Below are 144,179 nucleotides of genomic sequence, written 5' to 3' on the forward strand. Positions count from 1 at the left end.
ATGGTCACATCTGTCTATCGATTTCATCACTGACCTACCCCCATCAAATAACTTCACCACCATCCTAGTAACAATCGATCGCTTCTCCAAATCATGCTAACTACTATATATCTCCTTCATTCCATGTATCCCTGCTCAAACCGGTCCACACGGAGGCTGACCCCAGCCAGGAGGCCCCAGAACCACCCCCGCCATTGGACATTGATGGAAACCCGGTGTACAGAGTAAACGTGTTGCTGGACTCGAGAAGAAGGGGGGGGGTCAGCTGCAATATCTGGTGGACTGGGAAGGGTATGGACCAAAGGAGAGATTATGGGTATCTGCCAAGGACATTCTGGACCGTTCTTTCATTAAGGAATTTCATTGAGCCAGGCCCGACCGCCCAGCTCCCAGACCACGGTTGAGCCCACGTCGAGCTCCAGGAGTCGCTCCTAGAGGGGGGTTCTGTAATGCCATGCCAGCAGAGGGAGCCCTCACGTGCATTCTTTTTCTTTGCCCTTTTGATCTGCTTTGGACTGATTGTCGTTACCTTGAACCATTGCCTGCATTATTACTACACCTACTGGATTTGCCCCTGTGTATGTCGATTGGTTTGGACTGCTTACATGTTGCCGACTCTCTGCTTGTTTACATGTTGATGTCTCTGCCTAAGCCCCTTAACAAACTTCCACATATGGATTCAAACACTGTCTCAGTCTCCTAGTTACATTCTGTCATTAATTACTAACAGTCCCGTCATTCCACCCTTCAGAACACACAATATTGTATAATATAAAATAGCAAATCAATTATGAAAACTGTGAAATTAAAGCCAGGCCTATAGTCCAGAGATCTGGTCCTCGTGTCAGGTCAGGTGAACCCGTAAATAGCCTTTAAAATGCACACACGGTGGCGGAGGAGGCACACACTAAACTTACAGGGGAAAAAACTGGCCTAGTGGATGACATGAAGGCGAGCAGCCTAATTCATTTCATGTTTTGGTTAACTAATCAATTAAATACAACTCTCTTGAGCTCTAAAAGAAAAACACAGAAGAAATTTGCCGTTAGATTAATTTTAGCAGAAATGCACCTGCCTGTTATTTTCACATTAGCTTTTTAGTTAGGGGATATGTAGCCTATTAAAAAATGTTTAGTTTACTGCACACAGTCCCACGGTAGTCTGCACTATTATTAATATTTAAATTTATTATATTAATTATTATTAATATTATTAAAATTAAGCTAAAATTGAATGTTTGCTTTCACTTTCAAATCGCTAAAGTGCACTAACATTTGTGAAAAGAAACATCCCATTTATGCAGCAGCAACAGTCAAGTTAGGACATTAAAAATGTATTTTGAGTTTAAAGATGACCTGTCAAGTCAAGTTTACAGTGTTACAAATGAAATAGATATATAGTGCGCGAGTAAGGGGATTTGCCGTGGATCAACCTCTCACATGCGCTGTAGGTGGCTGAAGGATAATCTTTAAAAATGTGTAATACAGGTTATACTGCTATTTGTTCATGAAAAATAAAAAAAATTATATAGCCTATTGAGTGGCATGTTATCCATGCCCAAATGAAACAAATTTTCACGGTAATAAAAATCTTTTTTTAGGTATTTTTCTGGCTACACTAATGTCTTAAAATATAACTAAATATAACTAAGTAAATCTAAGTAACACATGTAGTTACTATTTATTTTAAATAACATTAGATTGCAACATTTAACTTTTTTCTCTCACTGATATTGTTGGGTAAGGCTATATATATATATATATATATATATATATATATATATATATATATATATATATATATATATATATATATATATGTATAGGTTAAACTGATTTGACTAGGCTATATTTATTTACCGTTTATAGAAGTCTAATGCTGTGTTTACACCAGACGTGGAAGATGCATCAAGTGCGAGTGCTTTACATGTTATGTCAATGCGCCTGTCCTGGGGGAAATCCTCCTGCTGACACCGACAACAGTTGATCAAAATGGGCTCGGCTCAGTCAGAAGCACCGCTGAATGCTTCCATCTTCCAGGTTAAGTTTCTCAGACACTGCTTCAAACAAATCAATGCTGTTTTTCAGCCTTTTTAAAGCACATAAACACAATTATTTTCTCAATAAAATCAATGATAGCCATTTAACAACAAAGCTACAGTCACCGGGCAGACAGATGCCCTGCCCATCACGCGAATCCACGTCTGTTCTAAAGTGAATTTGACGCACGAATGAAGCTGATTTTGACCAGCGAATGAAGCGAATAAACTCAAATGTTCCCGCTTAAAGAAATAAGATTCAAACCAATCATTTGGCACTGAAGCCATGATCTGTCTGTGTTTATGAAAATGGTATCGTTGCATAACCTTCATTGATAAAATCAGTAATAGTGCATATTAATATTACTATAAAAAGTATATTACTGCCTTAAATCAGTAACTTTGGCAGCAACACAAAGTAATAATAATAAGTGAATAAATAGCCTGAATGAAAGGAACAAGAGCGACCAAAATCAGTCACCAGGTCTAGTGCCCCCCCTACAGGATTTAAATGCCCCCTCAGTTATGATATCCTGGCGCCGGGCTTGTGAGTAATATTTGAATGGTCCTGCATGTATTTAGGCCTTTTTACATATAACAGCTGAAAGTTCTGTGGTTTTGACAATATTGCAAAGTTACTAAAAGCAGTCTAGAATTATTAGATAAAACTTAATTTATCGTTTAACACGAATATTTAATAGTATAACTTCTTGTAATATACGCATTGCAATAAACAGTGTATAGGTCTATTTCCTTTTAGTAAAGATGTATTAGATTTAAAGGTATGCATTTTAATTTTTATGTATCAAACATACGTTCCTGTAACGGGGAGTCTGAATACGAGGGATCCATTTGCAGTATGTTTATTAAACACAGTTTAATAACAAACAAACCCCCAAGTGTTGGCAGATGAACTCACATAAACAACAGGCATAAAGGATCAAGAAGCAGGCAGAAAACATCCATTGGTCGGTATAACAGGCATGGATCAGGAGCTGACAGCGAGATACGTGAACGAAGAGAGGAGCTAATTGTCTGGGCAGGCAGCGAGTAAAGTAAGGTCAAAAGCAGTCCAGGTCGGCAACAGGAGATCAAACTGAAAACAGGGATAAACGCTCAGTAAAGTCAGCAGGGCAAAATAACACATCGCAATGAAAAGAGCGTGAACGCTGGTTATATGTGTGTGTGATGAGGGTCAGGTGCAGCAATTAGAGGCAGGTACGGGGCTTAAGGGGGATGTAGTGTTAAAAGTCCGGTGAGAGAGACCTCTGCTGGCCAATGAGAGGAATGACTGGGACCGAGTCTGTGACAGCCCCAAGCTTGTTCTTGATTGAGACATGTTGAATTCTTAATTCATCATTTGCAATGTTTCCAAATTGCATTGTTTGTAATTACAATCATTCATTCATTTATTTTCTTTTGTTAGCAATTTTCTTACCAATGTTTATATCTGTGTTTTATTATTTTCTGTGGCAGTTCATTCGCTGTGGAGACCCCTGCTAAATAAGGGAATAAGCTGAAGTCAAATGATTGGATGAATTATTTTCTGTAAAGCTGCTTCTGGCCATGACACGTTTACACCTAAATGGATATAAGAGACGTGTTTAAAGAATTATTTGCAGCATCCTTAATTTATTCTCTTCGGTAAGGCAAGATCCTCTTTTAAGGTTCATATTTAGAGGGAAAATGTGCTCAATGCATTATAAGGCTTGAAGCAGTAGAATCGGTACTCAGTATCAGCCGATCACCATGACAAGAGAATCAGTACTCTGTATCGGCTGTAAAAATCCAAGACTGATGTTAGTAATTAAGTCAGCAAATACACCTTTAGGAAAATTAAGTATACTTAAGTAAAGGTCAAATATAAAAGTATACTTTATTTAGTAAGTATACTTATATGAATATCTTTCTCCCAGAAGCCCAGAAAAATAAACTGCAGTGACAAAAGCTGCACACTTTGTGGATAAAGTTATAAAATAAATGTTCATTTTTAGCTTAACGCTTGTACAGCTAAAATAATTGTTCAGTCATTTACTGCTGTCATTAAAAGAAACAAATTAACACCATGTGTCAGTGTCAGTCTGAACAGTCGCGCCACACCGCACACCCAATCCCCCCAGCCACCATACCTACCCCAAAACCCCCACCCCCCAAAACTGTAGACCTCAATCAGGTGTTTGAACTCAGACCTCAGTGTCTCCAGTTTACAGTTTGGACTCTTCAGTTCATCAGAGAGAAGTTTCACTCCTGAATCCTGCAGGTCATTGTTACTCAGGTCCAGCTCTCTCAGGACACAGTTTGAGGATTGAAGAGCTGAAGATAAACTCTCACAAGAATCCACTGTGAGTTTACACATGACAAATCTGAGAAATAAGAAAACAAATCAAAAATCTAAATTAAATTTTTAGTCATTCGTCTGATGTAAATAATAATTATAATCAATAAATCAATCATTCAGGTGTTTGAACTCAAACCTCAGTATCTCCAGTTTACAGTTTGGGCCCTTCAGTCCTTTAGAGAGAAGCTTCACTCCTGAATCCTGCAGGTCATTGTTACTCAGGTCCAGCTCTCTCAGGACACAGTTTGTGGATTGAAGAGCTGAAGACAAACTCTCACAAGAATCTACAGTGAGTTTACACATGGCAAATCTGAGAAATAAGAAAACAAATCAAAAATTAAAATGTAATTTTAGTCATTAATCTGATGTAAGTAATAATTACAATCAATCAATCAATCAATCAATCAATCAATCAATCAATCATTCAGGTGTTTGAACTCAAACCTCAGTATCTCCAGTTTACAATTTGGGCCCTTCAGTCCATCAGTGAGAAGCTTCACTCCTGAATCCTGCAGGTCATTGTTACTCAGGTCCAGCTCTCTCAGGACACAGTTTGACGATTGTAGAGCTGAAGACAAACTCATACAGGACTGAGCCGTGAGGCTACAGCACTGTAGGCTGTGAGGAAAAAACAGAAATAATGATTTTGCATTTATCTAGCAGGGGTAATTCAGAGTAGAGACAAAAACAATTGAACAACGTGTTTTAGTTTGAGCAAAGGTAAAATCACCATAAGGACTCTGTAAATTGTGAATTTAAGGGAAAATCCAAGGCTGTAAAATAAAAATAAAAGTATTCTTTAGCTAACAATTCACATTTTTGCTTAAAGCCAATATTTCCCTTTCCCTTTTCTAAGCTCATGTAAACAGATTAGAGCTGTCATCACACCATCTATATTTAAACATTTAAATGTGTTAACAGAAACGAGATATTATATTATTGTATTGTGTAAAAAGAAAATCAAAGAATTGAAAAGAATGTCTGAAAATGGAGTAAACATAAGGAGAACAGATATTGTATACAGCAGGAGATCAGTAATACATATTTGATGTGAAAGCACAAATAGTCTGTGCTGTTTCTGCACTGCATGCATATGACTCATGGATTAAAGAAGTGTTGCAAATAGATGTGTGAAATGGGCATAAAGGTATACAGAAAAGTCTTACAGTGCTCTTCTGGTGTTTTTGATCACTGGTATCAGTCTCATCAGTGCTTCATCAGATCCTCTGTATTTCTGCAGTTCAAACTTCTCTTGAGTCTCTTCTGACATCAGGAGCACAAACATCAGACCCGACAACTGAGCAGAGGACAGATTCTGTTCTGTAAGATTTCCAGAGCTCAGACTCTTCTGGAGTTCCTCCACAAAGTTATCTTTCAGTTCATTCAGACAGTGGAAGAGGTTGATGGTCCTCTCTGCTGATTTCTCCTTCTCTATTTTCTTTTTGATATAATCAGCCGTGTCTTTGATGTTCTCAGTTTTGAGCTCCATGCTTGGCAGGAATTCCTTCAGGTCACTCTGATTAGACTCCAGAGAGAGACCCAGCAGGAACCGAAGGAAAAGGTCCAGGTGTCCGTTCTTGCTTTGTAAAGTCTTCTCGACTGCATCCTTATGAAGTTTAAACAGGGTCTTTTTAGAGAGTTTCCATGACAGTTGCTTTTTCCTGGAATCAACAAATAGATTTGCTTTCTTGTTGTTGTAAGTGAAAAACACATAGAGAGCAGCAATGAACTCCTGAACGCTGAGATGTACAAAACTGTAAACCTGTTCCCCTGAAACTGGGTTTTCTTCCTGAAACATTCGAGTACATAATCCAGAGAACAAAGACCCTTCCTTGACATCTAGTCCACACTTCTGCAGATCTGTTTTGTAGAAAATCAGTTTTCCTTCCTGCAGCTGTTTAAGGCCAGTTTACCAAGCTTCAGAACAATGTCATCAAAAGACCAGGTATTGGCTTCTGGTTCAGTATCATTGCTGTATTTTTCTTTCATCTGTTGCTTTTGAGACAGTAAGAAGTTGGTGTACATCTCTGTGAGAGTTGTGGGTGTTTTGTCATTGCTCTCTTGACCCAGCAAACGCTGAAGAACAGTGAGAGAGATCCAGCAGAAGACGGGGATGTGGCACATGATGTACAGACTCCTGGATTTTTTGATGTGGCTGATGATGTTTCCAGCATTCTCGGGACTGCTGTTTTTAATGAAGTACTGCTCCTTCTGCTCATCACTGAATCCTCGCACCTCAGTCACCTGATCAATGTAGTTTTGGGGTATCAGACTGGCTGCTGCTGGTCTGGATGTGATCCAGATGAGGGAAGAGTGTAGCAGCTGTCTCTTTAAGAGATGTGTTACTATCTTACTCACTGTCATTTCCTTATCAACATCTGTAAATCCATTCTCCTCTTTAAAGTTCAATTCAAAGCGATATTCATCCAGTCCATCAAAGATGAACATGACCTTACCTTGTTCTTCAGGAAGAGAGCTCAGTCCTCCACTGCTAAAGAAGAACTTGTTAAGCAGACCTATGAGACTGTACTTTTCTTCTTTAATCAGATTCAATCTACGAAATGGCAGTGGAAATACGAAGACTATTTCCTGATTGTCTTTTCCTTCAGCCCAGTCAAGGATGAATTTGCTGACAGAGACTGTCTTTCCCACTCCTGCGATCCCCAGTGTCAGGATTCTTCTGTTTTGTTCGGTGTCAGGCTGAACTTTAAACATGTCATTACACTTGAGTGGTTTATCCTTGGCTATCTGTTGGTTGTGTTTTGACTCCATCTGTATCACCTCATGGTCATTCTCTCTTCCTCCAGTCTCGTTCTCCACCACATATAGATCAGTGTAAATATCATCCAGGTACTTCTGGCGACCCGTCTGTGAATTACCAATCAATATCTGCTTATAGTCCTCCTTTAAGTTCTTCTTTAGTTCATGGCTGGTGTTTGTGTAATCAACAGGAGGGTATTTACAGTTCTCTGAAGCTGCACCTTCACAAGAGAGAGGAAAAAGTTTTTTTTTTTTTATTAAAGTGAAACATAATTATGTCCTGTGCGTTCCAATACGAAAAAATGTTTTCATCATTTAAATGACGTGACAACCTGTATGGTAACTTGAATGAGCAGGGGTAGTGATTTGACTTAAATCTTATATTGTATTGATGTAAACAAAGTTGATTACTCAGAATAATGCAGGATGTTATAAAAATAATTCTCCAAAATTAAAGTGTCCCTATTACCATTTTTTTAATTACTTCATACTCTGCTGATAATTTACTGTCTCAATGTTTCCTGACCTAACATTTTGTTTAGTATTCTTTTTTTCCACAGGAATGACTGTCTGCAAACAAAACATGCACACAAATATAGAGAAAAAATTATGTATTGTCCCCAGAAAAAAATGCACTTTTATTTGAAGAAGAGAAGGTGCAGGGGCTCAAGCCCTCCAAAGCAAGATACAAGGTCAACTCCAACCCACCACGCAGAAATGTCAGAACAGCTAATTTTTTTTCAGGTTTTATTATTGAGGCATGTTATGGACAAGATAACGCTGAAGATTTGTAATGTTTGCTGTGTTTTATCCTTTCTGAATACAAGTTAGTGAATGTGTCATGGATGGATGATTTCCAACTTCAGACAAACTTTCTTGTTTGTCCACGTTTGGGGCTTCTTTATTGTTGTACAGTTTGACATTATGAACACTAAGATCCTAAAGTCTGACTTGAGAATCATGTTCATGAAGAAGCTACAATCATATAGGATTATTTAAAAAATGCACAGTGTGAGCCGGCTTTACAATGTGTTCTTGTTTCAGTAATGTTTATTTTACAACTTTATCTTTGTTCTTGTGTTCCTTTGCTCAACTCTTATTTTCCATATTTGTTCATTCTATCTGTGCAAATGAGTAATAAATGATTGTTTTTATAGTTGTATTTTTGTGTGCTCCTGGGATTAAGGTCTTCTCTCTTTGTAAAGCATAAATTGTGTAAAAGGCTTGATAGAGATCTTGCAGTTGGACTATGATTCTGCTAATGCTCAATTATTTCAACAGATATGCAGACTCCTAATGACTGAAAATGAGGGAACACTACCGAAATCCAATTCTTAAATAAACTTTAATGAGAGTAGTATTCATTCATTTTCTTTTCGGCTTAGTCCCTTTATTAATCTATGGTCGCCACAGCGGAATGAACTGCCAACTTATCCAGCACATGTTTTACGCAGCGGCAGCGGATGCCCTTCCAGCTGCAACCCATCACTGGGAAACATCCATATACACTCATACACAACGGACAATTTACGGACAGTGTGAGCTGACTTTACAATGTGTTCCTGTTTCAGAAATGTTTGTTTTACAACTTATTCTAAGCTGCTTCGTTCTTGTTTTTCTTTGTTCATTAACATAGTTATGTCTTGTGCTTCCCATTTCAAAAAAGAACAATTGCACATATAAATAAAGTAACAAATTCAGATGAACAAAGGCAAACAATATATTCACATACATTAGTTACATACATAATGTTAAATATATTTAAATTTATTGCTCAGAAGCTGTGCAATACATGTTATGACAATACATCTGAGTCAAAAATCATTGCTAGGACAGGGTTTTAACATGAAAGATTTGACAAGGACATTAAACAATACCTTGCTTCTGTGTATTCTCCAGCTCTTCAGCCAATTCATTCTGCTTTATTTTCTTCAGGATGTCCACTGTGATCTTTACAGCTCTTTCTGGTCCAAAACATGACACCAACTTATCCACTGTCTTCAACCTGTCTGCATTCTCCATTTCTGCTTTTGAAATCCCTCTATGGTAATTCACTAAGCACCACTGAAACTTCTTTAGTTCAGCTTCTAACAGTCCATCCAGTGAGTTGTCGAGCAGCTGTTTAACATTCGCCATGGTGAATTACCTATTTACAGCTACATGACAAGAGTAACAACATCTGAATTAGTTTCACAATTAACATATGGTCCTAAGCATTTATTTATTATTTAAATAATGAAATTACCATGTGAGTAGAAACTTGACATTTCAAAAAAGCTGCATTTTGAAAATTGATTGTCCCTATTTTAAGGGGCTCTTACTAACCAGGAGTAATGTAGTTGTTTGTTTGTCTACCTAACTTGTGTCTTGAGCAGAAGCTCTGTAACTCTTCTTCCTGTATCATACCACAGAAGTGTTTATTTAGATGTTCAACTGGTTAAACACAACCATTTTAGTAAACTAATACAATCAGTTTTAGAAAAGACTTCAGATGACAGGTGAGACCGGTGAAGAACCACACACATATGTCCACTGTTAAAAGACCCTGGCATATTACTTAATTTGAGTAAAAATACCCATCAATCTGGCGGTACCCTGAAAGGGACATTTCTGTACCTTTAGAGTAGATCTTATAATTCATACAAGGTACAAAATAAGGACCTACCATGGACCTTTAAAGGTACAGTTATATTTATACCTTATTGGTACATTTTTATCTGACGGTGTTGTAGAATTATTGCAAAAAAAAAAACGTTAACACTGAAAAAAACATGACGACTAATATAATATAACAGCTTTTGGGATGTAGTTGTACATGCTCATAATCCTCTGAATCAAATGTTATTTTTATTGTGACACACATGGCAACCTAGACCTCAGTTTATGCTGTTTAATGCAGACATGGGAAAAGGACTAGATAATCATTGCAGCAGCTCGAGAATGTACCCAGATAGCAAGAATTATTGCCCAGATTTGTTTTAAAGCTGGTAGAGCAGGCATTCATCCGGCACTGGCTAACAGCATGTGGGCTAAACGTTACCCAGGTTTGGCAGAGGTGGCACTGTCTTTAAGGCAGCATGCAAGACATGGACCAGATGTTAAAAATTCATATGTGGGCCATGTAAGTTTGGCCTATCTTGACCCACTTTTAAAATACATTTCAATTATTTTTTGCGTAAAGAAATATTTTGGTGCACAAAGTCATTTCCATCTTCCTGTTTGCATTTTCTAATGCCTTCATTTTAATCCAGGAAACAATCCAGATTTATTAATCTATTGTTTTTTTGATGTTGCAAAATAACTGAATTTAACCTACATTGCATATATTTTATTAACTAAATTATTAGTTTAAAAATATATTATTATTAACCATGTCAAACCATTACCATTATTAATGTGCCTAAAGGGCAATGCCTCATGGGTTTATCAATTTTACTGCAGTCGTGACACACCAAATCTGGCATCCAGACAATAGCTAAACATTGGGCCATAGCTGGCCCAGTTCAGGGCAAGTTATAGGTAATTAACTTGACTGAGATCAGATATGGTCCATGTTTGGCACTTATATGGAAGCTATACTTGGTCCAGTGATGTACTGTAATTCACTGTGGCATGTGGGCCAAGCAAAACCTGATTGTGTGGGCCAGAGCTGGGCAAGAGAAATGTTGCTATGTGGGTACATATCATCCACCAAGTGCATGCAGTCATTTCAAAACCTTGATAATGGAGCAGTTGGTTGGAAAATATGAATACATTTCAGCTTCCTGAAGTCAATGGGTGCACAGGCAATCTGATGCTTTTTAAAGTGTACAGCTAACACTGCTCCTAACCCTACCCCTCACAGTGACGTCATGAGTGGATGATTAATGGATATTAATGAATGTGTACAATCCATCCAAGTACTGAAAATGAATCAGACTTGCAAGACATATATCCAGCGTTTGATCAGCACACTGGTAATATTCATTCATTCATACCTGTGGGCCTATTCATTTTATTTAAGCTACTTACAATTCATCAAGTGAAAACTTGATGTCAACCTTTGATTATGTTGCAGACATTCTCAGAGCACAAGCAACAGCCAGCAGTCACTAACCAGAGGAGCAGTCATTTCAAATAAATGTCCTGTAATGGTAGGCCTAATAGTAATCATTCTCATTTTGCATGGGTGCTTGTTTTGAAATCCACATTAAATAGTTTCAATACATAATTACATATTATGTAATGAATGAGGCAGAGTCTCATCCATCCCACCACCAGAGGGAGCTTTCTCCAGTATATTGACTCTGCACTTCCTCGGTGGTTCTTCATGTTATCACCATATATAAACACCATTTGGACCTTCTCTTTGCGAAATATTGCCAGTTCCACTGCCTTACTAAGCATTTTCTTTACTATTGTGTTTGCCTTGTTGTTATGATTACTTGCCTGCCTTTTGACCACTGCTTATTTGGATTTCGGACTTTGGACTGCCTTATCGATTGTACTGTTCGGACATCTTTGCCTACTGCTCCGCTCCTTCCACTCTTGCTTTTATGTTTTATACTCTAATTTTAACTTGAGCCTATCAGAACAGTGCTCAAACGACACAGCTTGAATGTCAACATCTAATCTACAAACTTTCTGGAATACAACTTGACTAACAAGAGGGAAATTATCGTCTAAATAATCCTCCCGCTACCAGCTGCTTACATTCCTGAGATGGGAAAACACGGCTGTGAAAATGGCTTTGGATTATATTGATTTAGAATCTCCCTGCTACACAAACTGCCACAAACGTTTACAAAAGATTGCAGTTCTTGAAACAAAGTTACTTGTAATCCGACCAGAACTGCCGGATCACACAGGACCACTTCATTGTGGACCCTCACAGCATACAGCCAGTGAGTCCCATAAATTTACTCCAGCTACTGTTTTGAGAAAAGAACAAATTAAAACTTGAAAATCAGCGTGAACAATGGCATAAACAAGGTGCGAGACCAAAGGGTGCTCGCGGGGTCAGATCACGAAGATCACACGCTGCTGCATTAGCGTTCTCTACCCCAAATACAGCTCTGACTCAAATGCAGCTTCAGAACAGATATGAAGTTTTCAGTAATATGAGTGAGGAATCCCCAAATGTAGTCAGACGGAGATCGCATGACTCAGCAGCTAATTCTGCACGGAACAGAGGCTCAAGGCCAACTAGACAGCGGCATTCTACTCTGATCGCAGCCGAGATAAGAACATTGATTGTTAGAGATTCAATTAATAAAAATTTTAGGAGCAGAGCTACAATGATATACTGCTATCTGATATAAACAAAGAACTTGAGAACATATTAAGGAAACATGAGACAGCAAAACGGATTATCATCCATGTGGGGAAGAATGATATTTGGAAGGAGCAGTCAGAACTGCTCAATAGAGATTTCTGTGAGCTCTTGGAAACAGTTAAAAGATTGAAGATTTAGCCGTTCATCAGTGGACCACTCCCTGCAAGAGGGACAAATATGTTTTTAAGGCTCCTTGGTCTAAATGCATGGCTGCAGAAAACATGTAACAGAAAAGGACTGAATTTCATTGACAACTTCAATCTCTTCTGGAACCAAAGACAACTATTTACATCAGACGGCTTTCATCCAAACAAGCTTGGTGCAAAAGTGCTAAAGGACAACATCTTCTTCTCCCTCCATCATCCATCAGCTGTGTATGCCACTGAACTCAACCCAGATGGCACACATACACCTAGCAACTGTCCGAATGACCACAGGACCTCAAATCAGCTCCTGAGTGGACTTGTGGCTGATGCATCCTACAAGGACAGCGATAACACCACGCAGCCACAACAACCACTGATAACAAACAAACTGCCGACTGCGCCCTGCACACTGAGCTCAACATAGGCAGACTGTGATGCATCAGAACAGCATCAAGTCTCAGCACTTATGGATGATCTCTGACCAGACACGTTCTCATTGTCACCTTGCTCGCCTCGCTTGAATTTTTCAAAAAAGATGGAGGAACTGGTGTTTGCTGGGACTAAACTCTCACACTCCATTGCTGCTAGCCCCCAGTTAGCAACCAAAAATCAGCAAGTGTCATTTGGTGACTATTTGTTTTTTTGAATATCTAAGTATAGCACTAAAAGGTGCTCCACGCATTTTACTGATCATTATCTACAGACCTTCAAAATATTCTCCAACTTTTATGGATGATTTTACAGAGCTGTTATCAATTGTAACCTCTGAATTTGACTATTTTACTATTGCTGGAGATTTTAATATTCACATTGATAATCCTGAAATCAATGCTGCAAAAGAACTGATGACTGTTTTTAACACTTTTGATCTGACTCAGCATGTTCAAGGACCCACACACAATCGTGGACAAACTCTTAAACTACTTATAACTAAGGGTTTACACATTCCATAGACTGTTGTTAAGACTGTTGTACTATCTGATCATTTCTGTATTTTCTTTGATATGTTGATCACTCCAGCAATTAAAGACAGATCTGTCTCTGTCAGAAAGAGATGCATACTGAGCAGTTTATGAAGGCCATACCGCTAGCACCGAGTTTATCTGCATACTCTTTTGTTTCTCTCTTTGATTTGCTTAACTCTAAAGTTAAGAATGTCATAGATGACATTGCACCTGTTAAAGTCAGGAAGATGACTGGCAGACAGAAAGCACCTTGGAGAAAATCAACAGCAATTCAAATGATGAAAAGACAGTGCAGAAAATCTGAGCGTATGTGGAGGAAGACGAAACTAGTAGTCCATTATAATATCTATAAAGACAGTCTTCATGATTTTAATGTGGAACTAAACACTGCTAGGCAGACTTTGTTTTCAAGGCTTATGAACAGCAATGTAAATAATGCTCGTACTCTCTTTGCAACGATAGAAAGACTCACAAACCCCATTAGTTGGATTCTCAGTGAACTACTCTCTGAAAGCAAATGTAATGAGTTTGCTCATTTCTTTACTGATATCAGAAAGGTAATCAGCTCATCCAATCAGCCAAGTTGTGTCGACGTCAGACAAGCTCAACCACAATTTAAGAAATCAGACATTATGAGACGGGCATACAACGATCTCTGTGGTCAGCTCATCCAAACTCCGTTTCATTATGCGCTACCCTGTTCATCTTTATTTTAACATTAATGGATCAGACTATTCTTTCCACTGCGCACAAGATGCAAAGGCGTTTCTCAATGGACTGGACTAGTCAATGATTTTTATGAATGGATGAGAGGAGCGCAGTTTTCCATTTGTTTACATGGGATAAACACACGAAAAGACGGATGGTAAAGACTTTCGCGCCTCAGTAAAATACTTTTTTGCCAACATTTTTTCTACTTGCGTTGGGTTGATGTGGGGGGTGTTGTGTGTTTGTGGCAGTGGGGGGTGGGGTGGGTGTATGTGTGTCAGTCTGAATGTATGTCCGTGTATGTGTGCGCGCCCACAGACACACACGCACGCATTTTGCTTTAGTTTTATTTTTATTTAGTTATGAACTTTAAATGTTGTTGCACTTTAAAGGGGTCATGCGTTATGGCTGCTTAGTTAAAGTTACTGTTATGTAAGAATTTGCACAATGGGAGTGGGGAGGTTTCATAATTATTTTCCATCCTTCGGTGTGATGTGTCTTTTTTCACATTCTCCGTACATTTGCATTTAAGATTATTAGTGTGGGTGGGAGGGATTTGTGTAATCATGTTTGTATTTGATTTTGATAAAAGGGTGGGATGTTTTTGGTCTTTTGTATTTTTTGTTCATCATAATGACTGTTCTCTGTGTTGTTCTGACAACTCAAAACCATTTCACATTAGGATTTTTCGCTTTATTATGCCTATTTCAATATTTTGTTAACATTTGTTTATGAGTTATATAAAACTGATCAGCCTTAATGTAAAAGGCATTAATCACGTTGTTAAAAGGCAAAAACTTCTCTCTTTTTTTTTTTCGAAAAGAGAAATGTCACATTGCTCTGTTACAAGAAACCCATCTGTCTGATATAGAGCATATGAAAATGCATAGAAACTGGGTTGGCCAAGTTTACTTTTCCTCTTATAAATCTAATAGTAGAGGAGTTGCCATTCTTAATCATATAAAAAATCTTTCCTTTAAAGTTGAAAAATCAGTAACAGATAATGAAGGTCCCTACGTACTTCTTTTATGTTTTCTGTATGGGAAACATGTGTTGATTGGTTGCGTTTATGCTCATACAATATATGAGCCTCAATTTTTTTCTAAATTACTGGCTGACATTTCTTCTTTTTCATGCTCTCTAACACTCTTGGGAGGGGATTTCAACTGCGTTTTTGACCCATCTATAGATCAATCCCCCCAAGAGATATCAGACTAAAGAGAAGTCTTAGGCTTTTAGAATTTTGCAAGGATCTGGAATTGTTTGATGTTTGGAGATTATCACATATAAAGGAGAAAGACTACTTTCTACTCTCAGCCTCATCAATTTTTCTCACGTATTGATTTATTCTTAATATCGCAGGGGTTCTTGGACAGAACAAAGGACTGTTCCATCGGGATTAGAACTTTGTCTGGCCACTACCCTATTGCAATGACTGTTTGTCCACCTTATAGAGATCCATACAGCAGACAGTGGCGGCTTAATCCATCATTACTGAGCTGTCCGGAATTTACACAATTTCTCAATCAGCAGTGGCAAACCTTTATAGAAATTAACAAAACACCTGAAATTAATTCGTCAGTCTTATGGGAGACAGCGAAAGCATACTTAAGAGGTGTAATTATATCTTACACCTCAGTCAAAAAGAAAGCAGCAATGCAAAATAAAGAGGAACTTGAAAGGAAAATTCAGATTCTGGAAAGAGATTTTAAATTGTCACCTTCCAGAGGGGTGTCCCAACAACTTAATGCAGCCTGCTCTGCTCTAGATCAACTGTTAACTAAGAAGGTTAAAACATCTCTTTTCTTTGCCAGACACAGACTCTGAGTCAGGTAATAAACCTGGTCATCTTCTTGCTCGTCTGGCTAGGGGAAGAGACTAATGCAATTTCATCCTTAAAAGACACCTCTGGGGCTCATAGATTTGAAAACAAATGCATAAACAAAATTATGAAAGAATATTATCAAAATCTTTACTTATCAGAATGTCATTCAACAGAGCAACGGACCAACGATTTTCCTAATGGCATTAGACTCCACTCTTACAGCAGAAGAGCAAGCGGTCCTATGTAAGCCGGTTATAGAAGAGGAATTTCTCTTTTCTATAAATTTGCTAAGAATAGGGAAGGCCCCTGGGCTAAATAGTTTCTGCCCAGAATTCTTTTTTAAAAAATGGGTAAAGAAGTAGTAGGAACACTTACTGAAATGTTTGCAGGTTCATTAAAAATTGGTCACCTTCCACCCACTTTAAATTTAGCAAATATTTCTTTAATTCTTAAACAAAAAAAAAAAATCATAAATCAGCCCTCTTCTGTTTGCATTGGGTTTGGAACCTCTAGCAGAAGCTCTCAGACAGAATAAAAATATAAAGGGTATATTTTTGCTGTTTTTATCATCACCTAAAATATCTACACCAGCAACACTTTCATTATTTGAAGAATTTAGTTTAAGTTCTGGCTATAAAATTAACTTCAATAAATCATAAGCCATGCCATTAGGTAATTTCAATACTGAATCTATAGTAAATTTTCCTTTTAAATGGTCAAAATTCTGGATTTGTTTATCTCGGAATTAAAGTGTCAACTGTCTTAAATCAACTATGGAAACTCAATTATGCCCCAATTGTTCAAAAAGTAAAAAAAAAAAAACTTAAACCGCTGGCAAGCCCTTCCCTTTTCACTCTTTGGTAGAATTAGCTTAATTAAGATGAATATTCTCCCCCGATTGTTATACCCTCTTTAAATGACACCCTTATGGTTAAGCAGGAAAGCCTCTACCCAGCTTGAAAGTGCTTTTTCTAGATTAAATTGGAATGGCAAAAAAACCTAGACAAAAGCTTAAATCTCTGCAGATGCCATCAGAGCTAGGTGGATTAGCTCTGCCGAATATCCAACACAATCTCACGGCAATTCGTAACTTTTTGATTTAGTGGCTAATTCGTATGAATTCGTACGATCTAATTCGTACAATTTAGTACGATTTGCTCATCCCCCAATGACGGTTGGGTTTAGGGGTGGGGTTAGGTGCCACTCCTTTTTAAAACGTACAATTTCGTACGACTGAACTCGTACGAATTCGTACGAATTAGCCACTAAACTGACAAAACTTAAAATACTTACATTTTCTCGTGAGATCAGGCTGGAATATCTTTTATTATAACTGGGCTTGCCATGCCAGACTCATTTGGGAATGGTTGAGATCGTATTGTGACCTATGCCCCAGTCTGTCTGGAGTTTGTTTGCTTGTCCACACAAGTATGAAGAGACAGTGAAGAAAAATCCAATACTTTATAGCTCTATTATTTCTAGCTCAGATTTCCAGGTTTTTGGGGAGAGGGGAAGCTATATTTATGTTAAAACCGATTTATTTGAATCAGGACTTTGTCCCTGGCATAGGTTCATCTCTCTTCAAAAAATGGCACACATTTGGGATCTTTTTCAACACAAATCGAGGCTCTTGGAACATTTCAAACATGTTTGATGCTGTTCAGGATTTTAAATCGGGCTGATCACTGCTTTGATAACCTGCCCTCCAGCCTACAGTCGCATTATCGAAGAGAAGAGCTGAGGAGAATCGAGTCAGTTTTAATAAGTAGGTTTTACGTTTTGTTTTGTTTTTTATTATCATTAATTAGCCTATTTGTCTATTATTTAATTTATTATTTGTCATCTGGGTCATGAATAACTTACCGCACACAGAATAACGTGTGACTAATGAAAAAAATGATAATTCAAGATTATAATATATTAATATAATAATAATTATAGATAAAAATTATTAAGATAAACTGACAAGATTATTTTCAGTTCGGTTAATGAAAATATGACAACATAGTGTTCATTTGCTTATCACAGGCTTTAGTAAACTTATTTGCAATTAAATTAGTCAACCACTGCAGTAATGGTGATCCACATCGTGGTGGCCATTAGCTAGCTTGAGTAGTTGTTTATTTTATAATATGAAATAAAACATAATTAAAACACATCTTGACTTTGTGAAATTATGCAGCATTAATCACTCCCGCATGGATCCCGCAGCCGTACAGGTTTTGTCCCACGAAGTCACAGCTCAAGCTCAGGTATCAACCACACATCAGCAACAGTTATCTCATTTAACCCAGCTAACAAATGAATTGGTGAAATCACTGCAAAACCTACAAGCTGCTCCCACAGCGCAACTCACCGCCAACTACTCTCCAAGTCAACCATTTGTTGCACAGACCCAGACTGTTTCCGGGGTTCGTTTGGCATTCCCCGATAAGTTCTCAGGTAACCCAGCTAAATGCAAAGGCTTTTTACTTCAGTGCAAACTGTTTATCGCCCAACAGCCCCACCTGTTTAAGGATGAGAACGGTAAAATTGCTTTTGTATGTTCACTGCTCACGGGAAAAGCATTAGACTGGGCTACTGCAGTTTGGCCAGACAGCACCCCGATATTTCCCTCATTTAACGACTTTCTCAAACGTTTTTGCACTGTTTTCGATCATCCTGAGGGTGGTCGTAATGCTGGTGAGGAGCTTTTGTGTGTTCAACAGAGAGATCGTCCTGCAGCCGAATTCGGTCTGCATTTCCGCACACTGGCAGCGCAAACGGGCTGGGCTGATGATCCTCTTAAGACACTCTACAGGAAAGCTCTTAACCCGGAACTGCAAAAGGAGATGGCATGTCGTGATGATGGGAAAACATTGGTCCAGCTCATTGAACTTTCAATCAGGTTAGACAATCTGCTTTGCACCCGTAATCCCTTGTGCTCTGTCATTCCCAGTCTTGTATCTCCTGAGAATCCCACTGAACCCATGCAACTGGGCAGAACCCGACTAACCCCCGAGGAATGTGAACGAAGACGGAGAAATCATCTATGCCTATATTCGGTCTTTCAGGTCATACGAAGATCCTGTGTCCCAACAAAGCTCCGCCCAAGGCCCTTCCGGTGAGTGCCACCACCGTGTTCATGACCACTAATGATGTTCTGAGTGTACCCGTTTGTTTAAGATGTGAGGAGATTGAGATCTCGACTCTGGCCATGGTCGATTCAGGAGCCGCTGGCAACTTTATTAATCACACATTTACCACTACCCATTCCATTCCTCTAACCTCCTGTAATTCTTCCCTAGCCATCACTGCTATAGACGGGCGCCCCCTGGGGGAAGGACACATAAAATTCCGAACTCTGCCAATCTCTCTTCAAACAGGCTCTCTTCATGAAGAAAAACTCTCCCTTCTAGTGATTGACTCTCCTCGACACACCGTTATCCTCGGGTTACCCTGGTTACAACTTCATGACCCCCAAATTTCCTGGAAAAATCGTGAGCAATAATTGCTTTAACCAGTGTCTACATTCTATCCTCCCTTTCCAGATTAACACCATTGCCAGTATTGAAGACCCTGAATTATGTCAAGTCCCTGAAGCTTATTTCGATCTCATCGAAGCCTCTAACAAACAGAAAGCTACTAAGCTCCCGCCCCATCGCGAGTATGATTGTGCCATTGAGCCACTGCCAGGTACAACGCACCCTCGTGGTCGCATTTTTCCCCTCTCTCAACCAGAAACTGAAGCCATGAATACTTGCATCTCTGAGGAGCTGGAGAAAGGCTTCATACGACCATCCACTTCACCTGCTTCAGCCGGGTTTTTCTTTGTTAAGAAGAAAGACGGCAGTCTACGCCCCTGCATCGACTACAGAGGACTGAATGAAATTACTGTCAAGTACCGCTACCCCTTACCATTAGTTCCAGCAGCCCTTGAACAACTCCGCTCAGCCCAATACTTTACCAAATTGGATCTCCGCAGTGCTTACAATCTCGTCCGTATCCGACAGGGGGACGAATGGAAAACCGGGTTCTCTACCGTAAATGGCCACTCTGAATACCTCGTTATGCCCTTCGGCCTAGCTAACAGTCCTTCCATGTTCCAGGCCTTCATAAATGAGATATTTAGAGACATGCTCAATCAGTGGGTCATCGTATACATCGACATCCTTATATACTCCAATTCCTTACCTGAACATCATGTCAGAGCTGTTTTAAAACGTCTGATTCAACACCAGCTGTATGCCCATCATGTCAGAGCTGTTTTAAAACGTCTGATTCAACACCAGCTGTATGCCAAGATCTCTAAATGTGAGTTCCATCAAACCTGCATCTCATTTCTGGGCTATATCATCAGTCCCGAGGGAGTCGCCATGGATCAGCAGGTCGACTCCGTCACGCAATGGCCACAACCTGAGACCATCCGACAGCTACAATGTTTCCTGGGGTTTGCCAACTTTTACAGACGGTTTATCAGAAACTTCAGTACAGTAGCAGCTCCCCTTACAGCCATGGTCAAAGCCAACAACGCTCGTCTGAAGTGGAATTCAGACGCCATTAGAGCATTCAACCAACTCAAGTCCCGTTTCTCAACCGCACCCATCCTGTGTCATCCTGATCCTAATCAACCATTTGTGGTCGAGATCGATGCATCCAACACGGGTATTGGAGCCATTCTGTCCCAGAGATCTCAAACCACTAATAAACTCCATCCCTGTGCCTTTTATTCCCGTAAGCTCAACCCAGCTGAGAGAAATTATGACGTTGGCAATCGCGAACTCCTGGCCATGAAAGCAGCTTTGGAGGAGTGGAGACATTGGCTTGAGGGCGCTAAACACCCATTCACCGTGATTACAGACCACAAAAACCTTGAATATATGCGGTCCTGCAAGAGATTAAACCCTAGACAAGCAAGGTGGGCTCTATTCTTTACTCGCTTCGACTTCAAAGTCACCTACATCCCCGGTTCCAAGACTGTCAAGGCAGACGCTTTCTCTCGCCTTTCGATTGAAGAAACATTGGCTGAGGATGTCGAGCCAGTCTTGAAGCATCCCTTAATCCTAGCACCCATTCAATGGGATATCGAGAATGAAATCATTCAGGCATCTGAACAAAACCCTACTCCGCAGGCATGTCCTGAGAACAGAATCTTTGTTTCCCCGTTGCTTCGTGGAAAAACTTATTGCTGAAGTCCACAACCATCCCAGTTCCGGTCACCCAGGCAGCACAGCTACAGTTCAACTAATCCAGTCCCGCTACTGGTGGTCATCTATCAATAAATATGTGATCAATTTCATTAACAAATGCTCTTCCTGTCAGATGGCTAAACACTCCCGTCACCGTCCAGCCAGGCTGCTTCAACCCCTAGAGGTCCCACATCGTCCCTGGTCACACATAGCCATTGATTTCATCACTGATTTACCTCAGTCCCAAGGGAAGATCACCATACTTACCGTCGTTGATCGTTTCTCTAAGGCTTGTCAACTAATCGCCATACCCAAGCTGCTGACAGCTCTGGAGACGGCAGAACTACTATGTGAATGTGTATTCCGCTACTATGGTCTACCTGAAGACATCGTCTCAGATCGAGGTCCCCAATTTACCTCCCGATTGTGGTCTGCATTCTTCAAGAACCTCCAGGTCAACATCAGTCTAACTTCAGGCTATCACCCACAGTCCAACAGACAAACGGAACGCCTCAATCAGGAGATCGGTCGATTCCTGCGCACCTATTGTCACTCCAATTAGGCGGCGTGGAACAAATTTCTCATGTGGGCAGAATACGCGCAGAACTCATCTACAGTCATCTACAGGTCTGACTCCCTTTCAATGTGTACTTGGTTTTCAACCCCCTCTATTTCCCTGGTCTGGTGAAACTTCCGAACTCCCAACCGTCGACACTTGGTTCAAGAAATGTGAGGAGGTATGGAACGCAGCTCACACCCATCTAACGCATGCCATCCGAAGATTCAAAGAACAGGCTGATCGGCATCGTTGTCCTGGTCCCACGTATTCCCCAGGACAGTGGGTGTGGCTATCCGCTCGAGATCTTCACCTGAAACTACCCTGCAAGAAACTCAGCCCTAGGTACGTGGGTCCTTTCCAAATAGAAAGACAAATCTCTCCTGTTTCCTTTTGACTGACACTGATTATCGTATCTCTCCCACATTCCATGTCTCTCTGCTCAAGCCTGCTGTTGGTCCAGCCAAGGTGGATAGGGAGGTGGCAGCCAGTGAACAGGGTCCCCCACCTATCATGATTGAAGGAGAGGAGGCTTATCGGATCCTGAGATCCAGATCGACTGGGAGAGGTACGGCCCGGAGGAAAGATCTTGGATCAACCGTAAAGACATTCTCGACCAAACTCTGGTGAATGAGTTCCACTTGCAACACCCGGAAATGCCGGCCCCTCGCCCCCGTGGAAGACCCCGGCGTCGCGATTCTTCTCACTTCAGGAGCCGTTCGTATGAGGGGGGCTCTGTTACCGACTCTGTCCCAGTCATTCCCCTCACTGGCCAGCAGAGATCACCATCCCCGGACTTTTAAGCATTACATCATCCATCTAAACTGATTGTGCACACACCTGAACTGAATCTAGTTAACGACCCGCGCTTCCTATATAAGCCACACTCTAACACCAGTTCATTGCGAAGTCTTGTTTAGCCCTGGCCAGCATTACTGAGTGTTCTTTCCTGTCTGATCTTCTGAGAATAACCCCGGACTGTTTCTGACTGAGTTGCCTTCTGCCTGCCCACGACCCTTGCTTTATACACGGACTCTGAACCACGCTGCCTGCCCTCGACCCAAGCCTGTCTAACGGATTCTGAACCACTCTGCCTGCCACTGATCTATGCCTGGTAAATCACTCTGTGTCTGTCAGCCGCCAGCCCCAAGACCATTATTGATTACTGTTGATGTGTGTTCACACTTTAGTGCGTATTGGATGTTTGACTGTGACTAATAAATACTGCATAATGGATCCCTCCGTGTCAGTCTCCTCGTTACAGTGTGAGTAAACTGTGTATCTGCGTTGTTCAAGACTTTAAGTAAAAGTTATACTGAAAAGACAATCATCTTGTCTTGGTTTATTCCTCCCACGCATCCACGTAAGCCAAAGCAAAACTAGAACACACGACACAACCTAAATAAAACATTGTATTGAATGCTGAAAAAAGGTCAACCAGATTAATATATCATACTGCTTTCACAATAGCCTAGTCATTTATTTTATTAGGCTATAATGTCCAGCACCAGCAAATCAGAATATTCAACTGGACGGCACTTTAGTTTTGTGTTCAGAGTCGCTGCCTCAGTCAATGAAATCCAGTCAAATAAAGCCTACAGCTCTGACTTTCATCTTCTGAGAAAAGGGGATAAATAAGTTTACTACAGCCTGTGATATAAGCAAATAAACACTTAGATTATGTTGTCATTTCTTCATTGTCATTTTTGGAGTTTCTAGCTTCATTTAAAATGATTATTTATTTAATTATTACCGAATGATAGCGTATATTTTACATATTAGGTAACTAAAGCACAAAAGTTTTTCTAAAGCACATCTCTTTCTCTGTTTGCCATGTTGGAGAGAAACAGTCTGCGAAAATGGAGTGCAGAGTGGGTGACCTCGAATACAGCTCTCATCTAATTGGCTGAAAGGTATGAGTTTGCCTGCTTCTGCCAGGACAGTCTCAAAAATACACACATACGTAACCAGGGAGAGTCGTACGTCAAAGAGGATTTGCACATTCTCATTCAGGATGAACTCGCAAGTTTTAAACATTCAAAACTTTTTGTACACTCTTATACATTTGCAAATGGTGTTTTGCATTTGTGAAACGTATTTTATGAATATGCATTTTTGTTTTGTGCATGTGAATTGTTTTTGTGAGTATGTATAAATATTTTACGCACGTGAATTTGGCTACGCATGTGTACATCGTGTCTTTTGCGTGAAATACTTTAGATACTAAACTAGTTCAATAGTTTTCAAACCTTTCTAGGGGCAATGACCTGCTCCATAGACCCTACCAACTCAATCCAGCAAAACTTCTTGTCCTGCTCGAAACTGACTACACATCATATCTTCATAATCAAACTGGATTTCGTGGGTTTCCTCTGGGTGCTCCGGTTTCCACCACAGTCCAAACACATGTGCTATAGGGGAATTGAGTAAGCTAAATTGCCCGTAGTGTATGAGTGTGAATGTAAGAGTGTATGGGTGTTTCTCAGTACTGGGATTCAGGTAGAAGGGCATCTGCTGCAACCATTTGTGGTACATTTTTGGTAAGTTTCCATGGAGTGGTATGGTTTGGTACGCTTTTATGGCCATTTCCACTGTCAAAGGGTACCTAAAAGTGAACTGTACCATACCACCAGGCCCAAAGGGTACCATAAGGTTGGTTTACAGGAGAAGAAGCATTACAAGCATTACAGGAGCATTATAAGGAGAATGAAAACAAAGGAAGCGCCATTTTTGAAAACACAGCCGAGACATTACACCATAATAATATTTACTTATAATAACAAGCCATGGTTGACCCAAGCTCAGACAAACCTTGTCGTCATCTTGGTGTACAGCCACAAAACATAAACAAAATCTGCTGTTTTACAATGCCGTCTAAAAGTGTGAGCGGTTTCACTTTCTCCAGAGACCTCGCGATCGCGTCTATATTTGGAATAACAAACTTCTTTAGCTCATATTAATAAGGTGCTCGTGAACATTGAAGCTCTCTGATATCTGATCCTTTCAGAAAAAGACAAAAGCGAGACTGAAGTGCGAAAAAAACAAAGGAGAAGCCGGAAAGAACAGCAGCAAATGATTCTTTTGCAACCTAAAACATGAACAAACTGCCATGTTTAACTATTATCATCACCTTTTGGACTATTATGAACTTGGAATGATGGAATTACTTTCTAACAAGAGGTTACACGTGCTGCTTAAGATTAAAGACACTTATGAGAGGTTTGCTCTGACTTTGGGCTATACGTCGTGTTGTTTTTGAACCCAAATGAGGACGAAGCGTATGCTGTGTGTAGTTTGTATGTAATTGATAATATATTGGAGACTGTAAGGGTCTATATGTGTTCATATATGTTCATTTATTTTTCATAGTTGCAGACGTTACAGTAGCTATTTAGGTCCCGGCTGGGTCAGTTGGCATTTCTGTGGGGAGTATGCATGTTCCCCCCTATGTTGGTGTGGGTTTCCTCTGGGTGTTCCGGTTTCCACCACAGTCCAATCACATGCGCTATAGGGAAATTGAGTAAGCTAAATTGGCCGAAGTGTATGAGTGTGCATGTAAGAGTGTATGGTTGTTTCCCAGTACTTGGTTGCAGGTAGAAGGCCATCCACTGCGTAAAACATATGCTGGATAACTTGGCGGTTCATTCTGCTGTGGTGACCCCAAATTAATAAAGGGATTAAGCCGAAAATAAAATAAATGAATGAATGTACTTTTGAAAATGATTTCCCTTATTTTAGAAGAGAATTTCTTAGTTTGTTTTCTGCTTTTGTTTTGAGAAATTTCATGACCTCTGAAATGTACAGGTTTAATAGTATTTAGAAAAATAAAACGGTAAAAATAATGTAAAAAAGGTGACAGTTGTAGCCACAGCAGTTGTTTATCATCAGAATCAGTTAAACCAGAAGCACTTCGGGCAAATACATGAAACAAGTTTGACTGCTGAAACCCTTCAGGGTTTTCAGCTCATGTATCTACAAATAAGATTGTGTGAATCCACTGTACTGTAAATCACTATTGTCATATAAAGATACCCAGCTCTTCTTTTCCTCAAATTTACACTCATAAAATAAACTAAATGCATTCATGAATACTGTTATTGCAGTTTGAGTTTTCTGCATTTAAGAGCCTCTGTATGGGCACACTCACACATCTAAACCGTGCCAGTCCTGTTTCGTTGTACGTTTGAGAAGTGTGAGTGCTCTGAATTGGGCTCAAGTGCGGTTCAGTTGGCCGGTCCTGGCCCGGATAGAAGAGATGTGCCAGAGAGTGATTCCCTTGGGCTTGTAGTGTGAGTGCAAAGCAAACCTTAGCCCGAAACTGAAGGCGAGACGTGACTTTCTAAGGGACTGTTGTGTTTAATAATCATTCTTACTGTTCATTGAACGCAAACTGACGTAGTTTATTAAAGACACAAACTCCTCACTGCACGACAGCTGCAACTTCAGCAAACCACCTTATACCTGCAGCACGAGGACTTTATGATTGTTTGTGAGCATCAAAAATGGCAGATCTAATCTGCAAATTATTTGACTGTGACTGCATATCAAACGACTAAAACAATATAACTAAAGAAATGTCAACAGTGATGAGCGAGGGCACAGTGGACACATATTTCAGTATCAGAATGAGAAGGTTTTTGCTTTCTGTGATCCTCTTCCAGAAACACACTCGACATTAAAAGGTGGAAATGAAATCCTCAGAATGTCTTCAGCTCAGCAGTAAAGTCTCAGAAACACAAAGAGATGAGCGACGCATAATCAGACGACACTCATAGATGATATAAAGCACAGAAAGAGCAAACTCTCACCTCAAATAATGCCTGCAAATCTTTCTGTTCCTCCGCTGAACTGTTGAGTTGAACAACAGATCTGAAAATTCTTTTACTTCTGGAAAACACGTCACAACCTGTTTGAGACGTGAGGAAATAACGTCTGAAAAACACAGACACACAAGTAGATAAGAATAGAAGATAGAAATGGAGGCTTTGCTCAGCTGGTAATAGCAATGTTGACAGTACAAAATTAAAGCAGTCACTGTAATATAACAGGTCACTTTTCCAAATGTGGTATATATATATACTTGTTATAATCTCAGTAACACAAGTTACAATGAATGAATTGTAGCCCCAGTTAAGTCTTGTGTTTTATATTGTTCCTGATGGGAAGTGTGTAGAGTTTAAAAGAGAAAAAGAGTAAAAGTAGCACAAAAACAATGATGAAGCTGTTCAAAAGGCTTCAATAAGCTGTATTTTAGATACGTTTCATACAGTATTGATCTCTGTAACACTACAGCAGAACCAGAAAGCACTTCATCACTCTCCATCAGACTCCAGGATGACAGACATGTTGCTCAGCTTTTGAGATTATTTCAGTTGATTTCATCTAAGCCTGTGACTGGAGTCAGTTGAAGTGTTTCTCTTCAGTGATTCTGTTTATTATCAGCAGGTCTTCATCATCAGTGGTCGATCATCATTTAATTGTTTGATTAACTTTAACTCAATGTAGAGAGGGACCAGACAGACTGAGGTGAGGAAATGTTACTCAGAGGAGTTATGTGGTAGTGTGTAATTCAAACACAGCTTGTGCACTGATCTGAGGTATATTTAGCAGATTCTGGAAAACGCTGTGCTGTTTAAACCTTTACAGTATACTGGATCTTTAAGGTATGTTCATCATCATCATATTCTGATTAAACTTTCCTCATCCTGTGCACAGGAATGTGGTCTGCATTAACAGTGATTACATGACTACTGCCTCCAGGGTAAACTCCAGAATGCTGTAAAGCTGACACCAGCGCCTCTTCCTCAGAAGTCCTGTCCTGTACTTTTCTATTGTACTTTTGAGCATTGATGAATGTCCTAAAACACATACAGGATGATCTTCGCCAGGGGTGTCAAACTCAATTCCTGACAGACTCAATAATTTGATAGACAATCAGATTAATCACTGCTGGATCTGGGCTATAACTGAAGAGAATATCTGTCTGGAACTGATCTGCAAATTTATTTAGTCACAGTGAACGTCTCTCTGTTCTATTAAATGAATAAAAACACATTACAGATGAGAATCTGACTTTAATATAAGATAAACACTAGGAAACTTCAAATGTTGAAGGAAAGTCAGACTTTCTGCTGAATGTTCACCCTGTTAGACAATGTTTTGATGAACACAAACCACTCGCTGCTGAATGTAGAGTCTGAATGAGTTCAACTGAACTGTTCTTATGGTCTGCTGTATTTGATCATAACATTACAGAGGGTTATCATGTGTCTGTAGAAGCAGAGATTATGATATATAAGACAAACACAAAGCTGGAGATCATTAAAACACACTGCAATATTTTCAGCTCAGAGGATGTGGAGTCAGACAGGATTGATTATATTTGATGAATAATAGTGCAGCAAACCCACACTGATGATCCTGATATCATTCACAGCAGCTCATTGACTCAATAAAAGACTTTCTCCAGCTGATTTCTCTGAATGTACTCTATATGTACCTACTGTGATGTTTTTGTCCACCAGTGTCTTCATAAGTGTACATTTTCACTGCTTCAGGATCAAGTATTCAGTGGAAGAAGGAGGCAGTCCTTGAAATAAACCTGTTTTGTAAGTGTTGTGCATTCCTCGACAGGTTTCTTCAATGTTTCTCAGTACTTGCTTTCGCAGAAAACACAGATGAAAACTCAACTTTAATGACACATGACAGCAGCTCAATGTCCCGCTCTTCATTACTGATAAAACACTAAAAAATGCAGCATAACATCTGTCAGAAAGATGAACTCAAATATTCTCCATTACGGCTCCTTCTCAATTCATTTGACACTTTAGTTTAAGTAACAATTCACACTATTTAATACTGGCTTATTATCTGCAAATTCTTAAGATATAACAGTTTATTAGTACTTAGGGGGGTCCAAGGGGGCGTGTCAAGATGGCACCAGTGTTTGCGGCCAGCGGTCTGAAACCTCTACAGTTGTTTTTAATATTATTATTAGTTTTATTCTTTGTGGCTCAATATTCTGAGGCTCTGTTGGTTTATGTTCACCAAGGGCTCTTGAACATTCGGAGGAGACGCTGCAGAAAACGCGGTAAACGCAGTGGATTGTTGATCAGTCTTAAAGAGTCCATATTATACATGAAATAGGGTCATATTTTGGTTGTAAGGGACTCCAACAACAGTCTAATATGCATGCAAGATCAAAAAAACACTTTCATGGTCTTATACATTTATTTTTACCTAATTATCCCAGCGACTCCCATATGAATCGTTCAGTGATTAATTTGTTCCCAAACCCCTCCTTAGCGCAAAGCTAATCTGTGCTGATTGCACCGATGACAGCCTGTTGCGATTGCTCGACGCTCGTCCTGATTTTGCCAGGTGCTAGTTGTCCTGAGACCAACATAATTTATGATGCACCAGGGACAACAACTCTATCAGCCAATCAAACGTTATCACGTCATCATTATGTGCCCCATGCAGAGTCCGTCAAAAAAGCAAATTCAAAAAAGAAGAAAACACATACAGGCACACGCCATTTTCACCAGTGTAGAGGACAAGTGATAAGGTAAGATCACCGGTTTTCTCCTTTACAGAAGTTTACAGAAGCAGTAATGATAGTAAAATAATATGTGTTTATGGATTTGCCCTTTTTTCCAGCAAACGAGCAACATTTAACTTTGGTTTGCATTAAGTTAGCCTAATAAGCTGTCCCTAGTTACCTAATGTTAGATTGGCATGCTGCTCTACTGTAACTGCGATTTACTTTATGGCTTCAATTAAAACAAGCTAACAATATTGTTTTAAACATTTTAATCAAGCTATTAAACGCGACTAAACTTGGCCTCTTGCTAATTTAGTGACTGTATTTTTTCCTAATAACTCTGTTTTTAGCATGTATTATGTCAATTTCATTTAAAGACAAACGCCAGAAATGTGGACCAAAACAGCACTAGTTTAAACACAAGACAGTAGCTTATTTGAGACGTTAACTTAACGTACTGTGAATCGCTGCAAAATTCAACTAGCGATTTATTCTGATCATATATTCTGTTAAATATGTTAACCTCAGGTCATCATCGCTGATTTATTAATATCATTATAACGTTAACCTCAGGTCATCATTGCTGATTTATTAATATCATTAATATGTTAACCTCAGGTCATCATCGCTGATTTATTAATATCATCAATATGTTAACCTCAGATCATCATCGCTAATTTATTAATATCATTAATTTGTTGACCTCAGGTCATCATCGCTAATTTATTAATATCATTAATTTGTTGACCTCAGGTCATCATTACTGATTTATTAATATCATATGTTAACCTCAGGTCATCATCGCTGATTTATTAATATCATTATTATGTTAACCTCGGGTCATCATCGCTGAATTATTAATATTAATATGTTAACCTCAGGTCATCATCGCTGATTTATTAATATCATTATATGTTAACCTCAGGTCATCATCGCAGATTTTTTAATACCATTAATATGTTAACCTCAGGTCATCACTGCTGATTTTTTTATATCATTAATATGTTAACCTCAGGTCATCATCGCTGATTTATTAATATCATTATTATGTTAACCTCAGGTCATCATCGCTGAATTATTAATATTAATACGTTAACCTCAGGTCATCATCGCTGATTTATTAATATCATTATTATGTTAACCTCAGGTCATCATTGCTGATTTATTAATACCATTAATGTGTTAACCTCAGGTCATCTGTTAGGGAAGCAGACGGACAAACAAGGTGAGTAAGTATTTAACGATGTTTATTCCAACAGTGGAGCATATAAGGATAACTTATGAGAAGTGAATGGAGTTCTCTGGAACTGATGATCCTTTGTGGCAGGTGGGATGACAGACACTGAGGATGACCGAATGCACACACCAGAGGGCTTGCGGGGAAGACAGACTGACGACACACACAACGCTGACAGGACACCGGGAACACTGGACAGACTGGAAGGAAACAGAGTTTAGGTAAGTACATATGCTGAGATCGAAGGGTAGTGATAACCAGGAGATGCTCACTAAGAGTCCACTTCGTTGGAACGAGACCGGACAGAGTGAGGTGAGGTGTGTGCTTATATAGTGAGTCTGAGTGATTGGGTGCAGCTGTGCGTGGTTAATACTCAGGTGAGGATGCTCGTTGCGTGATACTGGTGGAAGAGCCTGGCCAATCTGTGACATTACCCCCCTCCCCAGGGCCCGCTCCTGAGGGCCTAAACCTCCGACGTGGTGGTCTACCTCATCCACGAGGTGCTGGGAACTCGGGGTGATTGGAGTGGAACTCTTCCATAAGTGCGGGATTTAATATATCGGATCTGGAGACCCAAGACCTTTCCTCTGGACCATACCCCTCCCAGTCGACGAGGTATTCTAGATGACCACCACGACGCCGGGACCGTAGGATGTCCTTGACTTGGTAGATGGACCCTTCTTCCACCATCAGTGGGGGAGGGGGTTCCTCTTCATGGCCAGGCTCTGTGGAGGGAATCAGAGGATCGTGAAAGGGTTTGAGAAGGGACACGTGGAATGTGGGGTGGATTCTGTATTGTGGTGGTAACTGTAACTTAAATGTGACTGGGTTGACCTGTTCCAGGATGGTGAAGGGACCAACGAATCTGGGAGGGCAGTCACAAGCGGATGTCTCTTGTGGAGAGCCAGACCTTCTGCCCCGGAGTATAGATGGGACCTGGAATCCTCCTTTTGTCGGACACCTCCTTTGCTCTGCGTACTGCCCTCTGGAGATGGTGATGAGCATCGTCCCAGACCCTCTTGCTCTCTCGGAACCAGTAATCCACTGCGGGGACATCAGATGATTCACCATCCCAGGGAAAGAGTGGAGGTTGGAATCCTAGGATGCACTGGAATGGCGTAAGTCCAGTGGTAGGTTGCTGCAGGGAATTCTGGGCGTATTCCGCCCAGCCCAGAAACTGGCTCCAGGAGTTTTGGTGACCGTGACAGAAGGTCCTGAGGAACCGCCCCCCTTCCTGAATTTTCCTCTCTGTCTGGCCGTTGGTCTGTGGGTGATAGCCAGACGAGAGGCTTACGGTCACACCTAGGAGTCTGAAGAAGGCTTTCCATAGTCTGGAGATGAATTGGGGTCCTCGGTCCGAGACTATATCTAGTGGTAACCCAAAATTTTGAAAGACATGGTTGAACAGGTTTTCGGCAGTCTCTAGGGCTGTGGGCAGACCCTTCAAAGGAATCAAATGACAGAATTTTGAGAATCGATCTACAATGACTAGAATGCAGGTGTTACCTTCAGATAATGGGAGATCTGTTATGAAGTCAACTCCTAGGTGTGACCAGGGGCGGTTCGGGATGGGCAAGGGATGGAGTTTACCAGCAGGTAGATGGAGAGGACTCTTCGACATAGCGCATTCTCTACAGCCTTGGATGTAACTCCTCATATCCCTCGCCATGTTCGGCCACCAAAAGTGTTTGGATAGCAGCGAGAGGGTGTTGTTGGCCCCGGGATGCCCTGTGCCCAGAGATGTATGGCTGGAATGAATGAGATCTACCCGTTGATTTTCAGGGATGAAGCATCGATTGGGGGGACAGCCCAGCGGGGTTCTGGATTCTGGAGTGGCGACTACTGTAGGAGCGGACCACGTGATGGGACAGACAGTGATCTGACCGGGAAGGATCTTGGCCGGGGTCTCAATGGTTTCATGCTGATCGTGAATTCTGGAAAGTGCGTCTGCTTGGATATTTTTTGATCCTGGTCGATATGATATAGAAAAAAAGAAATCTGGAGAAGAACAATGACCAACGGGCCTGACGAGGACAGAGTCTTTTAGCATCTTTTAGGTATTGCAAGTTCTTATGATCTGTGATCACCTGGAACGGATGTTTGGCCCCCTCCAACCAGTGTCGCCACTCCTACAGGGCGAGCTTGATGGCAAGAAGTTCTTGATTTCCGTGGGAGTACTGTGGTTCTGGGACAGGATGGCTCCCACTCCGGTGGTCGTTGCATCCACTTCGACCACAAAAGGCAAGTCAGGTTCAGCATGAGTCAGGAGTGGAGCTTGAGTGAAGGATTCTTTGAGATTTTGGAAGGCTGCGGCGGCTTCGGGAGACCAGGGTAGTGTTTTGGGTTTGTTTTCGAGCAGATTGGTAAGCGGAGCGGTGATGAGACTGTAATTCTGGATGAAACGTCGATAGAAATTGGCAAATCCTAGGAATCGTTGGAGTTCCTTTATGGTTTTGGGTTCTGGCCAGGAGATGACAGAAGTGACATTCCCCTCGTCCATACAAACCCCTCTCTGATCGATGATGTACCCCAGGAACTGAACAGATGGTAAGTGGAATGAGCATTTTTCAGCCTTGAGGTACAAGCGGTGTTTCCTGAGGGTTTTCAGGACCTCCGCAACGTAGTGGCGATGTTCGGCCTCACTCCGGGGGTAAATCAGGATATCATCTATGTAGACTATGACGAAGAGAAGGAGGAACTCCCGGAGGACTTTGTGGATGAAGTTTTGGAATACGGAGGGGGCGTTAACCAGACCATAGGGCATGACCAGGTACTCGTAATGTCCAGTAGGGGTCACAAACGCAGTCTTCCACTCGTCCCCCTCACGTATTCTAACCAGGTTATAGGCGCTGCGGAGGTCCAACTTGGTGAAAATTTTGGCGGATCTGAGTTGTTCCAGGGCCGCAGGGACGGGAGGAAGGGGATAGCAGAATTTGACGGTTCCTTGATTAAGTATTCGGTAGTCGATACATGGCCGCAACCCTCCATCCTTCTTAGCCACGAAGAAGAAACTTGAGGCAGCGGGTGACGTGGATGGGCGGATATACCCCTGACTCAGAGCCTCCTGAGTGTACTCCTCCATGGCCTTAGTTTCCGGAAAGGACAACGGGTAGATCCTACCTCTGGGCATAGGAGCATCTGGTAGCAGGTCTATGGCACAGTCCCATGGCCGATGTGGAGGTAGCTGGGAAGCTCTCTTGGGGCAAAATACGTCCTCGTATGAGGAGTAGATCTTTGGGATCTGGATGGATCGTTTCTCGACTGCACTTTCGACAGACGTGACGTAGACGGTAAGGGGTCTCTGAATTTGTAAGGGTAGGTCGGGAAAACAGCTGGATCTGCATTCTTCACCCCATCTCTTTATTTCTCCTGTGCCCCAAGAGAGGATGGGATCGTGCTTCACAAGCCACGGGCGCCCTAGGATGATATCCATTGATGCACCCTACAGAACCAGAAATTGAATCTCCTCTTTGTGGAGCAGTCCTACTTGGAGATTGACAGGTTCACATTTACGATGGATACGTGCCTGGTAATGGATATCGTTGGTTATGGGTTGAATCTGGTAGACGTGCGTCGAGGCTTCGGTGTTAAGCTGAAGGTGGCGACAGAGAATGAAATTTCCAGCTGACACGGAGTCGATGAGGGCCGTGACTGAAACAGAGACAGAAGGGGTAGTTAACTGGACATTGATGGTGAGAGGATGCATCTTTTCAATGGGAGAACTGAACACACTCACCACGGAGCGTGCTGGACGAATGGGACAGTCCAGCCTGACATGTCCTTCGGCACCACAGTACATGCACAGACACCGGGTCAGCCTCCTCTGTCGCTCAGTGATTGTGAGTCTACTAGATTCCACGATCATTGGTTCTGGAGGGATGGCTGGCTCTGGCGAACGGAGGAGTGCTTGGGATACCGGTGGAGGATCATGCTGGTAGACCCTCAGACGATCGGAACAGCGCAGAGATTGTTGGATGAATTTCTCAAACCCCATCGTATCGTCGAGGGCGGCCAGCTGTAATCAGAGGCTGGGCTCCAGTTCGAGCCGGTAGGTTGTGAGGAGAGATCGCTCATTCCATCCGCTAGCAGCAGCCAGAGTGCGGAATCGGAGTGCATAATCCTGAGTGGACATGGCTCCATATTTGAGATGGTATAACTGTTCTCCGGCTGCTACTTCTGCATCCGCATGACCAAAAACCTCCTTGAAATACTTGGTGAATGAATGAATGGAATTTGTTACCGGCCCAGACTGTTGCCAGATGGTTTCAGCCCAACTAAGAGCTGACCCAGAGAGAAGGGAGATGATGAACGCGATTTTGGACCGATCTGTAGGATACAACTCGGGTTGCATGGTGAATACCAGGGAACATTGTAACAGAAATCCATTGCACTCCTCAGCCCCACCAGAGTAGGGTGCTGGTCGAGCCATGGGACTGGATGAGTGGGTGGACGTTGAAGAAGTGCTCGGTGCTGGTGGTGCTTCGGGAAGTGGAGCAGATGGTGGTAATACTCTCTTCAGCGAGTCCACCAACTCCTGAAGGGGATCGAGAGTGCTCATGCTGTTGATTGTATTGGTCCGGTCTTCTGTTAGGGAAGCAGATGACAAACAAGGTGAGTAAGTATTTAACGATGTTTATTCCAACAGTGGAGCATATAAGGATAATTTATGAGAAGTGAATGAAGTTCTCTGGAACTGATGATCCTTTGTGGCAGGTGGGATGACAGACACTGAGGATGACCGAATGCACACACCAGAGGGCTTGCGGGGAAGACAGACTGACGATACACACAACGCTGACAGGACACCGGGAACACTGGACAGACTTGAAGGAAACAGAGTTTAGGTAAGTACATATGCTGGGATTGAAGGGTAGTGATAACCAGGAGGTGCTCACTAAGAGTCCGCTTCATTGGAACGAGACCAGACAATGAGTGAGGTGAGGTGTGTGCTTATATAGTGTGTCTGAGTGATTGGGTGCAGCTGTGCGTGGTTAATACTCAGGTGAGGATGCTCGTTGCGTGATACTGATGGAAGAGCCTGGCCAATCCGTGACATCATCATTGCTGATTTATTAATATCATTATTATGTTAACCTCAGGTCATCATCGCTGAATTATTAATATTAATACGTTAACCTCAGGTCATCATCGCTGATTTATTAATATCAATAATATGTTAACCTCAGGTCATCATCGCTAATATATGAATATCTTTAATTTGTTGACCTCAGGTCATCATCACTAATTTATTAATTTCATTAATTTGTTGACCTCAGGTCATCATCACTGATTTACTAATATCATATGTTAACCTCAGGTCTTCATCGTTAATTTATTAATATCATAAATATGTTAACCTCAGGTTATCATCATTGATTTATTAATATCATTATTATGTTAACCTCAGGTCATCATCACTGATTTATTAATATCATTAATATGTTAACCACAAGTCATCATCTCTGATTTATTACTACATATCATTAATATTTACCTCAGGTCATCATTGATTTATTAATTTGTTAATCTCAGGTCATCATCACTGATTTATTAATATCATTATTATGTTGACCTCAGGTCATCATCGCTGATTTATTAATATTATTATGTTGACCTCAGGTCATCATCGTTGATTTATTAATATTATTATGTTGACCTCAGGTCATCATCGCTGATTTATTATTATTATTATTATGTTGACCTCAGCTCATCATCACTTGTTTATAAAAATCATTAATTTGTTGACCTCAGGTCATAATCACTGATTTATTAATATCATTATGTTAACCTCAGGTCACATCAATGGTTAATTAATATCATTGTCATTAATTTGTTGATCTCAGGTCATCATCACTAATTTATAAATAATATTAATATGTTAACCTCAGGTCATTATCACATATATTAATATCATTAATTTGTTGACCTCAGGTCATAATCACTGGTTTATTAATATCATTAATGTGTTGACCTCAGGTCATCATCACTGATTTATTAATATTAATATGTTAACCTCATGTCATCAACACTGATTTATTAATATCATTAATATGTTAACCTCAGGTCATCATCGCTGATTTATTAACATCATTAATAGGTTAACCTCAGGTCATCATCACTGATTCATTAATATCATTAATATGTTACCCTCAGGTCATCATCGCTGATTTATTAATATCATTAATAGGTTAACCTCAGGTCATCATTACTGATTCATTAATATCATTAATATGTTAACCTCAGGTCATCATTGCTTATTTATTAATATCATTAATAGGTTAACCTCAGGTCATCATCACTGATTCTTTAATATGTTAACCTCAGGTCATCATCACTGATTCTTTAATATGTTAACCTCAGGTCATCATCGCTGATTTTTTAATACCATTAATATGTTAACCTCAGGTCATCATCACTGATTTATTAATGTCAATAATAAGTTAACCTCAGGTCATCATCGATAATTTATTAATATCATTAATTTGTTGACCTCAGGTTATCATCGCTAATTTATTAATATCATTAATTTGTTGACCTCAGGTCATCATCGCTGATTTATTAATATCATATGTTAACCTTAGGTCATCATCGCTAATTTATTAATATCATTAATACGTTAACCTCTGGTCATCATTGCTGATTTATTAATATCATTATAAACACACACACACACACTCTCACACACAGACTGTACTGTAGCTTATAGTCTGGTTAAAGTTGGATTAATCACTGTGGTACGTCTTGTCAAAACGCAACAAAGATGTTTATTGTCTCACATGGGTTTATTTCCATTAATATAAGCAGACATATGGGTGTTGGGTGTGTGTTTGGTTCTACAAACAAGTATAAACAAAGAATAAGTAATTAACATTCACCCACAGTATACAAATACAATAAATAATAGTTAAATGAACAGTAACAATAGTTAGAAAGACATTAGATAATATTTAGAAATACTTATCTTCACTTTATATAGCTTATTCATCAGTTTCTCAACTTTGGTCTGACCGGGGATCGAATCCACGGCTGTGTGCAATACTGACGTCACACAGTACAGCATGTTCGTTAGCATGACTATGCATTTCTAAGCCTACACGGCAACCTCATTAAATTATTTAATATCCTTTAACTAACCTCAATAAAAGGCAAATATGCTTCAGCTTGATGCAAACAATAAGGATAAACTATATACAGATGTTAATCATGCATTTAGGTAGTATAAAACTGGCTCTTAGGGTGACTTTACAGCACTAAGTAATTAAACAATTAAACTAAACATCTTATACATTAACTACTTACATTTAGATGCACGCACACAATTAAATAAGACCATTAGAAAGGAGGATGACTCTCATGTGCTCCATGCTACACAGACTATTACCAACTTACACACATATGCTACTTTCTAGAACATTCAAATTATATGCGGTCTATCCACAAGAGGGAAGTAACAGTCTACAGTTCTCAAGTAGTGTCTGAATAAAGAGCCCTTTGCAACGCAGATCATCTCACTGCTGCTGACTGATCCTGCAGTGGATTATGGGCAAATCTCTCCTCAGTCTTCAGCACAGTTTTACTGATGATCCAGGATTAATAAACCCAAACCCAGCACAGAGCGAAGTGAATGTGGTCTGGACTGAGTGGATGAGACTCATTGTGTCTCTATAGATGTTGTAGAAGATCAGAGTTCCTGCGCTGTTCCTGCGCCACAAACACTCCTATTCTACTGCTAAGCCGCTTTACTGGGAGACGAGTGCGTGTGTTATTGTGTGTGAATGAGGAGCTGGAGGAAGAGCAGCTCAAACTCCAGGACTGAGCATTATGTTCAAACACACACTCACGACATCCTCTCTTCCTCCTGATGCTCTTATAGGACACTGATATATCCACACCATAATCATTTCCACTCCAGTCAATCTCCCAGTAGCAGCGTCCACACACGCACTCTCTGCACAACACCTAAGACACACTTTACCTCTGTTCTTCTCAGACAGAATGAGAAGAGTGTGTGCTGTGTTTGGATCCAGTGTGAGGAAGCAGGCATCTGAAAACAACAAGAGATACATTTATAACCATAGCTGTTTGTGTGTGTGTGTGTGTGTGTGTGTGTGTATGTGTGTGCGTGTGTGTGTGTAGACGTACATTTGCGTGGTCCTGCTGTTATCCTCGTGTCTTCTCCATGATCCAGACTGTAAACACACACAGATTGATATTCAGTCAGTAAACAAACATCAGCTTATAAGTCACACATAAACACACACACACACACGCACACACACACACAAAATAAAAATGTTTAGAAAACCCGAATCTATTTAATTACCAACATATAATACAAAATATGAATACATAATCATTTACTAATCATCTACTCACTATGTTGCATCCTAAATTAAATAATAATAATAAATAATAATAATAAATAAATAATAACTTGCATACATGCAGGACTGGACTGGAACAAAATACATTTAAAATGCTCCCCATGCACACTCTTGAATATGTTTACCAACTCAACAAATTCATTCATTTTTTTTCAGCTTAGTCCCTTTATTAGTCTGGGGTTGCCACAGCGGAATGAATCGTCAACAGCATATGTTTTACGCAGCAGATATCCTTCCAGCTGCAACCCATCACTGGGTTCACAGGGAAACATTCATACGCACTCACTGACACACATACACTACCGACAATTTAGCTTACCCAATTCACCTATTCCACATGTGTTTAGACTTGTGGGGGAAACCGGAGCACCAGGGAGAACATGCAAACTCCACACAGAAACGCCAACTGACCCAGCCAAGGCTCGAACCAGTGGCCTTCTTGCTGTGAGGCGATCATGCTACCCACTGCACAGCCACCAAGTTGACTAATTAAAAACTTAAAAAATGTAATTTATCATTATAATAAAATTATATCCACACTGGATGTCCATCTTATGTGTGCCTGTGTGTTTTGAGGGAGCCTATATTAAATAATGAACTTAACAAAAACTGCCTGCTTATGCACAAAGTTAATGTTGATTAACAAAATAAAGTTAAATAATAAAAGCAATGTGTCAGAGACCCTTAATTTGTTTTAACTCAACAGTGAAACATCAAACATAGATTAAAGTTTGTACAGTTAATCAAATGAACTTAAACAATTAAAAAGTGCAAAAAATATTTGTTTGTACCCGAACTATAAAACTAAATGTAATTTTTTTTTGCACACTAATTTTATTGTGTATAAATATCATTATAACCATACTGTATAAATATTATTGTAACTATATAGGCCTACATCATGCTGACGATCAAAAACAAAATGTCATGATATCACTGGCAATTGTCTTCTGACCGAGTACACCTTCACATACCTGTACATCAGTGGTGCTCAACCATCTTCCTGGAGATCGACCTTCCTGCAAAGTTCAGCTCCAACCCTGATCAAACACACCTGAACCAATCAATTATGACCTGAATAGCACTTGATAATTAAAGGCAGGTGTGTTTGATATGGGTTGCAATTGAAATCTGCAGGACGGTAGATAACCAGGAACAGGGTTGGTCACCCCTGCTGTACACGAATGACACTCATAGAGCTTGAGAAGCAGACAGTTCTTTATGTTCTATATAATTTGTAAAATAAAGAGTTGCAGATTAAGGAAACAGCATGGGAGGAAGTTGCCGCAGGCCTTGTTGCAGATGAAAAATAAAAATAAAAAGTATTTATATATACAGATAGGTAACTAGATAGAATAGACAGAGATAGATTAATCTGTACAACAGCCAATCCGCTGCACGCTGCTGACACAAAAGGCAAACTGCTCTCCATAAAGGCGTAAAACAGGTGACTCTCAACTATTTTAACACACCGACGCTGCATGCTCACACAGAGCCCAAAATGTGAGTTTGTGATTGGGTCAGCCCAATGTCAATAAAGTAAAGAACCACTGGGCTGCAGATTATGTCACATGGGCCAGTCTGTCCGAAAAAGACATCTGTTATTACTTTCAGAGCATCACAGATCACAGCATCGTCAATTAATCAGACAGAAAAAAATCAACAGTCTTTTAAGTGTTTTATGGGCCGATTGCAACCCAAAAAGTATGTTGGCCCAGTGGGAAACTGCCCGGTCAGCCAGATAGCTAATCCACCGCTGCATACAATGTGCATGTAGTACTAGCCCAGATGAAGTATAGCGTTAACTGTCTAAAGAGCTAATTGATCTCTCTAATCTCATTAAGTTAACTGATGTCGTCACTGCCTTGTTAACTTACACAGCGGACAAAAAAAGTTCCTCAGCAAACAAACCTTATGAAAAACTAATAACATATTTCAGATATTATGTTATGATGTATTGTTATTCGTCTTATTGAAACCATGCTCTTGTCTTTGGCTCGTCATTGATTTGAAAATAGCTTGAGAGTTGAAATTCAACAATGTCTTTAGACAAATTATTGACAAATGTCAATCAGCATCAGCAGCTGCCAGCAGCAAATAAATTTTGGGGTGGCCAATAAGATGTCAAGGGTGTCCAGCGGCACCCCGGACACCCCTCTGGCTCCACCACTGGAGGCAGCACTGAGCTGTGCCTCACGTTACATTATTTTATTATTATTAAAATGATTTTATACATTCTAAACATTTTTATTATATGTCCTCACTTTTCATATAATAGGTAATGTATTTAGATTAGATTAGATTCAACTTTATTGTCATTACACATGTACAAGTACAAGGCAACGAAATGCAGTTTCGGTCTAACCAGCAGTGCAATAGCAGCTAGTGCAGGATACAGGTATAAGTTATAAAGTGCAGTTATAGAAAAATTATGGTAATATTTACAGATGGATGTACTATGAACATTATATACAGATTGTATTAGCTATGAACAGATTTACAATAAATAAATATATGTACAGGATGCTATTAATAGCAGAAGTGTGCAGATAGATAAACATAATTACAAATGTCCATGTGCAGTGGGTATGTACAGTTCAGATAAATGAATCAGTGCAATGAATATGTGCAAACTTTAAATGTGCAAATGTTAAATAGTGCAGTGATTGTGAGGAGTATAAGTTAGAGGAGTGTGGGGGGTGTATTGTGGAGGCAAACGAGTCAGTGAGGGGCAGAGTTCAAAAGGGAGACAGCTCTGGGGAAAAAGCTGTTCCTCAGTCTGCTGGTTTTTGTCCGGGGGAGCCTGAAGCGCCTGCCGGAAGGCAGGAGAGAAAACAGTCTGTGAGCAGGGTGAGAGGTGTCCTTAAGAATACTGCGTGCTCTGCGCAGACAGTGTTTCTTCTGGATGTCCTCAATGGCTGGCAGTGTAGTCCAAGTGATGCGTTGGGCAGTTTTCACCACCCGCTGCAGTGCCTTACGCTCGGCAATAGAGCAGCTTCCATACCAGACTGTGACGCAGTTGGTCAGGATGCTTTCTATTGTGCAGCGGTAGAAGTTCACCAGGACGGCTGATGAAAGCTGGTTCTTCTTAAGTTGCCTCAAGAAGAATAGGCGCTGATGAGCCTTCTTGACCAGGCTGGAGGTGTTGGTGGTCCAGGAAAGGTCCTTTGAGATGTGGGTCCCCAGGAACTTGAAGGATGAGACAGGCTAAACGGCCATCCCATTAATGTGGATGGGATCATGTGAGCCTGTTCGTCCCTTCCTGAAGTCCACAATGAGCTCCTTGGTCTTGTTGGTGTTAAGGAGCAGATTATTGTCGGTGCACCAAGTGGCCAGATGCTGTATCTCCTCCCTGTAGGCAGTCTCATCATTATTGCTGATTAGACCAATCACTGTGGTGTCATCTGCAAATTTGATGATGGTGTTGGATCTGTTCACAGGCCTACAGTCGATGGTAAAAAGGGAGTAGAGGAAGGGGCTCAGCAGGCAGCCCTGTGGTACACCAGTGTTGAGTGTGACGGTGGTGGAGCAGATGTGGCCTGATCTAACATTCTGAGGTCTGTTAGTCAGAAAGTCCATAACCCAGTTGCAGAGATTGATATCCAGGTCTCTGAGTTTGATCAGTAACTTAGAGGGTATGACAGTGTTGAATGCTGAGCTGAAGTCAACAAACAGCATTCGTGCATACGTGTTTTTATTGTCCAGGTGTGTGAGTACAGAGTGCAGTGCTATGGAGACGGCATCTTCTGTGCTCCTGTTGCCACGGTAGGCAAACTGATGTGGGTCCAGTGTGGATGGCAGAGAGTCTTTCAGATGTGCCAGGACCAACCGCTCGAAGCACTTCATGATGATGGGTGTGAGTGCTACAGGGCGGTAGTCATTCAGGCATGTTGGGCTGGAGTGTTTGGGCACTAGCACAATAGAGCTGGTTTTAAAGCATGTTGGCACAGTTGCTAGGTTAAGCGACAGGTTGAAAATGTCTGTGAATACCCCAGTGAGCTGTTCTGCACATGCTTTGAGGACGTGCCCAGGGATACCGTCTGGTCCAGCAGCCTTACGCACATTGATCCGACTCAGTGCGGTGTAGACTTCTGAGGAGGTGAGTGTGATAGGTGAGTGTTTCACATTTGTCTATCACTTATTTAGTGTTAGAATCTGACATAAAGCTGCACTGAAAAGACATGAGGTGAGGCAGGCAGTAGCTCTGCCATAATGAAGAGGATGTGCATGAGCTCATGTTATTCTTGTTCTTGTTCGGCACGAAGATCTGGGGTGTCCACCCCAGTCCAGTTTCTCACTGCGCGGTGCCCATGGTTGGTCATGTTGACAACAAAAACAAGGATCTGACTCTCCTGAGTCTGTAGTGTCAGAGGAAAAGACAATATTTTCTGCAGCTTGCTGTAGAGGTCAGGCTCCATAACCATTTCTAAAACTGGTAGAGGTGAAGCCCTTTCAGATTTTGTTTGCTGCTCTTCTCACCAGCAAATGTCCAGCAGATTGGCAGGCAAATCCACTTGCATTTGTTTAGTCTGTTCTTCTCAACATCAAGCCGATGCATAGATGAATTCACAAATAACTTCCCTGATCTTTCTCTATTTCGAAATACACCCACAAACGCAACCTTGACCTTGATGTAGTAACCAGCAGTATGGATGCCATCTTTATTAGCACAGTAAATACTGTGGCACCCATCAAATTAAAACTACACCATGGTATAATAGTCATACTCGCGCTCTCAAAACAGCAAGCCGTGCCCTGGAACTGGAATTTAGAGGTCTTTAGAATTGCATACAAAGACAGTATGTCCAGCTATAGGAGGGCTCTAAAATCTGCCAGGGCCGAGCACTTCTACAAACTGATAGAAAATAATCACAACAATCCTAGATTCTTATTTAACACCATTGCTAAATTAACAAATGATCGGCCATCTTAGGAACAAAACCTCAAAGTAGTAGTGATGACTTTCTACCTGTTATAGGAGAACCTCTTCTTAACGTTATTAACTCTTCTTTATCTTTAGGCCATGTTCCAAATCCTTACAAGCTGTAAAGCTGTTATTTAGCCTATTATTAAGAAATCACAACTGGACCCCAGCAACTTAGCTAATTATAGGCCTATTTTAAATCTTCCATTTATGTCTAAACTGGTAGAAAAAGCTGTTTCTGCCCAATTGTGCTCCTTTCTGCAGACAAACAATGTTTTTTTAAGTGTTTCAGTCAGGTTTCAGGGCTCATCACAGTACAGAAACCGCATTAGTGAAAATAACCAATGATTTACTCTTGGCTGCTGACCAAGGGTGCATCTCGCTATTAGTTTTACTCGATCTTAGCGCCGCATTTGACACCAATGACCACAATATCCTCATAAATCGCTTAAATTCTACAGGTGTCCAGGGACAGGCTCTACAATGGCCAGTAAAGCCCAGTAAAGTATGGGGTGCCTCAAGGATAAGTTTTAGGCCCTTTGCTGTTTACAATATACATGCTACCCCTGCGAGACATTATTAGAAGACATGGGATCAGCTTTCACTGCTATGCAGATGATACTCAATTATATATTTCAACTAAACTAAATGAGATGTCTAATCTGTCCAAGCTAACTGAGTGTATTAAAGATGTTAACGACTGGATGACCAATAATTTTCTTCTCTTAAGCTCTTTAAACTCTAAAAGACTTATTACTTATTGGGCCTAAATTCTGTACACAGCAGATTCCACAACTCGACCTACAATTAGAGGGATACAAAGTTAGCTCTATTGTAAAAGATCTGGGTGTTATATTAGACAGCAATTTAAACCAAATATTCCATATCACAAAGACTGCATTCTTTCATCTGAGAAATATCGCTAAGTTACGAAGTATGCTATCCATCTCAGATGCAGTAAAACTAGTCCATGCTTTTATGACTTCTAGGCTGGTCTACTGTAATGCACTGTTTGCTGGCTGCCCAGCATCGTCTATTAACAAACTTCAGCTAGTACAAAATGCAGCCGCCAGAGTTCTTAGCAGGTCTAGAAAATATGATCATATCACCCCAATTTTATCCTCCTTACACTGGCTGCCTGTTAAGTTTTGTATTGAATTTAAAATATTGCTTCTTACCTATAAAGCTTTAAATAATCTAGCTCCTGTTTATTTAACCAACCTTCTGTCTCGCTACAATCCAATACGCTTTTTTTGAAGATCTGAAAACTCAGGGCTTCTGGTAGTGCCTAGAATAGCAAAGTCGAGTAAAGGAGGTCGAGCCTTCTCGTTTATGGCTCCTAAACTCTGGAATAGCCTTCCTGATAATGTCCGAGGCTCAGACACACTCTCCCAATTCAAAACTTGATTAAAGACCTATCTTTTTAGCAAAGCATACACTCAGTGCATCACTTAGCAGTATGATACATGAATGTGCTCCATGCAGGTTTCTGCATCTCATTTATATACACTATAAACAGCTATGAACACTTTTTTCTTCGCTGCTGTCGCCACTGGCTTGCATGGTTCAGGATCTGTAGAGCTGCACATCGATGGATTGCTCTTCAGTGTTTGGACTCTCAGTTGTGATTATTAACTAAACTGAACTTAAACTCTGAAAACTGAACTACACCGTTTCAATTTACTATGGTCTTTTATGTGAAGCTGCTTTGACACAATCTACATTGTAAAAGTGCTATACAAATAAAGGTGAATTGAATTGAATAAATACAGTCTTTGTTTTTGTTTACTCCCTGTGGTTCTGAGAGCTGAGGTGCATATTTAGATTCTTTCAGACGCATCAAAGTAAGTGCGCAAAGGTCACTCTCACACACTGAATTAGCTGTTATACTCCATGTAACACCATATAAAGTCTAGAAATAAAGCTTTTTATTTGCACAGGCCTTATTAAGGGCTAATAATATCAACTGATGATCAGTAGTAAAAATGACAAAGTTTACCTCTTCCCAACAGGGAAAACCTCCAACAATCAAGAATGCATGGTTATAGGGTGTCATGGTTTTGTAATCAAAAAATGTGATTATAATGGAAGTCAAAGGGGCAAAAACAGCCATAAACAGTAAATTAAGGAGAAAAAAAACATCTTTTACATGTCCAAGACTGTGATAAAAGATTAAATAAATCCAGTCCACAAATACTTTTTATATTGAAAATATGTCATTTTGTGTGTCTTTTTTACCAAATCAGTGACATCATTTATGAATTTGGCAAATAAAGAGTTCAAATCCTGTAATTTTCAAAATTACAAAAAAAAAAAAAAAAATTCTGATGCATTTTTACAGCAGTTTTATTTAGTGAATGTTTTCATCTCCAACACAATGAAAGGGTAGTAAAATTGAGTTTTATTTGTTTTTCTTAATGTTTAAAGCATTTTCTCAAAATGTGTGTCAAAATAAGAGAAAGTCTAACTAAGGCTCAAAATCACCCCAGAGTGGATAAAAATGACCCAACATTACAACAGGGTTAAACTCTAAAATCTGCAGAATCTATAAATATACACCAGATTATTCGCTTTCTGTCTCTACGCAGAAATCACTAAAACAAAACCATGTATATGCTCCACATACTTGAGTTTGTCCAGTGTGTAGTTTGGATCCTCCAGTTTTTCAGAGAGCAGCTTGACTCCTGAATCTCCTGGATGATTGTAGCTCAGATCCAGCTCTCTCAGGTGTGAGGGGTTTGAACTCAGTGCTGAAGACAGAAAACCACAGCCTACCTCTGTCACCATACAGCCAGACAACCTACAAACACACACAAACAGTTAACATTACTTTGGTTTGACAGACAGACGTCACTAACACACACACCCACACACCTGTGCAGAAGCTGATATTTGCTTTAGTTTAGTCACAGAAGGAAAATTGAAAACACTTTACTTGAAGGGGTTCATAAGACTGTCATGACAGCTTTTTAATCATGTTGTGATATGTCATGAATATGGATGAGATGTTATGAATGCTTAAGACAATTGTCATTAAGTCTCATTAGCTCAGTTATGCCATTGTAAATGCAGAGATGACATTGTTTGAGATGTCTGTGTTGTTTAACTTGACATTGCCAAGCCAACTTCATAAATCTGTCATAAACATGATTGTCATGAGGCCATTAGAATTGTGTCATGAACTTTTTTTGATAATTTCTTTTAGTGGAACAAACTGAATTTATCATTAAAATTTCACATTAAAATTGCCAGTATGATGTCAAATAAATGTATAATAGCATCATGAACATTAATTACATTATAATGACGCTGTAATAAAATTCATGACACAATTATAATGTCCACTAGACAATCATGTTTATGACAGATTAATGTTCGCTTGGTAATGTCAAGTTGTCATTACCATTTACACACACATGTTATGATGTATTTGTTGCATTTGTTGCATTTGCATTTGAAATGATATAACTGAGCCAATGACACTTGCATAGATTCTCATGCATCATTCTTGCATCGTTCTCATGCATAGATTCTCATTCATTTATTATTTTTCTCTGAGTGTGTGGGTGTTTCCCAGCACCGAAGGTTGTACTGTCAGTGCTGGGTTGTAGTTGGAAGGGAATCTGCCATATAAAGCATGTGCCAGAATAATTGCCGGTTCATTTTGCTGTGGTGACCCCTGATAAATGAGGAAATAAGCTAACAGAAATTGAGTGAGTGAGTGAGTGAGTGAAGGCCCTGGATTACTTCAAACAAAGTTGTAAGAGCCAGTTATGCATAATTCATTTGTGATAATAATTTAGTTAAAAAGGTTAAAGCATGATGAAAATTGATATTTAAATATATTAAGAATTCATTGTGATTGTATTATCTAAAATGCATAATTTAATAATTGATACAATTTAAAAACCTTTACTTTGGTATTTTGGCTTCCGACAGTAATACGTCTTGAGGTCATTAGTTCATACGTTAAAGGCAGATTGCAGTTATGGATGTTGGAAGCAACACAGTTTTTTGACCGAGCTATGCCGAGCTATATTGATTCTATTGTTACTTTGTATTTTTGTTGCATTTCTTCAGTAAACCTTTTTTAAAAGAAGATTCGGTCTTACTCGCGTTTTTTCAAATACTGGTTGTTGGAATAGAAGCTGCAAAAGGTGGTACATAAGGATCTGCACGAAAGGTGTGCCCCAACAAAAGTTATGTTTCATTCTTTGTCTGAGGGCAAAAAGAAGCGGTGAATGTGTCATGCTGCACAACACTGTGATGATGACGGCTGAGAGATAGGGACAGTGTTGTAACCATTTTTTGAAAATGCACTTTTATTTAGTTTAAATATTAGTTTTGTATTTATTCTTTAACTTGCTGGTTGTGAACATCATGAAGGCATGGTAAATACAGCATGGCAGTACACCAAATAAAATAAAAGTAAATGCATTGTCACAATTTTGACAGCATCATACATTGTTGTTGGAAGATTCTTGTTTTTGCAACCGATTTCATTTTATATAATTTGTCTCTTCATTTTGATGCATTTTTGTTGATTAATTATTTATAAGATAAACAAGAAGATCAAATAAATGTGAGTGGAATGGCGTGCGTTTGCCAAGACCCTGCTTCCACAGCCAGAATAAAAGGGCCACCACAGTTTCATCCACTGGCAAACAGCCTCCTCCTCCACATATTTACACCGCTTTATATTTGCTGCAGCCAGACACTGAATGGCTCCACCGGTGTATGTACTCTCATATTAAGGACACATTCTGAAATGGGCTTTGTGCCAGTATGGGACCCCCTCCAGGAATGATCATACAGGTGCAGAAGCTGCTGTACTGGCTCTGCTACCTGACCCTCTAGTGTATTCATGTGTCTAGTGTTGTTGTGTTAATGTTGCTTTCCTGTTTGACAACCGGGCAACGAGAAATGAATCAGGGGGGAAGGAATTGCAGGTCAAAACGGTTTTAAAATGGCCAAACAAACTTACAATAGAACTTTGTTTGGGCCAGATTTCAATCAAAATGATGACTTTTCAGTTCATGGTTTGATTATTTGAAGTGAGTGCACAGCTCTTTTAAGACATGCTGCAAAAATCCCAAAGAACATGAATCAATTATGTTATGAGCTGAAATTTCACAGACACTTAAGAGCAATATTATATCTGGTTACATATTGAGTAACTTATTTTGACAATGCTAGTGTGTATTGTTCCTGTGTGTTGTATCCTCCCTTATCTGTTTCTTTCTCTCTCTCCACATGAGTGGAGATCAGGTGCAGCTGTGAGAGGGGCGATGCCAATTATAAAAGCATGCTGTTGGCGCTGTTTGTTGAGTTCTGTTCCTGTTTCCCCCCGCTGCTGTGTGTGTGAGCAGATCGCTCTAAATTCTCTGTGTTGCAGTGATATCTTTCTGTCCGAAACCCTTTTTTAAAAGTCATCTGGTCAGATACTAACATAGATACTGATACTGATACAGATACTAATATGGTAATAGGACGGTATTCTGTATTACCTGTGGCTGAATGTTTATTTACTGCTGAATGATATAAGGGAAGACCCTTTTCTTTTGCCACTTTTTCTCCTGTTTAAAGGATAGATAAGGAGGGTAGAATTGTTGTTCCCCTTCAGGAGAACTTCAATGCTATGTGGAAACTTCCACTATGGGGATTTTGTCAGAATCCAATCATCAAAAAGAGTATATAAACGGGCCAATGAAATGCCTATGAGTTGGCAGTGTCAGCATGCACAGCTGTCGCTACTTACAATTTAGAATATAAGCGCAGAATGTGCCAAGCTAAGGCATCCTTTTCTAGCTGAAGAGACTTTCATGAAGCTTCTGAGAGAGTCGATGTCTGTTGCGCATTTAGGATCGCATCTCGCTCTTGCAAAAGGGCCACCAATGCCAACTGACCCCCGCTCCGTGGTGGGAACTCCACATGCTCTATTTAAGCTTGAGTGAGAGAAGCGTGCTGTCCTCGAATGGCCACCCTTTCACTTGATAACACAGAGGCTCAGATGTCCATCGCTGCATCGGAGAACGGGCTGTCATTGTCTGATGAAGGATTCGAACTCGCTCCCTCCCACTAGAACTAGAAGCAGACATGATGACCGTGCTTTCCCAGGCTGCTTCCGCCTGGAGATGGTTTATCCCCCAGCCCTGTAGCTGAACCGACTAGATAGGTGTATGTGGAGGATGCAAAAATGCAAGACTTTCTAGCCTCCCGTCCCTTTCTTCCTGGGAGTGCACAATGGGCTCATGCAATCTTGGGGGGGCGCCTTTCTCTTCCCGATCTACCTGCGCTTCAGCCCTCACCATCCTTGGTGGTGGAGCAGCCAGGGAGTATGAGTCGATTCCCCAGATTGAGAGTGCAATTGCAGGCTCGTGTGGTGCCTCTTCCTGGTGGAGTCAGCCTCATCTCCCGTCCAAGGCGTGTTGGTTATCTGCTTCCCGCGGAGCCAGAGCCCACACATCGGCGGGCCAGGTTGCTTCCACCCTGCACGCTATGGCCATCTACCAGCGCTGCGAAGCGCAGGCTAACTTCCGGAAAGTTAGAGTAACCAATAGGATTAGAGGTAACAAGTAAACCAAGTCCCACTCCAGGACTGACAAAAATCCAAAAAATTTCGCGTGAGCAGAGAAAAGAACCAGCAAGCGAGTGGAGAGAACTGATCGCGCGTGCTGTAGGCATGACTAGGACTGCACGATTCTGGCAAAAATGTGTATCACGATTTTTTTTGCTTAAAATCAAGATCACAATTTTTTCACGATTCTGTAAATGTAAAATAAAGATTAATATGATTAGCCAATTATTATTGTTAATTGTCAAGCATATAGTAAAACAACAATAATATTAGGCCTGTGTGTAGATCTACTGTTGCTTAAAATGCAAAATTTTGTATAGACATTATGGTGGACTTGAACAGACTTTCAATATGTTCTGTTTGTCAATTCACAGTAAAATGATGACATCAGAATACAACTATTCATAATTATAAAGTTGATTTATTATGTTTAAGACATGTGCTTGTCATCTGTTATTGTCAGCATTATTAGACCATTTGTTGTCACTGGTAAAATTAGAAATTTGTCATTATCAGATTCCTTCTTGCATTATATTCAACATTATCTATAAGCTAGGGTTGTTATACTGACACAGTAAACATTTATTTTCATGCACAACACTTTGATATGAAAGAAAAAAACAAATCAAATGCTCGTAATCATAATTCTAAAATGCAATATGATCATTGATGTGCGCACAGGTTTCACTTTCACTTCCGAGTGCGGCTCATGGTTGCTGTCACTGAGAAAAAACACACACATGCATATCATTCTTTCAGCGTGGCTCTCAAACGATCACTTTCACGTGTAATTTCACGGCCACGAATACATCATTACATGAAGACAGAAATAACATTTTGGGGTGAATTATACCTTATGACTACAGTAAGTGACACTTTAACACCATTTGAAGGTTCAATGTTGCTGTGAAGACTTGTGTGTCTGCCTTGCTTCTCTCCTGACATTGAAAATATAATTGGCAAAATCGTAGCAAAGCTGAATTAAGATTGTGTGTAGGGTCGAATCGAGATCATGATCTTTTTTCGAATAATCGTGCAGCCCTAGGCATGACCATGCTCACATGAGCGTACATAGTGCGCACAGATGATGATCTGCTCCCGGTTCACATCTCGAGTGTAAACATCACCACTGCGCTTGATTAATTTTGGCATTGATTTGTCGCCATAACCCCAGTGTTCCCTGGATCGGCCCTGCCTCTCCGTGCTGACCCACTGCTGGTACATCAGCAATCATAGTGATGAAGCCATTAGCGAGGGCTCTGCCAGCTAACCTTCGTGGTGGCACATTCACACAATCAGACTCAGCTACGCAATTCAATTCGCGAAACGGGTTTATGGGTGTGTATCTCATCAGGGTCAGCCCTGTGCCTGCCCCTGTCTTGCGAGACAAGATTGCTGTCCTCCTGGCGAAGGATGCAATTTAGCCGGTCCTTCCAGCCGAGATGGAGAGCGGGTTTTACAGCCTATACTCCATCGTACCCAAAAAAAGCGGTGGGCTACGGCCAATCCTAAATCTGTGCGTTTTGAACCGCTGTCTTCACAAGCTGCCATTCAGATTGCTTGCGCAGAGGCGCATCCTCCGGTGCATTCGTTCTAGAGATTGGTCTGCAGCAGTAGACCTGAAGGATGCGTACTACATGTCTCCATATTTCCACACCACCATCAGTTTCTGCGGTCTGCGTTTGAAGGTCGAACCTGGCAGTACAAGTCCTCCTCTTTGGACTCTCTCTGTCTCCACTGATTTTTCAGCTCACGGAGGGTGCCCTAGCATCCCTTTGGCCCATGGGCATCCTCATACTCAATTCTCTCGACTGGCTGATTTAGCGCTCACAAAATCAACTGATTACACACAGAGACAGGCTGCTTCGGCACCGAGACCTATTGGGGCTTCAGGTCAATTGAGAAAGGTGTAAGCTTGCCCCCGTACAGAGCACCTCTTTTCTCTGGTTGGAGCCACGAGGGAGGTATCCGCCTTTGCAGCATGTCTCAGCTCATTTGCTGTCTGCAAAATGATTGCAATCCATTCTTCCCCACCGAGCTCAACCATGCAGTCAATGCGCTCTTGCGGCAGTTTCGCCTGGGAAAATGGAGACTCCAGCTGTGCCTCTGGCTACACAACTGGCCCTGGGGCGTGCGTAATACATATTTCTCCAGTGAGCCTACTCACACAGATACTGTGTAAAGTCAAGCCTGTTTCACACTGCAAGCGTAAGCGGCACGTGAGCAGAGCATGAGCAGGGCATGTATTTTTCGGTGTCTATGTTAACAGATTAGAGCTTTCATACTGCACACAGCAGCACCGCGTCAGTGTGAGGCATGAGCGTTGCTGAAGCAGCAGTGCCATGAGTTTCGGCACTGGGTCTATTTTTGCTGCGCTGTTCATGCTCAATTAAAGTGACAGTGCATTGATAATGACCAAAACACATTGAATAACAGTAAAAAGTAGCAATTTTACCCAAGAAATGCGTTAATAATAGCAATTAAATGAACTTAAACGATTAAAAACTGCAACAAATATTTATTCATGCCAAACTACAAATCCAAATGTAAAACAATTTTAGTATTAGTTTTGCTTAACTAGTGTTGCAGGAGAGGGGAAGCTTAAGACTGCTATTTACAGGAGTTGTAGTCCATAGCGAAGAGTATTGTGGGTAGTGTAGTTCGACACACATGCTGGATGATGTGAGCTCGCCGTGTGCTGTGCAGCTGAAGCAGAGGAAGAATGCTTTATTCGGCTTTGTTTTATGTTCACTCAAGTTATTCCACCTGGGAGCTGTTTGCACTGTGAACCTGACAACATGAAAATAAGTAAAAGAAGGGCATGCATTGATTACTTTTGTCTGTCTCATCCTTTGCACAAACTGTTACTCTGCCGCTGGACATTACTGAAGTGGAGAAAGCAACACTAGTTTGATCATGTATACATATCATTATAACTATATTGTATAAATATTATTATAACTAGGCCTACAACATCCTGACAATCAAAAACCAAATTACATGATATCACAGTTGATTGTCTTCTGATTTGTGTGCACCAGACATGAATGACACTCCTCATAGATCTTGAGAAGCATACAGTATGATCTATAAAATTTGTAAAATAGACTTGCAGGTTAAGGAAACAGCATAGGAGGAGGTTGCCGCGGGCCTTAGTACAGATGAAAAGTTTTTTAAAAAGTGTATTTGTATATAGAGAGATATGTAAGTAGACGGAATAGACAGAGCCAGAGAGAGGCAGACCCAGCCCCTTTATTGTCCTGTTCACGCTTTGCGTGTTATACAGACCGTACTTTGTGCATTGTACGGATCCTCTGACAAAGGAAGTGCTGTATCAAAACAGAGGTTGGAACATACCCACTAAACAGTGGATGCCATCTCCCTCACTTATCTGAGCCAGGGCAACCATGTCCCACAGGAGTGACAGCGAACTCCACTCAGAGCGCGCATCCTTTTGGGCGTTAGCACACGGCGCTTCTCTAACAGACATTGTAGAGCTGCGGGCTGGGTGACACGTAATACATTATGAGATTTTTTAATCTTTGAGGGGAGCCAATTTTTTCACGTGTGCTGGAAAACCCAGATGAATAAGTAAATTTGGTTAGGTGTTGTAAAACGCTTGCTGCGCCTTTCTCTCTAACACAGAGATACGTGCATTTTCTCGTTTTGTCAGTTGAGTTCCCTGTTTGGCGAACCCTGCAGAGATTCCTCAGAGGCCCCCAGCATCTGACTCAGCAGAGGAGTCAGGTGATGGCCTGTTACGTTGTTGGCATGCCCACTGGTCAGCCCGCGTTCTGGGTATAGGTGCCCGCTATGTGCGATCCCCGCAGGCGATCCCATATGCTCACTCAGCTACGATGTAGTCTCCCCTACCAGGCGGACCAGTGTCTTCTCTCCCCGCTAACCATCTCTCTTTCATACATGTACTCTCCCTTCTCAGAGTTATTCCATATGTCTTCTTGCCACCAGGTCTCCCCACTTGGGCAGCAGGTGGCCTTTGCAGCATCCTCCCTATCAGGACTGCACACTTTCCCAATGTACTGTCATATTAAAATTCCTAGAAATTAAGTAGACACATTATGACTCCTGAAAAATATATCTAAATCTGTAAAACTTCAGTTGAAGTGTGATAAGTAAGAGCCAGGGAACACGTTGGAAGACTGCGCCTCCGGTGATGCAGGTGCGCTCACGCTCTTAACTTGGCATAACCTTTCATCGGGGGCAAGGTAAGGTTCAATCATATGGTGTTTTCCATTCATTTCCCCATAGTGGAAGTTTCCACATAGCATTGAAGTTCTCCTCCCAAAGGAGAACGCTCTGGTTACCAAAGTAACCCTCGTTCCCAGAGAGAGGGAACGGAAATGCTATGTTCCTTCGTCAAAATGATTGCTCCTTAGCTGTTGGACACGATAGTCTCTTCAGCTAGAAAAGAATGCCTCAGCTTGGCACGCACTGCACTTTTATTTCAAATTGATTGTAAGTAGTGCCAGCTGTGCATGCTGACATTGCCAACTCATTGGCATTTCATTGGCCCGTTTATATAATTTTTCAGATGATTAGATTCTGACATAATCCCCATAGTGGAAGTTTCCACATAGCGTGGAAGTTTCCACATAGCATGGAAGTTTCCTCCCTTGGGGAATGAGAGTTACTTTAGTAACTGGAGCGTTTTATTTACAGGACTTTATTTTTGGTTTAGGTAAGAGATCCTTAATATTAGTTAGCGTACTTTGTTTTGGCCTTTTGTTCTCTTACCACTTTTGATTTTGATATTGGAAATATTTATGTATAATAAATCCGTTACCCCTTTTCGATAACTTGGTCTGTGTGTGTGTGCGCTTGGGGAGCTCTGGGTGACCTCTTTTAATAGATGGTCATCCTTATCTATATGCGTAGTGCGGTGCTTCTGCTAAATAACAGGTAAATACAGGTGCCCTTCAATTCACACTTGAAATAAGAAATATGCACTTTGAACAATCATAAAAATAAAATACATGGCAGCATTTTTTTCTCATGTTATCATTCTTTGTGGTATTTTCAATGTAAAAGTAAATTGTGACAGCGTTTATTTTATAGAAACTATCTTTTTTTATTTTACCTCAGTGTTACCAGTTTACAGCTTGAACTCTTCAGTCCATCAGAGAGAAGCTTCACTCCTGAATCCTGCAGGTCATTGTTACTCAGGTCCAGTTCTCTCAGGACACAGTTTGAGGATTGTAGAGCTGAAGACAAACTCTCACAAGATTCGGCAGTGAGTTTACACATGACAAATCTGATAAATAAGAACAAAAATCTAATTTACAGTGTAATTTTTAGCCATTCATCAAATGTAAATAAATGTTATAATCAATAAATCAAGTGTTTGAACTCAGACCTCAGTGTCTCCAGTTTACAGTTTGGACTGTTCAGTCCATCAGAGAGATGCTTCACTCCTGAATCCTGCAGGTCATTGTTACTCAGGTCCAGCTCTCTCAGAACACAGTTTGAGGATTGTAGAGCTGAAGACAAACTCTTACAAGACCGAACAGTGAGATTACAGCACTGAAGCCTGTGAGGAAAAACAGAAATAATTTTGTGTTTATCTAGCAGGGGTAATCCAGAGCAGAGACAAAAACATTTAAATGTTGTGTTTTAGTTTGACCAAAGGTAAAAATCACTATATGTACTCAACAACAGTTCACATATTTATGTGATAATTATTAGTTATAATTAATAAAAATTTTAAATCAATATTTATATTTCCCTTTTCCAAGCTCATGTTAACATAGTAGAGCTATCAGTTTTGAAATGCACACTATTTATATTTAAATGTGTTAAAAGAAAGGAGAGATTATATTATTGTATTGTGTAAAAAGAGAATCAAAGTATTGAAAAGAATGTCTGAAAATGCAGTAAACATAAGGAGAACAGATATTGTATACAGTAGGTGAATCAGTAATGCATATTTGATGTGAAAGCACAAATAGTCTCTGCTGTTTCTGCACTGCATGCATATGACTCATTGATTAAAGAAGTGTTGCAAATCGATGTGTGTAATGGGCATAAGCGTATACAGAAAACTCTTACAGTGCTCTTCTGGTGTTTTTGACCACTGGTATCAGTCTCATCAGTGCTTCATCAGATCTTCTGTATTTCTGCAGTTCAAACTTCTCTTGAGTCTCTTCTGACATCAGGAGCACAAACACCAGACCCGACCACTGAGCAGAGGACAGATCCTGTTCTGTAAGATTTCCAGAGGTCAGACTCTTCTGGAGTTCTTCCACAAAGTTATCTTTCAGTTCATTCAGACAGTAGAAGAGGTTGATGGTCGTCTTTGCTGATTTCTCCTCCTCTATTTTCCCTTTGACATAGTCAGTTGTGTCTTTGATGTTCTCAGCAGGGAACCGAAGAAAAAGGTCCAGTTGTCCGTTCTTGCTTTGTAAAGTCTTCTCTACTGCATCCTTATGAAGTTTAAACAGGGTCTTTTTAGAGAGTTTCCATGTCAGTTCCTTTTTCCTGGAATCAAGAAATAGATTTGCTTTCTTGTCTTTGTAAGTGAAAAACACATAGAGAGCAGCAATGAACTCCTGAACACTAAGATGTACAAAACTGTAAACCTGTTCCCCTGAAAAGGGGTTTTCCTCCCGAAACATTCGAGTACATAATCCAGAGAACACAGACCCTTTCTTGACATCTAGTCCACACTTCTTCAGATCTGTTTTGTAGAAAATCAGTTGCCCTTCCTCCAGCTGTTTAAAGGCCAGTTTACCAAGCTTCAGAACAATGTCATCAAAAGACCCAACATTGGCTTCAGGTTCAGAATCATTGATTTATCTTTCGTTCATCTGTTGCTTTTGAGACAGTAAGAAATTGGTGTACATCTCTGTGAGAGTTGTGGGTGTTTTGTCATTGCTCTCTTGACCCAGCAGAGGCTGAAGAACAGTGAGAGAGATCCAGCAGAAGATGGGGATGTGGCACATGATGTACAGACTCCTGGATTTCTTGATGTGGCTGATGATGTTTCCAGCAATCTCAGGACTGCTGTTTTTGATGAAGTACAGCTCCTTCTGCTCATCATTGGATCCTCGCACCTCAGTCACCTGATCAATGTAGTTTTGGGGTATCAGACTGGCTGCTGCTGGTCTGGATGTGATCCAGATGAGGGAAGAGCATAGCAGCTGTCTCTTTAAGAGATTTGTTACTATCTCACTCACTGTCATTTCCTTACCAACATCTGTAAATCCATTCTCCTCTTTAAAGTTCAATTCAAAGCGATATTCATCCAGTCCATCAAAGATGAACATGACCTTACCTTGTTCTTCAGGAAGAGAGCTCAGTCCTTCAGGTCTTCTAAAGAAGTACTTGTTAAGCAGACCTATGAGACTGTACTTCTCTTCTTTAATCAGATTCAGTCTACGGAATGGCAGTGGAAATATGAAGACTATTTCCTGATTGTCTTTTCCTTCAGCCCAGTCAGGGATGAATTTGCTGACAGAGACAGTTTTTCCCACTCCAGCGATCCCCAGTGTCAGGACTCTTCTGTTTTGTCGACCTGTGTCACGCTGAATTTTAAAAATGTCATTACACTTGAGTAGTTTATCCTTGGCTGTCTGTTGGTTGTGTTTTGACTCCATCTGTATCACCTCATGGTCATTCTCTCTTCCTCCAGTCTCGTTCTCCACCACATATAGATCAGTATAAATATCATCCAGGTACTTCATATGACCCATCTGTGAATTACCAATCAATATCTGCTTGTAGTCCTCCTTTAAGTTCTTCTTTAGTTCATGGCTGGTGTTTGTGTAATCAAGAGGAGGAGATTCACAGTTCACTGAAGCTGCACCTTTACAAGAGAGAAGAAAAAGTTGTAAAACATAATTATGCCCTGTGCTTGCACATATAAACAAATTCAGAAGAACAAAGACAAACAATATATTCACATTCAGCATGAGCAAATATGCAGCTTCTTAAAGCCCACAAATGTTGAAAATGTGAAATTCAGGCACCCATTTACATGCAATAGTGTTATGATTGACAATCACTGCTGTCCATAGAAATACTGAATTCAAATACCATTGCTAGTACAGAGTTTTAACATGGAATATTTGAGCTGGGAATTAAACAATACCATGCTTCTGTGTATTCTCCAGCTGATCAGCCAAGTCATTCTGCTTTATTTTCTTCAGGATGTCCACTGTGAAGCTTTTTCTGATCCAAAACATGACACCAACTTATCCACTGTCTTCAACCTGTCTGCATTCTCCATTTCAGCTTTTAAAATAACTGAATGGTCATTTATTAGGCACCACTGAACTTCCTTTAGGTTATCTTCTAGCAGTTCATATAGTGAGTTCTTGAGCAGCTGTTTAACATTCGCCATGGTGCTTTAACCATTCACAGCTTCGGGACAAGAGCAACAACATCTGAATTAGTTTCACAATTAACATATGGACTTAAGTATTGATTTTTTTTTTTGAATAATGAAATTAACATGTTAACAGAAACTTGAGATTTCAGAGAGCTACCTTCTGAAATTGATTGTCACCTTTTTAAGTAGCACTTGCTAACCAGGAATAATGTAGATTCTTGTTTGTCTACTTAACTTGTGTCTTAAGCAGAAGCTCTGTAACTTTTCTTCCTGTATCATCATGGAGGAGTATTTATTTAGATATTCAACTGGTTAAACCACAACCATTTTAGAAAACTAATAAAACCAGTTTTAGAAAACACTTCAGATTCAGACTGGTGGAGAATCACACACATTTGACCACTGTTAAAAAACCCGGTATACTACATTCTTGAGTACAAATGCCCATCACTGTGGTGGTACCCTGAAAGGTACCTTTCTGTACCTCTAGTTCAGAACTTATAATTCATATGGGGTACAAAATAAGAGCCTATTGTGGACCTTTAAAGGTACAGTTATACTTAATGTACCTTATTGGTACATTTCTTTTGACAGTGTTGTAGAATTATTGCAGAAAAAAAGTGTACTGAAAAACACTGAAAAAACTGACAACTAATACAATATAAAAGCTCTTGAAATGTAGTTGTCAAAATTATCTGAATCAAATTTTATATTTATTGTGACACACATGGCCAAGTAGACCTCAGCTTACACTGTTTAATGCAGACATGAGAAAATAACTAGATGATTATTGCAGCAGCTTGAGAATGTGCCCAGGTAGCAACAAATTCTTGCCAGATTTGTTAAAGAGCAGGCATTCATCTGGCACTGGCTAAATATTGGCCAAATTTTGCCCAGGTTTGGCAGAGGTGGCACCGTCTTTAAGGCAGCATGCAAGTCATGAGCCAGATGTCAAATGTAGTTTTTGGCCCAGATGTTAAAAGATGATATGTGGGCCATGTAAGTTTGGCATATCTTGACCCTCTTTTAAAATACATTTCAATAATTTTTTTGAGTAAAAAAATATTTTGGTGCACAAAGTCATTTCCATCTTCCTGTTTGCATTTTCGAATGCCTTCATTTTAATCCAGGAAACAATGTATTTATCAATTGTGTCCTGTATGTTGCAAAAGAACTGAATTTAACCTACATTACATATATTTTATTAACCATTATTATTTTACAAATTATATTATTAGTACCATTACTAGCCATTAGATTGATCACAGAATCAATAATACAAATATGGACAACACCCTTTTGTGAACCAATCAAGTAATGAGATGACATCATGACCTCTCTCGCCCACCAAACTGGTAACTGGGAACCCTCTTTACTGTCATGCAGAGATTTAATGGAAATATAAAGAAGCTCATTTAAAAAGTAGTTCACTTTGCCTTAAATTTGACCAGTAGACAACTGAGGACATTTATTGATTATTCCAAACACTCAAATATTAAGGCTACATCTTTTGAGTCAGAATTGTTGAAAGTTTACCTACTTGTTAGCAGCAGGTGTTCATCATCAGGGCTCAATCATCAATTAATTAATCATTTATTTGTCTCATTAAATTGAAATCTCCTGCTGAGTTAAGCTGCGGTCACATTGCGGTGAACATTTTAAAAAGCCAGCGATTGTTCCATGTTTTAAATTTCTGTCCAGAGAGGTCCTATTTTGATCCTCGATGGTCTCACGCAGTCAAGCGATGCGATTTTGCAGGTCAGAGTTCACCAAGCTTGAACTTTGCACCGCAGCAATTTGCGAAACTTAACGCATGACCCTGCGTTTCCGGTCTGACACATTCGCGTGCGTATGAATGGAAGTCTATGGGAGGAAAAGCCCAGTGTAACCGCAGCCTAACTTTAACTAAATTTAGAGTAAGACCAAACACACTCTGAGCTGATTAAATGTTACTCATATGATGTTGCTGTTTCTGAGAGTAAGATGGGCATTTGCACCTGTTGCTCATTAATCTACCAGCTCAAAAGCTAAGCAACATGTCTGTCATCCTGTAGCCTGATGTCAGAGTGATGTTGTAAAGTAGACTCTGAGGGTTGTGGATCCATTTGCAAGCTTTATTCAATAATCGACAAAAACAGCAATATGAAAGTGGCAGTGATATGTGCGTGGTCAGGCAGAGCAATGGTCAAGGCAAGACCTTGAGGTATCATAATCAGAATATCAGGCAGATGTCTAGGCAGGTAGCTAAGGATCTTAAACGATGAGGCAGGCAGAAAACACTCACAGTCAAAGGTACAGGCATGTCGTAACAGGTAAGCAGTTCAGAAGTGATTTAAATACTTAGAATTGTCTGCGGGCAAAACAAGACTTTGCACAGAACTGATGTTGGGATTCTGTATATATGTGCGAGTGGAGATTGTGATCATCTGTTGGATAATCAACCCCCAAACGGGATTATGGAACTTGGAGTCTGGTGAATCTCTAGTACTAGGGCAATGATGCCCTCTGCTGGATATTAGAGGGAATAGCCAGGACCAAGATGGTAACAGATGAAGCTCTGTCTTGCCTTACTGTGATGTTGCTGAAAGTACCAGAGATCTCTACTGCATGAAACTTACAATTTATTAGCTTACAATTTATTGTAGTCTTTTAGAATAGTTTTATCACTGTTGTTGTGATCCTTCTCTCTGTGTGGGAAGCTGCAGGGATGTGGGTGCCATTTTATTCCTGAGAACCCCTTTTCTTTTGTTTATGTTTATTTATGGGATTTAGTGTGTTTCTGTTATCAATTTTCTTTTCTTTTGTCAGTTTAAACAGTTTTACTCCCTCTAGTTAAAAACTGCTTATGTTTGTTGGTATGCTTCTGGTTTTACTTTTATCATTTGTGCTTATGTTAAATTACTATAAAAACGAGCCCCGGCTGGGTCAGTTGGCATTTCTGTATGGAGTTTGCATGTTCTCCCCGTGTTGACGTGGGTTTCCTCTAGGTGCTCCGATTTCCACCACAATTCAAACACATGCGCAGTGGTGGAAAGAGTACTGAAAAATCATACTCAAGTAAAAGTACCATTACTTGCCTAAAAGGTAGTGTAAGTAGAGTAAAAGTATCTGTTTTCAATATTTCTCAAAGTATGAGTAAAAAGTAGCCCTTTCTAAAGTACTCAAGAGTAGTATTACGCTGTAAAAAGCTGATGCATTTACATGTAATTTGTGCATGTGTGTGTAAACGTAACATTTTGTAGTGCATCTTGTTATTGCCCAGCAGGAACACAATGTCATAAGATGTTAATATTAGGTTAGATTTAGGTTTTAATGTCTAGCCAGCGTCTAAGGATAATCTTACTTTGATGTCAAATGACGTTGATATTTGCTTGATTTTAGGTTGTGTTGGAAATTAACCAAAATCCAACACTGAACCAACATCTTAAACCAATGTTATATTGACGTCAAATACAAACATTTATTCATCAGGTATGGCAACCAAAATCCATCGTCTGATAGACACCCTAGTGGTAACGTGTACACTACACAACGTCATTATACAGTAAACATCCGTCATCTTCTCATCAGTGACATGCATGTAAACAGTCACTGGGTCAATTCGTGCAAAGATTTTGGACATCTTGCACACTTTTCATACTTCCAAGCAGTTTGCTGCTACTATAAAGCGCCCATGTCTTAAGGTAGTTCATTATGATGCGCTTTACCTTCTATGTGCGATTTGATTGGACAAGAATGACAGGACTGATTTTTCTAATAACCATAGACAGTATGGTCTAGTATTGACTGCAGGTTGAAGAAAAGTAGTGGAGTAAAAGTACAGATACAGCAGTTAAAATGTACTCAAGTGAAAGTAAAAGTACACAATTTTAAAACTACTTTGTAAATTACAATTCCTGAGAAAAACTACTAAATTACAGTAATTTGAATATTTGTAATTAGTTACTTTACACCACTGCATATGCACTATAGGGTAATTGATTAAGCTAAATTGGCCGAAGTGTATGAGTGTGAATGTTAAGAGTGTTTGGGTGTTTTCCAGTACTGGGTTGAAGCTAGAAGGGCATCCGCTGCATAAAACATGTGCTGGATAAGTTGGCGACCCCAGATTAATAAAGGGACTAAGCTGAAAATAAAATAAATGAATGAATGTACATTTGAAAATGATTTACTTTATTTTAGAGGAGAATTTCATAGTTTGTTTTCTGCTTTTGTTTTGAGAAATTTCATGATCTCTGAAATGTACAGGTTTAATAGTATTTAGACAAATAAAACTATAAAAAAAAATGCAGGGCTGCACGATGGCGCAGTGGGTAGCACGTTCATCTTACACAAGAAGGTCACTGGTTTGAGCCTCGGCTGAGTCAGTCGGCGTTTCTATTTGGAGTTTGCATGTTCTACCCATGTTGCATGGGTTTCCTCCGGGTGCTCCAGTTTCCCCCACAAGTCCAAAGACATGGTACAGGTGAATTGGGTAGTCTAAATTGCCCGTAGCGTATGTGTGTGAATGTGGGAGTGTATGGATGTTTCCCAGTGATAGGTTGCGGCTGGAAGGGCATTCGCTGTGTAAAACATATGCTGGATAAGTAGGCGGTTCATTCCACTGTGGCGACCCCAGAATAATAAAGGGACTACGCCGAAATGAAAATGAATGATTGAATGAATAAATTATGTAAAACAGGTGACAGTTGTAGCCACAGCAGAAGGTTGTTTATCATCAGAATCAATTAACCATAAGCACTTCAGGAAAACAAATGAAACCACTCTGACTACTGAAACTCTTCAGGATTTTCAGCTCATGTATCTACAAATAAGAGTGTGTGAATCCACTGTACTGTAAAGGACTATTATGATATAAAGTTACTCTGCCCTTCTTTTCCACAAATTTACAAACTGTAAAAAAATCTGAACAATAACAGTTAAATGACTGTATATTCTAACTGAATTTTTTTGTACTAAACATATTATGGGTGTTTTAAGGGGATCGCAGCTCAGACAGCATTTGATAGACACCAGGACATAGTTCTTCCTCTGTTTTCCCCTGGTAAGTACGGTTAATAAAATAATATTGCAATATTTTAGTTAAAAGACTGCTTTATTACCTTTTTAACATTATTTTAAATGATTATTGTCTTGTCTGAACCAGCCATGGAGAAAGTACAATAGTGAATTATGTTGGATATTGTTAATAAGAACAGACTGTTTTTCATTAAAGTGAACTATAAGTAGGTAAATATAATTCTAACGAGCATTTACCTAAGTAGAGTAAACGTTTTTAATTTATGGTAAAACATCTGTGTAATTAGCTGCCAGTACATTTTCCCATTTTTTTACAGAATATTTTAGAGTGCACTCACAAAACAAACTAAATGCATTTATGGATACTGTTATTGCAGTTTGAGTTTTCTGCATTCAAGAGCTTCTGTAACTGTGTTGCTGTGAATGAAGCTGTCGAGTGAGTTTCTGTCTCAGAGTTCACAGCAATATGATAGGAATCACAGTCTGAAAATTACAGACTAACTAATAAACACACAGATCACTCATAAACACAGATCATCAAAATGACTTCAGCTCAGCAGTAAAGTCTAAGAAACACAAAGAGATAATAAATGGATAATCAGATGACACTCATAGATGATATAAAGCACAGAAAGAGCAAACTTTCACCTCAAATAATGTCTGCAGATCTTTCTGTTCTTTCGCTGAACTGTTGAGTTGATCTGAAAACTCTTGCATGTCTGAAAAACATGTCAAAACATGTTTGAAACATGAGGGAAAAAAACAGTCAGATGAAAAAGACACACAATTATCACTGGAGGCTTTTTCTCAGCTCTCAATAGCAGTGTTAAGAAGACAAAGTAAAGCAATCACTGTAATGTAACAGTCTTCTTTTGTAATGCAGTAATTTAACAGGTCATTTTCCAAATTTGGTATATATTGTGCTTATATATTGTACTTGTATACAAGTTACAATGAATGAATTGTAGCCCCATTTAAGTTGTTATGTTTATATTGTTTATTCATGTTTGTTATTTATTTTGTACATGATGGTAAGTGTGTTGTAAAAGTAGCAGAGCAACAGTTAAGCTGTTCAAAAAGGCTACAATAAGAAGAGAGAGAGAGATGTAGCATCCAATAATATATAACAAACAACCATGCAATGTAATGCCCCATTCATATGAGTTTTAGCGTCAACACTTGACAGAGGGTGTGTCTAAAGTTGGGGCTGACGCGATTTTCATAGCAGCGTTAGCCAATGAAATTAGTCAGCAATAGGCCACTGTCTGAGCTGGTGTATTTGCATACAGCGATCTGATTGGCTGACGCTTCCATCGATGCTTGAAAAGTTGAGCAAGTCCCAACTTTTGCAGAGTGCAACGCCTCTGAAGCGGCGCCGACAGATCCACAATGCAGTTTGGCAACGCCTGACGTTACCCATTTAAAGTGAATGGGAAGCGTTGAAGCTGACACCCCTTGTGAATGGGGCGCGCAACACCTCCACCCATAAGTTTTCAAATCAAATACTCACATTTATCTGTTTACTCTAGAGCACAATAATATCACGAAAGCTACGTCATGTTCAAAACCTTTACTGGATCTTCAAGGTCTGTTCTTCATCATCATCATCATCAGATTCTGATTAAAATTTCCTCATCCTGTGCAAAAAAGCAAGAGGATTATGGTCTGCATTAACACTGATTATATGACCACTGCCTCCAGTGTAAACTCTAGAATGCTGTAAAGATAACACCACCGCCTTTTCCTCAGTTGTACTTTTGAGCATTGGTGAATTTCCTAAAACACATACAGGATGATCTATGCCAGGGGTGTCAATTTCAATTCCTAGAGAGTTTTGCAGAGTTTAGATCACATTTACCTGCTGCTCAACTCTTATTGGTCCATCCTCGCTTCATCTCCTGAATTAACTTCATGCTTAATATTCACATTCATGTGCATTTGTGTTTTTGGCTGAGGAGGAGCTGAAAACAAGGAAAGATATTGAGAAGCAGCCCAATCATTCAAATAACAATGAAAGACTCATTTTTAACACAAAACAATTCCGGAGTCATTAAATCCTAATGTCAGTGTAATTCTACAGATACCACAGCATCTGAAGAATTCCTGTCCTCCAACAGCTCACAAAGCCACAGTTGGTCACCCACAGCATAATCTGACAGAGACTCACTGGCAGCACTGCTGGGATTGAAGAAGATTTTTATTTACTAAACCTATATGAAGACACATTTAATTGGGTGAGTGTAGGGCCCTATGAATCTGACATTATATATCTTTGAAAACAGGTGATAGGTTAAGGCAAAGGGGTCATAAAAGAGCATGAGAGAGGACTTGGGGATGCATTGAGAACCATCTGTGTCGGAAAGGCATGAAATGTATACAACACATGTTGAAACTGTCATGTATATTTGAAAAGACACATACTGTATGGGAGAGAAGAGTATAGTTTAGATGTTTGAAACATAGATACTAGTCATGATTACCAAATGTGAACTGTATGTGGAAAAACGATGATGATTATATTAGATCTGTACATTATCAGGGCCAACAAGAAGAGGGGTCTTTAAATAGGGGTCGTAAAGGAGTAGGAGCTGGGAGAGGCCTGTTTAACCAGTAAACAGCTGTGAAAACACAAAGGTGGGTGGAAGCAAGGATAAAGGGGATAGCAAATTTGAGGGACATTGGATTTGTCCTGGGGAGAGACTGAGATGGGACTGCTCCAGGCTGTCTCTGCTTTTTTGGGAAATATTCCAATAAAGTATATTCTTCTGATATTCATAACCCCAGTCTGAGCTTGATGCATTAAGAAAACAGCCAGAAACCACAACACTACAGGGTCTGTGACTCCAGCGGGCTGTCCCAGGACCCAGGCACTTTCCCTGGGCTTGCAGTTTGGGCTCCTGAGGGCCTCTTATTTACACCTACTGGGCCTCTGACCCCAGCAAGCTGCCCCAGGGGCCAGCCACACTCCCTGGGTTGCAGTTTGGGCTCCTGAGGGCTCCTTGCCTTCCACCTACAGGGCCTCTGACCCCAGCAAGCTGTCCCAGGGGCCAGCCACTCTCCCTAGGAGGCAGTTTGGGCTCTTGAAGGCCCCTTGCCGTCCAGCTACAAGGTCTGTGACCCTATTTGGCTGCCCCAGGATCCAGCCACTCTCCCTGGGCATGCAGTTTGGGCTCCTGAGGGCTCCGTGCCGTCCAGCTACAGGGTCTGTGACCCCAGCAGGCTGCCCCAGGGGCCAGGCACTCTCCCTGGGCTTGCAGTTTGGGCTCCAGAGGGCTCCTTGGCTTCCACCTACAGGGCCTCTGACCTCAGCAAGCTGCCCCAGGGGCCAGTCACTCTCCCTGGGAGGCAGTTAGGGCTCCTGAGAGCCCCTTGCCTTTCACCTAGAGGGCCTCTGACCCCAGCAAGCTGCCCCAGAGGCCAACCACTCTCCCTGGGTTGCAGTTTGGGCTCTTGAGGGCCCCTTGCTGTCCAGCTACAGGGTCTGTGAGCCCAGCGGGCTGCCCCTGGGGCCTGGCAATCTTCCTGGGCATGCAGTTTGGGCTCCTGAGGGCTCCTTGCCTTCCACCTACATGGCCTCTGACCCCAGCAAGCTGCCCCTGAGGCCAGCCACTGTCCTTGGGCTTGCAGTTTGGGCTATTGAGGGCCCCTTGCCCTCCAGCTACAGGGTCTGTGACCCCAGTGGGCTGCCCCAAGGGCCAGCCACTCTCCCTGAGAGGCAGTTTGGGCTCTTTAGAGCCCCTTGCCTTCCACCTAGAGGGCCTCTGACCCAGCAAGCTGCCCCAGGGGCCAACCACTCTCCCTGGGTTGCAGTTTGGACTCTTGAGGGCCCCTTGCCGTCCAGCTACAGGGTCTGTGACCCCAGCGGGCAGCCCCAGGGGCCAGGCTTTCTCCCTGGGCTTGCAGTTTGGGATCCTGTGGGCTCCTTGCTTTCCACCTACAGGGCCTCTGACCCCAGCATGCTGCCCAGGGGCCAGCCACTCTCCCTGGGTTGCAGTTTGGGCCTTTGAGGGCCCCTTGCCCTCCAGCTGAAGGGTCTGTGACCCCAAAAGGCTACCCCAAGGGCCAGCCACTCTCCCTGGGAGGCAGTTTGGGCTCTTTAGAGCCCCTTGCCTTCCACCTAGAGGGCCTCTGACCCCAGCAAGCTGCCCCAGGGGTCAACCACTCTCCCTGGGTTGCAGTTTGGGCTCTTGAGGGCCCCTTGCCCTCCAGCTGCAGGGTCTGTGACCCCAGCAGGCTGCCCCAAGGGGCCTGGCAATCTCCCTGGGCATGCAGTTTGGGCTCCTGAGGGCTCCTTGCCTTCCACCTACATGGCCTCTGACCCCAGCAAGCTGCCCCTGAGGCCAGCCACTGTCCTTGGGCTTGCAGTTTGGGCTATTGAGGGCCCCTTGCCCTCCAGCTACAGGGTCTGTGACCCCAGTGGGCTGCCCCAAGGGCCAGCCACTCTCCCTGGGAGGCAGTTTGGGCTCTTTAGAGCCCCTTGCCTTCCACCTAGAGGGCCTCTGACCCAGCAAGCTGCCCCAGGGGCCAACCACTCTCCCTGGGTTGCAGTTTGGACTCTTGAGGGCCCCTTGCCGTCCAGCTACAGGGTCTGTGACCCCAGCGGGCAGCCCCAGGGGCCAGGCTTTCTCCCTGGGCTTGCAGTTTGGGATCCTGTGGGCTCCTTGCTTTCCACCTACAGGGCCTCTGACCCCAGCATGCTGCCCAGGGGCCAGCCACTCTCCCTGGGTTGCAGTTTGGGCCTTTGAGGGCCCCTTGCCCTCCAGCTGAAGGGTCTGTGACCCCAACGGGCTACCCCAAGGGCCAGCCACTCTCCCTGGGAGGCAGTTTGGGCTCTTTAGAGCCCCTTGCCTTCCACCTAGAGGGCCTCTGACCCCAGCAAGCTGCCCCAGGGGCCAACCACTCTCCCTAGGGTTGCAGTTTGGGCTCCTGAGGGCCCCTTGCCCTCCAGCTGCAGGGTCTGTGACCCCAGCGGGCTGCCCCAAGGGCCAGCCACTCTCCCTGGGAGGCAGTTTGGGATCCTGTGGGCTCCTTGCTTTCCACCTACAGGGCCTCTGACCCCAGCATGCTGCCCAGGGGCCAGCCACTCTCCCTGGGTTGCAGTTTGGGCCTTTGAGGGCCCCTTGCCCTCCAGCTGAAGGGTCTGTGACCCCAACGGGCTACCCCAAGGGCCAGCCACTCTCCCTGGGAGGCAGTTTGGGCTCTTTAGAGCCCCTTTTCTTCCACCTAGAGGGCCTCTGACCCCAGCAAGCTGCCCCAGGGGCCAACCACTCTCCCTGGGTTGCAGTTTGGACTCTTGAGGGCCCCTTGCCGTCCAGCTACAGGGTCTGTGACCCCAGCGGGCAGCCACAGGGGCCAGGCTTTCTCCCTGGGCTTGCAGTTTGGGATCCTGTGGGCTCCTTGCTTTCCACCTACAGGGCCTCTGACCCCAGCATGCTGCCCAGGGGCCAGCCACTCTCCCTGGGTTGCAGTTTGGGCCTTTGAGGGCCCCTTGCCCTCCAGCTGAAGGGTCTGTGACCCCAACGGGCTACCCCAAGGGCCAGCCACTCTCCCTGGGAGGCAGTTTGGGCTCTTTAGAGCCCCTTGCCTTCCACCTAGAGGGCCTCTGACCCCAGCAAGCTGCCCCAGGGGCCAACCACTCTCCCTAAGTTGCAGTTTGGGCTCCTGAGGGCCCCTTGCCCTCCAGCTGCAGGGTCTGTGACCCCAGCGGGCTGCCCCAAGGGCCAGCCACTCTCCCTGGGAGGCAGTTTGGGATCCTGTGGGCTCCTTGCTTTCCACCTACAGGGCCTCTGACCCCAGCATGCTGCCCAGGGGCCAGCCACTGTCCCTGGGTTGCAGTTTGGGCCTTTGAGGGCCCCTTGCCCTCCAGCTGAAGGGTCTGTGACCCCAACGGGCTACCCCAAGGGCCAGCCACTCTCCCTGGGAGGCAGTTTGGGCTCTTTAGAGCCCCTTTCTTCCACCTAGAGGGCCTCTGACCCCAGCAAGCTGCCCAGGGGCCAACCACTCTCCCTGGGTTGCAGTTTGGACTCTTGAGGGCCCCTTGCCGTCCAGCTACAGGGTCTGTGACCCCAGCGGGCAGCCACAGGGGCCAGGCTTTCTCCCTGGGCTTGCAGTTTGGGATCCTGTGGGCTCCTTGCTTTCCACCTACAGGGCCTCTGACCCCAGCTTGCTGCCCAGGGGCCAGCCACTCTCCCTGGGTTGCAGTTTGGGCCTTTGAGGGCCCCTTGCCCTCCAGCTGAAGGGTCTGTGACCCCAACGGGCTACCCCAAGGGCTAGCCACTCTCCCTGGGAGGCAGTTTGGGCTCTTTAGAGCCCCTTGCCTTCCACCTAGAGGGCCTCTGACCCCAGCAAGCTGCCCCAGGGGCCAACCACTCTCCCTAAGTTGCAGTTTGGGCTCCTGAGGGCCCCTTGCCCTCCAGCTGCAGGGTCTGTGACCCCAGCGGGCTGCCCCAAGGGCCAGCCACTCTCCCTGGGAGGCAGTTTGGGATCCTGTGGGCTCCTTGCTTTCCACCTACAGGGCCTCTGACCCCAGCATGCTGCCCAGGGGCCAGCCACTCTCCCTGGGTTGCAGTTTGGGCCTTTGAGGGCCCCTTGCCCTCCAGCTGAAGGGTCTGTGACCCCAACGGGCTACCCCAAGGGCCAGCCACTCTCCCTGGGAGGCAGTTTGGGCTCTTTAGAGCCCCTTTTCTTCCACCTAGAGGGCCTCTGACCCCAGCAAGCTGCCCCAGGGGCCAACCACTCTCCCTGGGTTGCAGTTTGGACTCTTGAGGGCCCCTTGCCGTCCAGCTACAGGGTCTGTGACCCCAGCGGGCAGCCACAGGGGCCAGGCTTTCTCCCTGGGCTTGCAGTTTGGGATCCTGTGGGCTCCTTGCTTTCCACCTACAGGGCCTCTGACCCCAGCTTGCTGCCCAGGGGCCAGCCACTCTCCCTGGGTTGCAGTTTGGGCCTTTGAGGGCCCCTTGCCCTCCAGCTGAAGGGTCTGTGACCCCAACGGGCAACCCCAAGGGTCAGCCACTCTCCCTGGGAGGCAGTTTGGGCTCTTTAGAGCCCCTTGCCTTCCACCTAGAGGGCCTCTGACCCCAGCAAGCTGCCCCAGGGGCCAACCACTCTCCCTAAGTTGCAGTTTGGGCTCCTGAGGGCCCCTTGCCCTCCAGCTGCAGGGTCTGTGACCCCAGCGGGCTGCCCCAAGGGCCAGCCACTCTCCCTGGGAGGCAGTTTGGGATCCTGTGGGCTCCTTGCTTTCCACCTACAGGGCCTCTGACCCCAGCATGCTGCCCAGGGGCCAGCCACTCTCCCTGGGTTGCAGTTTGGGCCTTTGAGGGCCCCTTGCCCTCCAGCTGAAGGGTCTGTGACCCCAACGGGCTACCCCAAGGGCCAGCCACTCTCCCTGGGAGGCAGTTTGGGCTCTTTAGAGCCCCTTTTCTTCCACCTAGAGGGCCTCTGACCCCAGCAAGCTGCCCCAGGGGCCAACCACTCTCCCTGGGTTGCAGTTTGGACTCTTGAGGGCCCCTTGCCGTCCAGCTACAGGGTCTGTGACCCCAGCGGGCAGCCACAGGGGCCAGGCTTTCTCCCTGGGCTTGCAGTTTGGGATCCTGTGGGCTCCTTGCTTTCCACCTACAGGGCCTCTGACCCCAGCTTGCTGCCCAGGGGCCAGCCACTCTCCCTGGGTTGCAGTTTGGGCCTTTGAGGGCCCCTTGCCCTCCAGCTGAAGGGTCTGTGACCCCAACGGGCAACCCCAAGGGTCAGCCACTCTCCCTGGGAGGCAGTTTGGGCTCTTTAGAGCCCCTTGCCTTCCACCTAGAGGGCCTCTGACCCAGCAAGCTGCCCTAGGGGCCAACCACTCTCCCTGGGCATGCAGTTTGGGCTCCTGAGGGCTCCGTGCCGTCCAGCTACAGGGTCTGTGACCCCAGCAGGCTGCCCCAGGGGCCAGGCACTCTCCCTGGGAGGCAGTTTGGGGCTCCTGAGGGCTCCTTGCCTTCCACCTACATGGCCTCTGACCCCAGCAAGCTGCCCCTGAGGCCAGCCACTGTCCTTGGGCTTGCAGTTTGGGCTATTGAGGGCCCCTTGCCCTCCAGCTACAGGGTCTGTGACCCCAGTGGGCTGCCCCAAGGGCCAGCCACTCTCCCTGGGCTTGCAGTTTGGGATCCTGTGGGCTCCTTGCCTTCCACCTACAGGGCCTCTGACCCCAGCATGCTGCCCAGGGGCCAGCCTCTCTCCCTGGGTTGCAGTTTGGGCCTTGAGGGCCCCTTGCCCTCCAGCTGAAGGGTCTGTGACCCCAAAAGGCTACCCCAAGGGCCAGCCACTCTCCCTGGGAGGCAGTTTGGGCTCCTGAGGGCTCCTTGCCTTCCACCTACATGCCCTCTGACCCCAGCAAGCTGCCCCTGAGGCCAGCCACTGTCCTTGGGCTTGCAGTTTGGGCTATTGAGGGCCCCTTGCCCTCCAGCTACAGGGTCTGTGACCCCAGTGGGCTGCCCCAAGGGCCAGCCACTCTCCCTGGGAGGCAGTGTGGGCTCTTTAGAGCCCCTTGCCTTCCACCTAGAGGGCCTCTAACCCAGCAAGCTGCCCCAGGGGCCAACCACTCTCCCTGGGTTGCAGTTTGGACTCTTGAGGGCCCCTTGCCGTCCAGCTACAGGGTCTGTGACCCCAGCGGGCAGCCCCAGGGGCCAGGCTTTCTCCCTGGGCTTGCAGTTTGGGATCCTGTGGGCTCCTTGCTTTCCACCTACAGGGCCTCTGACCCCAGCATGCTGCCCAGGGGCCAGCCACTCTCCCTGGGTTGCAGTTTGGGCCTTTGAGGGCCCCTTGCCCTCCAGCTGAAGGGTCTGTGACCCCAACGGGCTACCCCAAGGGCCAGCCACTCTCCCTGGGAGGCAGTTTGGGCTCTTTAGAGCCCCTTGCCTTCCACCTAGAGGGCCTCTGACCCCAGCAAGCTGCCCCAGGGGCCAACCACTCTCCCTGGGTTGCAGTTTGGGCTCTTGAGGGCCCCTTGCCGTCCAGCTACAGGGTCTGTGACCCCAGCGGGCAGCCCCAGGGGCCAGGCTTTCTCCCTGGGCTTGCAGTTTGGGATCCTGTGGGCTCCTTGCTTTCCACCTACAGGGCCTCTGACCCCAGCATGCTGCCCAGGGGCCAGCCACTCTCCCTGGGTTGCAGTTTGGGCCTTTGAGGGCCCCTTGCCCTCCAGCTGAAGGGTCTGTGACCCCAACGGGCTACCCCAAGGGCCAGCCACTCTCCCTGGGAGGCAGTTGGGCTCTTTAGAGCCCCTTTTCTTCCACCTAGAGGGCCTCTGACCCCAGCAAGCTGCCCCAGGGGCCAACCACTCTCCCTGGGTTGCAGTTTGGGACTCTTGAGGGCCCCTTGCCGTCCAGCTACAGGGTCTGTGACCCCAGCGGGCTGCCCCAGGGGCCAGGCACTCTCCCTGGGCTTGCAGTTTGGGCTCCTGAGGGCTCCTTGCTTCTCCACCTCAAGGCTCTCACAGGGGCCAGCCACTCTCTCTTGGCTTGCAGTTTGGGCTCTTGAGGGGCCCTTTTCCCTTCAGCTGCAGAGTCTCTGACCCCAGCGGGTTTGCCCCAGGGGTTAGCCGTTTTCCCTGGGCTTGCAGTTTTGGCTCTTGAGGGCCCCATGCCCTCCAGCTCCAGGGTCTTTAACACCAGAGGACAAGCCCAGGGGCCAGACACTCTTCCTTTGCCTGCAGTCTGCGATCATGAGAGCCCCTTGCCTTGCAGCTCCAGGGTCTCTGACCCCGGCGTGTTGCCACAGGGGCCAGCCACTCTCCCTGGGCTTGCAGTGTGGGCTCTTGAGTGCCCCTTGCCTTCCACCTGCAAGTTCTCTGACTCCAGCAAGCTGTCCCTGGGGCCAGCCACTCTCCCTAGGTTTGGAGTCTGGGCTCTTGTGTGCCCCTTGCCCTCGACCTCAATGCTCTCTGGCCCAACAAGCTGCCCCAAAGGCCAGCCAGTCCCCCTGGGTTGCAGTTTGGGCTCTTGAGGGCCCCTTGCCCTCCAGCTGCAGGGTCTCTGAACCCAGCATGTTGCCCCAGGGGTCAGCCACTCTCCCTGGGCTTGCAGTGTGGGCTCTAAATGGCCCCTAGCAACCAAGCGCTCCCTGGGGCCACAGACTATCCCTAGGCTTGCAGTCCAGCTCTTGAGTGCCCCTTGCCCTCCACTTCGAGGCTCTGGCCCAGGGAGCTGTCCCTGGGGCCAGCCACTCTCCCCAGGCATGCAGTTTGGAATCTTGAGTGCTTCTTGCCCTCCACCTCAAGGTTCTCTGGCCCAGCGAGCTGCACAAGGGGCCAGCCACCCTCCCTGGGCTTGCAGTTTGGGCTCTTGAGGGCCCCTTGCCCTCCAGCTCCAGGGTCTCTGACCCCAGCAGGCTGCCCCAGGGGCCAGCCACTCTCCCTGGGCTTGGAGTTTGGGCTCTTGAGGGCCCCGTGCCTCCAGCTCCAGGGTCTCTGACCCAGCGGGCTGCCCCAGGGGTCAGCCACTCCGCCTGGGCTTGCAATCTGGGCTCCTGAGCAAGCTGTCCCTGGGGTCAGAGAGTCTCCCTGGGCTAGCACTATGGGTTCTTGAATGCCCCTTGCCCTTCACATCAAGGCTCTTTAGCCCAGCGAGCTGTCCTTGGCGCCAGCCACTCTCCCTAGGCTTTCAGTCTGGTATCTTGAGTGCCCCTTGCCCTCCACCTCAATGCTCTCTGACCCAGCGAGCTGCCACAGTGGCCAGCCACTCTCCCTCGGTTGCTGGTTTTAAAATACTATGGATGTGGAAGGCAAGGGGGCCTTCTAGAGCCTAGACTGCAAGCCCAGGGAGAGTGGCAGGCCCCAGGGGCAGCCCGCTGGGGACTGAGACCCTGGAGGTGGAGGGCAAGAAGGCCCTAGAGAGTAGAATGAAACCCCAGGGAGATTGGATGCCCCCCTGGACAGCTCGCTGGGGTCAGACAGCCTGGAGATGGAGGGTAAGGGAGCCCTAAAAAGCCCAGACTGCAAGCAAAGTCTGCATGGGTGCACTCTATAGCCCAGACTGCAAGCCCAGGGAGAGTGGCTGGTTCCTGGGGCAGCACATTGAGGTCAGAGACCCTGGAAGTGGAGGGCAAGGGGGCACTCAGGAGCCCAGACTGCAAGCCCAGGGAGAATGGTTGGCCCCCAGAACAGCTCGCTGGGGTCAGAGAACGTGGAGATAGAGGGCAAGGTGGCCCTAAGGAGCCCAGACTGCAAGCCAGCCTTCCCGGCACACAAATGTGGTCAGAGACCCTGGATGTGGTTGGCTAGGGGGCCCTCAGGAGCCCAGACTGCAAGCCCAGGGACAGTGTGTGGCCCCAAGGACAGCTCGGAGGAGTCAGACACCATAGAGGAGGAGGGCAAGGTGCCTCAAGAGCCCAGACTGTAAGCTCAGACTGCAAGTGGGCACTCTAGTTCCCAGACTGTAAGCCCAGGGAGTGTGGCTTCCCCAGGGAGTGTGCCTTCCAAACGTTCCCCAGGCAGTCCTTTGGGATCAAATGCCGCTGGGGTTAAATACCATGGATGTGAATAGCAAGGGGGCCTTCAAGAGCCTAGACTGCAAGCCCTGGGAAAGTAGCAGGCCCCAGGGACAGCACGCTGGGGACTGAGACACTGCAGGTGGAGGGCAAGGAGGCCCTCTAGAGTGTAGAATGCAAGCCCAGGGAGATTGGATGCACCCCTGGACAGCTCGCTGGGGTCAGACAGCCTGGAGGTGGAGGGTAAGGGAGCCCTAAAGAGCCCAGACTGCAAGTAAAGTCTGCATGGGTGCCATCTACAGCCCAGACTGCAAGCCCAGGGAGAGTGGCTGGCCCCTGGGGCAGCACGCTGAGGTCAGAGGCCCTGGAGGTAGAGGGCAAGAGGCCCTCAAGAGCTAAGACAACAAGCCCAGACAGCAAGGGAGCACTCTGGAAAAAAGACTGCAAGCCCTGGCAGTGTAGCTGGCCATGGAGGTGAAGGGCAAGGGGGTCTTCTGGAGCCTAGACTGCAAGCCCGGGGAGAGTGACAAACGTCATCCTCCTGCTCTTCATCCAGTGACAAACATTAACCTCCTGCTGTTCATTCAGTAAAAATTATCATTCTTCTGCTCTTCGACCAGTGACAAACATCATCCTCCTGCTCTTCATCCACTGACAAACATAATCTTCCTGCTCTTCATCCAGTGACGAACATCATCCTCCTGCTCTTCAACCAGTGACAAACACCATCCTCCTGCTCTTTATCCAGTAACAAACATCATCATCCTGCTCCTTATCCAGTGACAAACATCATGCTCCTGCTGTTCAGCCAGTGACAAACATCATAATCCTGCTCTGCATCCAATCATAAATATCAGCCTCCTGCTCTTCATTCAGTGACAGTCATGAGCCTCCTGTTCTCCATTTAGTTTCAATTGTCAGTCTCCAGCCCTTCATTCATTGACAACCACCATCCTCCTGCTATTCATCTAGTGACGAACATCATCATCCTGTTTTGCATCCAGTGACAAATATCATCCTGCTGCTCTTCATTGTGACAAACATCATCCTCCTGCTCTTCATCCAGTGACAAGCATCATCATCCTGCTCTTCATCCAGTGACAAACACCATCTTTCTGCTCTTCATTATGACAAACAACATCCTCCTGCTCTACACCGTAACACAAATATCACCATCCTGCTTTTCATCCACTGACAAACACACCCCCCTGCTCTTCATCTTAACACAAACATCAGCCTCCTGCTTTTCATCCAGTTACAAACATCAGCCTCCTGCTCTTCTTCCAGTGACAAACATCAGCCTCCTGCTCTTCATCCAGTGACAAACTGTAATATTCTATGAGGCAGTAGAATATGGAGGCAGATGGATGTAATTTGAGACTGTTTATTTGACAGATGCGGCACACAAAATACATGAGGTGGATCCAGCTAGGACAACAACACACTGCTCTGTCGAACTCTCAGTGGAAGGCTTCTTATGACATGTTATTGCTAGTTCACTACATCCCCTTCCCCCTGATAACAATAGTCCCTTAACAACTTAATCAAATATACTAACAACACTATGATTTTTTTTTATTTTATTTTTTTTTTACACAGTCTAAGCTAGGGACTTCGGGTAGACTGCCTCCATCCCAGTGAGTTCCAGGACGCATTCTTGCCCTGTGGCTGGGGAACTCACCACTACTCTAAGTATAGTCTTTTAAGTAACTGGGCAACTTCTTTGTCCTCGCAGACCTTCTGAGTTCCGTCTGCTCCTCTGCCTTCACAGTCCCTGACACAGTAACCTCGGGTGTCATTCCACTTGACTGCTGTCCAACACTGTTCCCTGATGGTACAGGGTCTACTGATTCAGGCAATGGCCCCTCCTCCAACTCTTGCAAGGAAGTATCCAACCCCACAGCTGTTTCAGCCGGAGATGCCACCTGTCTGGTCCTCACCTGATCAATGTGCCGATGCACTACCTGGCCATTACCAAGTGCGATGGTATACGACAAGGGTCCCGTCCTTTTCTGCACTGTTCCTGGAATCTAGGTAGGTCCTAAACTGAAGTTCTTGGTATACACATTTTCACCAACACTCACATGTCTCTCTTTTGCATGCAGATCATGATACCACTTCTGCTTCAATTGCTTGTTTTGCACTTGACTTTTAAAGTCAGGATGAACAAGATCCAGGGTAGACCTCAGTTTGCGTCCACACAACAGCTCTGCAGGTGAGTTTCCCGTAGTCGACTGTGGTGTAATTCGATAACTGAACAACACTCTGGCTAGCCTGGCCTCAATGGAATCTCCTGTGCTCTTTTTCATCAGACTCTTGAACGTTTGCACAGCTCGTTCAGCCAAACCATAAGAAGCTGCATGGTATGGTGCCGTGGTTATGTGCTTGATGCCATTACGACTCATGAATTCCTGAAATTCCTTACTCGTGAAACAACTGCAATTGTCCGACACCACTATTTCCGGTAACCCATGCTGGCTAAAACTTTGTCTCAGGCACTGGATGGTAACAGCAGATGTAGAATTATTCAAAGGAAACGCCTCTATCCATTTAGAGTACGCATCCACCAGAATCAGGAACATTTTTCCTTGCCACGGACCAGCATAATCAATATGGATCCTTCTCCATGGCAGCTGTGGAATTTCCCAAGGGTGTAAGGGTGCACAAGGAGGGGTGTTCCTGCTCTCCTGACATCTGGTACATGCTTTTACCAGACCTTCCATAGCAGCATCCATCTGGGGCCACCATACATAGTTCCGTGCCAACCCTTTCATTCTGGTTATGCTTGGATGGCCACTATGTAACTGTCTGAGTATGGCTGCCCGGCCTTGGGGTGGAATTACTACGCGGGCACCCCACAATACACATCCTCCCTGGACACTCAGTTCATCCTGTTTTTTATGGTATACTCCAAAAGCTGGATCCTCCACTGTCTTGGGCCATCCTCTAAGCACGTACTCCCTTACTCCAGCCAACACAGGATCTTTAACAGTCCATTTTTCCACCTGCTCTGCTTTAACCAATGAAACATCATTCTCGTCCAACAGTAGCACTCTCTCCTCCTCTGCTGGGGTTTCCACTCCTTTTTCCGACAGTGGCAACCGGCTCAGCCCATCAGCATTTTGATGCTCACGCCCTGCTCGATACACAATAGTGTACTCATACCCCCCTAAAGTCACAGCCCATCTTTGAATACGTGGAGAAGCCATCTATGGCACTTCTCTGAGCTCATTAAACAGTGCTATCAGGGGCTTGTGATCAGTCACAATGGTAAAGGGTCTGCCATACACATATGTGTGGAATTTCTTTACCCCGAACAGGACGGCCAAACCCTCCTTATCCAATTGCGAGTAATTCTTTTCTGCTGCATTTAACGTCCGTGATACAAATCCTATTGGTCTGTCAGTCCCGTCTTCCATCCTGTGAGACAAAACAGCCCCTACCCCATATGGCGAAGCATCGCACGCCAAGATAAGAGGTTTGGTAGGATCGTAGTGCACTAGTAAAGCAGATGACTGGAGAAGCTCTTTTGACTTCACAAAATATTCTTCCTGCTCAGAGCCCCATGTCCATTTTGTTTCCTTCTTCAACAACCTGTGCAAGGGTGCCAACACTGTGGACAGACTGGGCAGAAACTTATGATAATAGTTTAACAAGCCTAGATAAGCCTTTAGTTCACTCACTGTCTGTGGAATGGGGGCTTCCTGTATCGCTTGCACCTTTTCTGCGACTGGCTGCACGCCTGCAGCACTGATGCGGTGGCCCAGGAATACCACTTCCTCTCCCAGGAACTCACATTTGCTCCTTTTTAGTCTCAATCCACTCGATTGTAGTCTCCTCAGAACCTCCTACAGATTCCTCAGATGCTCTTCATCATTAGCTCCTGTGACTAATATGTCATCCAAATACACCACAACGTGCTTCAAGTTTTGGAGAATTCCCTCCATGGTGCGTTGGAAAATGGCTGGACTTGATGCCACCCCAAAAGGTAGTCTACAGTATGTGTACAGTCCCTTGTGTGTGTTAACAGTAACATATTTCTTTGCACTTTCATCCAGCATAATTTGCTGATACGCATGGCTCATGTCCAGTTTGGAAAATTTCTGACCTCCAGCTAACTGAGTGAACAAATCTTCCACTTTTGGAATGGGATATTGTTCCACACTGGATGCTCTATTTACTGTGAGTTTATAATCTCCACAAATTCGAATAGAGCCATCTGGTTTCCTCACCGGCACGATAGGAGCTGCCCACTCCGCAAACTGCACTGGTTCAATAATTTTCTCCTCAACCAGTCTCTGGAGCTCAGCCTCCACCAAGGGCTTGACTGCAAAAGGAATACGTCTGGGCTTAAAGAATCGTGGTTGGGCCTCAGGGTTGACATGAATTTTAGCTGTGGTGCCTTTGAGCTGCCCCAGCTCTTCTTTAAACACCTCTGCTTGTCTATCTAACACATCTGCTATCTTCCATGTGGGCACTGCTGTTACTTGATTTACCAGCTGTGGCAACAGCCCAAAGTCTTTCAGCCAGCTTCGTCCCAACAAGTTAGGCCCCTCTCCATCTACCACGACCATTGTCATTTCTTTTTTTACATTTTGAATTTCCACCGTTACTGTAGCTTGACCCAGCACTTCCATCCTTTCCCCTGTATAGGTCTTTAGTTTCATACTGCAGGGTCTCCATTCTGGCATGTCTGCTTTCTTGCACAACTAAGAATATTGCCCTCAGCTGATAATTGTCACACCACAACCCGTGTCGACTTCAAAGTCCACTTCCATGCCATTTACACTCACTTTCTGTGTTATAGGGCCCACTTTTGGCTGGACTTGGGATACACTGTATATTGTGTTAATATCACTGGTGTCCTCCCTCTCGTTACTTTCCTCCTCTCTAACGAGATAAGTCCTCCTACCTTTCTCTTTTTTCTCTCCTTTTTGTCCTTTGAATGGAGTGTTTTGCCCCCCCCCAGCAGCTTGTTTTGCCCTGCATGCGCGTTTTATGTGTCCCCGCTTTCCACATTGATGGCAGAGCTCATTCAAAAACTTGCATTCCTCTGGTGCATGTTGTCCTTTGCATCTGTAACACACCGTGTCTTTTTGTCGACCCTTCTTCTCAAATGTGTACACTCTATGCACTGCTGCCGGTCCTTTAAATAACTTCATGGTTTGTGCTGTGTCCTCCATTAACAATCCTTGCAAATCTCTCACATTCTTGTTTGCAGACTCCATTGCCTGGCAGATTGTCAGTGCCTTTTCAAAAGTTAACTCCACTTCCGATAGCAGCCTTCTCTGCATTCGGTCGTCGTTCACTCCACAGACGAGTCTGTCTCGCAGCATTTGTGGAAGTGTAGCCCCGTACTCACAGTGCTGTGCTAACTTTTTCAGTTCTGCCACAAAATCAGCAACAGTCTCATCATCTTTCCGTGTACGAGAGTTAAACTTAAATCTTTGCACTTGCATCTCACTTGGCTTAGGATTGTAATGAGTCTTTAGCACAGTCACCAGCTCCTCATAGGTTTTGTCTCCTGGCTTTTCAGGGCAGATCAAACTTCTTAATAAACTATATGTCGATGCCCCAACACCACTTAACAGCACCGCTTTCTTTTTCTCAGCACTGTCAATTCCATTGGCTTGGAAAAAATATTCGAGCATTTCGATATATTCATCCCATAACTGCGATGCATTATCAAAAGGACTCACCGTCCCCACCAGTGAAGTCATTTTGTCTTGATAATCGCCGATATACTCTGCCAGTGATGTCGAGCGATCTGTTTACTCCAGCCTTTCTTAGCAATCACTCAATTATGTCCTCTGACACGCCACTCCTTAAATCCTCGTCGCCAATTATGTAATATTCTGTGAGGCAGTAGAATATGGAGGCAGATGGATGTAATTTGAGGCTGTTTATTTGACAGATGCGGCACACAAAATACATGAGGTGGATCCGGCTAGGACAACAACACACTGCTCTGTCGAACTCTCAGTGGAAGGCTTCTTATTAGCTAAGGACCCCCTCTAGCGGTCACTCTACCTCATGACATGTTATTGCTAGTTCACTACACAAACATCAGCCTCCTTGTCTTCATCCAGTTATAAACATCATCTTCCTGCTCTTCATCCAGTGACAAACATCAGCCTCCTTCTCTTCATCCAGTTATAAACATCATCTTCCTGCTCTTCATCCAGTGACAAACATCATCCTCCTGCCTTTTCATCCAGTGACAAACATCTGCCTTCTGCTCTTCATCCAGTGACAAACATCAGCCTCCTGCTCTTCATCCAGTGACAAACATCTGCCTTCTGATCTTCATCCTAACACAAACATCAGCATCCTCATCATCCTCCTGCTGTACATTCTAACACAAACATCATCATCCTGCTCTTCATCCAGTGATAAACAACGTCCTCCTACTTTTCATCCAGAGACAAAAATTAGCCTCCTGCTCTACATCCAAAGACAAACATCATCCTCCTGCTCTTCATCCAGTGACAAACATCAATCTCCTGCTCTTTATCCTAACACAAACATCAGACTCTTGCTCTTCATCTGGTGACAAACATTAGCATCCTCCTCTTCACCCAGTGACAAACATCATCATACTGTTCTTCATTCAGTTACAAACATCAGCCTCCAGCTCTTCATCCAGTGACAACCACCATCCTCCTGCTCTTCATCCAGTGACAAATATCAGCCTCCTGATCTTCATCCACTGACAAACAACATCCTCCTGCTCTTCATCCTAACACAAACATCAGCCACTTGCTCTTCGTCCACTGACAAACGTCAGCCTCCTGCTCTTCCTCCAGTGACAAACATCATCCTCCTGCTCTGCATCCAAACACAAATATCATATGTCATAAATATGTATGCAGACAATGGAATAATGTGGCAAAGAGGAAGGAATATTGCATTTAATAGAGATAATTCAAGAAGCCATATATATAGTAAAGAAATGGTCATTAGATTGGGGTTTCAAATTTTCAACATCAAAAACATTTTATCAAATTTTTACAAAGAAGAAAATAACAGGAAATAAACAATGTACATTATATGGATCATGTTTAAAAAAAGTAGAAAATTTTAAGTATCTAGGATTATGGTTAAATAAAAAGTTAATCTGGAAGAATCATATAAATTATATATTAAAGAAATGTGCAAAGATATTAAATTTAACGAGAGCAGTATCAGGACAAGACTGGGGTGCTGTCATGAATACCAGCGAACTCTAACCACCAGAGGTCGCTTGTAAACCCTCACTTTTACATGATCTACATCTTATGAACTACATATTCAGTCATGCCACACACACACACCTGCTCCAAGTCTCCACTGATTGGACTCCCACAGCTGATGCTGCTTCTGGACTGAGTTCCACACTACTTAAGCAGCACACGCAGTCATTCACATGGCCGAGTCTTGTTTACCTGTAAAGTGACAATTCAACACGGTTTCCTTAGTCTTGTTTCTCTGTGTTTTGACTCTTGCCAAGTTTGTCTGTTTGTCCATGTTCACTGCCTGCCTTCCGACCTCTCGCCTGTTATAGTGACTATGATTCTGGATTTGCCTTTTTTCATCTGTTTGCACCTGTGTTGTCCCTTGCTTGCCTGACTACCGAATAAACCTGCACTTAACCTGCATCCTAATGTTATCTCTGTCATCCATGTGTTACAGGTGCTGATAAACAGTCGTTAAAAGGAATTTATGATGAATTTATGCAATCTAGCATCGACTATAGATGCATTGTATATGAATCAGCATCATGAACATTGTTAAAGAAACTAATGCGTTAGGAATTATTTTAGGGGCAGTGAGATCAACACCTATAGCTGCTCTTCAAATAGAAACATCAGAAACACAGCTAAGAAGACAAAAATTGGCTATGGCTTATTGGATAAATCTACAGGGACAAAGTGAGAATCATCCTGTAAGAAATATTTAGAGTGATTGCTGGGAAATTATAAATACACAAGGGAAGGGCTTTGCCTGGAAAATAAAAGAATGGGTAAATGAGAATGGTCTTGATGTATTATAATTTGCATCGATAAATATAATGTCACCAATTCCAACCAAAAGTAGATTTAAAATTACATGAAAACAAAAGGGAGAAGAAAGAAGCTGTTAACATAATCACGTATGTCAAGAACTACATTAATAATGCATTTTACTCATTTATTCAAATGTATACAGACGGTTCAAAGAGTATGGAATCAGGAAGGACAGGAGTAGCATTCTATGTTCCAAAGCTTGAAGTGAGGAACAAAATGAACCAATTATACACATCTCACTAAGCTTAATCTTAGAAGCTTGTAATAGGAAATGGCAGAAAGTTAGGGAGTCCAGTAACACAGGTAGACATTATTATAATATCCAAAAAAAAAAACAATAAAGAAAAGCAAAATAACACTAATCTTAGTCAAAGAGAATAATATATTTTAACATTTTTAAGAATAGGACATACAGACTTAAATCAAACATTATACATAAGGGGAATGGGGAAACATGAGACAGGTTTATGTAACACATGTTTATCAGAGGAGACAGTGGAGCATGTTTTAAAAAGGTGCAAAGCATATAAAAATGAAAGAAGAAATCTTGCATAGCTTAGGATACCAGGATTTCACAATAAAAGGTTTATTAAAAGATGGTTTAGATTCAGGAAGACAAATAAAGGCAGTTGTAAGATTCATTAAGAACAGTGGATTATACAATAGAATTTAGGAAACCAGTTCAATCTCTTCACACTCCATCACAGTAGGTGGCGATATGTACCTCGAAAGTTCGAAGGTTCGCAACTTGCCATGTTAACTGCCACCTGCTGGACTGGACTGTGAAACAGGAGTCTGAGATGGTGGGACACATGAAAAATATTTTAAAATCTTTTTAAAGTTTTGACTTCAGCTTTAGCTTGTTTAGCTAAATTGGTGACCTCTTCATTGCCTTTCACTCCTACATGTGCAGATTAATAGCAAACCCAAACCTTTATTATGTATTCTGAGAATCATCTGATTTATTTCATTTAATTAAGCAGATAAACTAACTGATGCTATTACTACATTCCTGTCTGTGTTCTTCTGTCCATTGTAAACCTAATACTACAGACCAGAGTTAAGTGTATACTGCCACCTTCTGTACTGGAAAGAGTAAAATCAGGGCTTCATGGAGCTATCTTCTTCTTTTTTGGAGTTTAACAGAATCTGGCATCCATAAGTTGCATTAGTCATCTGCTGTTTTCACTTAATTTTTCTTTCAGTTGTTATATGCGCTCATCTTTTAACCTTACTGCATCATAAATAAAATCAAACATGATTTATTCAACCCACTCTAATGCTATCAATGTAGTGTATATTTCACCTGCATACACACAAATAATCAGATTTTCTTTTATTAATTTCCCCTTGATATATGAAGATGTATATTGCTGATGCCGTTGCCTCTGTTTTTAAATCCTTTGATACATCTGTAAAAAAAAAAAAAACAGTTATGTAATGGAGGTCATGTTGGATGGTTTTCTGCATGACCCCTTAAAGTTGCTGTAAGTTTTTGACTCTTCTACAACACAGAAATACCATAATATGTTATGGTATATTTATGTAATGGATACGTCATCAAGATGGCACAGAGCATGGCCGCCATGTTGCGAGCTCCCAGCTAACTTTGTTGTGTTTTACTTGTACTTTTGTCATTTTTCGTGCTGGATGTACACACTCTTATTGCCTAAGACAGACACACACTTCGGGAAATTGGCTCCCACGTTGCACATCGAAGACCGGACTTTGAGTTCTTTAACGATGCTTAGTTTACAAACACAGCAACAGAGCCCTTTGTCTGGGTCACACAACCGAATCGACAACGGAAATGCAGCTGGAATAGAGGAAGGAGAGCCGGCATCCTCGTCAGACTAAGAGCAGTGGTATTCGACCTCCGCTCCCAACCATTCTGCTGGCTAACGTTCAGTCACTGGACAACAAACTTTGCAAGCTACGGGCGCGCATTTCCTTCCAACGGGAAACAAGAAACTGCTGCATTATCTGCCTTACAGAAACCTGGTTATCTGCGGAGGTACCAGACACAGCTGCTGAACTTTCAGGGTTCTCCGTGCACCGCGTGGATAGAACGAAAGAACTGACAGGGAAAAGCAAAGGAGGAGGTGTGTGTTTCTTTATTACCAACACATGGTGTGATGAGAGAAACATACACCCAGTTAGATCATTTTGTTCTCCTGATCTGGAATACCTTATGCTTCGGTGTCAACCATACTGGCTACCAAGGGAGTTCACAGCAGTTATAATTACGGCTGTATACATCCTTCCTCAAGCCAACACAGAGCAGGGGCTCAGAGAACTGTATGGGTGCATAAGCGAGCAGGAAACCGCACACACGGAGGCAGCGCTTATTGTTACAGGTGACTTTAACAACACCAATCTCAGGAAAATCGCTCCAAAATACTTTTAACTTATCACCTCAAACACGCGTGGTGATCATATTTTGGACCACTGCTACTCTCCGTTCAAGGATGCCTACAAAGCCCTCCCCCGCCCACCGTTTGGCAAATCAGATCACTCTTCTGTTCCGCTCTTGCAGAAACTGAAATGGGAACCACCCACCCTCAGGACATTACAGAGCTGGTCAGACCAATCATATTCCATACTTCAAGACTGTTTTGATCACGTGGACTGGGAGATGTTCCGGGCAACTTCTGATGACGACATCGAAGTGTACTCAGACACAGTTATGTGCTTCATCAGAAAATGTGTAGAAGACGTGATGCCAACAAAAACTGTCCGTATCTACCCCAACCAAAAACCATGGATAAATGGCGAAGTTCGAACGACCCCATCAGTGCGAGCTTCCGCCCTAAATCCAGGCTGAGGAACAAAAACAAGCAAATTACAACCTCTGGAAAACCATCAAAGCAGCAAAACGTCAATACAGAGACAAGGTAGAGGGTCAATTTAACACCAATAATGCAAGGAGCATGTGGCAGGGACTTAATTACATCACTGACCTTTAAAGTAACAAACCCGCCACTGTAAACATTGCTGCATCTCTCCCTGTCGAGCTCAACTCGTTCTACACCCGCTTTGAAGCCCAGGACAGTGCGCACACACTGCGCGCTCCCATGGCCGATACAGAAACCGCCAGCACACTCTCTGTTTCTGTAGCGGACGTAACGAGATCTTTCCGTTCGCATGAACATCCGAAAAGCGACGGGCCCAGATGGCATCCCTGGACGTATACCTAAAGCATGCGCACACCAGCTAGCAGGGGTTTTCACGGACATCTTTAACCTCTTGCTCTCTCGGTTTGTGGTTCCCACATGCTTTAAGACAGCTACTATTGTGCCTGTACCTAAATCAGCTAAAACCACATGCTTGAATGACTGGCGTCCGGTTGCACTGACACCCATCTTCAGCAAGTGCTTTGAGAAGCTGATTAAAAAGCACATCTGCTCTGTACTACCCGCTCACACTGACCCTCTGCAATTTGCATACAGGAAATAACTGCTCTACTGATGATGCAATTGCTTTCACCTTGCACACTGCTCTGTATAACCTGGAAAACAAACACACATATGTGAGAATGCTGTTTGTGGACTTCAGCTCAGCATTCAACACCATAATGCCTGCCAAGCTGGTGGTGAAGCTCCAGGCTCTGGGTCTACACAGCTCTCTGTGCAACTGGATCCTGGACTTCTTGTGAAGCAGATGCCAGGTGGTCAGAATGAACAACATTACTTCATCCACACAGATCCTTAACATTGGTGCTCCACAGGGCTGTGTTCTCAGCCCACTCTTGTACTCCCTGTACACATATGACTGTACAGCCAAACACAGCTCCAACGTTATTGTTAAATTTGCTGATGACACAACGGTGGTGAGCCTAATCACCAATAATGATGAGACGGCTTACAGAGAGGAGGTGCACACTCTGACGCAGTGGTGTCAGGAAAACCACCTCTCACTCAACATCAGCAAAACCAAGGAGCTGGTGGTGGTTTTCAGGAGAGAGAAGAGAGAACACACTCCCATCACCATCAACAGGACACCAGTGGAGAGTGTCAGCACTATTAAGTTTCTTGGAGTCCACATTGCTGAGGATTTGACATGGACTGCTCACATAGACACAGTGCAGAGGAAGGCACAACAACGCCTCTTCTTCCTCAGGCGTCTCAGGAGGTTTGGAATGAGCCCCCACATCCTTCGCTCATTCTACACCTGCACTGTGGAGAGCATCCTGTCTGGCTGTATTACCACCTGGTATGGAAACAGCACCAGCAGCAATCGCAAAGGCCTACATAGGATTGTGTGAACTGCTGGACGCATAGTAGGAGGTGAGCTTCCCTCCCTCCAGGACATCTACACCAGGCGGTGCATGAGGAAAGCCAAGAAAATCATCAGCAACTCCACCCACCCAAGCCATAGACTTTTCTCTCTGCTACCCTCAGGCAGACTGTTCCGCAGCATCCGGTCAGGCACCAGCGGATTGAAGGAAAGTATCTTCCCTTAGACAATCAGGCTGATGAACACTTAACACACCCCACACAAACTCTTCCATCCCCCTCACTGTACACCATCAATATGTAGCATGCACTACACTTTAAAATAATACTGCTCACAATTATGTGTACACCTATTCATTGTACATATCGCTGTCAACACTAAATAAACAATAAAAGGGATTTGATTTGATTTGATTTAAGAAACATGCTAAATGAACATTCTTGTTCATCTGAAAAACATTGCTAAAGTCAGATAATCTGCTTTTAAAATGTCCGTTATGACTGTCTTTGTTTTGGTTCTTTTGACTCACCCACTGCCAGTTTAGCCAATTATATTTCAGTACCCTGGGTTGCCTTGGTGGAAAACAGCATATTTCAGTCATTTAGTCAGGAAGGCTCTCTAAGCATGCATGCGCGACAGAAATGCGACCTCTGGTGGACAGTAGCTGACTCCGAAGTGAGACACAGATTCAGATTTCCACACAAGGTGGTTAAAAATTAGCAAAAATGGCTTTCGTACTCACATGATTAGCATTTACACTGAATAAAGCATGTGTACCTGAGGTGATCATTGTTGTTCAGCTGCAAGAAATAAAAGCCATTTCTAAGTTATAAATTTCAGGTGTTGATTAGAATTAAAACTTCCTTTAATATGAAAAATATTCCTTCTATCAATGTGCTGTTTCTTTTATTTTGAACATGACTTAAATCAGCCTTTAGGCTCGATAATCAGGCACACTCCAGCTGATTTTATCAATCTGGCAACCTGCGCTTGCGTGTTTTGATCTAGAGGTGCAATAGCTAGTTGAACCACTGGATGTCAAACTTATACTGCACCTTTAGGTCAATCCAATAGTTAGCCACTTATTGTTTTCCACGCAGCCATAATGGCATTTCACCTCCTTCAACCTGAAGTGGACAAACTGGGCAAGATCAAATTGCTCCCAGATATATTCTCAGTGCTAGTGCAAACTCAACAAGACATCTTATACCATTATGCTGTTTTTACATTTATCAACTACATACTTAATATGATCTCACCATGTTAGTTTTGAATCTAAATATACTCCCGAAACTCTCTACTTACTCTGAAGTATCCCCATACATTACCAACCTGCCTTCCTTATATTTCTTTTAATTTGTAAAGATCATTATTTTTCACTTTTCCACTGGCAATCAAAATCCTCATTTTATTCCCCACTCTTCAACCTGATCGATGTTCCCATCTCTCCTCCATACAACCCTATGGTCTGCAAAGAGGGACCTCCCCATTCCCACTGCAGCTCTATGAATATATGATTAATTGTTATGGAAAATAAATATGGATTTATTACACTTGCCAACAGAGTCCCATTTTCCACAATATATTGAGAATATTTTTACTTCTTCCTTCTAAGAAATTCATAATCCAATTAAACATGTTCTTCCAACCCCTGCCAAATGTAGTTTAATTTACAGCTCATTCCATTCCACATCATATCATAGGCCTTGTCCACATAAAAAAATGCCATCATTGCCTTTTTATCAGAGGTGGGTAGAGTCTCCAAACTGTATACTCAAGTAAAAGTAGGCGACCCTAGATTAATAAAGGGACTAAGCCAAAAAGAAAATGAATGAATGAATAAAGGGAGTTTTTGTTCTAACCAACACCTCGAATTGATATATTAGAAACGACTTCTATTTCTTGCAGCTGAACATCAGAAAACTGACCATGATCAACTTGGGTACACCTCATGTGCTTTATTCAGTGTTACATGTTAACAATGTGAGTTTGAATGGCATTTTACATGACATCTGTTGACATACTATTTAAAGCAGCGGCAGAAAATTTACCTCAGATCTTGAAAACAAAATAAACCTTTTGAAATTGAACTTTTGAACTGTGACTCAAAACCAACACAAAGAGGTTTAATATGTATTAATTAATTTATAAACTTACCATTTCATGAGTGCATATTCTGTGATTCTGAAAGTCTGGATTGAAATTTCTGTCCTGTTTTGTCAGGTGCAAACAGTCAAATTGCTTATCACTGCAAATGTCATCACATAGTGTGTTGTTAGGACACGGGGTTACAATGTAACCTGCACACTTAATTTTTACGCTCATAATATTCATATTATTTGCCAATTAATAACCTCATGTGGAACTCTAAATCTGCATCTCATTTCGGAGTTTGCTACTGTCCACCGGAGGTCGCATTTCAGTCACGAGTGCATGCTTAGAGAGCCTTTCTGAATGAATGAATGAATGAATGAAATATGCTGTTTTCCATCAAGGCAACCCGGGGTGCTGAAATATAATTAGCTAAACTGGTATTGGGTGGGTTAAAAGAACCAAAATAAAAGGTGCGTTCAGCTTCAAGCAGCGCTGCGCAGACCGATCGAAGTGTGGTTTATTTATAAACTAATTTTGAGAGGATCACAGTGCTTATGATCAACACGGCTGGCTCCTCATTAGCTCCATAATCTGACCCATTAGATGATTACGGAAGCATTATAAATAACCAGAGTTTTTCACTCCAGTTATCTTCGTCTTGAAGCTCCATCCCGGGCTCTAGGATATTACGAGCTCAGGGCTCTCTCCCGGGACAGCATGCCAAATACGCTTTATTGATTATCAGCTAAGTGTGAACTCTTGAAATCTGTCTTAAAGCGGTGCATGCCGGTTAGAAATTTTGTCTGGATTGATGCTGTGCAACAAAGTACCATGACAGTGCTCCGAGATCAGACGATTGATTCAGCCGGTGCAGCATCTGAAGAGCGACTGCTGGAGCTGAAATACGACACCAATATTACACGATTGGCCGAGTTCACCGCATGACAACAACCACGTGTTTCAGATTTATTATTGGAAAACTTCCATCTCACAAATTTCAAAACAAACAATTAACTTTTGTATACCATCTCGAGCTTGTACAGATCATGCTTATTAACTACAAATATTTTACTGCAGTATCATCTTTTGTTTAATAATTTGTTCATAATGACTAGATTGTTTGCGCAGGTTTATTCTGCCTTTTTTATACAGACTATTTACTGCATTCAGCTCCATAAACGATTTAAATTATACATTTTAGTGAATAACCTAAATATTAACTCAAGTAAGTGTTACAGACTTGTAATAAATTATTTATCATATTTGATCCTGCAACCCTAAATGTTTCTTAACAAATTAAGTTAAATAAATATTTTATCAAATAATTATAAAATGATTTATATGAATATATGAAATATTTTTAGGCGACGCAGTGGCGCAGTAGGTAGTGCTGTCTCCTCACAGCAAGAAGGTCGCTGGTTAGTTGGTGTTTCTGTGTGAAGTTTGCATGTTTTCCCTGCGTTTGAGTGGGTTTCCTCCAGGTGCTCCGGTTTCCCCCACAGTCCAAAGACATGTGATACAGGTGAATTTGGTAAGCTAAATTGTCCGTAGTGTATGTGTGTATGAATAAATGTGTATGTGTTTCCCAGTGATGGGTTGCAGCTGGAAGGGCATCCGCTACGTAAAATATGTACTGGATAAGTTGACGGTTCATTCCGCTGTGGCGACCCCAGAATAAAGGGACTAAGCCGAAAAGAAAATGAATGAATGAATAAAATATTTTTTCCTGTCAAGCCATTTATGCAGAAATTTTAAAAATGACATTGATGTACCTTGCTCTTTATGGGAAACTTCTACTTAAAGTGTAGCTCACTTATTTTAGGAATGTCCTCAAGTCATTGTTTAAGACTTAATCAAAACACCTTGTTAATAAACTAATATCAATTGGAAATATCTATAATTGTAAGTAAATGTAAACCCCTTTTTAGCATATTCAAACAAGAAGTATTAGCCTAAAGAGTGATATTTAAACTCCTAGAATTTGTGCTTATTGCTTTGTATTTAATAGGCCTATTCATTTTCATGTTTGTTACCCTCTCGTTTCCCCTTATTTCTCTCATGCGTTTGTTATGTTTAATTCATAACTCCTTGTTGTTTAAAAATGAACTCGTTTGTAGAGATTGTATTCTGTTTTACTTGTACTGTAAATCTTTTGTAGTTATAAATATATATATTTTTTTTTAAATGATGACGCCGCCATGTGATCGGTCATCATGACTGCTGCAACTTTGAGCCCCGAAGTGTCCAGCTGTCCAGCTTGACAGCTCCGTTTTCAACTCTGCCCTCGCCTGCACTCTGCTAACCTCGTTGATGATCCTCTGCAGCCGTGTTTCTTGTCGAACGCACCTAAAGACGGAATTCCGGCATGGAACGCCCATTTTCAAAGCAAAATAGCTGACTTCAACATTGTTTTTCAGATAAACAAGAATGTTCACTTGCCATGTTTCTTAAATATCTGCAAACATATTATTGTATTTTTATGCTTTAGTAATCCTCAACCACCGGGTGGCGGACCATTACCGGTCCATGGATCAAATAACACATCATTAATTATTTCAGTTTTATTTATTATCTCAGTCTGAACGATCTTTTATTTTGAAATGCCTTTATTTTAAAAAATGGCCGTAGGTCACTTGAGCACCCAAATTTAACCTACAAGCAGTGTTGCCAGACGTATGATAATTATCGTATTTGTACGATAATTTTGGCTTCTGTATGATGTATGATCAATAATGAGAAAAAATCCTATAATGTACGATAATTTCAGAATTTTATACCATTTAAAAGCAGGGGTGTTGCTAGACATAAAGCTCTACTGGGGCACGGCCCCCCTAAAAAAAGCTATAATATTATAGAATATTCATATATTAAATATATATATATATGTTTTTTTTAAACAAATTTTTTTATTATGAATAAATTTAAGTATTATTGTTATTGTTCAATTAATATTCTACATAAATAACAGAAATTAATCCAAAATGTAACTGGGAAAAGAATGTAAAGACACAACTGGAGTGATGCTAAGATCATTTAAGAAATCTTTTGCATGTTTTGCAATTTTAATGAATACAAATTTTAATAATTTTAATGAAATTCTATAGACAATTCTATATAATATAAAAAAAAGATGTTTTATAGAATTTTTTTGTTGTCTAAGACTTGACACATGGTAGAGAATTAGGTTTAAGTCTTACCTCTCTGACTCGTCATCCCTCCTTTTTACTTTATACAAAAAAAATCTATCAGGAGGCTGATTTAAACTTTAAACATTTAAACTTTACTTTTGTCTACTTGCAAAACTCACTACGTGCCGCCACCTCCGCATAAAAGCTGTTACGTTAGTTTCACAACGCATGAGCGGCATGTAAGCAGCAAATACTTTTTTTTTGGCGTGCATGTTTAGAACCGTTTAGAACGCACCGGAAGAAGAACAGCGCAACCAGGGGTCCTGCAGGAGCAGTGCATGAGATGCGCGGGTATGGTTTTCTGCGCACATTGATGCGTTTTCATTAAATTACATTGCTTTCACCAGCATTAGCTTGGATTGCACTTAGAGAATGAAGTCTTTATTCCGGGATTATCACTCTTAATAAATACACTTGTATATGAAGTAAATCATATCTCAAAGCATTTACTGGGGCACTGGCGATTTTTACTGGGGCATGTGCCCCAGTAAATTGGGTGTAGCGACGCCCCTGTTTAAAAGTAATTTCATTGTAATCTTCGGGCTTCTTTACTTATTGATCTAGCTGCATCTTTTCTGTACTGTCTGTGAGGAGAAGGTGGAATTAGGCACGTTTTCTGTTTCATCTTATGTTACCTCTTCTCAGCCAATCAACGTGGAGAATGGCTCTCTCTCATGAGTTAACGCTCCTGCTACTCGTGCCTGTGGTTAGGTCTGTAGTTTTCAGTTTGAGGTCGATCTTTTAAGCAATAATGTTAATACAACTAATCCTGTAAGGATGGTGAAAAGGACAGGAAAGTTTTCCCTTAATGTTCTCGTTTTTCCCCATTCAAGTGCATCATTTGAACGTACATGTTTTCCAAAGTTAAACTTATCAAAACAAAGCACGCACACATTCTTTGACATTTCCAATCTGGCAACACTGCCCACAAGCTAGCAAAATGAGTAAGAAACAGACATCTTTGGAAAGTGTCTTTGCTGAGGGGAAAAGGCACAGTTAAGGACCCACGAACTGCCAAAGAATGGATCCGCAACCCATTTGTAGACAAATCAGGTAAATCCTCCATGTCTGTGCAAAATCAACTGCTGGAGATCGCAAATATGTAAATGTAACATTCTGTAGTGCATTTAGCTATTGCCCAGCAGGCACGTTGATATTAAGGTTAAATTAGGTTGTGATGTCAGGTGACCAAAATTCAATGTCTAGCCAGTGTCTAAAGAAAATCTTATTTTGACGTTCAATAAGACATGAAATGACATTGATATTTGGTTGATTTTAGGTTGTGTTGTAAAGTGACCAAAATCCAACGTCGAACCAACGTCTTAAACCAATGTAATATTGACGTCAAATACAGGCATTTATTCATCAGGTATGGCAACCAAAATCCAACATTTGATAGACGTCATATTGGTAATGTCCACACAACATCAAGCTGTAACATCCTTAGACGTTGATATGTGATTGATTTTAGGTTGGACATTGGAGTCGGCATGACATTTAGTTCTGATGTCAACCCGATTTTCATTTCCAAACAAAATGCAACGTCTTCACAATGTTGGGGTACAATGTCAATCTGACGTCATGTTGATGTCTTGTGCTTGTGTTGAGTCTCTGGGTCAATGTGTGTAAAGGTTTTGGACATCTTCTTGTACACTTTTAATGCTTCAAAACAGTTTGCTGCAACTATAAATCGCCCATGTGAGGTAGTTCATTATGATGCGATTTAACTTCTATGTGCGATTTGATTGGACAGGAATCAAAGGACTAATTTTTCTAATCCCTAAAGACAAGAAAAATTAAAATAAAGTAAAGTAGTGACTGCCGGCTGAAAGAAAGTTGTGGAGTAAAAGTACCAATAATGCACTAAAAGTGTACTCAAGGGAAAGTAAAAGTACACATTTTTAAAACTACTTGGTAAATTACAATTCCTGAGGAAAAACTACTCAATTACAGTAATTTGAGTATTTGTAATTTGTTACTTTACACCACTGGATATGTTACTCCATCCTGGAGCAGTCATCCATCAGAAAATCCACTCCCTTTACCCCAAACATCTTAATATCTTCTCCAAGTTGTCCGACCTGCTGAGACACAGGCTTTCCCTATAGGCAAGAATTCTGCATGATGACCTGATTGCACATTTTATTTTCCCACCAACATCCTCTTATAATCTTTCACATCATTGGTACATCCCTTTCTAATAAATGTATTTACCATCTCTTTCTGTCTTTGGTTTATTTCTGTCTTTATATTCTGTCTAACTCTGAGTGGTTTCTCTAGTGATTTGCTTTGTTTATGAGCATCATTTGCGGTGTTTTTTCAGTAATCATAATCACTATTATACCCAAACTCCAAGGCTGTCTTGATATAATGTCAAATATAATTAGGCTAAAAAATATGCATAGATTCTCTATAGCCCTTGTTTTAGTAGATATTTAAATCATTAGAATACAACATATTAGAATATATAAGTTTTGCAGACTTTATTAAACTAGACATTAGAATCACAAACAATACACAAAGTTTTGGTTGATAATAATAAATATATCCAATCATAATTATGTATCAAAACAAATTCAATACTCAAGCAAAGAATGAAAGACTAACACAAATTTGAAAAAACACAGACAAAAACCAGTTACAATGAGAAATTAATATTGAACATCATTAAACCTGATATTGACCATAAAAAAAAGAGGCAAAACAAAACTAAATGTATAAAATTACACAACAATTATCCTAATTTAATGAAATAGAATTTAATACACAACTGGAATAACTGAGGAATAACTGAGGCTTGTACTTCATATTAGGCAAAAAATTTGAAAATAAATTAATTCTCATTGGGCTGGCGAGAGGAATGGCTTCAATAATACTAATTAAATGTCAGCTTAATATTCAGCTATTACAAAAATTGATATAATAATAATAATAATAATAATAATAATAATAATAATAATAATAATTAGATGACTAGTCAAAATTTATTTGGTGTGAGTTTAAGCAAAATATGAATATTTATTTTAATTCTAAATGTCTGATAACATTTCTTCCAAATTTCCAATACAAACACAGTCATTCAGAGCATGTTATTTTTTTTTCTCACCAAAAATGACAGTTGGTCAGAATAACAATTGTTTTTATTGAATATCAGGGCTATTCCACCAAATATACACTTTTTTAAACTCTTTTAAAATTAAAACATTGGTATTGATGTGTCAAAAAAATAATAGACATGGGAAAACATATACATGTTACTTAGGCAGTACTTTTTATGTACACATCTGTACCTTTAAAATATAACATTGGCCATTTGGTTCCTAATTATGTACAAAAATGAACCTTTTGAAAGGGAACCAAGCCAGTTTTGTACTTTAGTCTGAATCAGTAGCTCAATTTATATTATTTTACGCAATAAGGCAAATGCTCTAGCCTAAATAAACTTTTTTTTTTAAATTTGAAAGAAATGCCATAAAACATTTACAGAATTAATCTAAAATAACATTTTACTCAAACACATAAATTTGAAAAAATCCAGAGAAACTAATCATTTAAATCGGTGTTTTCCAACCACGTTCCTGGAGGGCCACCAGCTTTGCACATTTTCCGTGTCTCCTTAACCAAACACACCTGATTCAGATCATCAGCTCATTAGCAGAGACTAAAAAAACCTGTGACCGATGTAGACAGATGAGACATCCAAAATATGCAGTGCTAGTGGTGCTCCAAGAACGTGGTTGAGAAACACTGATTTAAGTGATCTATACTTTTGGATACATACATAACTAAAACTAAAACTCCGAAATACCCATAATTACACATAATGACACAAATGGTTTAAACAAAACAAACAAAAGTAACTTAATATCAACAGCAAATCAATGCTGGAATATGGCTCAGCAGTACTGCAAGATTGTTGCATTATATTTTTAAATATAACACATTTTTGAAATTACTGATAAATTGTGAAACCATCACTCCTTCACTGTAAAAAAGTGATTATTTACTTTACTTATAAAAAACTAGTAAACCTGCTGCCTTAAAAGCGACAAGTTGACCTATTGTAATTTGGAACTGTTGAATTGATTTAAATCATAATTTTTATAATCAAGCACCTAATTCTTTACTTGTTTACTTGGCAATGTGTTTACTCACTTATTTTAAGTAAAGTCAACAGATCATTTTAAAAGCAACAGGTTTACTCATTTATTAAGTAAAGTCAACTAACCATTTTGTTTACGGTGGTTGTTGATATAAAATGAAAGCACAAGGAATTTATTATTCCTGTCACCACATGAATCTCTGCACAGCCGTATTGTTAGGCCACTGAAAGGTTTTGTAGATGAATATGTACACAGTAGCTGCGTTTACCATGGTATAGAGACTAAACTCAAGAAACAGTCTTGGTAAAGATGGCACAGGGATATTAACACGATATAACAGATAGGGAATGATAAAATATCGAAACTCCAGCAGTTTCTGAGGAACGGTAGCTGCCACTAGACAAGCGCAAAAGGCCAGACACCAAAACAAAGACTTGGACCTCAAGGTATCCAGAAAGTTCCACGTGGCGAACACGTATCCAGGAACTAAAAGGTAACGGACAGCGTCGTGTCTCCGGAAAATGTTTTTCCAAACATAAAATGGAAAGTGTCGGTTGTCCGCAAGCAAGTATTTATGAACGAATGTGAATTTCCAAATCAAAAACAGAAAGGTCAGCATCAGAAACGAATAAACTAAAGGCTGTTTTTTTAAAGACTGTAAAAATCGGACCGCTCTTTGGTAGCTCAGCGAGGTAGAAAGCGAAAAAATCAGCGTAAATGACAGGAAATAGAAAAACTGAGGAAAGTTCAGGCAAGCTTCGTGACTGCTACGATCACCAATAACAATCCCTTCATTCAACACCAGAAAAAACACAAAGCCAATGGCTACGGCGATGTATGGCCATGTTGACGAGACCACAGCTTTTATATTATTTGGAGATTTGAGGAAATCCAACAGAAAACGCATCACTCTGATCACCCCAGTGACGGTTAGAGGGACCTGAGAAGGTAATTTTTCATCTCTCTTCTTCGATTGGTCAATCCTCCAGGTCTCGTCTAATTTTTGAGCCACGACCATACCAGCACAAAACGCCACCCAGATGATGTTGGTCTGACGAAAAAGCACAGCACAGACGCCCAGAAGCGCAGCAACTTTATGGCATCCGTACAGAGCCATGAGGTACATGAAGAGGGTGAAGAACGTGGAGCCAGAGTCAGTGTAATAGAGGAATGTGAAGAAGTAGAGCACAGGGAACGTGGAGAGAACCAGAGCGGAGAACATTCTACGACTGGCAGAGCGAGACTGAAAAGAGAAAAAATATTATTATATTATATTATATTATATTATATTATATTATATTATATTATATTATATTATATTATATTATATTATATTATCACTGCTTACAATTAAACCTCATGTCATGATACAGTTCTGCCTTTGTTGATGCAATTAGTTTTCAAAGAGAGAATAAAACAAAGTAAACAGTAAACGGACTGCTGAAATAAACTTAGCAACCAAACAGCAACAACCAATAATTGTGAATTTTGGATGCACAAGTGGAAAATGACTCTCTATATGACATATAATTATTACAAACATTATAATTTAATTTCCTTTTATTATCAGTTTTGTTATGGATTCTGTTCAATTCAATTACAATTTATAGTTTTTGAATTTATGCAAATTTTGAATTTAAAGAGATTGAAAGAGACCCAAAACCTGTAACCATCTTCTTTTGTGATCAACAGAAGAAAGAAACTTATAAATTTTTTGAATCACTTGAGTGTGTGTAAATAGTGACTACATATTCATTTTGGGTGAACTACACCTTTAAGAATTATACATAAGAATATTAATTAACAATTACAATATCTTTAAAATGTGTACAGCATTTCTTTGTTTTGTTTTTGCCTCCTTCAAATCAAGCAATATATATTAAATTTACATGTGTTTATATAGAAATTATTATAATTTAAGCCACAATAATTAGGTAAAAGGCCTTTCAGATGATACTTTCATCACAAATTTACTAAATGATTTCCTGTAACTGTGCTAGTGTGGCAGGAATGTAGGATATTCATACTGAACTGTAGTTATTAAGATCGCAGACATTAGTCATATTCGATAATAAAGTCACAATATTATTATTATTATTATTGTTTAGCGGTTTTGTGCATGTTATATGAAATACTGCCATTATCTATTGTTTCTCAAAACAAATACCACAGAAACAAATACTGTAAACTTTTACCATGGTAGTCAGGTTGTGGTTGATATATCTGTTTAAAGACACTTAAAAAAAATAGGCCCATTTTACAAGTCTCCTATGGTTAAACAGACAAGTTTTACCATTGTTGGATCTATTCAGCCGAATTCCAGGTCTGAGGAAACACTTTTAACTTAGCTTTGCATAAATCATTAAATAGGATTGGACCATTAGCATCTCGCTCAAAAATGACCAATGAGTTTTGAATCTTACATTGTTATTACACCAGAAGGAGAGTATAGTTCCTTCCCTAGCAACTTTTCATTTTCCATTGGTCTTAGTGCATGGTAAGCACAGAGGAGTCAAGTTTTAAATAAGAAAATGATCAAAACTCTTTTTTATGTTAAGTGTTCATTTAACATGATTTATATAATGTGAATAAAATATATATGTTTTACCCTTTTTTTGGTAAAGATCATGAATTTTCATCGTCGTTGCAACTTAACCTACTGGAAAATTTGTCATTTTTAAAAGAAAAAAACTGATATTCATAACCATTTTCTTATTCAGTGTTGCTTGAAATTTAATTTACTTCTGTGATTTAAAGTTGAATTTCCATCATCATTGACCCAGTATTCATGATCCTACTTTAATCATCATAATATGATTATCTGCTGCTCAAGAACAATTATTATTATTAATAATAATAATAATATTAATAATAAAAACTACTAAGATGCTTCATATTTTCAAACTCATTTATTTTTTGTGGAAACTGTAAGACAGTACTATAGATAGATAGATAGATAGATAGATAGATAGATAGATAGATAGATAGATAGATAGATAGATAGATAGATAGATAGATAGATAGATAGATAGATAGATAGATAGAAGTTAATGTCAAATGATTTAACTTATTTTAAAATTAATTAAGAATCCTAAAATGAAAAATAAATCTATTCCTAGAAAACTGTCTTGATAATAATATGAATCATTGTTAATGATCAATTATGAAGAATAATTATTAGGTACAAAAACAGAACAGATTAGAACAATAAATCAACATATCAGAATGATTTATGAAGATGACGTGAAGCTGAAAATTTCTAAATTTAGCTTTGTATCATAGGAATTAAAAAAATACTTTAATGGTAACACTATTTTGCAATATTACTTTATTTATTGTAGTTTTGAGAAAAAAAACTACAATGTGATAAGACACACACATTACAGTTTATGGCTTACACTTTACAATAAAATTTCTTTAGTTAATGTTAATGCATTTACTAACATAAACTAATAATGAACAATACTTGTACAGAATTTATTTATCATACTTTAACATTTACTAATGCATGATTAAAATCCTAATTCATCTTTGTTAACATTAGTTAATGCACCTGAAAGAACAATGAACAACTTTATTTGCATTCACTAACATTACCAAAGGTGAATAAATACTGTAATATATGTGTTGTTCATTATACATTAACTAACATTAACTAAAACAACCTTACTGTAAAGTCTTACCCAGTATACATACCTTATCTTTCATGTGCAGCTTGCAGATGATCAGATAGAGAATGTACAGATTCCCGCTATTAAAGAGCAGATTGATGAACCTCAGCATGGCAGTCGAACAGACCACTCTGCCCTTCAGATCTGCCAGCCAGACGACCGGCCTTATCAGACCCACTGATGCTAAATACAGCCCAGGGAGAGTGGTGATCATTGGGTCCCACTGTGGAGGAACAAACAAAACATGTGCATTAAGGACAAAACACACAAACATAATAAACTAAACTCGGGCTGCATGATGTATTGTTTCAGCATCAATATTTCAATGTGTAAATCTACAATAGAGATTATACATTAGGGGCCCTATCATACACCTGGAAAAAGAATTAAAGTATATTACAAAAATTTTATTTTCTACATAAATATAAAAATCACTGCCTCCATGCCTTCTTCATCTCGGGGGGGGCTTTTTTCAGTTTATTCATGACAACTTGCTTTTGTATAATGCTATTATTATTAGTAATATTATTTATTATGTGCATATTATTATTATATACATATTTATATTTGTTTTATTAAAAAGCATGTGTGTTTGAATAACTTTTTTATTCATTTGCTGGAAATTAGAACTGAATTTAGAAATTGTTTTGAAACAAATCTTTGCACCTAACAAACTAAATTAATTATGTAGGCAAATGGATGTTTTCAGCTGAGTATACAACACCCTTTCCTTATCCATAAGAGAGAAAGAGAAAGTAAAGGCCAATTGGAGGAGGCTCATTCTTTATCCTCGCACTGCTGTCTGAAGTTGGGGTTAACACGATTGTCATAGCAGCGTCAGTCAATGAAATTAGTCTGCAATCGGCAACTGTCTGAGCTGGTGTATTTACATAAAGCGATCTGATTGGCTGACGCTTCCATCGGCGCTTGAAAAGTTGAGAAAGTTCCAACTTCTGCAGCGAGCAACGCCACTGAAGTGGCGCCGATGGATCCACAATGCAGTTCAGCAACGCTTGACGTTGAAGTGTTGAAGCTGACGCCCGTGTGAATGGGGCGTAAGAGAATAAGCTCATCCCTGTTAGACCGTGCGCCGTGGCGCAGAGCGTATTTTTCCATCGTTAGAATAGCAAAAGTGGATTTGTACATGCCCTTAATGCTTTTGCGCCCTGCGCTTTAGACTTTGCGCCTAGATCGTTAAAATAGAGCACTTGGTAAGCAGGAACCAAAAACACACAAGATTTGTATTGGGCAAAGCTGGTTTTACATTCACACATTTGCTCAGTGACAACTTTTGACACGATCCTTATATTGTTTACCATGCTACTTTGAATATTCGGTCTGAAATTGTGAGTAAGTATGACTTCAAAGCATCATTAGCACTATTCAATTGACTGTGAAGAATGTTGTACTTTGACTGAAAGAAAAAAATACTTTTCAGAAACTATTATTAAGGAGAAAGTGTGAGTGTGCAAATGTAAAACCAACTTCACCTCAATAAGAGGGTGATGCGGTGGCGCAGTGGGTAGTGCTCTCGCCTCACAGCAAGAAGGTTGCTGGTTTGAGCCTCAGCTGGGTCAGTTGGCATTTCTGTGTGAAGTTTGCATGTTCTCCCCGTGTTTGCGTGGGTTTCCTCCGGGTGCTCTGGTTTCCCCCACAAGTCCAAAGACATTGAATTGGGTAAGCTAAAATTGTTCGCGGTGTATGGGTGTGAATGAGTGTGTATGGATGTTTCCCAGTAATGGGTTCCGGCTGGAAGGGCATCCGCTGCTTATAACATATGCTGGATAAGTTGGCAGTTCATTCCGCTGTGGCGACCCCAGATTAATAAAGGGACTAAGCCAAAAGAAAATAATGAATGAAACTCACTAAGATTTGTGGAGTCACTGCAGAATTTTACCACTATAGTCAGTTGCATGTGACATTTGATGGTAAAGCTTCTGAATGTGTTTAAAGCATTCAGGCAATTTTTAACTTTAATGAAGATTAATTTTATTGAATACTTGATATAATGAAGACTATTGACCTTATTCTGCATTGCAGAAGTGCATGCACTCGTTTTTTTTGCGATTGTATCAGAACTTACAATTCATTTGTCTATGGAAGAAATGACTAGGAATAATAAACTGCTGAAAACGGTCAAACTACTCACTCTACAAACAATTGTGTTCATGACTATACATAAAGATAGAATAATATAAGAAGAAAATATCAGTTTGCAACATGAAGCAGCATAACAAGCTGTTTTTAATGTCTAAATATCAATGGAAGTGAATGAGACTGAAAATCTCGAGCAAAAAGGATTCCAATGCCTGCACACACTCGTATGTGAATAAGGTCATTGCAATGTTATTTTTACATTCAATTATTCAATTTATCTACCCAAATACTAGACTCCACAAAAAAACATTAACCACTGTTTGTTTCACTTGTATCTTTGCTCTATTGTGTTTATTTGTGACAACAGTTTGTGTATTATATGAATACAATACATTATATAGAAATATATTTGTATTTTAGTCGATCTAAATGAATGACTTAGTCGTCTGGTAAAATTATATTCATATCGCGATAAATCGCAAGGAGAAAAAACATCGCAATGGGATTTTTTCCCCAATATCGTGCAGCCACGTACTGAACAAACAACAACTCACCTCAGTAAACTTCCCCTCACAGTATTTCTGTGCCTGAGGGACGTGGAATATTTCATCCATGTACGGGTCTCTCTGTTCCCGTGTGATTTTGGAGAACAGCAGGCATGAAATGAGAAAGTTAACGCTGCACAGAGCTGTAAAGATATAAACCTCAAACCTCTCCATCCTTATTCAAACAAACTCGACCTTTGATGAAACACGAAATGAGTGGTATATGGGGATGATTAAGATGGTGTGCGATATATTCATTCCTTGTGATCGACGATCCTTCGGGGTGTCAAAAATGTGTACAAATACACCAAAATCGCATTTTTAAGTTTGATTTTTGACAGCTTAACTGTTGCCTCACACTCAAGGATCCGTGTGTAAACCGCAAGCGGGAACAGTTAGTTCCACCAATGTCACTAAGTTATTCTTACCATATATTATCATTGTTTTATAGAATATTGTTGATTTATAACTATAAATCTACTTTGTAATATTTTAATATTTTAATCATACTTTGATCTTTCTTAATTAGCTATTGTTTATATATATATATATATATATATATATATATATATATATATATATATATATATATATATATATATATATATATATATATCATTATTAAATATGATTGATTGATTGGTTGTCTTGAGAATGAATGAATACACATTTTTGTTTATAATATTTGGTATACTATCATTTCTACAATTTGGGGAATTTAAAAAAAATCTACATTTATTAAAGCAACGTGTTTCTTTTTTTTTCCTTTTTACTTCAGAAGTGTTTGGATTACATTATTGAATACTGTGTCGTAGTTCTGAAAAAAAATGTCAATAAATGTAAATATATAATAATAAAATGTTAAAATGCAAGTTTTATAATTTACTTGGCTTTTCTGTGCGAAAAGGTCCAGCATAGTTCACAGTAGTCTCATACTAAACATAGTAACAACTGTGCTTTGTTTCCACACTTATTATATACTTGCATAAAACTATTAACCGCGGGGCCTGCCTTAAAATTGGCATTTTGTAATATTTTAAACGTCCTTTGACATGTCGGAACCTTTCTAGCAGCAAATTGAGGTGTTACATTGTTATTGTTCCGTCATACTGGGAAGAGCATGCAGTCAAAATAAAGTTGATGTTGTACTGAGACATAAAAACATTAGCGATGTATCTCACACAGGATTTAGAACTGTTTCCCGAATACACGGTGACTCAGCTGCTCTTCAAAGATGTGAAAAATGCGACGGAGCTCAGAAAAATGGCAGTAAATGGAGAAATAAAAGGCGCCTTGATCAATCCATCAATGGTAAGAGCACGTGACGAGTTTAAACGATGTATTCATTCATGATCAGTTATACATTTAAGGAAATTACTGTGGTATTCTTAGTTTAATGTTTTGAATCATGGCAATACGTTTGTGTGTGTGTGTGTGTGTGTGTGTACAGTTATGAAAAAAGAATAAAAATATATAATATGAAACTAAAATTCAACTTCACCCCAATCACATAAACTGCACACAAATAGTCAGATATTGCTCGAGATTTATGCATATTGCAGAATATAATCAAGTCTCCCTGAGAGTCTCACCGTGCATCAACTGAATTTACAAAGTATTTGTAAGTAATTTAAAGTATTTAAGTAAAATGTTAATATTTTATCATGTTTTATCCTTTGAAGGTTTAAACATATTTCAATGAACGTTGTAATTTAGAGATTTTGTTTATTTGTTGCAGAAAATGACACAATAATGAAATGTTTTCATTTGTTGTTATTGACAATCACTGTTATTCCACCGAATATTGATTACGTACATCTTCTGAAGTAAAAACATTTATTATTATGTTGTCTAAAATTTATATAAATGTCTGAAAACAAGACAAATAATAGTCATAATGTAAATCAGAATTATATTTTAAAACCTATATAAATACTATTATTAGTATGTATAATGTTCGTTTTTAATATATGTTGCACTGTATATTTACCTTTGTATTTTTTTTAATAAAGGTTGTGGATGCATTCCAGATTTTGGTGGCAACAAATAAAGCAGTTCACCTTCATAAAATCGGGAAAATGAAAACCAGAAGCCTTTACTCTGAAATCATTTTTAATCTTTCACCAACAAACAATGTAAGTAACATTTAAAATAACTTCGTTTGGTTTTATGAGAGGGGCTTAGTGGTTAGCACTGTCGCCTCACAGCAAGAAGGTCGTTGGTTTGAGCCTCGGCTGGGTCAGTTGGCATTTCTGTGTGGAGTTTACATGTTCTGCCTGTGTTTCCATGGGTTTCCTCTGGGTGCTCCGGTTTCCCCCACAGTCTAAAGACATGCACTATTGGTGAATTAAATAAGCTAAATTGTCCATTGTGTATGTGTGTGAATGAGTTTGCATGGATGTTTCCCAGTTTTGGGTTGCAGCTGGAAGTGCATACACTGTGTAAATCATATGCTGGATAAGTTGGCGGTTCATTACGCTGTGGCAATCCCTGATGAATAAAGGAACTAAGCCGAAGGAAAATGAATGCATGGTTTTGTGATATTTGGTTTTTCAGATATCTGAAGCATTCAAAAGGTTCGGAATCTCCGACAGCGACACCGCGGTTCATATTGTGTTAGTGCACAATAAAGAAGAGCCCCTTAACATTGATGACATCATCTCAAAGGTGGACGGACAGCAGATTGATGTTGGTCAAGTGTCCGAATTCACTGATACTGCAAAGATAAAAAAGGTTAGTCGCTCTCCTCTACTGGTTTAGAACAATGGAAGATGTGTTTTGTTTATTTCTGTCTCTCATTCCAGCTCTACAAAATCACACCACAAGAGGAAAAGTGCGGCAGTCTTTTGGATGCTGTTGTTTGCAGGATGGCCACTAAAGATGTGGCATAGATAACGTGTTTGTGTTTTAATATAAACAAATGCACTTGCATCATTTCTTGCAATTCTTCAGTTTTGTAAACTCACCCTGTTTAAATAAATACTAGGGTTGTTTATATATATATATATATATATATATATATATATATATATATATATATGTATTGTACATAATAAATATACTCAGTACACAACAATAATAACTAAATGTAAGTTTTTATTTTGTCTGCAATTGGTCACAATTAATGAGTTAACATTTCATTTAAATCATCTTGGCTATATCGATGTATCTTTACTATTCAGATCTTCTACAGAGGTCAAATTTGGTAAAATTATGTACAAAAATTGTATCACCTTCATTTTGTAAATAAAGAAGAAATATAAATTAAACGTGTTCTCTTATGTACCTAAAGACCCAGTAACCAGTGTTATGTAACCAATGTAATTTAATACAATTTCAAGTCTATCTTACTTTTAAAAAAAAGATTTTAACACAAAAATAAAATACTCGTTAAATAATAAAGTTTAGTTACTTTTTTTGACTTAATACATTAATATATTCCTTATTCCACCAGCACTGCCAGTAACAATATACACAGAATTGTGTATTAATGTGTCACCTGTAAGATCAAAAGGTTAACCACAAAAACTGCATAATAGTTACACTTTCACCTTAAGATTTATATTAAAAGATACAAATGGAATGAATAAAACAGCATCTACACACACAAAATCTACACTTTTCACAGCACATTTTATTTATTTGTACAAGTTCACATTTATTAGTTTATTTATTTACAGTGTTTTCATATTCAACAGGTGTGGTTTGCTGATGATTGTACAATTTCTACTATAAATTAGTAGTGTAATTATTTGTAAAAACATCATTTAGTTGTCAGTTCATCAACTTGACAAAAATGTTAAACAGAAATGAAAATAAGTCATCATTTTCTTATCCTCATCATGTCTTTCTAAACCTTGATTGCATTATTTTACAAGTTTACGCTTGCTGTTATTTTTATGGAGCACATTTTTTAAAATTATTATATGGAAAGGAGAACAGTGATTTGTTTTTTTTCTTTTTTTACTTCAGAAAAGTCTAAATATATAAAAAGTATGGGATTGTAATCAGTGTTGGGTGTAATTAGTAACAAAGTTACTAGTTACTGTAATTAGACTACTTTTCCGTTGAAAAGTGAAGTTAGAGATTACTTTTCATTTTTACTTTTCAATTATAATATACTTGCCTTAAATACTGTAATTCAATAGATTCATAAAGAAGAGTTGTGTTTTTTTTTTAGTTATACAAATATATTTTGCACAACAAATCTTTTTTTGAAGGTTACATTTAACATTTAATAGGCGATTTAACATGCTTACGAAACAATGAGTTGAGTTGGAAATTTATGTCAATGTTATTTATGAAATATGTCATATATAAATTTTTAGTGTTTTCATATATATATATATATATATATATATATATATATATATATATATATATATATATATATATATATATGTTTCATTTTTAATAAAGATAAAAACTTTAAATTTAAACTTTAATTTCTATGCATTGAGATTAATAGAACTTTTTAGTAGTGCTGACTTAAGTTATTCAATTATTTATTGAGAAATTAAGTTACTTTTCAGATTTTGTCATTTAAAAAAAAATCAGAATTAGTAAAGAATATATTTTTAAAGGTACTTACCCAACACTTTTTGTAATGATATGTATATTGGTAAGAAATTATTTATTTTCTTTTGTTTTCTCAGTCTGGGAAGTTGCTAAGCTCATCTTTGCCAATATTTCCTCCACTGAGAATCACCACCACATTCTTGTCTTGAATATCTGGTATTTTGTCATTGATGATGGCAGTGAACGCAGCAGTGCCCGAAGGTTCAACAACCAGACCGGCTTTATAAAGTGTGGAAACTGCAGATTTGATCTCCTCGTCGCTCACCAGCACGATCTTCTCCACATACCTCTGACAAAGCTGATACGCCAGCGTACCTGAAAATAAATCACAAAATGTGGGTTTCAGTTCGCATGATTAAGAATGTAGACAACGTTATGATAAAAACACACTATAAAGTAGATTTCATACCTGCAAATGGAGGCGCCAGTCCTGAAGCAATGCTTTTAGCGTCCATACCAACAGGCTTCTTCTCAATGAAGCTCTTATACATTGTACAAGCTGTTGAAAATCAGGTTTATTTAAGATAATGTGTATGTCAACGGAGCAAAAGTGACATTGCAGGTCCTCATTCATCACATTAATAGAATGTTATCATTTGCTTACTCTCATATATAAAATTGATTTGACAGCATAACTACTGAATTTTTTTTTATTATGGTTTAATTTATGCAATTAATATAATTGCTTAAAGGGTTAGTGCAGGTTTAACTAAAATCATTTAATGAATATGTTGTTAATAAAATTTATAAACATATCGCTTTTATTTCTGCCTTATTGCCAAGTACAGAACGTACACTACAAGTACAGAAATAACCTAAACTAAATAAATTAAGCCTTAATAAAAATATATGGACATTAAATGATGACAAAATTCCTGAAGATACTGTGTCTAGTGGCTCATAATGGAATTTTCTGCAGACCTGCTAGGACTACAGAGAGATCCCAAGAGGTCATGAGACGGGGCGTGAGATGGATTAAACCTATCTAACTATTAATCTATGGACCTCATATGGAGGTTCCAGAGGTCTCGGCGAGGATGCACCATCCCTGAGAGATGAGGTCCTTCCTCAAGGGAATTCGCCACGGAGGGGCTGTCACTAGGAGTGTGACTTCAGAAACCCATGTCCAGTGGGCCACAGTGGTGCAACAAGTAAGACCTGCTCTTCATCTTCCCTGACCTTGTACAAGAAAAGTTCCAGTAAATCCATGCCAAGGGGGGTCTCAGTCAGGGAAAAGAACAACTGGTTGAAAGGTTTTAGAAAAAGCAAGCAGTTTGACCTGGGCTTCTCCAAAGTGCTCCCATAAAAGCTGGACTGCAGAGGCATGAGCTGACATGAGAGCGCATTGGCTGCATGGTGTGACTCCAGAGTAGCAGACAGAGAGCGAGATGAGACATACATGAAAGCATATACCGCCCATATGGTTTATATGCACCACCTCAGCTGTGCTGTCCCTCCTGACCAGCACATGTTTCTGCTACAGCACCGATCTCAATCAATGAAGAGTGAGAAACAGTGCCAACAGCTCCAGGCAATTGATATGCAACTGAGGTCCGGTCAGGTGACATGTCTTGCAAAGGTTGACCACAATAGCATACTAAAATACATGCATACAGACCTGCAGCTGGACCGGGTTGATGACACCTCCAGTCCCGTTGCTGAAGCAGCCCAGAAAAGAACAGCTATCATGTTAGGCCGCACTCAACCTATACTATCCGAACCATGCCCAGGCCCATTTCCCAGATCGTTTGAGAAGTGTGAGTGCTCTGAATTGGACTCAGGCGTTCAGTTGCCCGGCCCCGGCCTGGTTGGAAGAGGTATGCCAGAACGCGGTTTACTTGGGCTTTGATGCGGTACGCTTGTAGTGTGAGTGCAAAGCATGCCTGAGCCCGAAACTAAAGACGAAATGTAACTTTTAAGGGACTGTTTCATATGTGTTTATTAATCATTCCTACTGTTCAATAAACGCAAACTGTCATAGTTTATTAAAGACACCAACCTCTCACTGCACGACAGCGAGAGCGCTTTAAACTGAGCAGTGGATGAACCACCACAAACTCTCAGAAAAATCTCAAAAAAATCTCAGCTGCACAACAGACATGTCCTCGCAGTGAGGTCATGAGCTTTCCAAAAGCACCACTACATTTGATTCGGTGCTTGTGCCTATCATCAAGGGGACAGGAAAGCACTACATCCAGTAATGCACGGTTGGAACAACATCTTCAAAAAGACAAGTTGCCTGACCGTGTTGTTCTCTAAGGGAAATCTGCTCTTTTTTGGATTCCTCTTTTAGGAATACCCAGGCTGTTTCTCAATTCTAAAAACAATGAGAATGGACTTCTTGGCGTTCTTGTTAAGATTGTTCTTGCCAAGTCACCTCAGAAGAATGAACTCGGGAGACCACAAGAACACAGAACATGTCCTTTCAGAAGTGAGATGCTGCGTTCTTCCCGATGGTCCCTTGACCTTCATCCATTTTTATGAAAAATTATTTAAACGTTACAACATTCATACAACGAATTATTGTTTATCCCCTTTTCAATATATATATAACATGTACAAAAACTTTACAAATACACTTTGCACAATACAAATAACACAGATTTTAATAGGAATTTCAGCAAATAAACACCCTTAATGTGTTCATGCCTTTATTAAGATTTTCGTATTACTGTTTACTTTCACCGTCTCATTTAGGGAAACTCCTGAGATAAATCTCTGAACTTTATTAATAAACAGGTATAAAATACTGCACTTGCCACCTCCTTTATTCAGCTGCAATGACTTCTGGGACTTCTCAAGCAAGTTTTGCGCTCAAGACGGTCCTCGATATCAAGAACGCATTTGGGAGTTTCACCCGTCCTCCGTTCTTACAGTCTTGAGTTTTGGAACTGAACTTTGGCAGTTGATAATGACATTACACGAGGATGCAAGAACGCTGAAGATCGCATACTGAGAAACAGCCTGGCTTCAGTCTGGCTTGATCTCCTTCAGAAGGAACTGCACTTGATTCATTGATTCAAGTTCACTGGCATTTTAAGTAAAAATCATTGAAGTTTTCGCACATAAACACTTTCTGACATTAACACAAAATATAAGAGGAAATTTTAATGATTCACCTCCTTCTGGTTCAACTCCATAGATCTTTGTGTCTTCACAACCAGACAGTTTAATGGCAGCGGCCACACCAGACAGCAACCCTCCACCACCACAGCAAACAACCACCACATCTGGATAGGGTACAACATCCAGGATCTCAAAACCTAGGCTACAGACACAAGAATCCAAAATACATTTCATTATTTGTGTTCAATTTATTGCATACAGAAAAATTTAAATAGATCAAAAGCTGTTCCAAAATGTCCTATTATGTACATTTTAGATACTAATAAGAGCTTAAGGACTACAGCAGCAGCGCACCCTGAATAAAAAAAAAACTCCATCACTGTGATGTGTTATTAGATGCATATTAGATTATTCGGTCCACATTTATGCCTTAAAGAGATAATTAGCCCCCCCCCAAAAAATTCTATCACCATATCAATATGAAAATCAGTGTCTGTTTTTTCCAGCATTTTCAGTATATCTTCATTTGTGTTTTACAAAAAAAGAAACTTTTGAACAAGTGAAGGATTAGTAAACAATAAGAGAATTTTCAGTTTTGGGTGAACTTTACCTTTATGGGTACATACACAACATAGAAATATATACACTTTTGTACTTTTTAGTATATAATATGTACCACTGATGTATTAATATGGACTTTTTAATTAATAAAAAATTACCAATTTGATGTCAGTTGACTACCTTGATGTCAAAACTACATAAAATTGACATCTAAAATTGGTATCAAAAAAGGATTATAGGACAGTTCTATAGTTGATTTTTGACACCAATGTAGTTATAAATTTGTAGGTATACAAAAATTCTGTGTAAATTTGTTATTTGGACCTAAAACTTCCAAATGAATAAACCTTTTCTTATATTAAAATACTTTTTGTGTCATTAATTTGCTGGTCAAAAGGTCATCATTGTGTGGATGTCAAATAGACGTCAATCTTTTTGACATCATGCTTGATGTTAATATGATGTTGTTAAGACATCAAGTAGCGGTTGAATGTTTGCACTTACACACTAAAGTAAAAGGAAAACATTATAAAGCATCATACGGTATCTTTAGACACCACACGTTCTTAACCTGGAATGTCCAGCGATGAGGTCTGGATCATCAATGGAATGAAGGAAAGTCATGCCGTCCTCTTGAACACACCGGTTAACAACATCCATGAGATGAGTAGTTGGGACTCTTTCAACCTCAACTCCTAAACTCTACACATTTGACACATTTCTTATTAAAGAATCAATAAAGGAAACTAAGAAAGTGCATCTGCAAAGTGTATATAAATGAGTGTCGCACTTGTATAAGCACAGATCTGGAGATGGGAGCGGTTTCTGGCATCACCACTTTGCCTTTGGATCCATAATGCTTACATGCATATGAAAAAGCTTTCCCATAATTCCCAGCAGACATGGTCACAAAATGGTCCCCTTTATGTCTCTTGGCAAACTGGTTTGCAACACCTCTTATTTTAAATGAACCTACAGGTAGAGGACAAACAAAAGACTTGAGATATTATGAATACAACTTTAAAGACACTTTTTTGAAAATAGGCTCATTTTACCACTCCCCATAATTAAACAGTTCAAGTTTTATCATTTCTGAATCCATTCAGCCTAACTCTAGGTCTGGCGAAAGCACTTTTAGCTTAGCTTAGCATAAATAATTGAATCAAATTAGACCATTAGCATCTCACTCAAAAAATAAATAAATGAAAAAAAAAAATGTATAATTTTAAAGCTATTTAAAGCTTGACTCTTTACTAAGTGGTGTACTATTGGAAAATGAAAAGTTGCTATTTTAAAGGTCGATTTAGCAGCGAGGTGATTATTACTCTAGAATAAATTTTAGACTCTAGAAGTAAATTTTACAGCCATCTTGACCTGGACATTAGCAACTTTTCATTTTCCATCAGTCTTAGTACACCTCAGTAAAGAGTCAAGATTTAGGAAAATTTATCAATAGTTTTTTATTTTGAGTAAGATGCTAATAGTCTAATCTGATTCGATGATTTATGCTAAGCTATGCTAAAAGTGCTTCCATTAGACCTGGAGATCAGCTGAATGGAATAAAGAATGGTAAAATTCAACTGATTAACCCTGTGACTTGTTAAATGAGCCTGTTTGTTTAAGAAAACAGATCAAACATGCCACAAACAAACCTGTGCGCTGCATGTTCTCCAGTTTGATGTGAATATTGCAGGAGGTGTGGAGGGGCAGTGTGGTTTGGCTCCATGGGATCAACGGTGTCTTGATAACATCCATGGGGCTGGATCTCACAGTCTCACAGGCCTCTCTGAGCATTCCTACAGTAATCATGTCTGCTGACACATCTCCCATTTTTTCTGATTTGACAGGTTTGTTTTTGTTGCTAAATAAATAAATATATAAAACTGTAATTGTGGTTTTGAATGAGATTAAATAATCAATTTAATCAATATTTATACTTATTTTATCCTGAAAAGGATATTGTTTTATTATTGTGTTGTTTTATTAACAAATCTGAACTAGTTATTTATTATTGGATTTATTTTCTCTGACAAAAAGATAGAAATTAAAGGTCTATACAGTACAGTTTTTTTCAAGTATTTTAATATAAGTTAACAACCTAGCGAAAATAATTTTAAAAACAGCACGAAAGTTTTAGCTGCATTGTATTTGTTTTTAATTGCATTTATGCAGCTTTTATAATCTATTGCATATTTCTGTATGATATCATATATATATATATATTATTACCGTAAAACCGGGAGTGCAATCCAAAATATAATGCTGGATTTTTTAAACTGCTTTTCCAAATCTAAGCCTTTCATTCGGCGTTCTCTCGAACGGTCAAAGATTACAGAATAATCATTTGGCGGCACATTACCAAAGATTGTGAAGATGCAGGATTATTCCTATAGGGGGAGCCCGATGGCCCGATTAATTATTAAAATAAATTAATCCATTGATCACTAGACTTTTATACAGGTTAAAGTATACAAGCCATACTAATTCAGTTCAGACAATTATGGCTTTTCTTATTTTCTCTTTTAAAATATTTTAATTATATTTGTATTGCATTGTCTATACTGAACTGAAAATTCTTAATAATTTTTAGATATTTTTTTGAAGATGTAAAATAATTCCCTAAACTAAAACTGGTCAACAAGGAAACACAATAGATTTCAGAGTAAATAGAAGTATTTTGAGCAATTCCAGGATGTGACATTTGCAGAAAAAAATTAAACTACGATTTCAGAAATAAAAAAATAACAAAAAATTATCTGTAAACATTTTTTAAATATATTTAAAATCATGGAAATGAACATGCCTTACGAATGTGACCAAAAAGTAGGTCTACTTGCATTGAACTATTTGTACTGAGAATTTTGTCTTTTGGTTCTGAAGCCACATATAGCATTTGCTGAATCAATAGAGCTTCAATGCAAATCTGTGACTCTCTCCACAGGTGTTCTGTTGATGGTGTTCTTCTCTCTCCCGAAATCCACCACCAGCTCCTTGGTTTTCCTCACACCACTTCACAACCAGTAACCTTCTTGATGTGTGTACTTCCCACTGCCACTGTGACGCCATTTAAACGCATTCATTGTATTTATTTATAACAATTTTAACTTCAAATAAAATAAAATGCGGTATAGGTGAATTGCATATATCATTCGTAAGCGTGAATGAGATTGTGTAAAGTGTGTAAATTAGTGTTTGGGTGCTTCCCAGCGCTGGGTTGTGGCTGGAATGTTTTCTTATATAAAACATCCCAGAGTAGGTGGTTCATGTTGTGGCGACCCCTCATAAATCATGAACTAAGCCGAAAGAAAGCGAGTGTAGAGAGAACCAAAATGAACAAAAGCTGCCCATGCCTTTATGATTTGTTTTGTTTGTTTTTGAGATACATTTTAAATTATTTTATTTTAGTACTAGCGCAGCTTCAATTTTCCATAGAGGACGACAGCGCAGTGTTTGATAATAAATAAAAAAACAATACTTTTCCCTTCTAGTTTTTCCATTTCTGTGTTTTTTAAACGCCACGCGCTACTTACAGTGCGACGGTTTAAGCGGTTCGAGTAGGAACTACATCTGGAACTATAGTTTCATATTTATATGAGGCCATATAAAAATAGACGTCAAATAATTAATACTGGAGTATTACAAACGATACAGTTGTGCTTTTGGTTAAAATGTTTTTGGTTTGTGAACAAATAAACAAGGAAGGACACAAACAGGCCAGTATGTAAGCATTGCATATATATATATATATATATATATATATATATATATATATTTATTTGTTTATTTATTTATTAATATGTAGCAATGCTTACATATTGGCTTAGTCCCTTTATTAATCCAGGGTTGCCACAGAGGAATAAACCACCAACTTATCCAGCATATGTTTTATGCAGCAGATGCCCTTCCAGCCGCAACCCATCTCAGGGAAACATCCATACACACTCATACACTACAGACAATTTAGCTTACCCAATTCACCTGTACCCACATCTTTAGACTTGTGGGGGAAACCAGAGACCTCTGAAGAAACCCACGCTAATGCACGGAGAACATGCAAACTCCACACAGAAACACCAACTGACCCAGCTAAGGTTCGAACCGGCGACCTTCTTGCTGTGAGGTAACAGCACTACCTACTGCGTGTTATGAAGCGGACAGGAGACAGAGGTAAGGAAACGTTAGGGTGTTTATTAAATGACAACAAGGAGCACATGAAGGATAGCCAGGAGGATCAGGAATGATGTTGGGGTCTTTTCCTCCGTGGCTGGGTAACAGGAATACACGAGGATGGACAGCACACACCAGATACAGCTGACAGAGGATGACACAGACTTGGAAGGACTGGAAGACAGGACGATTCGGGAGGACCAGGAAGACTAGGAGGAATACAAAGAGAACAGGTAAGTAAATCGTTTGTTTTAGCTGAGGATGACTACGCTGAGTGGTCGCTCAGTTGTCCGCTTTCGTCGAGACGAGCCCGGACAATGAGCGACTGGAGTGCTGTGCTTTTATCTGGTGCTCGTGAATGTGATGCAGCTGTGTGCTCATTAGAAGTCAGGTGATGGTGATCTTCGTGAGTGGGGGTCGTGAGAGCCTGACCAATCCATGACAGTACCCCCCTCCCCAGGGCCCGCTCCTGAGGGCCGACACCTCCGACGCCGTGGTGGTCTCCCTCTGCCTCTAGGCGCTGGGAACTCAGGGTGGCTCTCATGAAACTCCACCATGAGACTAGGATCGAGAATATCAGCTCTGGGAACCCATGTCCTTTCTTCGGGGCCGTACCCTTCCCAGTCCACCAGGTACTCCAACTGGCCACCACGACGTCGGGAACGCAAGATCTCCTTCACTGCGTAGACGGCTCCTTCTTCTAGGAGCAGTGGAGGAGGGGGTTCCTCTTCGTGGTCAGGCTCTGTGGAGGGAAGAACAGGATCGTGATAGGGTTTCAGGAGTGATACGTGGAATGTAGGGTGAATACGGTAGTGAGAGGGTAATTGTAGTTTGTAGGTGACGGGGTTAACCTGTTCCACGATGGTGAAGGGACCAACAAATCGGGGACTTAACTTGCGAGAGGGCAGTCGCATGCGTATGTCCCGGGTGGATAGCCACACCTTTTGTCCGGGTGTGTATCTGGGTTCTTCAGACCTTCTCCTATCGGCGGTTACCTTGCTTCGACGGACTGCCCTCTGCAGATGTTGATGAGCCTCGTCCCAGACTCTCTCGCTCTCCCGGAACCAGTGATCCACTGCGGGGACATCAGATGGTTCGCCATCCCAGGGAAAGAGCGGTGGTTGGAAGCCCAGGACGCACTGGAATGGCGTGAGTCCGGTGGAGGGTTGCCGCAGTGAATTTTGGGCATATTCTGCCCAGCCCAAATACTGGCTCCAGGAGTTCTGGTGACCACTGCAGAAGGTCCTCAGGAACCGTCCCACCTCCTGAATCTTCCTCTCTGTCTGCCCGTTGGTTTGGGGATGATATCCAGAAGAGAGGCTGACGGCCACACCTAGGAGCTTGAAGAAGGCTTTCCATAGACGTGGGATGAAACTGTGGACCTCTGTCCGACACAATATCTTCTGGAATACCAAATGACCTGAAGACTTGATTAAAGATATTGTCGGCAGTTTCAAAGGCTGTGGGAAGACCTTTCAGAGGGATTAGTTTGACAAACTTTGAGAATCTATCTACTATGACTAGAATACAGGTATTACCTTCTGACGAAGGGAGGTCAGTGATAAAGTCCACTCCTAGGTGTGACCAGGGACGGTTCGGAATCGGCAAGGGATGGAGCTTTCCAGCGGGTAGATGACGTGGGCTCTTGGATTGGGCACAGTCCTTACAGCCCTGAACATATTGCCTCACATCCCTTGCCATGTTTGGCCACCAGAATCGTTGGGATACTAGCGAGAGAGTATTGTTGATCCCTGGATGTCCAGTGCCTAGCGAGGTATGTAAGGAGTGGATCAGATCTACCCGGTGTTCAGGTGGTATGAACTGCCGATGAGGAGGGCATCCCGGCGGAGCAGGGGCTTCCGGAGTGGCAACGACTGGAGGAGCGTTCCAGGTGATCGGACAAATGGAGATGTGTTCGGGAAGAATCTTCGTTGGGAGTTCTTCATGATCGTGATGCTCGTGTAAACGAGAGAGAGCGTCTGCTCTTAGATTCTTGGGTCCTGGACGATAGGAAATGGAGAAATCAAAACGTGAGAAGAAAAGTGACCATCTGGCTTGACGTGGACATAGTCTCTTGGCCTCTTTGATGTATTGGAGGTTTTTGTGATCTGTGATCACCTGGAACGGATGTTTGGCTCCCTCCAACCAGTGACGCCACTCCTCCAAGGCTAGCTTGATTGCTAGAAGCTCCCTGTCTCCTATGCTGTAATTCTGCTCCGCCGGGCTCAACTTCCGAGAGAAATAGGCACAGGGATGCAGTCGGGGCGGTGTATCATGATGTTGAGATAATACTGCCCCGACGCCGGTGGTGGATGCGTCCACTTCCACCACGAAAGGAAGATTTGGGTCAGGATGAGTCAGGAGTGGGGCCCCTTGTGAACTCCTTCTTAAGAAGGCGGAAGGCTGCGGCTGCTTCTTTGGTCCACTCCAGTCCTTTGGGTTTACCCTTGAGGAGATTAGTGAGAGGTGATGTAATCCTGCTGTAGTCCTTGATAAACCGTCTATAAAAGTTAGCAAACCCAAGAAACCTCTGGAGCTCCTTAATGGAAGTGGGTTCTGACCAGGATAGAACAGCCTCAATTTTCTTCCCATCCATACGTATACCGGTTTGGTCAATGATGTATCCCAAGAAATGAATCGACTTCTGGTGGAATGAGCATTTCTCCGCTTTGAGGTAGAGGTGAGGTTCTCTCAATGTGTGTAGGACCTCCGCAACGTGTTGGCGATGTTCGGCCTCACTCCGGGAGTAAATGAGGATGTCATCTATGTACACTATTACACAGTGGTGAAGAAACTCCCGGAGGACTTCATGAATGAAGTTTTGGAATACGGAGGGGGCGTTGACCAGACCGTAAGGCATGACCTCATATTCATAGTGGCCAGTAGGGGTCACGAATGCTGTCTTCCATTGGTCCCCCTCACGTATTCTTATCAGATTATACGCGCTGCGGAGGTCCAATTTAGTGAAGACTTTAGCTTCTCGGAGCTGTTCCAAAGCGGCTGGTACCAGAGGAAGGGGATATCGGTATTTTACTGTACCGTTATTTAGGACCCTGTAGTCGATGCATGGACGCAGCCCTCCGTCCTTCTTGGCCACAAAGAAGAAGCTTGAGGCGGCTGGTGATTTTGAGTGACGTATGTACCCCTGACTCAGAGCCTCCCTTATGTAATCTTCCATTGCCTGATTCTCTGGAAGCGAGAGCGGGTAGATCCTACCTCTTGGCAACTGGGCATCTGGAACTAGGTCGATCGCGCAGTCCCATGGCCGATGCGGCGGTAGCTGGGAAGCTCTCTTGGGGCAGAAGACATCATGAAAGGAGCTGTACTCCTTAGGAATGTGGATAGACTGCTTCTCAGGAGGGCTCTCGACCGATGTTGCAAACAAAGAAATGGGGTTCCGACCTTGAAGAGGGAGATTTGGAAAACAGGCAGGTGTACATCCAGATCCCCATTTCTTTATCTCTCCTGTGCCCCAAGAGATGATGGGATCGTGCTTCACCAGCCACGGGCGCCCTAGAATGATGTCCATATTTGCACCCTCCAGAACCAGAAATTGAATCCTCTCTTGATGTAACAACCCCACTTGAAGAAGGATGTCTTCGCATTGTCGATGGATACGGGTCGAAGATCGAGTGCACTGGGTTATCGGTTGTATCTGGTATATATGCGAGGACGCCTCAGTACGGAGGTGGAGTTGACGACAGAGGGATTGGGAGATGAAGTTCCCTGCTGACCCGGAGTCGATGAGGGCTGTGACAAGGAGAGAAATAGAGGCAGTAGTTATTTGTACGGTGGTAGTAAGTGGTTTACATTGTTCAATATTCGTACTGAATACACTCACTGAAGTCCGAATGGGACGAAGGGGACACTCCATACGGGTGTGTCCACTGACACCGCAGTATAGACACAGACCCCGGGTCAGCCTCCTCTGTCGTTCCGCTGATGTCAGTCTTCCAGACTCTATTATCATGGGTTCTGGTTCTGGAGAGGCTGTTGACTCAGGCGATTGGAGGAGTGCAGACGAGGGGGTGATGGTGTCCTGTTGATAGGAACGGAGACGATCGGAACATCGGAGAGAATGTTGGATGAATCTCTCCAGACCCATTGTATCATCTAATGTGGCCAGTTGGATTCGGAGAGTGGGTTCCAAGCCGAGCCGGTACGTGGTCAACAACGATCTCTCATTCCATCCACTTGCAGCTGCTAGAGTGCGAAACCGGAGAGCATATTCCTGTGTAGATAGAGTACCTTGCTTTAGATGATACAGCTGCTCTCCAGCGGCTACTTCCCCATCAGAACGTCCAAACACCTCTTTGAAATACTCCGTGAAGGTAGTGATGGAATTCATGACCGGCCCGGCTTGGTTCCAGATCGTCTCAGCCCATTTAAGTGCAGGTCCAGAGAGTAGAGATACGATGTAGGCGATCTTCGACTTATCTGTGGGATATAGAGAAGGTTGCATTTCGAATATGAGGGAACATTGTAACAGAAAACCATTGCACTCCCCCGCTCCGCCTGAGTAGGGCGCTGGTCGGGCCATGGGACTGGAAGGAAGGGCCGAAGAAGAAACTGTGGAGGCGGAAGTGCTCGGTGCTGGTGGTGCGTTGGAAAGTGGAGCTGGTGGCTGTAGAATCCGCTTCAACTGGTCCACCAGCTCTTGAAGGTGATCGGGGGTGCTCATGTTGTCGTCGTTATAGGTCCGGGCTTCTGTTATGAAGCGGACAGGAGACAGAGGTAAGGAAACGTTAGGGTGTTTATTAAATGACAACAAGGAGCACATGAAGGATAGCCAGGAGGATCAGGAATGATGTTGGGGTCTTTTCCTCCGTGGCTGGGTAACAGGAATACACGAGGATGGACAGCACACACCAGATACAGCTGACAGAGGATGACACAGACTTGGAAGGACTGGAAGACAGGACGATTCGGGAGGACCAGGAAGACTAGGAGGAATACAAAGAGAACAGGTAAGTAAATCGTTTGTTTTAGCTGAGGATGACTACGCTGAGTGGTCGCTCAGTTGTCCGCTTTCGTCGAGACGAGCCCGGACAATGAGCGACTGGAGTGCTGTGCTTTTATCTGGTGCTCGTGAATGTGATGCAGCTGTGTGCTCATTAGAAGTCAGGTGATGGTGATCTTCGTGAGTGGGGGTCGTGAGAGCCTGACCAATCCATGACACTGCGCCACTGCGTTGCTCTATATATATTTATGCCCTATTTATACATGCACACACATACCTGCATATACTTAAACAATAATGTCTTTAATATGTATAAATAATTAATGATATATATTTTTAAATAGAATATAACATTTTTAAATAGAATAAACATTTCACAGCAGGGCTAATACTTTTGAATACATTGATTTGAATAAAAATAAAAATGTGAATAAATTTTGAATAATATAATAAAAATATTATAATAAGTATGCACAGAAACACAAACGTTTATTTTGTATGCAATTAGTTTTATCATTTAACAGCACTGGTAAATAAATCATCTTGAAGTTCACTGACATGCATCTGTCTTCACTCTTTAGATTTTCTACAGAGGTACATTTTGGTAAATTTGTGTACAAATATAGTATTGCCGTCATTTCATAAATAAAGAACACATAAGTTAAATGTGATCTCTGTTGTACACAACAGTTACAATATGCACACAATTGTGTATCAATGAGTCACCTGTGAGACCAAAGATTAAACCACACAAATTGCACAAATGTTACTTTCATCTTAAGATTTATGTCATTTGTTTCATAAAAACAACATTTAGTCATCGATTCATTAACTTCACAAAAACAGTATACACTTGCTGATACTTTCATGTAAAATGTTAAATAAATACTTAGGGTTTTTTTATTGATTGTTATTTTCCACAAATACCAAAACAAAAAGTGTGAAAATAAAAAGTATGGGTTTGTAATCAGTGTTGGGTATAGTTAGTTACAAAGTAACTAGTTACTGTAATATAGTAAGGGATTACTTTTCAGTTTACAGTTATTTACAGTTACCTATAATACACTTGCCTTAAATACAGTACATAAATTCAATAGGTCTGTTAAGTCAATTCAGAGAAGCAGACGAATTGTTTGTTTGTTTGGTTTTGTTATGCAAATATATTTTGCAGAATATGTTTAGCTTAATAAGGCCACATTTATCAAGACAATTGAATATATTTTTTAAAGAAACAGTGAATAATTTATATCAATATATTGTGTTTATGAAGCATTGTGTCATTTCTGAGTCTGTTTGGTTCAAATTTAATAATTTAATACTGTCTATGCGTTAAGATTAATGGGGGTTTTAAATAGCTATTGAGTCAAGTAATTAAATACTTATTGAGTAATCAAGTTACTTTTCAGATTTTGTACTTAAAAACAGTTTAAATGCAGTTTTAATTACATAATTAGTAATTAATTACTTTTTAAAAGTAATTTACCCAACACTATTTTTTAAATATAATAAGTAATTATGTGTTGTTTCTCAGTCTGGGAAGTTGTTAAGCTCATCTTTGCCAATATTTCCTCCACTGAGAATCACCACCACATTCTTGTCTTGAATATCTGGTATTTTGTCATTGATGATGGCAGTGAACGCAGCAGTGCCCGAAGGTTCAACAACCAGACCGGCTTTATAAAGTGTGGAAACTGCAGATTTGATCTCCTCGTCGCTCACCAGCACGATCTCCTCCACATACCTCTGACAAAGCTGATACGCCAGCGTACCTGAAAGAAAATCACAAAATGTGGGTTTTAGTTAGCATGATTAAGAATATTGACGACGTTATGATAAAAATGCACAATAAATTTCCACTTAATTAGATTTCTTACCTGCAAATGGAGGCGCGAGCCCTGAAGCAATGCTTTTAGCGTCCATACCAACAGGCTTTTTCTCAATGAAGCTCTTATACATTGTACAAGCTGTTGAAAATCAGGTTTATTTTATTTTACTTCTTGCACATACGGTATCTTGTTAAAATTTACTAGAGATAAAATAACTAAAACTAAAACAGTTAAACCTTAATAACATTATAATTACACAAGACAACCAAAAAATAAAAAAATAAATGCAAAAAAAACATCAGATAAGGAATTTTTTTTAAATTATAAAATAAATAATGGTTCATATGCTAAACATTTTCGTCTGGTTCCACAGACAGAGCTTAGATTAAGCCAGGATTATAGACCATAGTTCAACTGGGACATTTAAGTAATTTTTACATATGTGCCATTTAGAAATCATAATTAATGTCCATGTCCTTGTTGAGATTAAACAAAGGCACTTGTATATTTTAAGGCCAGTCAGTAAAAGATTATTTCAGTTAAAACAACTTAGACTTACATTTTAGACTGGGACTATTTCTAAAGGTCTTATGAAGTACGTTAAAATGGGCATATTTTATTCAAAATTTGATGTAATCTCAACTAAAACTTGAAGTCAGGATGGGACATATAGTTGCACTTTCCATTTAAAAAAAAGCCAATAGCTTTTAATTTTTTTTATCACAGCTCTGCCAGTGAGAGTGTTTGAGCTCAGGTGCATCAAATGAAAAGGAAATGAGAAGCGTCATTAAGGGGACGGGGCATGTCAGATACTATAGAGCATTTGATTGGTGAGAAGATTTGATGAGAAACTAAAGTATGAGGTGAAAATTAAAATAAATAAATAAATAAATAAATACATAAAATCATTGATTCATTTAGCCAGAAATGACAAACTGCAAACTTTGGATGTTTTGGAACGTTTCACTGTTTTGTAGCACACTAGCTTATAGATATCCTTAAGACTAACATACTCACATCTAAAAAAGTGAATGTCTGTGAATCTGGTGGTTTATAAGTAAAAAGCACATCATGAAGTCTTTACACATCAGCACTTTCTGACATTAATATATAAGGGAATTTTCCTGATTCACCTCCTTCTGGTTCCACTCCATAGATCTTTGTGTTCTCACAACCAGACAGTTTGATGGCAGCGGCCACACCAGAAAGTAACCCTCCACCACCACAGCAAACAACCACCACATCTGGATAGGGTACAACATCCAGGATCTCAAAAGCTAAGCTACGGACACAAGGATTCAAAATATATTTCATTGTTCATGTTCAATTTATTAAACACAGAAAAAAAGAGAGAATAAGATTTAAAATCTACTATTATGTACAGTTTAGATAATAACATGAAGCTTTAAGATTATAATATGCAACCTTTAGACAAAAATAAGGTACAAAAGTGTATGTTCTGAATCATTTTAATTTAAATAAATCATTTAAATATTTCACCACTATAACACAATTGCTAGTATTTGCAACACAGAAGTAATTTGTAGGCAAGTTAATGCAGTTCAAGTTTTGGATACAACTTGTGCTCTTCATTCACGTTAAAGATCTTTCTTCAAATTGTGAGACAAATGTCTGGACATAATATTTGGAGAATTTTAGTTCTAGAGCAGAGTTATTTTACTTTTGGAACAGGAGGTTCAGGAGTTGTCACTCGGATGGTTCCTGTTCAAAAGACACACATCTCTACCTACAGAGTCCATATTGTACTTTAAAAGGACAGTTCAACCAAAATTGAACATTTGCTCACCATTTACTTACACTTACGTAGTTCTAAACTTTTTTCTTTCTTTTGTTAAATACCAAACAAGATATTCTGATAAATGCTGCGGACAGAAGCAGCCATTGACATCCATGGTAGAAACATAAAATTACTAAGGAAGCTAATGGCTTTTTTTCCCCACACTCATTTATCCTGTTCAAACTACTTGTTTAAAATGAGCTGAAACAACACAATTCTTGAGATTTTTTTTTTGGGGGGGGGGACAACTTAATTTTTTTACATTCAATTCACTTAAATTTGTAACGTTAACTTAATACATTTTTATTGGAAGAACATGAATTAAGTGTGTGGGACCCTGCATTTTTTACAGTGCAGCATTCTTCAGTAGATCTTCCTTTGTGAAAGAAACCGTCAGGTTTAAAACTCTATTCTAACATACGAATTTACTCATCGAAGCACAGACATTTTCAAAACAATGTGTATACTTTTTAGTTACTAATACTACCACTTGGGTACCAAATATGGACCCTTTAGATACAAAAGTGTATCTTTTTAAAAGGTATGGGGCTTAATAATACATACTCAACCCTGTTCCTGAAGATCTACCTTCCTGCAGACATTAGCTCCAACTCTGATCAAACACCACTAAACTAACTGAATACATCTGAAGGTGGACTTAGTAATTAAAGACAGATGTGTTTGATAAAGGTTGCAGGAAGGTAGATCTCCAGGAACAGGGTTGGGCACTCCTGACCTAGCTGGTACCATGATGTCAAAATGACATAAAAACCACATAAAAAATTCTATTTAATTTGATCTAACATTGGCATAAAAAAATTACTACAGGACAGTATTGTAATAGAGTTTTGACGTGTGTTTTGATGCTAATGTTAGATGTCAATTTGACATCTTTTTGACATCAAAGTAGTTTGCATAAATTGGGATACAAAATGTACACTGTACATTTAAAAATGTAATTTAAGAAAAAAATTTCTTAAATTATAATACTGTTCATGCCATTTTTTTTTTGGTGGTCTAAAGGCCAATAATGTGTGGATGTCAAACAGACGTCAAGGATTGGGATCAAATCGATTGCATTTTTTGACGTGGGATACTTGATGTTAATTTAATATCAAAGTAGTTTACATGCATTGTAGTGTTACAAAATGTGTGGATGTCAAATGGACATCAAGGTTTTGACATAAAATCAATTTCTATTTTCTACAATTCTTTTCTACATACTACATTCTTGTTGTCAGTTTGATGTAATTTTGGCACTGTGTTGAATGCACTTACAGTCTAAATGAAAACATTATAAAGCATCATACGGCCTCTTTAGACACCACACATGTTCTTAACCTGGAATGTCCAGCGATGAGGTCTGGATCATCAATGGAATGAAGGAAAGTCATGCCGTCCTCTTGAACACACCGGTTAACAACACCCATGAGATGAGTAGTTGGGACTCTTTCAACCTCAACTCCCAAACTCTACACATTTGACACATTTCTTATTAAAGAATCAATAAATAAAATTGAGTAAGTGCATCTGAAGTCTATAAAGATGAGTGTCGTACTTGTATGAGCACAGATCTGGAAATGGGAGCGTTTTCTAGCATCACCACTTTGCCTTTGAATCCATAATGCTTACATGCGTATGCAAAAGCTTTCCCATAATTTCCAGAAGACATGGTCACAAAATGGTCCCCTTTGAGTCTCCTGGCAAACTGGTTTGCAACACCTCTTATTTTAAATGAACCTGCAGGAAGAGGACAAACAAAAACCTGAAAACTTGAGATATTATGATTAGGATGTTAAAGAGATAGTTCACCCAAACATTCAAATTTACTCACCATTTACTAACCCTCAAGTGTTTCCATAACTTCATGAGCTTCCTTTTTTTCTGATGAACACAAACCTTTCTAACACAAAGGTTTCCAACATTCTGAAAAAAGGTTTGAAACCTGTAACCATTGACTACCATAATAGGAAAAAACAAATACTATGGATGTGAATGGATACAGGTTTCCAACATTCATCAAAGTAAATTTGTTTGAGTTCAACAGAAAAAAAGAAACTTAAACAGAAATATGACAAGCAATGTTATTTTATTAAATGAAAACTAAGATTAAATTTATTTGTCAAAATTAGAAAATCTGACTTGTATTTTACAGACTTGTATTTTTTTTCAACTTTTTAATCTCAAAATTGCATAATTCTGACTTTTCCAAAGAATTGTGAGCTATTAAGTCAGAATTGTAAGTTATAAAGTTGCGATTGCAACATAAAAAGTCATTCTGAAATAAAAAGTTGCAAATCAGAGTTACATAGTCAGAATTCTGAGTAATAAAGTTTGGGGGTTCTAACATGGTGACTCAACACTCAGACTAACTGCTCCAAACACAGATGGCCAGTTTTCAAATTTTAGGACACTTTATACAACTGACGTAATAGCCTCTGAGTTCAACCGTGGTCACATAGAATATTGCTTTGCCATGACAAATCTGAGAATTACAAGAAAAAAATCCAGATAAAACAGAAATATCCTGACAGCGATGAAGCTAACGTTAGCACCAAGCTAATAGGTGATGCTACAATGAACAACGAATAGATTGAGGTGATGAAGGCTCTCACAGATTTGAAGTACCTTTTCACATCTCAAATGGAAGAGCTCTGAATGCTATTCAAGGGATTAAAAAATACAATTTCCAAATTTGGAGGCAGATTATCAGAAGCTGAACATCGAATTAGCAAAACCAAGGATAATGTGGAAAAGCTAAAGAAAACGTTCTGGAAAGACGAGTTGTAAAACTCAGCGTGGACCTGCATGACTTAGAAAACCACATTTGCTATTGCAATCTCCGCCTAGTCAGGACGGATACAGCAAACTTTTTTGAAAAGTGGCTTACCGATGTGTTTGGAGCATCTACCTTTCTGAGCCCAGTGATTATTAAGAAATAAAGTCGCAATTCTGAGAAGTTGCAACTGTATATACAGTTGAAGTCAGAATTACTAGCCCCCCCTGAATTATTAGCCCCCCTGTTTATTTTTTCCCTAATTTAACGGTGATAATATTTTTTCAACACATTTCTAAACATAATAGTTTTAATAACTCATCTCTAATAACTGATTTATTTTATCTTTGCCATGATGACAGTAAATAATATTTGACTAGATATAGTTCAAGACACTTCTATACAGCTTAAAGTGACATTTAAAGGCTTAACTAGGTTAATTAGTTTAAGGCCAGGGTAATTAGGCAAGTTATTGTGTAATGATGGTTTGTTCTGTAGACAATCAAAAAAAACAATCAACTGTATATCATGCAGTTGTGACTTTATTGTGAGGAAAAAAAAAGGCAGAATTGCAACTTATAAAGTAGTTTCCTGTTATAGAGATTAACCTTAAATGGAGTGTTTCTTCGCTTCTTCAGAGTTTATAATGCAGTTTTACTTTATATCAGAATAATAATTTTATTTTTCAGTATTCTGACTTTTTTAGCGTTTACATCACACAATTCTGAAAAACAATTCTCAGAATTGTGAGTTTCTGAGAATTTGTGAGATGTTTGTGGGAATTCTGAGATTAAAAAGTAGCAATAATGTTTTTTGTTTTTTATTCAGTGGCAGGAATGGGCTTCTATACATATCAGTCAAGAACATGATTATATACAAAAAAACACTACACAAACACAATTTCTATAGAAGCATAAAACGTGTTCTAACCTTCCTTTAATTGCCAAAAAATGTAAAGTAGTCATGTCCAACTACATATATGATGTTTAATATGAATTCTTTATAATTCTTTTTACTTTGATTTGTTTGAGTTGCATGTGCATGCTTTTAGATTCAGAGTTTGCTCAAACTATTATTATTTTATTTTAATTGCTAAGGTTTGTGCTGTGTAAGCTGTGCAAACACATGATGTGTTCTAATAGAACTAGAATTACTAAAACTGAAACTAAGTATGTAAAAACTAAATAACTTAAACAAAACCATAAATGAAATGAACTTTAAATACATCTAAAACATATTAAAAGATTATTTTAAAATGCAAAACTAAGGAAGAGTAAAAGAACTTTCAGTTTTGAAGGAACAGTCCCTTTAAGAAATCAGATTAAAATTGTAACAAACAAACCTGTCCGCTGCATGTTCTCCAGTTTGATGTGGATATTGCAGGAAGTGTGGAGGGGCAGTGTGGTTTGGGACCATGGGATCAGTGGCGTCTTGATCACATCCATTGGGCTGCACCTGACCATCTCGCAGGCCTCTCTGAGCATCTCTACGGTAATCATGTCTGCTGAAACATCTCCCATTTTTCTGATTTGATGGAGAAATTTTACTCTTAATAAGTAAAATTACACAATTGTGAAAAAAAAAGTTCATATAAATTTTATTAAACTTTAATTTAATATTATAATCTTATACTTATTTAATCCCTAAAAAGATTTTGTTTTATTAGCAAATCTTATTCAGTTAACTCGTTTTGATTGCTATAATTCATTATCTCTGACAAAAGAATATGTTTTTTGGCTTTATTTAACAAAAAATATCAAACATATTTTTTAGATTAAAAAAAAATCACAAAATAAGGTGCAAAGCAAAGTTCAATTTCCAAACACAGAACACAAAGCACTTGAAAAAATGAAAATCGGCTAAAAGCCTTGATTTAATGTCAGCAAACACTCTTTCAGCATTATATTCAATTGTATCTCTTCAGCTGATACTGATGGGCATTTTAGCTTTACCCAAAATAACATTCTAAAAATATTTTGCAAACTGTCAATACATTTTTGAGTCTAGAACAATACAATAGTCTTTCTTGAAAACAAAATGTACTTTTACTGCTAAGAACTGGGTTTCAAAGAGATAAAAGCATTATTATCAATAATTCTCTGTTAAACGTGCTCTGCACTCATTGCTTATCTTAAAAACATTACGCCATGGTGTGTCAACTCTTTCTTGCAGTGCCTGTTAGTTAAAAGATTTCACATAAGCTTTATACAGTTTCCATACAGCTTTATACAAATCCATAAAAACAACTTTTTCAGACCAAAAAAATAATGATTAAAAAAAAAATTATATATATATATATATATATATATATATATATATATATATATATATATATATATATATATATATATATATATATATATATATGATATTTGTTAAAAAAGCCAAAAAATAAAAATTAATTTTCTTTTGTGCAGAGATAAAGAATTATACTAATCAAAACTAGTTCATTTAACAAATTCATTGAAATGTTTGGCACATTAAATTTAAAACTGTTCTGTTGCTTCAATAAGAAAGACTTTTTTAAAGTTCAATCAACGTGCATAGTTTTAATACAGAGGTAAAAGCTTGAATGAATGTTGTGACAGAACACAAACATTACATTTAAATCTAGTTATTTACCATAACTTATTTAGTTATAATACACCTTCATTATAAAGACAAAAAAAAATTATTTAAAAAATTATTATTTATTAAAAAAATTTGCCAAACCTAAAGTACATCTGGGGGAAAAACGGAACAATTATAAGCCAGAAGAAACAACACTGTACCTGTTTAAACGGCAAAGCTGATTTGTAACAGCCAAAATCTTGACCCCCAACAACTTCTCACCCAAACCTAGCAGAACTTGTTGAATGAAAGAAAGGAATTGTGCATGCACTTTGGGTAGTTTGGGTGTCAAACAAACAGAAGGCACATGGTCTGGGGTATAAATTGTCCATTACAACATTCCACAAAAAGATGATTTCCTCCAAGGATGGCTTGATGCTGAAGAACAAGGGTTGCAGAGCCACATCTATATATATATATATATATATATATATATATATATATATATATATATATATATATATATATATATATATATATATATATATAGAAATTACAAAAATAAAGATTCTTCTTTTTTAAAGTCTAGATATTAGTTTATTGAATGATTTTAGTTTGGGTGAATTGTTTGCTTTTTATAGCTACAAGTCATTGAATACGACTACTGTTTAAATTAAAAAAACAAGTTTGGAGATTATTTTGTGTTGTTTTTTTAAAGGTGTCGTGACAGGATTCAATTTTCTCATAAACGATTTAAAATTAATACCACCTCTCTCTTTAACTCATTTATCATTTAACAATTAATATGATATTGCTTTATACAATTTCTTTATGATTTATTTGTTGTTCTTGCTAAGTTCACTTTAAGAAACATAGCAATAAAACTATATGGCGGTAAAGATACTTACAAATCATGTTTTGAAAAACTCATTGGGTCTGACAAAGGACTTCCATTTTGATCTGTTATATGGAAAATCACTTATAAACAAAAAACGTTAGCCAAACGAATTAAACTACTAACTTGCTGTTAATTTATCAATCATTTACGAAGCCTTTTCGATTGTCAGTGAGATTGTCATGTTGAACAAGTGGCGTGCAGGGGCAGAAAATCTGAGGAATAGTTTTTTTAATTTAAATAATACATAATATTTTATTGTTTACTTTATTTTCCAATTGTTTAAATGTCTTCTACACTTGGCGAAACATTTGAGCCGTTCGACTATACTACACATGGAACAACAGTTTCGTTGTTTCCGACCGGTCAGTATTTTGTGACGAACTGTAGTTATGGCGACCTTCATGTCAGAGTCGTGAAATGCCTCATCTTTACTCCTTTAAACATGTTTTTGTGAGACTGTACTAAAATATACAACATGGGTCTACTTAGACATGTTGTGTGCGCAATGTCTGGAGGGGTCGACAGTTCTGTCAGTGCACTGTTACTCAAAAGAATGGGTAAGATTTCAATCATTGTACACTTCACTCTGTTAGCTAAGCACATTAGAAACATACAGATATTTCGTACTGGTACTACCATGATATATTGTCACTAATTCGTAAACATTTTGTCATAATTTGTGCTTATGATGTCGTATTTATAATATTATATTCGAGATGACACGTAGATTACATTGTAACAACATAAATCAAGTATTCTTCTTAATAAAGTAAACACTTGCTTGTGGCTTAAAAAATATTGTAGAAAATATTGTAGAAAGCTTGGAAATATTGTAAGTTTGTCAGTAATGTTTTAAAAGAAGCCAATTCTGCTCACCAAGGCTGTATTTATTTCATCAAAAATTTAAAAAAGGATAAATTGTAAAATAATATTATTAAAATTTAAATAATAGTTTTCTCATTGAATGCATTGTCAGATTTAAATTATTCCTGTGATTCAAAGCTGAATTTTCATCATCATTACTCCAGTCTTTAGTGTCACTTCAGAAATCATTATAATTGGATGATCAACTGCTCGTTTATGATTAGTTGTTATTGGTACACACAATCACTAATAATGATTCTTAGAATTATCAGTCATGAAACCTTTTGGCTTGCTTAATAGTATCTTGGAAACAGATACATTTTACTTTTAGGATAGCTTGGGTCAAATAATGTCGAAAATTATTACTTCTCTTGGCAATCTTTTTATTTACGTTATATATTTTTTAATTTCACTCTTGAACAATTTATTGTGATTAATCAAAGAAAATAAATTTTAATGGTACTGTTGAATGGAAAATGACAAGAACATAATCAACAACAACTACAACAACAACAGTAGAAGTAGTTACTACTACTACTAATAATAATAACATAATAATAACAATAACCTTCTTCTTCTTAACAATATTAAAAATAATAATAATAAATGTTTCTATTTAAATGTTTCAGACCTTTTCTTGAGCAGACCATAGAATATTTGAAGGATTATGTGACACTGAAAACTAATCATGCTTCTGCTTTAAATTACAAGAATGAATTAAAATTTAAACTACATTCAATAAAATAAGTTATTTAATATTGCAATATCATTTCACAATTTCACAGATTTTACTGTTTTAATTGATTAAGTGCAGCCTTTGTATAAGCTTATTATAAACATAAATAAAAATAAATATAAATAGATAGATATATATATTCATTCACTTACTTTTCGGCTTAGTCCCTTAATTAATCCGGGCTCGCCACAGCGGAATGAACTGCCAACTTATCCAGCCCATGTTTTTCGCAGCGGATGCCCTTCCAGCTGCAACCCATCTCTGGCAAACATCCATACACACTCATTCACACGCGTACACTACGGACATTTTAGCCTACCTAAATCAACTGTACCGCATGTGTTTGGAATGTGGGGGAAACCAGAGCACCCGGAGGAAACATGCAAACTCCACACAGAAATGCCAACTGACCCAGCTGAGGCTCGAACCAGCGGCTTTATTGCTGTGAGGCGACAGTACTACCTACTGCGCCACCACGTCACTTAGATAAATATATATATATATATATATATATATATATATATATATATATATATATATATATATATATATATATATATATATATATATATATAAAACATGAAATTATAAATTATTTTATTAATAAAAATGACATTTATTTACTTATTTATAATTAATATAGCAGAGCATGTAGTTTTCAGTATGCAGACAAACAGACACATTCTGATTCTTCAATCTAATGTCATTATGAAAGATGTGTTTATTTCTACCATCAGGTTATTACGTAACCGGTGTGTTCATGAAGAACTGGGACTCTCAGGAAGAGAAAGGGCTCTGTTCGTCAGACAGAGACTGCGAAGATGCTTACAAAGTGTGTAAGATGCTGGATATCCCTTTTCACCAAGTCTCATATGTTAAAGAATACTGGCATGAAGTATTTAGGTAAATAATACTGCACTAGTTGATTACAATACCAGTGTTGTACACAGTTTGTCCATGTTCTCTTTTCTTGTTTTTTGCAGTAATCTTCTTTGGGAATATGAGAGAGGGAGAACACCAAATCCAGACATAATCTGTAACAAACACATCAAGTTTAAACACTTCTATCAGTATGCTGTTAATACTTTAGGTAAGTTCAGAAGGATTTATAGCACTTCAACCTTTTGTGTGATCCCTTTTTCTTTTGTATATTTTAATAAGTACACGCCAAAATAAGGATGCTGTTTCATTTGTAATTCAGTACGTCTGTCAACCTGAATATTTGATGTATTACTCTCAAATCAGTTATTTGAAACCTTATAGTAAACATTTAAAGACACTTTACATGCATTTAACATTCTTTTGTATAAAATAAATTACTTCACCATTGACCATTTCTCATCTATTGAACACACAAGTGCACACAGTATAATCTAAATGTAAATATACAATTTAAGAATCAGAAGAACATTTTAAGTACAATTTCAGAAATCAGAATTAACATTTTTTTTTCATCTTTTCATGCTGACAGTGCTAAAAAATGGGACACCAATCTTTGTTATTTTGAAACAGATGTAGCTGTCGTATTTACATCACTGTCTTGTTTGGCAACAGGTGCTGATGCTATGGCAACAGGCCACTATGCCCGGACATCCCAGGAGGATGAGGAGGTTTTCCAACAGAAACTTATTGAAGCTCCCAAAAGCCTCTTCAGGGACCGGTTTGAAATTAGAAAGCGTAAGTCAGCATAAAGACGCCTGTCCATATGTTTTATGTGACTGAAACTGTATAGACCAGAGAAGCATTGCAGATTTATAACCATCAAAACAAATCTATATCTAAATAGATTTTTATGTATGTGTGCATTAATTAGTTTGTTTGTTTAATTATTTGTTTGTTTGTTTGTTTGAATTCCTAGCTTGCATTTAATCTCAAAATCTAAAGGCAACAACAATAATAATCATAATTAGTATTTAATAATAGTTAATCCAACAATAAAAAATAGTTAATAATTTAAAAAATAAGTATTGTTTTGATATTTACTGTGTAGGTTTTTATAATTATATTTTATATGCATTTTTCACCTTTAAAAAAATCATTGAAAGGGTTACGGTAATAAAAATCATGACCAAAATTTATTAGTAATTAACTGGTAAAATAATTGTTTATTTTAAGTTTTGTCATGATACGTATTTAAAATTCTGGTATTTCCCTATTCAAAATAAAATCAAGAAAATAATGAGGAGTTTAATTTTGATTAGGGTAAAGTTAGAATTTGAAGCACATATCATGAAATAAGTTACATTTTTGTATATAATTTTTTTTCCCATTAATATAAATTAGTATAAATTAATGAATAAATACATATTTTGTCTGGTCATGATTTTTACAATTTGGAGGTGAAATATAAATAACTGTCATGAAAACATTATACTGTAAATATTTTACTATAGGTAAAACTTTTTAAATGAAAGCTATTATTATTAATAACTATATTATACATTTTTATGAACTATTATTTATTATTAACTTAAATATTATTTTGTCATTCATTCATTGGTAAAATAATTGTTATATACAAAAAATTTAACTTCTGTCATGACATGTGCTTAAAATTCTGCCTTTTCCCTGTTCAAAATAAAATTTCTCATTATTTTCTTAGATTTTTATGGTGAAATATGGAAATGGGCTCTAGTTGACAATTTTTGTGAAATGATTTTTTTTAGTTTTGTTCATTTCAGTTAAGGTTTTTACTCTTCTTACTCTTCTCCGTCTCATTAGCCGTGCGGCTTTATCAAGGTGCTGATTTGTTGAAGGACCAGACGTTCTTCCTAAGTCAGATCTCGCAGGATGCTTTGCGGCACACATTATTTCCTCTGGCTGGACTAACCAAAGAGTTTGTGAAGAAGATAGCAGCTGAGGCCGGCTTCCAGCATGTGCTTAAGAAAAAAGAGGTACAAATTGAATAAATAGCAAGTTTTTAGATGTTGTATGCTGGATTTATCTCAGTGGCCTGTATTTTAAATGTAACTTAATCTCCTGATTAATTGATAAACAAGTGTTTTTGTAAACTGTGGCTGAAATCGATCAGTTCTAAGATGAACAGCAGATGGCGCTGTATGCTTTACAAACAGCCATACTCTCCTTGAATCCATTTTCTTACAAATACCACTTGAACCCAAAGTAATCAGTAATAAAGTTTGTAAAGCTTTAAGCGAATTACAAGAGTGTTCATTTTGAGCTGTGTTTACATTAATCCTGTAAAGCAAATTTACAGCAATCAACCAAACAACCAAGCGTACATCCTCATGAGAGTTTGAGTGTATGGTTAGAAAAACTAGCCTAGAGCACCGTCCGCTGTTAAAAACTAGTCTAGGGTGACATTTGCTGTTAAACACTGGCCTTGAGTGACATCAGTTGTCTGTTAAAAACTAGCCTATAGCACCATCTACTGTTAAAAACTAACCTAGAGCATTGTCTGCTTTTTAAAACCTAGCCTAGAGCACCATCTGCTGTTAAAAACTAGCCTAGAACATCATCTGCTGTTAAAAAATGAGCATAGAGCAACATCTGCTGTTAAAAACTAGCCTAGAACGTCATCTGTTGATAAAGACTTGTCTATAGCACCGTCTTCTGTTAAAAACTAGCCTAGAGCACCTTTTGCTCTTTAAAAATTAGCCTAGAGCATCATCTGCTATTTAAAAAATAGCCTAGATGACACCTACTGTTAAAGACTAGTCTAGAGCATTGTCTTCTGTTTAAAAATTAGCCTAGAGCGACATCTGCTGTTAAAAACTAGCCTTGAGCACCTTTTGCTGTTAAAACCTAGCCTAGAGTGTCATCTGCTGTTTAAAAAAAACGAGCCTAGAGCGACATCTGCTGTTAAAGACTTGTTTAGAGCGCAACCTACTGTTTAAAAAAAAACTAGCCTAGAGCACCATCTGCTGTTAAACACTAGCCTAGAGCATCATCTGCTGTTTAAAAAAAATGAGCCTAGAGCGACATCTGCTGTTAAAGACTTGTTTAGAGCGCAACCTACTGTTTAAAAAAAAACTAGCCTAGAGCACCATCTGCTGTTAAACACTAGCCTAGAGCATCTTCTGCTGTTTAAAATATAGCTTAGAGCGACATCTGCTGTTAAAAACTAGCCTAGAGCATCATCTGCTGTTTAAAATCTAGCCTAGAGCGACATCTGCTGTTAAAAACTAGCCTAGAGCATCATCTGCTGTTTAAAAACTAGCCTAGATGACATCTGCTGTTAAAGACTAGTCTAGAACGCAGTCTACTGTTAAAAACTAGCCTAGAGCGCCCTCTGCTGTTAAAAACTATATTAGCGATGCAGTTTAGAAACCGCAGAATCAAGTTCCCAAATATTTTTTTCACCACAGCACTAATTTTATATGCTTCAAAACGAAAATATTAATAACATTTTCTTTTTTTTTCTCCTGGAAGAGCATGGGAATCTGTTTTATTGGCGAAAGAGATTTTGAGAACTTTATCCTGGAGGTATGTTGTTGGATTCAGCTTAAAGTTGTATGTATTTGATATTTTCCTCACAAAGGGTACAAGCTTGTCTTTTGGTTGTAATGAAAACTATAAGAAATGTTAGATTAATTTTTATTATATTCAGTGTTCCTGCAGCTAATATGATAGAATTATGTCTTTTCAATTTTAGCTTCCACTTACCAAAATATATTTTTTCTATACCAAACCATTTTTTGTTTCTTTGTTTATTATCACAATGTTTCACATGTCTTTTATTCCTTTCTGTTGGTCAGCAGGAGGTCATCAAGTTGTACCTGCTAACTAAAGCAGACATGCCAGAAAAATATACATTTAAAGAGCTTTGGCTATAAAATGAAAATATAAAGTCTGGGGGCTCTTGTTTCTTTTAATTTATTTTCAAAATTTGAGCTAAATTATCCACTGTTGCTTTCATAGTGGCTGTTGAATGAAAAGGGGTATTCAACTACTTTAATAGTATACTACAAAACACAACAGCCCCTTGTTTTTCCCTTCATTATAGCTCATAAACATTAAACTTCATCTTCAGTCAGTAAAATGCAGGAAATTTGACATTTGGCTGAGAATTAACCCTGCAGATTTGTATTTCTAGAGAGTATTCAGTTTTTCTATTAATTTGTATAACACAAAATTCTAAATGCATCTAAAATTCCTAAAATTTTTGAATGAAGATAACATTATTTCTGAAAAAGGTCGGGTGTTTCTAAAAAGTTTCATTTTTATGGTCTCAACTGTCAAAGTGTGTGTGTGTATGTGCATGTACATGAGTGGATTCAGTGGATTAACTTGCACGTTCACCTGAAGAATAACAATGTGAACTAGCAAAATAAACATTGTACATTTTTAAATTCACACAGACTTACAAGATACATGTTTTATGTCCAACAGTGATAATATACTTTAAATCAGGGGTTCTCAACCTATTTCACTTCAAGGCCCACCTCCTTCTGCGAAAATATTTTAAAGGCCCACCTGTCTGACATTTTCTCTTAAACTGATTGTCTAAAAAAATGCTTATTTTAAACCTTTATTTATTAGCAAAACATTTATTTTGCCTTTACTATTATTCTCTTATTTTTCTACAGCATTTTATAAAAAGTGAAGCATACGTTTTATATAGTTTTATATATATATATATATATACATAATTTCTTTTTATTTTTTTAACGCACAGATTGAAATGATTTAGATTTTTTGACCAGTTATTCTTTACAACTACAGAGTATTTGGGCCTTTTCTTCAATAAATGAACCTGACAGGACAGCAGGAGATGGCAAAAAAACAGCTACTGCCTTGACTATTCATATCCATTAAAAATAAATAATAAATTAAAATACATTAACAACTAAATCTGTTGAAACGCATCGATCTGAAGGCAGTTGGGTTTGCAGTTGGATATTACTAGAGTTCGCTGACAGGAACAGTGACCAGCTGTTCACCACTGAAACACCACCGAGCCTCGCTAGATCCTCCTGTACATGGCCACGTCCATTATAAAACACTCGCAGAACATTCATTTGAACAACTATGCAGATATTTTAATGTGTTCACTCAAAGAGAGAGTGCATAGTTTGTGAATAAACGGACTTGTGTGACTTTGATAAGGTATGAGTCGCAGACATGAGGCATGCGTGTGCTGATTGATGTAACTCTAATCGTCATTACCTTTACATTTGCGTGCCATTTTGCTTTATACAACTGAGAATGTAGTTCTAGTTGGTGTGCAACGATTTGATGTTTAAGCCACAGTTATGTCTGTATTTACCAATGAGGCTGTTTTTGCATCGAGTCCGGAGTAATCAATCACAGAAAATGGGAAATGCCATTACTTTGATCATTTTAATGTGATGTATTTAATAATGAAATCAAATATTTGATAATTTTATATATATATATATGTATGTATATATAGTTCTAATAATATTATTTTCCTATACTGTATGTTATTTATTACAGTACTTAGAACCCAGACCTGGAAATTTCATCTCGATTGAAGATGGGAAAATCATGGGGCAGCATAAAGGTGGATATTTATTTCATTTTTCATTTTTAGTTAGAAAGTATGACTGATTTTACTGTATGTTTACACACAGTTTACTGTATGTTTCACAGGGTGGTTCACATTAACACTGGGGCAGAGGGCTAGAATAGGAGGGCAGGCAGACGCTTGGTTTGTTGTGGATAAAGATGTTGCTACTGCCGATGTCTTTGTGGTCAGTTATATGCAGTTAGGACGCTGTTATTAATTTTGTTCAGATTTTATTGGTTTGTAAAATTGAGCCTACTTTTTCAGTGTCCGAGCACATTCCACCCGGCACTGTTTCGAGACACATTACAGACGGACCGTTTCCACTGGATCACAGAAGAACCGCCTGCTGAACTCGTTCACACTCAGATGATGGATTGTCACTTCCGTTTCAACAACCGCATGCCTTTAAGTGAGTCACTTTTTTGCTAAATTATTATTATTTTAGCCCAACATTTTATAAATCATGTATTGCTGTGTTATTTTTTGCTGTGTTTTATGTATTGTTCATCATTAACATATATATATTTTTTAAATCTAATTTTAGTTTGTTGTTTTCTTTTTACTACTGTTTATACTATTTAATTAAATCTTAATTCAATAAATTTACACTACTGGTCAAAAGTTATGGGCCATTTTGTTCAAGAAAATGATTCTGTTTAAGATGGCATTTATTAAATGTAAAAAGAAAATATTGTTAAATATTTATTTAAATTTAAATAACTGTTTTCTTATTGTGTGTAGTTTCAAATGAAATTATTACTCCAGTCATCATTGCTTTTCTTACTATTACCGTTAATAATAATAATAATATTAATAATTAATATTAGAGTGATTTCTGAAGGATCATGTGACTCTGAAGACTGGAGTAATGAAGCTGAAAAGTCATCATTAAAATCACTGGATTAAATTATTAGATTAAATTATAAACTACTTTTGAACAGTTATTTCATAGTGCAATAACATTTCATAATTGTACAATTTTACTGTATTTTTGATTAAATAAATGCAGCCTTGGTGAGCAGGAGAAACTTATTTTAAAACATTAAAAGTCTTTTTTCTATAATTAAATAAGTGTTCTTATACCTTTATATTAATTGTTACTTAATTAGATTTTTAATAGTTTTATTTTTATTGAACAATACTGTCTCTTTATAGTATTTTTATATAAATTTAGCTTGTAGTTCGTGTGCCAAAGTTATTAATTTAATGTTTCAATATATTATTATTTTATTATTTTTTATAATAAAAAAATATATATATTTTTTTATTTTGTTTTATTTTGAGTTTTAATAGTTTTAATTTTCATTTATCAAAACTGGTTTTGTTGTAAACTGTAATATCAGCATCTTAATTCGTTCAACTCCATGAACTTTAATAATGGCTCTTAATAGTATTTTAATTTTCATTTAGTTTGATGTTTGGCATTTTTATTAGCGTATCAATGCATTTTATACTAATCAAATCAGTAAAGTTAAATTAAATTTTTAAAGTTTTTTTTATATAAGTGTTCCAATATACTTGTTTTAAATTTTTATATTAATTAATATTTTATAATAATATAAGGTTGATTTATAATATATTTTATTTATTCACTTTTAATAGTTTTATATTTATTTAACAAAACTGGCTATTTATAGTTATATTTATTAGTTATATTTATAGTTTTTAGTTTGTTGTTTTCTTTATTTTCTTTTCTTCATTTTCATTATTGTCGTATTGAATTTTATACTATTTAATTCAGTTAAAAATAATCAAATTCAATTGTTAAGACTTTTTTTCTTTATATTAAATAAGTGTTCCAATATAACAATATTTATAAGTGTAGATCATTGGAAAGCTTATTTATTCAGATTTCAGATATTTTATTTAAGTTCGAAATGTAGTTTGGAAATATTAACACTCCAGGACCCCATTTGGTAAAATGATTTGCCATAACTGAATCAGTGTCTTTTAAATTCATATTTGTAATTTCACTCTTTCAGCATTAAAAGTTTTGAGACTGTGTTTTAAACCATTCTAAAACCAGCATCTCCTTTCTTTCAGCTCCATGTACTGTAACGCTGAATTTAGATGGGTCAGTGTGGGTGATGGTGAAGGAGCCCATGAGAGGAATGGCAACTGGACAGGTAATCCAGGAAAATCAAGTCATTTCTAAATCGTTTACTTTTGATTTAAATTAGAGCCTGAAATATTCTTTTAACTAGATTAATCAATTTCTTATTGAATTTGCTTGCTAGTTTCAGTGTACATTCAGCCTCATTTTTAATTCTTTAATTTGACATTTTTCATTTAGCTGTGATTTATTTTTTTCATTTTTGTATTTGTCTACATTTATTTTAATTTTAGTAATTGTATATAGCAAGTTTAACTAAAAGACACGACTAGCTGAAAATGTTACTTTTTTACAGTACAAAAATGGTTTTATTTACTAAGTCATTTTACAATAGCCTTCTTGTGTTTTTATTAGTTTGTTTTTGTACAATTTTATATTTAAAGCAGAACAAAATATTAATATATGATATTTTCGGAGAGTTTTTGGACATGGACATTTTTGTCCGTTATAGACTTGAGTTTCTTTTTTAATTACTTATAAAATACTACATTAATTACTTCATAAAAATATGAATGTCGGAAATGATGATAATATTTATTATAATATTTATATATGATATTTTCACAGATCACAATTTACAATAAGGTTTCATTAGTTAATATTAGTTAATGTATTTACTAACATAAACTAATAATGAACAATACTTGTACAGCATTTATTAATGATAATTCGATATTTTCCTATGCATTTTTAAAATCCACATTCATGCTTGTTAACATAGTTAATGCACATGAACTAACAATGAACCACTTTATTCATTCATTCATTTTCATTTCGGCTTAGTCCCTTTATTAATCTGGGGTCACCACAGCGGAATGAACTGTCAACTTATCCAGCACGTTTTTACACAGCGGATGCCCTTCCAGCCACAACCCATCTCTGGGAAACATTCACACACACATTTACACGCATACACTACGGACAATTTAGCCTACCCAATTCACCTGTACCACATGTCTTTGGACTGTGGGGGAAACCGGAGGAAACCCACGCGAATGCTGGGAGAACATGCAAACTCCACACAGAAACGCCAACTGACCCAGCCGAGGCTCGAACCAGCAACCTTCTTGTTGTGAGGCGACAGCACCACCGCGTTGCCCCAAAGAACAACTTTATTACCGTTAACTAACATTAGCAAAGATGAATAAATGCTGTAATAAATGTATTGTAATAAGCATTAACACAATTTTTATGATGTTTTGGGCTAAGAGACAATTTTTTGACACAAGGGTTAAATGCTCTTGGCTTTTCTGTATGTAAAGAAAACTACACCTAATCGGACCTTCCTGTCATAAAGAATACTGATGATTTGTCATATATTTTCCCATTTTGTATGATATAATATATAAACAATAAAGTAAAAATCATAAAATATTTAAATAAATTTAAGACAAGCAAATGTAATGTATGGAATACTCATTTCTGATTGCTCATTTTTGATTGGTCATTCGTGGAACTTTAAATCATTTTTACCGTTCACATTCATATGTATCTGCTTGTCTGTCACGCTGCTTTTTTTTTTGGACAGTTTTTGACTGTTTGGCGCCATGTTGTGAATGGACAATGTGTTGGTAGTCTCTGCTTTATTCAGCCAGTTTTGTTTCTGTCGGCTTTGCGTTTTTGACTTCTGGCGCCATCTTGTGACCGAATTATGCGCATGTTAGTGCAACGTTAAACTCCTATCAGCTGATTTCGTTTCTGACAGCTTTGCTTATTGTAGAATAAACTATTATGGCTCAGAACAATGTTTTTGTCAATTTTTTATGTTTTGTGGGAAGTAGCAAAAATGTATAATAAGCACGATAAAGTACATATAGGACTGTTGTTGTCACAGAAAACAGCCCTTCAGTCTAATAAAACAGACTTCTTCAATCTGTTTATTCTGTGATAACAACCTACAGGATATACTTTATCCTTCACTTAATTAGCACTGTTTTTTTATTTGTACATATAAATGAGACATTTCAGCTGAAATTTTAGCTTTGTCTTTTTACTTTGCAGAAAGTTATAAACAACTGACAGGCTCTTCATCTTCATAAATAATATTGACAGTTTGTCATTTAAACTTGGACTTCACTGTCTTCATTTTACAGTTTGCTGTGTTGTATAAAGGAGACGAGTGTTTGGGCAGTGGGAAGATCATTCGTCTGGGACCCACAAAATTCGCTCTTCAAAAAGGTCAAAGCTACACAAACTGCCTTCCTAAAGACACCAGCCAACAACATCCAGAGCCTCACAGCTGAAACACAAAACATCTCAGAGGGCTTTGTGTTTTAAATAAGGCGCTGTGGAAAGATCCACTCAGTATTTAAAGACATTCGGGGTGGGAGAAGCTACAGAGACCTTAAAAGTTTGGTGTTTTACGCTGTGAAAAAAATATCAGTTTCTATAATTTGTGACTGTGTTTTCTGTTCATTTACGGTTGTGAATTACATTAGGGGTTGTTAATCTCTGCTCTGTCAACTTTTGACGTTGAAAATTCAACTTTACAGTTTAACAAAGTGACTTATTGACATTTTAGTAATTTGAAGTAATATAATGTAAAAGAAATAACATAGAGTAATAAGTCTGTAAAACACCAAAAAAAATTTACTGGCAGTTTATTACAATGTTTTTATAGCATAATATACAACACCAACCACACAATATATGTTTAAACTAATAAAAAAAGTTCATCAAAACCACTTTTTCAAACTTTTCATGGGTAAAAGTTGTTGGAAGAAAGATCAATGTATCATAATGCAATTAAAAAGCATAAATAAATGAGGAAAACTGCTAATTTACTGATATTTTTTACAATGTATGATTATGATTTTTTTTAAAATACTGTTGTGATTACATTTAAAGTAAAAATTATTTGTCCTCCTGTGAAATTTGTATTATGTTTTCAAATATTTTCCGAATTATGTTTTAATAGACCAAGGAACTTTTCACTGTATCTCCTATATTATAGTTTTCTTCTGGAGAAAGTTATATTTCTTTTAGTTTGACTGGAATAAAAGCTGTTTTTATTATTTGTAAAAAAAATTAAGATCAACATTATTAGCCCCTTTAAGAAATGTGTTTTTTCAATTGTCTACAGAACAAAGTATTTACCTAATTTGCCTTTAATTATCTTGCAAAATAAGTTGAAAAATATCATGCATTGTCATCATGGCAAAGACAAAAAACGAGTTATACATTCATTAGTAAGTCTATTATGTTTAAAAGATGAAAAGAAAAAATTCTCCCCATTAAGCAACGCTTGTGAAATATTTTTAAATAATTAAAATTTCACAGGAGGGTAATCATTTAGACTTTCATTGTATCTAGAAAATTGTAATGTATTGATTTTAGCGATATATATATATATATATATATATATATATATATATATATATATATATATATATATATATATATATATATATTTGTACTGCTCCGTTTTCATAACTGACATGTTATTGGTTATAGTGCCTTTACTGTTCACCACATTGTGATCTATGCAATATTTTAAACAAATATTGTG

General features: G+C 39.7%; 6 protein-coding genes and 2 pseudogenes across 7 annotated transcripts in view; 2 read left to right on the forward strand and 6 right to left on the reverse strand.

Annotated features, from left to right (window-relative positions):
- The window catches only part of LOC130222861 (NACHT, LRR and PYD domains-containing protein 12-like), a 66,992-nt gene extending 40,259 nt beyond the window's left edge, over window positions 1-26,733 (reverse strand). The window contains 7 exon segments of the mRNA XM_056455428.1: window positions 4,228-4,401; window positions 4,513-4,686; window positions 4,821-4,994; window positions 5,543-6,278; window positions 6,281-7,357; window positions 9,014-9,292; window positions 26,627-26,733. Of these exon segments, the coding sequence (XP_056311403.1) occupies window positions 4,228-4,401; window positions 4,513-4,686; window positions 4,821-4,994; window positions 5,543-6,278; window positions 6,281-7,357; window positions 9,014-9,272 (2,594 nt within the window). The 5' untranslated portion in view covers window positions 9,273-9,292; window positions 26,627-26,733.
- Window positions 26,734-37,361: 10,628 nt separating this feature from the next.
- On the reverse strand, window positions 37,362-64,563 carry LOC130222862 (NACHT, LRR and PYD domains-containing protein 12-like; annotated as a pseudogene).
- A 12,773-nt stretch (window positions 64,564-77,336) lies between these two features.
- On the reverse strand, window positions 77,337-80,957 carry LOC130223509 (uncharacterized protein K02A2.6-like; annotated as a pseudogene).
- A 14,446-nt stretch (window positions 80,958-95,403) lies between these two features.
- On the reverse strand, window positions 95,404-103,644 carry alg10 (ALG10 alpha-1,2-mannosyltransferase). The gene is made up of 3 exons (XM_056455026.1): window positions 103,295-103,644; window positions 100,669-100,866; window positions 95,404-98,215 (listed from the first exon to the last, which is right to left on the reverse strand). Exons 1-3 carry the CDS (start codon window positions 103,457-103,459, stop codon window positions 97,157-97,159), a joined length of 1,422 nt encoding a protein of 473 aa, XP_056311001.1. The 5' UTR covers window positions 103,460-103,644; the 3' UTR covers window positions 95,404-97,156.
- Window positions 103,645-104,377: 733 nt separating this feature from the next.
- Window positions 104,378-106,269, forward strand: tprkb (Tp53rk binding protein). The gene is made up of 4 exons (XM_056455027.1): window positions 104,378-104,596; window positions 105,298-105,420; window positions 105,842-106,018; window positions 106,090-106,269. The coding sequence occupies exons 1-4, from the start codon at window positions 104,456-104,458 to the stop codon at window positions 106,174-106,176; spliced, it is 528 nt and encodes a 175-aa protein (XP_056311002.1). The 5' UTR covers window positions 104,378-104,455; the 3' UTR covers window positions 106,177-106,269.
- A 1,574-nt stretch (window positions 106,270-107,843) lies between these two features.
- LOC130222458 (L-threonine dehydratase catabolic TdcB-like) lies at window positions 107,844-113,809 on the reverse strand. The gene is made up of 7 exons (XM_056455028.1): window positions 113,720-113,809; window positions 113,143-113,351; window positions 112,281-112,462; window positions 112,062-112,192; window positions 110,983-111,131; window positions 108,273-108,362; window positions 107,844-108,178 (listed from the first exon to the last, which is right to left on the reverse strand). Exons 1-7 carry the CDS (start codon window positions 113,791-113,793, stop codon window positions 107,937-107,939), a joined length of 1,077 nt encoding a protein of 358 aa, XP_056311003.1. The 5' UTR covers window positions 113,794-113,809; the 3' UTR covers window positions 107,844-107,936.
- An 8,335-nt stretch (window positions 113,810-122,144) lies between these two features.
- Window positions 122,145-128,537, reverse strand: srr (serine racemase). The gene is made up of 6 exons (XM_056455432.1): window positions 128,360-128,537; window positions 125,800-125,981; window positions 125,583-125,713; window positions 123,577-123,725; window positions 122,492-122,581; window positions 122,145-122,386 (listed from the first exon to the last, which is right to left on the reverse strand). Exons 1-6 carry the CDS (start codon window positions 128,535-128,537, stop codon window positions 122,145-122,147), a joined length of 972 nt encoding a protein of 323 aa, XP_056311407.1.
- Window positions 128,538-130,848: 2,311 nt separating this feature from the next.
- Window positions 130,849-143,445, forward strand: trmu (tRNA 5-methylaminomethyl-2-thiouridylate methyltransferase). 2 transcript variants are annotated; one of them, XM_056455430.1, is made up of 11 exons: window positions 130,849-131,022; window positions 132,803-132,968; window positions 133,049-133,155; window positions 133,620-133,742; window positions 134,787-134,959; window positions 136,458-136,511; window positions 138,486-138,552; window positions 138,642-138,742; window positions 138,823-138,967; window positions 140,602-140,684; window positions 142,765-143,445. In XM_056455430.1, exons 1-11 carry the CDS (start codon window positions 130,941-130,943, stop codon window positions 142,912-142,914), a joined length of 1,251 nt encoding a protein of 416 aa, XP_056311405.1. In that variant the 5' UTR covers window positions 130,849-130,940; the 3' UTR covers window positions 142,915-143,445. The 2 variants fall into 2 exon arrangements, with proteins under 2 accessions (XP_056311405.1, XP_056311406.1); XM_056455431.1 differs by lacking the exon at window positions 130,849-131,022 and having other exon boundaries at window positions 132,808-132,897.
- The last annotated feature ends 734 nt before the right edge of the window (window positions 143,446-144,179 follow it).

The sequence above is a fragment of the Danio aesculapii genome, chromosome 4 (genome assembly GCF_903798145.1).
Source record: "Danio aesculapii chromosome 4, fDanAes4.1, whole genome shotgun sequence".
Lineage (NCBI taxonomy): Eukaryota > Metazoa > Chordata > Actinopteri > Cypriniformes > Danionidae > Danio > Danio aesculapii.

Coding starts and splice junctions, on each gene's coding strand:
- alg10 (XM_056455026.1), bottom strand. CDS start 103,459: ATGGAGAGGTTTGAGGTTTATATCTTTACAGCTCTGTGCAGCGTTAAC. Junction 100,867..103,294: donor GTGAGGGGAAGTTTACTGAG/GTGAGTTGTTGT, acceptor GTTCCTCCACAG/TGGGACCCAATGATCACCAC. Junction 98,216..100,668: donor AGCTGCACATGAAAGATAAG/GTATGTATACTG, acceptor TTCTCTTTTCAG/TCTCGCTCTGCCAGTCGTAG.
- tprkb (XM_056455027.1), top strand. CDS start 104,456: ATGTATCTCACACAGGATTTAGAACTGTTTCCCGAATACACGGTGACT. Junction 104,597..105,297: donor CCTTGATCAATCCATCAATG/GTAAGAGCACGT, acceptor TTTTTAATAAAG/GTTGTGGATGCATTCCAGAT. Junction 105,421..105,841: donor ATCTTTCACCAACAAACAAT/GTAAGTAACATT, acceptor TTGGTTTTTCAG/ATATCTGAAGCATTCAAAAG.
- LOC130222458 (XM_056455028.1), bottom strand. CDS start 113,793: ATGAAAGGCTTAGATTTGGAAAAGCAGTTTAAAAAATCCAGCATTATA. Junction 113,352..113,719: donor ATTGCACTCCCGGTTTTACG/GTAATAATATAT, acceptor TTATTTATTTAG/CAACAAAAACAAACCTGTCA. Junction 112,463..113,142: donor GGAGAACATGCAGCGCACAG/GTTTGTTTGTGG, acceptor CTCTACCTGTAG/GTTCATTTAAAATAAGAGGT.
- srr (XM_056455432.1), bottom strand. CDS start 128,537: ATGGGAGATGTTTCAGCAGACATGATTACCGTAGAGATGCTCAGAGAG. Junction 123,726..125,582: donor CTCATCGCTGGACATTCCAG/GTTAAGAACATG, acceptor TTGTGTCCGTAG/CTTAGCTTTTGAGATCCTGG. Junction 122,582..123,576: donor TGGAGTGGAACCAGAAGGAG/GTGAATCAGGAA, acceptor GATTTTCAACAG/CTTGTACAATGTATAAGAGC.
- trmu (XM_056455430.1), top strand. CDS start 130,941: ATGGGTCTACTTAGACATGTTGTGTGCGCAATGTCTGGAGGGGTCGAC. Junction 136,512..138,485: donor TTGAGAACTTTATCCTGGAG/GTATGTTGTTGG, acceptor TATTTATTACAG/TACTTAGAACCCAGACCTGG. Junction 140,685..142,764: donor GAGGAATGGCAACTGGACAG/GTAATCCAGGAA, acceptor TTCATTTTACAG/TTTGCTGTGTTGTATAAAGG.